Source organism: Oncorhynchus kisutch, linkage group LG30 (genome assembly GCF_002021735.2).
Source record: "Oncorhynchus kisutch isolate 150728-3 linkage group LG30, Okis_V2, whole genome shotgun sequence".
Classification (NCBI taxonomy): domain Eukaryota; kingdom Metazoa; phylum Chordata; class Actinopteri; order Salmoniformes; family Salmonidae; genus Oncorhynchus; species Oncorhynchus kisutch.
In genome coordinates, this window is record NC_034203.2 from 38,791,294 (window position 1) to 38,918,041 (window position 126,748).

General features: G+C 45.7%; 1 protein-coding gene across 6 annotated transcripts; it reads right to left on the reverse strand.

Annotated features, from left to right (window-relative positions):
• Window positions 1–2,909: 2,909 nt before the first annotated feature.
• On the reverse strand, window positions 2,910–120,810 carry LOC109874775 (supervillin). Of its 6 annotated transcripts, none has more exons than XM_031810721.1 (37): window positions 120,473–120,810; window positions 90,864–90,969; window positions 85,845–85,936; window positions 85,602–85,659; window positions 84,563–84,702; window positions 83,310–84,147; window positions 80,853–80,942; window positions 74,588–74,625; window positions 73,645–73,709; window positions 73,279–73,400; window positions 62,401–62,550; window positions 61,925–62,078; window positions 56,081–56,280; window positions 55,610–55,962; window positions 54,354–54,972; window positions 51,340–51,478; window positions 41,861–42,011; window positions 40,729–40,818; window positions 40,400–40,486; window positions 40,030–40,207; window positions 37,311–37,483; window positions 36,860–37,018; window positions 31,078–31,214; window positions 29,292–29,439; window positions 27,417–27,562; window positions 27,011–27,186; window positions 26,592–26,739; window positions 26,256–26,452; window positions 25,785–26,019; window positions 25,480–25,585; window positions 24,862–25,069; window positions 24,439–24,572; window positions 24,179–24,334; window positions 16,222–16,365; window positions 15,940–16,061; window positions 7,327–7,482; window positions 2,910–4,680 (listed from the first exon to the last, which is right to left on the reverse strand). In XM_031810721.1, the coding sequence occupies exons 1-37, from the start codon at window positions 120,555–120,557 to the stop codon at window positions 4,594–4,596; spliced, it is 6,387 nt and encodes a 2,128-aa protein (XP_031666581.1). In that variant the 5' UTR covers window positions 120,558–120,810; the 3' UTR covers window positions 2,910–4,593. The 6 variants fall into 6 exon arrangements, with proteins under 6 accessions (XP_031666581.1, XP_031666580.1, XP_031666579.1 ...); XM_031810720.1 differs by having other exon boundaries at window positions 84,548–84,699; window positions 120,473–120,809; XM_031810719.1 differs by having other exon boundaries at window positions 84,548–84,702; window positions 120,473–120,809.
• Between the last annotated feature and the right edge of the window lie 5,938 nt (window positions 120,811–126,748).

Genomic DNA, 126,748 nt, shown 5'->3' on the forward strand with positions numbered 1-126,748 from the left:
ATTGTCTCTAATAAATCTAACCAATCAGAGTTTCGAAGTTGATGACATCACCATCTCTGGCCAAACCCATTGGTTTCTGGGACCAATCAGAACAGTCAGTTCGGCTGGAGCTAAGTGGATGGGTAGCCAGGTAAACGATCAAACCCATTGTAACATATTGTTGTGGGACATTGCAACTGCACTGTTGGAGGTAAGAACACAAGCATTTCACTACACCCGCAATAACATCTGCTAAATATGTGTATGTGGCCAATACGATTTGATGCCACTCTCTCACACACCCCAACACACACCTGTACAAATGCATGCATAGACACACACACACACACACACACACACACACACACACACACACACACACACACACGCATACTCAAAATGTCATATGTTATTCGAGGCATAAAATGCTGAAATTTGTTAGAAATATCCTTGATCAAAGAACGGCATTCTAAGACTGTGTATACTATATTGCTTCATTTCCTGATATAAAATAAATAAACTACAAGCAAACATGGTGCCAACCAAACCCATACTGTGTGACAACCAACCCTGGGAAGGGACAGTGTCCACTTGATGGATTACAACTCCATGTTGGAATAAGATATGAGAAAAGGGTGCCCATTTCAACTCAAGACCTTGATGTTTCTCTTAATATTGAAAATACTCTTGTAAGATATACTGATGCTGAAAAATACACACCAGGATGAAAAGTGTGACAAGCAACCCCGGTATCCCCTATAGCATTCTGGCAGTCGATGACATTGCACGCAACCATTGGTTGATGCATGCAACGTCTGAGCAGGGGAACCGGACCAAACACTGGATAGAGATTGGGGAACGATTACTCTTTCACAGATTTAACGATGCGCTGAACAAATTCACAGCCATGCATCAACTCAACTACTTCCTGTTCGATCCCTACAATTAACCAACATCTGACCAAATCAGAATACAGCAGATTAGTTGCTAGGTAGAAAATGTGTTAACACTTCAATTCACAACAACTAGTTCTTCATATTTTAGAAGCAGCGACTAAGAATATAATATTTCTCATAGTAATCCTACATATAAACTCAGCATAAAGAGAAACGTCCTCTCACTGTCAACTGCGTTTATTTTCAGAAAACTTAACATGTGTAAATATTTGTATGAACATAACAAGATTCAACAACTGAGACAAACTGAACAAGTTCCACAGACATGTGACTAACAGAAATGGAATAGTGTCCCTGAACAAAGGGGGGGGTCCAAATCAAAAGTAACAGTCAGTATCTGATGTGGCCACCAGCTGCATTAAAGTACTGCAGTGCATCTCCCGCTCATAGATTTGCCAGTTCCTGCTGTGAGATGTTACCCCACTCTTCCACCAAGGCACCTGCAAGTTCATGGACATTTCTGGGGGGGGGGGGAATGGCCCTAGCCCTCACCCTCTGATCCAACAGGTCCCAGACGTGCTCAATGGGATTGAGATCCGGGCTCATCGCTGGCCATGGCAGAACACTGAAATTCCTGAAATCACGCACAGAACGAGCAGTATGGCTGGTGTCAGGATGAGCCTGCAGGAAGGATACCACATGAGGGAGAAGGATGTCTTCCCTGTAACGACAGCGTTACTGTGACGCACTGCGATCCCGCTCCAGAGTACAGGCCTGGTGTAACGCTCATTCCTTCGACGATAAACACGAATCCGACCATCACCCCTGGTGAGACAAAACCGCGACTCGTCAGTGAAGAGCACTTTTTGCCAGTCCTGTCTGGTCCAGCGACGGTGGGTTTGTGCCCATAGGCGACAAGCCCTCAGTCTAGCCTCTCTCAGCCTATTGTGGACTGTCTGAGCACTGATAGAGGGATTGAGCGTTCCTGGTGTACTCGGGCAGTTGTTGTTGCCATCCTGTACCTGTGTGATGTTCGGATGTACCGATCCTGTGCAGGTGTTGTTACACGTGGTCTGCCACTGCGATGACGATCAGCTGTCCGTCCTGTCTCCCTGTAGTGCAGTCTTAGGCGTCTCAGTATGGACATTGCAATTTATTGCCCTGGCCACATCTGCAGTCCTCATGCCTCCTTGCAGCATGCCTAAGGCACATTCACGCAGACAAGCAGGGACCCTGTGCATCTTTCTTTTGGTGTTTTTCAGAGTCAGTAGAAAAGCCTCTTTAGTGTCCTAAGTTTTCATAACTGTGACCTTAATTGCCTACCATCTGTAAGCTGTTCGTGTCTTAATAATGACCGTTCCACAGGTGCATGTTCATTAATGGTTCATTGAACAAGCATGGGAAACAGTGTTTAAACCCTTTACAATGAAGATCTGTGAAGTTATTTAGATTTTTATGAATCTTTGAAAGACAAAGTCCTGAAAAAGGGACGTTTCTTTTTTTGCTGAGTTTACTTGGCAAATGTATACATGCCTCTTACGAGAACTCCACTGAACGTTCTGAGGACAAAGAGCACTACCTGCTGGGCATAAGACAAACTGTTAAAGTCAAGGAAGTTTTAGGGCTCGATTCAAATCAGATCCAAAACTGAATCTTAATTGTATTTCTTTGATTTGTCACATCCTCTCCTTGCCTCCTTCTTAAAGCACATTGGAGAAGGAACGAGGGGAAAAACCTCAGATCTATTTGAATGTGCTTCGAGAAGGACACGAGGATGTGACGAGGAGGACACGAGGATGTGACGGGGAGGACACGAGGATGTGACGGGGAGGACACGAGGATGTGACGAGGAGGACACGAGGATGTGACGAGGAGGACACGAGGATGTGACGAGGAGGACACGAGGATGTGGCGAGGAGGACACGAGGATGTGACGAGGAGGACACGAGGATGTGTCGAGGAGGACACGAGGATGTGTCAAGAAAATACAAATTGTGATTCACTGACTGTGTCAAAGAAACACACTAACATCTATTTAGATTTTGGGATTTGCAATTTTGTTTATTCACTAAAGTCTTTGAAAACGCAGATGACAATTCCTGTATATAAACTGTAAACAAACGCAAGGCACTATTACATTCACATAAATCACGTTTTTTTCCCCATGAAGAACTCCATGCCTGTAAAAATACAACCGTTGACATTTCTCAGGTACCTGTGAAGCTTAGACATCATTATGACAGCCCAGGTACCATACCGGAGAATTTGGATCTAAAAGGTACATACTCAGCATGTTATCACCTTTTGAGACATCGTAGACAAGGGGAAAAAAAAGTTCCTACTGACACAGATATTACACAGAACTTTCAAGTTGAATACAGTTTTACATACATTGACGTACATTGCCTTCAGAAAGTATTCAGCCCATTGACTTAGTCCACATATTGTTGTGTTACAGCCTGAATTTAAAATGGATTGAATTTAGATTTTTTTTTGGTCCCTGGCCTACACACACACACACACACACACACACACACAATACCCCATAATGTCAAAGTGAAATTATTTATTTCAAAATGTTTACAAAAAATAAAAAATAACGCTGCTTCTACAAAGTATTCTCAGTATTTCTGTATTTCATTTCAACTCTCTGTCATTGTGAGGTATTGTGTGTTGATGGGTGAGAACAATATCTATTTTATAGATGTTGAATTCAGGCAACAAAATGTGGAATAAGTCCAGGGGTATGAATACTTTCTGAATCTGTGAAAGACTTCACAAACACCACCAAGCCAGAGACCACAGCGGTGTGTCCGATGATGTCATTGATGATGTCATTGATGATGTCCATGGTATAGAGTTCTGTCGGCCATCTTCATTTTCCTACGTGTAAAACCCTGATGAAGGGTCGTTTTAAACAAGTTTATTTTAAACAATAAAGCAGCATTTTTAACAACTTCCACTGACCTCCCAGAGTTGCTGACTGTCCTCTTCAACTCACGTGGCAGGAGTGGTGACATAGCAAGTGCTTCTAGGAGACTTAGTACAGTGTCTACATACACAGTAGTACAGTATGAAACACAGAGAGAGAGAGAGAGAGAGAGAGAAAGACAGACAGAGAGAAAGAGAGACACAGAGAGAGAAAGACACAGAGAGAAAGAGCAGGTCCTGCTTGTACAGTTCCTGATAAGCCACTGAGAAAATGTGCTAAGCAGGATTTTCATTTTCCTACATAGTTACATAATTAAAAGTTAAAAACACGATGCTACATGAGGCTAGCACACCTTAGCAGATCCCCCAACCCAGCCTCTGTCCTCTTCTCCCACTTATCGTCCCTGAGAGTGTGTTCAGCAGAGGAGGCTGGTGAGGGGAGGACGCTCATAATAATGACTGGAACGGAGTGAATGAAATTGTATCAAACTCTCATGTAAAAACCCATGCATTTGATACGGTTCCATTGATTCCATCCCACCCAAACGATGATCACATCCTCCGATTTAAAGTGCTGCCAGCGGTGTTCAGTCACACCGCTGGGAAGGGCTGGATGGGTGACACCGCCTGGTGGCCTACATCGGTCTCTGTGTCCTCTTCTCTCCACAACCAACCTGATGAAACAGGTTGGCCTTAACAATAAAGAAGTATTTTATCAACTTCCACTGTCCTTCAAGAGTTGTTGAATTTCTTCTCCTCTCCACAACCATCGTCAGGTTAACTTAGACTAAAACAGTCCTTTAGCCTTCTTTAAGTTGACTTGCTTCCACCCTGGTAATCCTTCGTACTCCTCTCTCTTCGTGTCCAACCCCTTCTGCATGGGGAGAAGATCATCAAGTAATACAATGAGAGATGGAGTGAGGTGGTACATTTTAACATTGCACTGTTTTGAGTTCAGACAATGTCAAATAGTGAACCGTTATGTTTTACATCAGTTTGTGGTCCCACAAAGAGTTCAGTTCAAAGTGAAATACAGTTTACACAGAAGTAGTTATATTTGGGAGTCCGTGTTCCTCATCGCTGTGGAGAAAGAAAAGACAGGTGGAGGAGCAGCACACAGAGAGAAAGAGAGAAAGAGAGAAAGAGAGAAAGAGAGAAAGAGAAAGAGAAAGAGAAAGAGAAAGAGAAAGAGAGAGAGAAAGAGAGAGAAAGAGAAAGAGAGAGAAAGAGAAAGAGAGAGAAAGAGAAAGAGAGAGAAAGAGAGAGAGAGACAAGCAGGACAGCCCAGAGGAAGAGAGGAGTGAGTCAGCTCAGTGAGGATGTTTTATCCTTGAGGAAGAACAGTCAGATCATTCATCATGGTCCTCAGCCCAAACAACTCACCTTATCTGAATCCCCTAGAACCCAGCCTGAAAGGTAAGATTTAGCTTGGGCTCCAGATCCTGGGTATTAGTCAGTTTATTACAGTGCTACTAGGCATCAATTGTCACGCCTATTCCCGTTTCCTCCCTCTGTCGCTCGACGTCACCTGTAACCACCAGCCCTGACAGCTATTAACACACACACACACACACACCTGTTCCCCATCATTAAGCACACCTGTTCCCCATCATTAAGCACACCTGGTCGTCATTTCCTCCGTGATTGCTCCCCTTTTATTTATCCCTCAGATGACAGTCAGTCATTAGGTAGTATTGTTTTCTCTCATGTTCGTTCATCTGCATAGTTTCTTTATTAAACTCACCTTCTGCACCTGCTTCCTGACTCCCAGCGTATATGTTACATCAATAGCACCTGCTTCCTGACTCCCAGCGTATATGTTACATCAATAGCACCTGCTTCCTGACTCCCAGCGTATAGGTTACATCAATAACACCTGCTTCCTGACTCCCAGCGTATAGGTTACATCAATAACACCTGCTTCCTGACTCCCAGCATATAGGTTACATCAATAGCACCTGCTTCCTGACTCCCAGCATAGGTTACATCAATAGCACCTGCTTCCTGACTCCCAGCGTATAGGTTACATCAATAGCACCTGCTTCCTGACTCCCAGCGTATAGGTTACATCAATAGCACCCGCTTCCTGACTCCCAGCGTATAGGTTACATCAATAACACCCGCTTCCTGACTCCCAGCGTATAGGTTACATCAATAACACCTGCTTCCTGACTCCCAGCGTATAGGTTACATCAATAACACCTGCTTCCTGACTCCCAGCGTATAGGTTACATCAATAACACCTGCTTCCTGACTCCCAGCGTATAGGTTACATCAATAACACCGGCTTCTTGACTCCCAGCGTATAGGTTACATCAATAACACCTGCTTCCTGACTCCCAGCGTATAGGTTACATCAATAACACCTGCTTCCTGACTCCCAGCGTATGTTACATCAATAGCACCTGCTTCCTGACTCCCAGCGTATGTTACATCAATAGCACCTGCTTCCTGACTCCCAGCGTATAAGTTACATCAATAGCACCTGCTTCCTGACTCCCAGCGTATAGGTTACATCAATAGCACCTGCTTCCTGACTCCCAGCGTATGTTACATCAATAGCACCTGCTTCCTGACTCCCAGCGTATAGGTTACATCAATAGCACCTGCTTCCTGACTCCCAGCGTATAGGTTACATCAATAGCCAGGGAGCGTAAAGTAATGATGGTAGAGAGAATCACATCAATGACATTAGGGCCTGTAGGTATCAACCATCTCAGAGTAGGAGTGCAGATCCAGGATCATGTCTTCCCTGTCGTTATTCATTGTGATCTAAAATGTCAAACTGATCCTAGATCAGCATTCTGAGATGCATTATGCATAGAGCCCCTGGTCTCTCTCTTATTGGCCAACTGATCCTAGAGCAGCACTGAGATGCATTATGCATACAGCCCCTGGTCTCTCTCTTATTGGCCAGCTGATCCTAGATCAGCACTGAGATGCATGATACAAACAGCCCCTGGTCGCTCTTATTGGCCAACTGATCCTAGATCAGCACTGAGATGCATGATACAAACAGCCCCTGGTCGCTCTTATTGGCCAACTGATCCTAGATCAGCACTCTGAGATGCATTATGCATACAGCCCCTTGTCTCTCTCTCTCTCTCTCATTGGCCAAGCATCTCTCTGGCCTTCTATCCTCATTGGTCAGACTGTGTGGGGAGTGGCGCTGACACCCAGGGAGAGAAAACAAATTTCTTGAGTACACAGAGAGAGCGCTGACGTTGGACCCCACTCTGTCCTCCCTCAGTGTGTGCTCTGTGTGTTTGTGTGCTCTGTGTGTTTGTTGAATTCTGTAAATAGAGATAAACACATGGAGGGAGATGGCCTCTCTTGTTGAATGGTGGGAGAGAGAGAAGTGCTTTTAAGAAATTGAGATTCTCCATTGAAAGTGATTTTAATCCAGGACCAGGCCTAACATTGGTCTGGGAAACCAGCTCATTAAACCTGAAATCAAGGTATCCTATTCTCACAGGGTGTGTTAGAACTGAATGATCATTGATCAGGGGTGTGATCTCACCTCAAAGTCCTGGTCTGATAGGTAGAGCTCCAGGCGGAGGGGGTCGACGCCTTCAGGAAGTGGGCGTGCCAACAGCTCAGCCAGGGGATAGGTGTTCTGGCACAGCCTGGCCAGCACATCTTCCACCAGGATGATCTGGTTACACACCTCCACCTCCTGACACACACACACACACACACACACACACGAGACAATCAACTCAAATAGTCCCAAAAAGGAGGATAAGAGTACTGTATATTTCAACCGGCCATGTGGGTGTTTGGATGTGTGTGTGTGTGTGAGAGCAGTACTGTTAATGTGTGTGTAGCTGTGTGGGTTAGTAAATCAAATCACATTTTAATTGGTCACATACACATTCAGTGCATTAGGAAAGTATTCAGACCCCTTGACTTTTTCCACATTTTGTTATGTTACAGCATTAATCTAAAAATAACTAAATTAAACATTTTCCTAAGTAATCTACACACAATATCCCAAAATGACAAAACAGGTTTTTAGAAATGTTTGCAAATGTATAAAACATTTTAAAAAACAGAAATACCTTTCTTGCATAAGTATTCAAACCCTTTACTATGAGACTCGAAATGGAGTTCAGGTGCATCCTGTTTCCATTGATCATCCTTGAGATGTTTCTACAACTTGGAGTCCACCTGTGGTAAATTCAATTGATTGGACATGATTTGGAAAGGCACACACCTGTTTATACAAGGTCCCACAGTTGACCGTGCATGTCAGAGCAAAAACCAAGCCATGAGGTTGAAGGAATTGGCCGTAACGCTCCGAGACAGGATTGTTTCAAGGCACAGATCTGGGGAAGGGTCCCAAAAACATTATGCAGCATTGAAGGTCCAAGATCTCAGTGGCCTCCATCATTCTTAAACGGAAGAAGTTTGGAATCACCAAGACACTTCCTAGAGCTGGCCACCAGGCCAAACTGAGCAATCGGGGGAGAAGGGCCTTGGTCAGGGAGGTGACCAAGAACTCGATGGTCACTCTGACAGAGCACCCAGAGTTCCTCTGTGGAGATGGGAGAACCTTCCAGAAGTACAACCATCTCTGCAGCATTCCACCAATCAGGGCTTTATGGCTTACTGCCTTCCTGAAGACAAACAATGTATACGAAATGCTTCAGTCTGGTTTTAGACCCCATCATAGCACTGAGACGGCACTTGTGAAGGTGGTAAATGACATTTTAATGGCATCGGACCGAGGCTCTGCATCTGTCCTCATGCTCCTAGACCTTAGTGCTGCTTTTGATACCATCGATCACCACATTCTTTTGGAGAGATTGGAAACCCAAATTGGTCTACACGGACAAGTTCTGGCCTGGTTTAGATCTTATCTGTCGGAAAGATATCAGTTTGTCTCTGTGAATGGTTTGTCCTCTGACAAATCAACTGTAAATTTCGGTGTTCCTCGAGGTTCCGTTTTAGGACCACTATTGTTTTCACTATATATTTTACCTCTTGGGGATGTTATTCGAAAACATAATGTTAACTTTCACTGCTATGCGGATGACACACAGCTGTACATTTCAATGAAACATGGTGAAGCCCCAAAATTGCCCTTGCTAGAAGCATGTGTTTCAGACATAAGGAAGTGGATGGCTGCAAACTTTCTACTTTTAAACTAATTAATCTTAATGGTTGTACAGTCGTCTCAAATAAAACTCTGAAGGACCTCGGCATTACTCTGGACCCTGATCTCTCTTTTGAAGAACATATCAAGACTGTTTCAAGGACAGCTTTTTTCCATCTACGTAACATTGCAAAAATCAGAAACTTTCTGTCCAAAAATGTGGCAGAAAAATTCATCCATGCTTTTGTCACTTCTAGGTTAGACTACTGCAATGCTCTACTTTCCGGCTACCCGGATAAAGCACTAAATAAACTTCAGTTAGTGCTAAATACGGCTGCTAGAATCCTGACTAGAACCAAAAAATGTGATCATATTACTCCAGTGCTAGCCTCTCTACACTGGCTTCCTGTCAAAGCAAGGGCTGATTTCAAGGTTTTACTGCTAACCTACAAAGCATTACATGGGCTTGCTCCTACCGATCTCTCTGATTTGGTCCTGCCGTACATACCTACACATACGCTACGGTCACAAGACGCAGGCCTCCTAATTGTCCCTAGAATTTCTAAGCAAACAGCTGGAGGCAGGGCTTTCTCCTATAGAGCTCCATTTTTATGGAACGGTCTGCCTACCCATGTCAGAGACGCAAACTCGGTCTCAACCTTTAAGTCTTTACTGAAGACTCATCTCTTCAGTGGGTCATATGATTGAGTGTAGTCTGGCCCAGGAGTGGGAAGGTGAACGGAAAGGCTCTGGAGAAACGAACCGCCCTTGCTGTCTCTGCCTGGCCGGTTCCCCTCTTTCCACTGGGATTCTCTGCCTCTAACCCTATTACAGGGGCTGAGTCACTGGCTTACTGGGGCCCTCTCATGCCGTCCCTGGAAGGGGTGCGTCACCTGAGTGGGTTGATTCACTGATGTGGTCATCCTGTCTGGGTTGGCGCCCCCCCTTGGGTTGTGCCATGGCGGAGATCTTTGTGGGCTATACTCGGCCCTGTCTCAGGATGGTAAGTTGGTGGTTGAAGATATCCCTCTAGTGGTGTGGGGGCTGTGCTTTGGCAAAGTGGGTGGGGTTATATCATTCCTGTTTGGCCCTGTCCGGGGGTGTCCTCGGATGGGTCCACAGTGTCTCCTGACCCCTCCTGTCTCAGCCTCCAGTATTTATGCTGCAGTAGTTTATGTGTCGGGGGGCTAGGGTCAGTTTGTTATATCTGGAGTACTTCTCCTGTCCTATTCGGTGTCCTATGTGAATCTAAGTGTGCGTTCTCTAATTCTCTCCTTCTCTTTCTCGGAGGACCTGAGCCCTAGGACCATGCCCCAGGATTACCTGACATGATGACTCCTTGCTGTCCCCAGTCCACCTGGCCGTGCTGCTGCTCCAGTTTCAACTGTTCTGCCTTCTTATTATTCGAACATGCTGATCATTTATGAACATTTGAACATCTTGGTCATGTTCTGTTTTAATCTCCACCCGGCACAGCCAGAAGAGGACTGGCCACCCCACAAATGCTCTCTCTAATTCTCTCTTTTTTTTTCTCTCTCTCGGAGGACCTGAGCCCTAGGACCATGCCCCAGGACTACCTGACATGATGACTCCTTGCTGTCCCCAGTCCATCTGACTGTGATGCTGCTCCAGTTTCAACTGTTCTGCCTTATTATTATACGACCATGCTGGTCATTTATGAACATTTGAACATCTTGGCCATGTTCTGTTTTAATCTCCACCCGGCACAGCCAGAAGAGGACTGGCCACCCCACATAGCCTGGTTCCTCTCTAGGTTTCTTCCTAGGTTTTGGCCTTTCTAGGGAGTTTTTCCTAGCCACCGTGCTTCTACACCTGCATTGCTTGCTGTTTGGGGTTTTAGGCTGGGTTTCTGTACAGCACTTTGAGATATCAGCTGATGTACGAAGGGCTATATAAATACATTTGATTTTGATTTATGGTAGAGTGACCAGATGGAAGCCACGCTTCAGTAAAAGGCACATGACAACACGCTTGGAGTTTGACAAAAAGGCACCAGAAGAAACAAGATTCTCTGGTCTGATGAAACCAAGATTGAACTGAATGTCAAGCACCACGTCTGGAGGAAACCTGAAACCATCCCTATGGTGAAGCATGGTGGCGGCAGCATCATGCTGTGGATATGTTTTTCAGCAGCAGGGACTGGGAGACTAGTCAAGATTGAGGAAAAGATGAACAGAGCAAACTACAGAGAGATCCTTGATGAAAACCTGCTCCAGATCACTCAGGACCTCAGACTGGGGCAAAGGTTTGCCTTCCAACAGGACAACGACTAAGCACACAACAAAGACAACGCAGGAGTAGCTTCGGGACAAGTCTCTGAATGTCCTTGAGTGGCCCAGCCAGAGCCCGGACTTGAACTCGATCAAGCATCTCTGGAAAGACTTGAAAATAGCTGTGCAGCGATGCTCCCTATCCAACCTGACAGAGCTTGAGAGGATCTGCAGAGAAGAATGAGAGAAACTCCCCAAATACAGGTGTGCCAAGCTTCTATACCTGCATTTCTGTACAGCACTTTTGAGATATCAGCTGATCTAAGAAGGGCTATATAAATACATTTGATTTGTAGCGTCATACCCAAGAAGACTCAATTCTGTAATTGCTGCCAAAAGTAAAGACCTGCTTTTGCTTTGTCATTATGGGGTATTATGTGTAGATTGATGGGGGAAAAAAACAATTTAATCCATTTTAGAATAAGGCTGTAAAGTCACAAAATGTAGAAAAAGTCTAGGGATCTGAATACTTTCCAAATGCACTGTCGCTGTGTTTGGCTGGTGCCGCTGTGTGGGCTGGTGCCGCTGTGTGGGCTGGTGCCGCTGTGTGGGCTGGTGCCGCTGTGTGGGCTGGTGCCGCTGTGTGGGCTCTTTCAGCCGACATTTAATCAATGCAGGCAAACTTTTAGCAAGCTCTTCATACTATATCAGTTGTCCCTGCCCCTGCCTGGTGCCAGGCCCAACAGATGCAGCTTCAGGCTCAGCAGCCCGGTCTCCCCATCCCCATACCCCTGAACCAGCCCCGTCTCCCCATACCCCTGAACCAGCCCCATCTCCCCATACCCCTGAACCAGCCCCGTCTCCCCATACCCCTGAACCAGCCCCGTCTCCCCATACCCCTGAACCAGCCCCGTCTCCCCATACCCCTGAACCAGCCCCGTCTCCCCATACCCCTGAACCAGCCCCGTCTCCCCATACCCCTGAACCAGCCCAGTCTCTCCATACTCCTGAACCAGCCCCGTCTCCCCATACCCCTGAACCAGCCCCGTCTCCCCATACCCATACCCCTGAAACAGTCCTACTCCCAACTGAAGGAGGTGAGCAGCATTGTGTTGAATGACATGTCAGTTGGCATAATTGCAGGTACTGCAATGCATTGACGACAGGTATGTGATTCTCCAGTCAGGAAAAATCTCACTTGACACAGAAGGCAGCCAATATCAGAGCCTTAAAGGAAGAGATCTTAGAGATGGATGAGAGTCTCTCCTGTCTGAGGCAACACTGATTGCTACGCAAATGGATGTTGCACCTCAATTTAGCAAGAAACACAGCCGCCAGAGAAAGAGATTCCATGATGAGACCTCTCAAGAGGAGACAGCTCAGGACAGTGCAGCAACAGTGTTTCAGAACATAGTGTTTTTACTGCTATGGACGACATCATAAGTGACCTGGACACTAGGTTCCAGAACACAGTGTTTTTACTGCTATGGACGACATCATAAGTGACCTGGACACTAGGTTCCAGAACACAGTGTTTTTACTGCTATGGATGACATCATAAGTGACCTGGACACTAGGTTCCAGAACAGTGTTTTTACTGCTGTGGATGACATCATAAGTGACCTGGACACTAGGTTCCAGAACAGTGTTTTTACTGCTATGGACGACATCATAAGTGACCTGGACACCAGGTTCCAGAACACAGTGTTTTTACTGCTATGGATGACATCATAAGTGACCTGGACACTAGGTTCCAGAACATAGTGTTTTTACTGCTATGGACGACATCATAAGTGACCTGGACACTAGGTTCCAGAACAGTGTTTTATACTGCTATGGATGACATCATAAGTGACCTGGACACTAGGATCCAGAACATAGTGTTTTTACTGCTATGGACGACATCATAAGTGACCTGGACACTAGGTTCCACACCCCTGCAAAAGTTGTACAATAGTTTTCTGTTGTTCTGAAAGTTAGTCAGATTAGTGAGGATAAAGTCCCTTCTGTGTGCCTCATGAACTCATGAAGTATTCCAGAGATCTTACACCCAAGTTTCATCATGAAGTAAGACACCTGGACACTGTACATACTGCCACTGTCCCTTCCTAACTTGTCCCCTCTTGGTCTCCTGAACACTGTATATGCTGCCAATGTCCCCTCCTAACCTGTCCCCTCTTGGTCTCCTGAACACTGTATATGCTGCCAATGTCCCCTCCTAACCTGTCCCCTCTTGGTCTCCTGAACACTGTATATGCTGCCACTGTCCCCTCCTAACTTGTCCCCTCTTGGTCTCCTGACACCTGAACACTGTATATGCTGCCACTGTCCCCTCCTAACCTGTCCCCTCTTGGTCTCCTGAACACTGTATATGCTGCCACTGTCCCCTCCTAACTTGTCCCCTCTTGGTCTCCTGACACCTGAACACTGTATATGCTGCCACTGTCCCCTCCTAACCTGTCCCCTCTTGGTCTCCTGAACACTGTATATGCTGCCACTGTCCCCTCCTAACCTGTCCCCTCTTGGTCTCCTGAACACTGTATATGCTGCCACTGTCCCCTCCTAACTTGTCCCCTCTTGGTCTCCTGACACCTGAACACTGTATATGCTGCCACTGTCCCCTCCTAACCTGTCCCCTCTTGGTCTCCTGAACACTGTATATGCTGCCAATGTCCCCTCCTAACCTGTCCCCTCTTGGTCTCCTGAACACTGTATATGCTGCCACTGTCCCCTCCTAACCTGTCCCCTCTTGGTCCCCTGAACACTGTATATGCTGCCACTGTCCCCTCCTAACCTGTCCCCTCTTGGTCTCCTGAACACTGTATATGCTGCCACTGTCCCCTCCTAACTTGTCCCCTCTTGGTCTCCTGACACCTGAACACTGTATATGCTGCCACTGTCCCCTCCTAACCTGTCCCCTCTTGGTCCCCTGAACACTGTATATGCTGCCACTGTCCCCTCCTAACCTGTCCCCTCTTGGTCTCCTGAACACTGTATATGCTGACACTTTCCCCTCCTAACTTGTCCCCTCTTGGTCTCCTGAACACTGTACATACTGACACTTTCCCCTCCTAACCTGTCCCCTCTTGGTCTCCTGAACACTGTATATGCTGACACTTTCCCCTCCTAACCTGTCCCCTCTTGGTCTCCTGAACACTGTACATACTGCCACTGTCCCCCCTATCTTGTCTCCTGAATGCAATTTGTACAATGCAGCTGCAAAGCATTTTGGGAGAAGTGTCCATTGCTTTACATATATTTTCCACACTGCCTGTGACGGTTGCTGATGGCGAAGGAGCTTTCAGTAAACTGAAAAAAAATCTATTTGAGGTCCACTATGTCCCAGGACAGGCTGTGCAGTCTTGCCATGCTGTACATTGAAAGTCAGTTAGCTAGAAAGCTGGACTTCAAAGACTTGATCGGTGACTTTGCTAGCAAGAAGGCTCAGCGCTGGGCTCTTGGTGAGTAAGACTCAGCAAGGGCCAGTGATAACTGTTAAATGGCATCACTATGGATATTGGATCACTACACACATGATGCCCACCGGCTGAGAACAAGACTGAGAACAGACTGAGAACAAGACTGAGAACAAGATAGATCTCAAAGTAATGGCTGGATTGACCATAACATTTGTTGTGCACAATCAAGACCCCAAGTGGAAGAAACCTATTGATTTGGTGACCTAGTTGGTGTGTATACCTAGTTGGTGTGTATACCTAGTTGGTGTGTATACCTAGTTGGTGTGTATACCTAGTTGGTGTGTATACCTAGTTGGTGTGTATACCTAGTTGGTGTGTATACCTAGTTGGTGTGTATACCTAGTTGGTGTGTATACCTAGTTGGTGTGTATACCTAGTTGGTGTGTATACCTAGTTGGTGTGTATACCTAGTTGGTGTGTATACCTAGTTGGTGTGTATACCTAGTTCAAAAATCTGCTGCTGATTTGATTATTTTGTTTGTTATATCGTTCTATAGATGATCATGTTCATTTAATTGAACAGGTTAATGTATACTTAAGTTCTATTTATTTTAAGTTAATGATTAATGTTAAGAGAATTTTCCATTAAAATGACATTTAGAGACGGTTAAAGATGGCCTATAGCACATTTCTTATCGAGGGTATCAGTCTGGCATCGAATAGTGAATTTCACTGGATGATGCATGAATGTCTGCACAGGGTTATATTATCACAGCTCACTGTCAGTAAATATGAGACAGTAAATATTGGGCTACAAGAGAATTGCAAGCCTGCAAAGCTAGAGTTATTTAAAGCTTTGAATGGGTCGATTGGGTTCTGGAGGTGTGGTTACAATAATTGCACAGGTTTGGTATGGTCTGTGGTGGTGGGGCCCAATGTGATATCTATTCATGGGGCCTCATGGGGCCCAAAATCCCTGGTGGCGCCCCTGTCTGTGGCATTGTGTTGTGTGACAAAACTGTACGTTTTATTGTTCCCAGCACAAGGTGCACCTGTGTAATGATCATGCTGTTTAATCATCTTCTTGATTATTCCTCAGCTGTCAGGTGGATGGATTATCTTGGCAAAGGAGAAATGCTCACTAACAGGGATGTAAACAAATTTGTGCATAAAATTTGAGAGAAATTAGCTTCATTTCTGGGATCTGTATTTCAGCTCATGAAACCAACACTTTAGATGTCACGTTTATATTTTAGTTCAGTATAGATATCTTTGTTAGAAAGAATACTATGTTTCCCTTGACGTAGTGGTGCTGCAAACTCTCCCTTATGGTCAGTGTGTGTTTGTGTATAAGGGTTGGCAGGTCAGTATAGTGAATAACTCACCCTCTCAGTGATCTCTGCAATGTCCTCTCTGTGCTCCCAGCTTGGGAACACGTTGGTGAAGGTGAGAGGCTCCAGACCAGCATGGATCAGATACGACTTCTGAGACTTCTTCTCATTATTCTCTGCGGGAGGAAGTCAGCACGTTTAGCAACACATCCTAACTAGAGACATGCCCTAAGTGAAAAGGTCTGCGGGTGCAAAGTTCAAAGTCTTTAAGATGTAACATCAAGCACCTTATGTTAACAGAGAGGCCAGAGATGATAACATCATCAGGTATCCTACCCATGCAGTACTGCAGCACCGTTTCCATGGCACACTTCCTGTCCATGTCCCATCTTATCCTGGTGGAGCTGGGGTTCTCGCTGTCCTGGGGCCACCAGCCCTGCCACAGGTACACCTCATGGAAGTTATCCACCAGGAACAGAGCTATACAGGAAGAGGAAGTTATGTCAGAGCAGCCCTTTTGTACACCAACATTCCAACAGACAGGACATCTCCTTAATGCTGAGTGCCAAGTAGAGAGGCTTATACCCTCACCAGGCTGGGAGGCTCAGTACAGGTCTTTACAGGTGTAATGTATCACTATGGTATAATAGGATTCACCAGGCTGGGAGGCTCAGTACAGGTCTTTACAGGTGTAATGTATCACTATGGTATAATAGGACTCACCAGACTGGGAGGCTCAGTACAGGTCAAATGTATCACTATGGTATAATAGGACTCACCAGACTGGGAGGCTCAGTACAGGTCTTTACAGGTGTAATGTATCACTATGGTATAATAGGATTCACCAGGCTGGGAGGCTCAGTACAGGTCTTTACAGGTGTAATGTATCACTATGGTATAATAGGATTCACCAGACTGGGAGGCTCAGTACAGGTCTTTACAGGTGTAATGTATCACTATGGTATAATAGGATTCACCAGACTGGGAGGCTCAGTACAGGTCTTTACAGGTGTAATGTATCACTATGGTATAATAGGATTCACCAGACTGGGAGGCTCAGTACAGGTCTTTACAGGTGCAATGTATCACTATGGTATAATAGGATTCACCAGGCTGGGAGGCTCGGTAGAGGTCTTTACAGGTGTAATGTATCACTATGGTATAATAGGATTCACCAGGCTGGGAGGCTCAGTACAGGTCTAATGTATCACTATGGTATAATAGGATTCACCAGACTGGGAGGCTCAGTACAGGTCTTTACAGGTGTAATGTATCACTATGGTATAATAGGATTCACCAGGCTGGGAGGCTCAGTACAGGTCTTTACAGGTGTAATGTATCACTATGGTATAATAGGATTCACCAGGCTGGGAGGCTCGGTACAGGTCTTTACAGGTGTAATGCATCACTATGGTATAATAGGACTCACCAGGCTGGGAGGCTCGGTACAGGTCTTTACAGGTGTAATGCATCACTATGGTATAATAGGATTCACCAGGCTGGGAGGCTCAGTACAGGTCTAATGTATTACTATGGTATAATAGGATTCACCAGGCTGGGTGGCTCAGTACAGGTCTTTACAGGTGTAATGTATCACTATGGTATAATAGGATTCACCAGGCTGGGAGGCTCAGTACAGGTCTTTACAGGTGTAATGTATCACTATGGTATAATAGGACTCACCAGGCTGGGAGGCTCAGTACAGGTCTTTACAGGTGTAATGTATCACTATGGTATAATAGGACTCACCAGGCTGGGAGGCTCAGTACAGGTCTAATGTATTACTATGGTATAATAGGACTCACCAGGCTGGGAGGCTCAGTACAGGTCTTTACAGGTGTAATGCATCACTATGGTATAATAGGACTCACCAGACTGGGAGGCTCGGTACAGGTCTAATGTATTACTATGGTATAATAGGACTCACCAGGCTGGGAGGCGCGGTACAGGTCTAATGTATTACTATGGTATAATAGGACTCACCAGGCTGGGAGGCTCGGTACAGGTATTTACAGGTGTAATGTATCACTATGGTATAATAGGATTCACCAGGCTGGGAGGCTCAGTACAGGTCTTTACAGGTGTAATGTATCACTATGGTATAATAGGATTCACCAGGCTGGGAGGCTCGGTAGAGATCTTTACAGGTGTAATGTATCACTATGGTATAATAGGATTCACCAGGCTGGGAGGCTCAGTACAGGTCTAATGTATCACTATGGTATAATAGGATTCACCAGACTGGGAGGCTCAGTACAGGTCTTTACAGGTGTAATGTATCACTATGGTATAATAGGATTCACCAGGCTGGGAGGCTCAGTACAGGTCTTTACAGGTGTAATGCATCACTATGGTATAATAGGACTCACCAGGCTGGGAGGCTCGGTACAGGTCTTTACAGGTGTAATGCATCACTATGGTATAATAGGACTCACCAGGCTGGGAGGCTCAGTACAGGTCTTTACAGGTGTAATGTATTACTATGGTATAATAGGAGTCACCAGGCTGGGAGGCTCAGTACAGGTCTTTACAGGTGTAATGCATCACTATGGTATAATAGGACTCACCAGGCTGGGAGGCTCAGTACAGGTCTTTACAGGTGTAATGTATCACTATGGTATAATAGGATTCACCAGGCTGGGAGGCTCAGTACAGGTCTAATGTATTACTATGGTATAATAGGATTCACCAGGCTGGGAGGCTCAGTACAGGTCTTTACAGGTGTAATGTATCACTATGGTATAATAGGATTCACCAGGCTGGGAGGCTCAGTACAGGTCTTTACAGGTGTAATGTATCACTATGGTATAATAGGACTCACCAGGCTGGGAGGCTCAGTACAGGTCTTTACAGGTGTAATGTATCACTATGGTATAATAGGACTCACCAGGCTGGGAGGCTCAGTACAGGTCTAATGTATTACTATGGTATAATAGGACTCACCAGGCTGGGAGGCTCAGTACAGGTCTTTACAGGTGTAATGCATCACTATGGTATAATAGGACTCACCAGACTGGGAGGCTCGGTACAGGTCTAATGTATTACTATGGTATAATAGGACTCACCAGGCTGGGAGGCGCGGTACAGGTCTTTACAGGTGTAATGTATCACTATGGTATAATAGGACTCACCAGGCTGGGAGGCTCGGTACAGGTCTAATGTATTACTATGGTATAATAGGACTCACCAGGCAGGGAGGCGCGGTACAGGTCTAATGTATCACTATGGTATAATAGGACTCACCAGACTGGGAGGCTCAGTACAGGTCTTTACAGGTGTAATGTATCACTATGGTATAATAGGATTCACCAGGCTGGGAGGCTCAGTACAGGTCTTTACAGGTGTAATGTATCACTATGGTATAATAGGATTCACCAGACTGGGAGGCTCAGTACAGGTCTAATGTATCACTATGGTATAATAGGACTCACCAGACTGGGAGGCTCAGTACAGGTCTTTACAGGTCTAATGTATTACTATGGTATAATAGGACTCACCAGGCTGGGAGGCTCGGTACAGGTCTAATGTATCACTATGGTATAATAGGACTCACCAGGCTGGGAGGCTCGGTACAGGTATTTACAGGTGTAATGTATCACTATGGTATAATAGGATTCACCAGGCTGGGAGGCTCAGTACAGGTCTAATGTATTACTATGGTATAATAGGACACACCAGGCTGGGAGGCTAAGTACAGGTCTTTACAGGTGTAATGTATCACTTTGGTATAATAGGACTCACCAGACTGGGAGGCTCGGTACAGGTCTAATGTATTACTATGGTATAATAGGACTCACCAGGCTGGGAGGCTCGGTACAGGTGTAATGTATCCCTATGGTATAATAGGACTCACCAGGCTGGGAGGCTCAGTACAGGTCTTTACAGGTGTAATGCATCACTATGGTATAATAGGATTCACCAGGCTGGGAGGCTCAGTACAGGTCTTTACAGGTGTAATGCATCACTATGGTATAATAGGATTCACCAGGCTGGGAGGCTCAGTACAGGTCTAATGTATCACTATGGTATAATAGGACTCACCAGACTGGGAGGCTCAGTAATGGTCTAATGTATTACTATGGTATAATAGGATTCACCAGGCTGGGAGGCTCAGTACAGGTCTAATGTATTACTATGGTATAATAGGATTCACCAGGCTGGGAGGCTCAGTACAGGTCTTTACAGGTGTAATGTATCACTATGGTATAATAGGATTCACCAGGCTGGGAGGCTCAGTACAGGTCTTTACAGGTGTAATGTATCACTATGGTATAATAGGATTCACCAGGCTGGGAGGCTCAGTACAGGTCTAATGTATCACTATGGTATAATAGGACTCACCAGACTGGGAGGCTCAGTACAGGTCTTCACAGGTCTAATGTATTACTATGGTATAATAGGACTCCCCAGGCTGGGAGGCTCAGTACAGGTCTAATGTATCACTATGGTATAATAGGACTCACCAGACTGGGAGGCTCAGTACAGGTCTAATGTATCACTATGGTATAATAGGACTCACCAGGCTGGGAGGCTCAGTACAGGTCTAATGTATCACTATGGTATAATAGGACTCACCAGACTGGGAGGCTCAGTACAGGTCTTTACAGGTGTAATGTATCACTATGGTATAATAGGATTCACCAGGCTGGGAGGCTCAGTACAGGTCTTTACAGGTGTAATGTATCACTATGGTATAATAGGATTCACCAGACTGGGAGGCTCAGTACAGGTCTAATGTATCACTATGGTATAATAGGACTCACCAGACTGGGAGGCTCAGTACAGGTCTTTACAGGTCAAATGTATTACTATGGTATAATAGGACTCACCAGGCTGGGAGGTTCGGTACAGGTCTAATGTATCACTATGGTATAATAGGACTCACCAGGCTGGGAGGCTCGGTACAGGTATTTACAGGTGTAATGTATCACTATGGTATAATAGGATTCACCAGGCTGGGAGGCTCAGTACAGGTCTAATGTATTACTATGGTATAATAGGACTCACCAGGCTGGGAGGCTAAGTACAGGTCTTTACAGGTGTAATGTATCACTATGGTATAATAGGACTCACCAGGCTGGGAGGCTCAGTACTGGTCTTTACAGGTGTAATGCATCACTATGGTATAATAGGATTCACCAGGCTGGGAGGCTCAGTACAGGTCTTTACAGGTGTAATGCATCACTATGGTATAATAGGATTCACCAGGCTGGGAGGCTCAGTACAGGTCTTTACAGGTCTAATGTATTACTATGGTATAATAGGACTCACCAGGCTGGGAGGCTCAGTACAGGTCTTTACAGGTGTAATGCATCACTATGGTATAATAGGACTCACCAGGCTGGGAGGCTCAGTAATGGTCTAATGTATTACTATGGTATAATAGGATTCACCAGGCTGGGAGGCTCAGTACAGGTCTAATGTATTACTATGGTATAATAGGATTCACCAGGCTGGGAGGCTCAGTAATGGTCTAATGTATTACTATGGTATAATAGGATTCACCAGGCTGGGAGGCTCAGTACAGGTCTAATGTATTACTATGGTATAATAGGATTCACCAGGCTGGGAGGCTCAGTACAGGTCTAATGTATCACTATGGTATAATAGGACTCACCAGACTGGGAGGCTCAGTACAGGTCTTTACAGGTGTAATGTATCACTATGGTATAATAGGATTCACCAGGCTGGGAGGCTCAGTACAGGTCTTTACAGGTGTAATGTATCACTATGGTATAATAGGATTCACCAGGCTGGGAGGCTCAGTACAGGTCTAATGTATCACTATGGTATAATAGGACTCACCAGACTGGGAGGCTCAGTACAGGTCTTTACAGGTCTAATGTATTACTATGGTATAATAGGACTCCCCAGGCTGGGAGGCTCAGTACAGGTCTAATGTATCACTATGGTATAATAGGACTCACCAGGCTGGGAGGCTCGGTACAGGTCTTTACAGGTGTAATGTATCACTATGGTATAATAGGATTCACCAGGCTGGGAGGCTCAGTACAGGTCTTTACAGGTGTAATGTATCACTATGGTATAATAGGACTCACCAGACTGGGAGGCTCGGTACAGGTCTTTACAGGTGTAATGTATTACTATGGTATAATAGGATTCACCAGGCTGGGAGGCTCAGTACAGGTCTTTACAGGTGTAATGTATTACTATGGTATAATAGGACTCACCAGGCTGGGAGGCTCAGTACAGGTCTAATGTATTACTATGGTATAATAGGACTCACCAGGCTGGGAGGCTCAGTACAGGTCTAATGTATTACTATGGTATAATAGGACTCACCAGGCTGGGAGGCTCAGTACAGGTCTAATGTATTACTATGGTATAATAGGATTCACCAGGCTGGGAGGCTCAGTACAGGTCTTTACAGGTGTAATGTATCACTATGGTATAATAGGATTCACCAGGCTGGGAGGCTCAGTACAGGTCTAATGTATTACTATGGCATAATAGGATTCACCAGGCTGGGAGGCTCAGTACAGGTCTAATGTATTACTATGGTATAATAGGATTCACCAGGCTGGGAGGCTCAGTACAGGTCTTTACAGGTGTAATGTATCACTATGGTATAATAGGATTCACCAGGCTGGGAGGCTCAGTACAGGTCTAATGTATTACTATGGCATAATAGGATTCACCAGGCTGGGAGGCTCAGTACAGGTGTAATGTATCACTATGGTATAATAGGACTCACCAGGCTGGGAGGCTCAGTACAGGTCTTTACAGGTGTAATGTATCAGTATGGTATAATAGGATTCACCAGGCTGGGAGGCTCAGTACAGGTCTTTACAGGTGTAATGTATCACTATGGTATAATAGGACTCACCAGGCTAGGAGGCTCGGTACAGGTGTAATGTATCACTATGGTATAATAGGACTCACCAGACTGGGAGGCTCAGTACAGGTCTAATGTATCACTATGGTATAATAGGACTCACCAGGCTGGGAGGCTCAGTACAGGTCTTTACAGGTGTAATAGGACTCACCAGGCTGGGAGGCTCGGTACAGGTCTAATGTATTACTATGGTATAATAGGACTCACCAGGCTGGGAGGCGCGGTACAGGTCTAATGTATTACTATGGTATAATAGGATTCACCAGGCTGGGAGGCTCAGTAATGGTCTAATGTATTACTATGGTATAATAGGATTCACCAGGCTGGGAGGCTCAGTACAGGTCTTTACAGGTGTAATGTATCACTATGGTATAATAGGATTCACCAGGCTGGGAGGCTCAGTACAGGTCTAATGTATCACTATGGTATAATAGGACTCACCAGACTGGGAGGCTCAGTACAGGTCTAATGTATCACTATGGTATAATAGGACTCACCAGACTGGGAGGCTCAGTACAGGTCTTTACAGGTGTAATGTATCACTATGGTATAATAGGATTCACCAGGCTGGGAGGCTCAGTACAGGCCTTTACAGGTGTAATGTATCACTATGGTATAATAGGACTCACCAGGCTGGGAGGCTCAGTACAGGTCTTTACAGGTGTAATGTATCACTATGGTATAATAGGACTCACCAGGCTGGGAGGTGCGGTACAGGTCTTTACAGGTGTAATGTATCACTATGGTATAATAGGACTCACCAGGCTGGGAGGTGCGGTACAGGTCTAATGTATTACTATGGTATAATAGGACTCACCAGGCTGGGAGGTGCGGTACAGGTCTTTACAGGTGTAATGTATCACTATGGTATAATAGGACTCACCAGGCTGGGAGGTGCGGTACAGGTCTTTACAGGTCTAATGTATCACTATGGTATAATAGGATTCACCAGGCTGGGAGGCTCGGTAGAGGTCTTTACAGGTGTAATGTATCACTATGGTATAATAGGATTCACCAGGCTGGGAGGCTCAGTACAGGTCTAATGTATTACTATGGTATAATAGGATTCACCAGGCTGGGAGGCTCAGTACAGGTCTTTACAGGTGTAATGTATCACTATGGTATAATAGGATTCACCAGGCTGGGAGGCTCAGTACAGGTCTAATGTATTACTATGGTATAATAGGATTCACCAGGCTGGGAGGCTCAGTACAGGTCTAATGTATCACTATGGTATAATAGGACTCACCAGACTGGGAGGCTCAGTACAGGTCTAATGTATCACTATGGTATAATAGGACTCACCAGACTGGGAGGCTCAGTACAGGTCTTTACAGGTGTAATGTATCACTATGGTATAATAGGATTCACCAGGCTGGGAGGCTCAGTACAGGTCTTTACAGGTGTAATGTATCACTATGGTATAATAGGATTCACCAGGCTGGGAGGCGCGGTACAGGTCCTCCTGTAGGAAGGGCAGAGAGCTGACCATGTCTGGAGCTCTGGAGGGGTGGTAGAACTCTGTAGCCACAAACTGCCCTGAAGAACTGCTCAGCTTGAACAGCCGAGGGGTGAAGTTGAATTTACCCGGATCTAATACAAGAGAATTCATGCTCAGTGTTAACATGTACCTAAACCCGGATAATCCGTTTTCCATATTGTTAAGTGTTATTTCAGTGTGTTTAACTGTACTATACCTTGCAGCATACAATCGTAGGCTTTCCGGTCTTTAATCCCTACAGCATCCCAGAATCCCGTGGGCTCTGATCCCTCGTCACACTCTGTAATGGTCACCTTACTGCTGCTGTGGAGCCCCGCCTCCAAAGGACATCTAAAAGACAGAAGCCATGCGTCACGTCATAGCTACATTATACCGGCCGTCCCAAATTCCCCATATAGTGCACTACTTTAGACTACAGCCCTATAGGCCCTGGTCAAAAGTAGTGCATCATAATACGGAATAGGGTGCTGTTTGGGACAGAGATATACCATATTACACATTTCACTACACAAGAGTTTTTCCTGGTCAGCATAGTACATAGACAGGAAAGATGACTAGTCCCTGGTCAAAAGTAGTGCACTATTTAGGCAACAGGGAGCTATTTGAGAAGCAGACTCACTGTTCTTTGATCCTCTGAGCTGCGTTGAGGCCCACCAGCCGTGTGTGTTGCTGGGCCTTGCAGCCGTGCCACAGGTAAATCAGGGCCTTGTTGACGTTGAGGAGGATCATGGAGCTCCTGGAGCGCAGGCTGCTGCAGTGACTGACCACCTCCAGTAGGTGTCCCTCTACAGGGACCTCCCCTCGCACGCAGTACAGACGCCACTCAGCTAGAAGAAGACGGCGAAGAGGCGCGTGGTCAGTATGACACACACACACAGGTCGTGTTCCCTTGCTCATGCTTTTTATTGCATCAACCAAATCGACTGTTCCCGTCGGGCACCAGATTGCTATAATGTGGTTAGCTGATATGTAAACCGCCTATTCAGGCGTTGTAAGATCTGGTATGCATCAGCAATGTAGTCGCTCAGGAACGCACTCGTACACACTACTGTCCTGATCACAGATACCAGTGGTGGCAGCTGAGAGAAGGACTGGTCATAGTGGTAGCTGGAATGGAATGCATGGAACTCAATGGAATGAATGGAATTCCATTCCAGCCATTAGAATGAGCCGGTCTTCTGATTTAAAGTGACACCAGCCACCACTGGAACAGAAGATGGGCTAGATCCTTCCTTACTCTGCATGTTCTCCTCTTCCTCCTCTCTCTTCCCACCATGTATAATCATCCCCCCGTTGAAACACTGCAGGAAACAAGGAGGCTCCTTCCCCTGCTGTACCTGGACCTGTCGGGGACAGCGACAGGGACACGGCTCATACATGACATATTCATCTAAGGCTGATCTCAGATCAGTGACAGTAGATATATATACATGGAATTAGGCTGCATCTCAAACACCCTGTTCCCTATATAGTGCACTCTGGTCTGGTAAGTGCACTGTATAGGGAGTAGGGTGCTATTTAAGACACAGGGTCGACACGTACCTGGGCCCCTCTCTCCTCCTCCAGCTCCACCGTCGTCAGGGCTGACGTTTCTTTCTCTCTCACGGTGGAGTTCCGTCCCTGCCAGAAGAAGTAGCAGCCCTGTTCTTTCACCGGGTCGGAGCTCCTCAGCTCCGGGTTCTGCCTCCTGCCAACTGCTGCGCTCACCATGTACTTCCACTTCACAACGTACGCGTCTCCCTCGTGGAACTGGCCTATACTCTGCTGGGGCAGCCGGCTGGGATAACAACAATACAAATAGTTACAAATAACTCATTCCATTTCTACTGCGATCGGTATGGGAAGGGTTGCAAAAAAGTCAAGTTACTTTCCCAAAATTCACATGTTTTCCAGAAATCCCTGTTGGAGGATGTCCTGATTCCAGAAATATTCCAACCAGGATTTCTGGAAAACCTGGGAATTTTGAGAAAGTTTCCAGAATGTTGCAACCTTAGTAAAGGAGGAGATAATGACCTGTAGTCAAACTCCAGGATGTGCCAGACATCTACAGACACTGTGCTGATCTCTAGAGTCCTCATCCTGTCCTCTCCTTCCACAGAGCCGTGGCCTCGGCCAACGTTCATCCCATCCAACACCGTGCTGACAGCTGTCTGGAGTACAGGAAGCATCAACGCTGCATCATACGGCCTGCACACGAACCCTGGCAAATCCTGGGGGTGGAGACAGAGCGATACCGAGAGAGACTGAGAATCATTCAGAAAACTCATGGGGTTTGATGAAAACATAACAGATAATGAAATATGTATAAAAGGAAGAGAGAGAGAAAAAGAGAGTGTCAAGAGGATATACCTTCTGCTCAGTGATTTGTAGGTTGCTATTCTTTGGTTGTGGTTTCTTAGTGTCTGTCCAGTCCAGAAACTTCTCCTTGAACAGGATTGTCTCATTGTGCTGTGTCAGCCTGCCGAATATGGCCCAGTCAGGACGCCCCTGGCCCTTCCTGTAGACACAAACAGTAAGAGACAGGATCTATAGACGTTATAAACCACTCTAGGACAAACTGTCCCTGAGGGATGATTTGTGCCGGCGCGTGCGTGTTTCTGCCGGCGCGTGCGTGTTTGTCGGCGCGTGCGCGTCTGTGTATGTTGGTGCGTGCGTTGGAGGGTGCGTTGGTTCGTGTTTATTGGTGTGTGTGTTGGTCCGTTGATGTGTATGCGTTGGTGTGTGTGCGCTCGCGTTGGTGTGTGTGTGTGTGTGCATTGGTAGCCTACCAGGGTATGCGTGCGTTACATCCTCCAGGGTCCAGAGGATTGATGTCACAGCAGGTGTAGTCAAAGGTTCCGTTCCACAGGTGTTTGGCCAGCTGGAAGGCTACTTTCCTCTGGGCCAGAGTCACCTCCTTACCGTGCCACACATACACCTCACTGCCAAAGTCAAACACCAGCACCTGCAGTGGGGGGCACACAGTGGAGAGACGGGACCAAAATAATGCACACCCTGTGGACCAGGGGCCATAATGTGTGTCAGACATCTCAGAATAGGATCAGCTGCTAGTCCTTGTGCTGACCTAGGATCAGGTCCTCTCCTGTCCATGTAATCTTAATCATTATGCTCTAAAACGGCTACACTGATCCTAGATCAGCTCTCCTACTATGAATTGTCTGCTATATGTGGTACCTCTTTGGATTGCAGTAGTGTGCTGCGTGGAACCTTCCCCCACTGATCATCATCAGGAACCAGTTTATCCTCCAGCAGACGGAAGATGCAGTTTGTCTCCACGATGGCACCTTCAAACAGCTCATCTTCCTCTAGTGGCCCCGCGGCTGTATGAGGACACACACACACACACACACACACACACACACACACACACACACACACGAATAAATCTACAACAGTGACATAAAGCATGAAAATAAAGGCTTCAGATTACATGGAGCTAAAGTCCCAATTCTCCCACCCATTTACCAAAGTGTGCACACTTTACGTCATGATTTAACAATGGTGGAAACTCCCTCCAGCCAGTGATTCCACTAATGCGTTTAGATCAATGACAGGAAGTGTGCAAGTGCAACATTTCGGAGAAGGGTGGAGAATTGAGACGCGGCCATGGATGCCACTGCCGCCACTACCGCTGCTACACCGCTACTACTACCGCTGCTACACCGCTACTACTACCGCTGCTACACCGCTACTGCCACTACCACTACTACTACCACTACCACCATCACTACTACCGCTACTGCCACCATCACTACTACCGCTACTGCCACTACCACCGCTACTACCACCACTACTACCACTATCGCTATTACCACTACCGCTACTACTACTACTGCTACTACCACCACTACTACTACTACTACCGCTACTACTACTACCACCACCACCACCACCACCACCACCACTACTACTACTACTACCGCTACTACTACTACTACTACCACCGCCACCACTACCACTACCACCACCACTACCGCTACTACTACTACCGCTACTACTACTACTACCGCTACTACTACTACTACCGCTACTACTACCACCACCACTACTACTACTACTACTGCTACTACTACCACCACCACCACCACCACTACCGCTACTACCGCTACTACCGCTACTACTACTGCTACTACTACTACCACCACTACCGCCACTACCGCTACTGCCACTACTACCGCCGCTACTACCACCACTACCGCTACCGCAGCTACTACCGCTACCGCAGCTACTACCGCTACTACCACCACCTTCACCACTACCGCTACTACCGCCACTGCCACTACTACCACCACTACTATCACTACCACTACCACCACTACCGCCACTACCGCAACTGCCACTACCGCCACTGCCACTACCGCTACTACCACCACTACCGCTACCGCTACTACTATCACTACTACTACCACTACTACCACCGCTACTACCACTACTATCACTACCGCCACTACTACCACCACCACTACCACCACTACCACCACTACTGCCACTACTACCGCCACTACCACTGCCACCGTTACCACCACAACTACCACCACCACCACCACTACCACTACCACCGTTACCACCACAACCACCACTACCACCACCACCACTACCGCCACTACTGCCACTACCACCACTACTGCCGCTACCACCACTACTGCCGCTACCACCACTACTGCCGCTACCACCACTACCGCCACTACTGCCGCTACTACCACTACTGCCGCTACCACCACCACCACTACTGCCACTACCGCCGCTACTGCCACTACTACCGCAACTACCACTACCGCTACCACAACTACCACTACCGCAACTACCACTACCACCGCTAATGCCACTACTACCACCACCACAACTACCACCACCACCACCACTACTACTACCACCACCGCCACTACTGCCACTACTACCGCTACTACCACCACCGCCACTACTACCACCACTACTACCACCACCACCACTACTACCACCACCACCACTACTACCACCACCACCACTACTACCACCACCACCACTACTACCACTACTACCACCACCACTACTACCACCACCACCACTTACACTGGTAGGTCTGCTGCCCTCTCAGGGTCTTCCAGAACTCTGTGGCTGCATGGTTCTGGGGGTTGACCCCCTCCTCGATGGTCTGGATCTGGCTCGCTCTGCAGCCCAGGTCCCTCTTAGTCTGGATACACGTGGCCAGCTCAGAGGCCTACAGTACGAGACATACACACAAACACAGAGAAAATGTCACTACCTGAAATACACAAGTCAATATTATAAATACGGTAGAATAGAAAGTGTCAGCCTTGTAAGGGGATTAGGCTTTGAATTGACTTGCAATGACCAATGTCAACAGCCTCGTAATTACCAGACTGATTGTTTGTAGGAGGTTACAATGTCAGAGCCTGCTTGTTGTGTTCTACCAGCAGTACTGTACGTTGTAATGATGAGTCAGCATTCACCTTGACAGGTCAAGGGTCTCCATACTGTAGTTCAATATCTTCCTAATGATATCAGTTAAATACTAGAGCTAGTGAAATAAATACAATGACTGAGGAAAAACTAAGTAGCCTGGGCGAATCACGCTACGTAGCCTGGGCGAATCACGCTACGTAGCCTGGGCGAATCACGCTACGTAGCCTGGGCGAATCACGCTACGTAGCCTGGGCGAATCACGCTACGTAGCCTGGGCGAATCACGCTACGTAGCCTGGGCGAATCACGCTACGTAGCCTGGGCGAATCACGCTACGTAGCCTGGGCGAATCACGCTAAGTAGCCTGGGCGAATCACGCTAAGTAGCCTGGGCGAATCAAGCTAAGTAGCCTGGGCGAATCAAGCTAAGTAGCCTGGGCGAATCAAGCTAAGTAGCCTGGGCGAATCAAGCTACAGTTTGTTTGAAACTGTCTACTGTACACAAACAGGGCACTTTATGGGGAATAAGAGCTGCTGTAGGAACAGATGGCACAGCTCTCTGCTCCAATGAGAGAGCAGAACATCTCAACAGTATGTGGCTGAGCCCCTAAATCACTCCCTATTCCCTATAAACTGCATTACTTTTGACCAGGGCCCATAGCACCCTAAACTGCATTACTTTTGACCAGGGCCCATAGAGCTAACGCCTATCAAAGACAATACGGCTACTTCAATATGGTCCTTTGAGACATGCTATAAAGTAACATAAGGAGTCATTTAAAAATCCCATCCAAAATAACTTAAACATCAGCCTTATTAAACAACAGCCTGCCCCAAAAGTTTTTAATCACAAATTCCAGCTAACAAACAAGACATTTATTTATTTATTATTTATTTATTTTCTTTTTTTGTGTGTGTTGAATTTTACCCCCTTTTCTCCCCAATTTCGTGGTATCCAATTGTTAGTTGTCTCATCGCTACAACTCCCGTACGGGCTCGGGAGAGATGAAGGTCGAAAGCCATGCGTCCTCCGATACACAACCCAACCAAGCCGCATTGCTTCTTAACACAGCGTGCCTCCAACCCGGAAGCCAGCCGCACCAATGTGTCGGAGGAAACACCGTGCATCTGGCGACCTGGTTAGCGTGCACTGCGCCCGGCCCACCACAGGAGTCGCTAGTGCGCGATGAGACAAGGATATCCCTACCGGCCAAACCCTCCCTAACCCGGACGACGCTAGGACAATTGTATGTCCCCCGTTGGACCTCCCGGTCGGCTGCGACAGAGCCTGGGCGCGAACCCAACGTCTCTGGTGGCACAGCTAGCGCCACCCGGGAGGCCCCCTTGAAAGTCACGCTGACACAGTCTGGCACAGGGAGATGGGGATTCACTATGGATTTCACCAAAGCCACACACACACAGCGGGGGACTCACTTTGGCTTTCTCTATAACGTTAGCAAACTCTCCCATCCAGACAAAACAGTGCTGAGGAGTAACCAACAGGAAACAGTCTCCACTGTTCAGGGCTGAGGCTCTGGGCTCCACTAGTCTGGTCTGAATGTGACGGCGGCCTGGGTGACAGAGACAGAAGAGTGAAGCCACAGAACATTTTTAAGAGGATTTTTTGTTGGATAGGCTAGAGACAGCGAGAAACTATATGAGAAGAGTGTGCCGACAGCTCACTGGGTGATAGATGTAGGTTTATTTGAACATGTTGGTATATATGCAGAAATACACATAAATATATCATACTGTATAAAGCATAAGTAAAAGGAAATGATCTGCCTAAATACAGTGCCTTGCGAAAGTATTCGGCCCCCTTGAACTTTGCGACCTTTTGCCACATTTCAGGCTTCAAAACATAAAGATATAAAACTGTATTTTTTTGTGAAGAATCAACAACAAGTGGGACACAATCATGAAGTGGAACGACATTTATTGGATATTTCAAACTTTTTTAACAAATCACAAAAACTGAAAACTTGGGCGTGCAAGATTATTCAGCCCCTTTACTTTCAGTGCAGCAAACTCTCCAGAAGTTCAGTGAGGATCTCTGAATGATCCAATGTTGACCTAAATGACTAATGATAAATACAATCCACCTGTGTGTAATCAAGTCTCCGTATAAATGCACCTGCACTGTGATAGTCTCAGAGGTCCGTTAAAAGCGCAGAGGGCATCATGAAGAACAAGGAACACACCAGGCAGGTCCGAGATACTGTTGTGAAGAAGTTTAAAGCCGGATTTGGATACAAAAAGATTTCCCAAGCTTTAAACATCCCAAGGAGCACTGTGCAAGCGATAATATTGAAATGGAAGGAGTATCAGACCACTGCAAATCTACCAAGACCTGGCCGTCCCTCTAAACTTTCAGCTCATACAAGGAGAAGACTGATCAGAGATGCAGCCAAGAGGCACATGATCACTCTGGATGAACTGCAGAGATCTACAGCTGAGGTGGGAGACTCTGTCCATAGGACAACAATCAGTCGTATATTGCACAAATCTGGCCTTTATGGAAGAGTGGCAAGAAGAAAGCCATTTCTTAAAGATATCCATAAAAAGTGTCGTTTAAAGTTTGCCACAAGCCACCTGGGAGACACACCAAACATGTGGAAGAAGGTGCTCTGGTCAGATGAAACCAAAATTTAACTTTTTGGCAACAATGCAAAACGTTATGTTTGGCGTAAAAGCAACACAGCTCATCACCATGAACACACCATCCCCACTGTCAAACATGGTGGTGGCAGCATCATGGTTTGGGCCTGCTTTTCTTCAGCAGGGACAGGGAAGATGGTTAAAATTGATGGGAAGATGGATGGAGCCAAATACAGGACCATTCTGGAAGAAAACCTGATGGAGTCTGCAAAAGACCTGAGACTGGGACGGAGATTTGTCTTCCAACAAGACAATGATCCAAAACATAAAGCAAAATCTACAATGGAATGGTTCAAAAATAAAACATATCCAGGTGTTAGAATGGCCAAGTCAAAGTCCAGACCTGAATCCAATCGAGAATCTGTGGAAAGAACTGAAAACTGCTGTTCACAAATGCTCTCCATCCAACCTCACTGAGCTCGAGCTGTTTTGCAAGGAGGAATGGGAAAAAATTTCAGTCTCTCGATGTGCAAAACTGATAGAGACATACCCCAAGCGACTTACAGCTGTAATCGCAGCAAAAGGTGGCGCTACAAAGTATTAACTTAAGGGGGCTGAATAATTTTGCATGCCCAATTTTTCAGTTTTTGATTTGTTAAAAAAGTTTGAAATATCCAATAAATGTCGTTCCACTTCATGATTGTGTCCCACTTGTTGTTGATTCTTCACAAAAAAAATACAGTTTTATATCTTTACGTTTGAAGCCTGAAATGTGGCAAAAGGTCGCAAAGTTCAAGGGGGCCGAATACTTTCGCAAGGCACTGTATATGGCTAGTGCATCATCAATAAGGCAAACAAACTGGCATAGCAGCAAGTCAAACGGGCATAGCAGCAAGTCAAACGGGCATAGCAGCAAGTCAAACGGGCATAGCAGCAAGTCAAACAGGCATAGCAGCAAGTCAAACGGGTATAGCAAATGTCATATGCTTAGCTTGGCAGTGTTGTGGAAATTCAGTACTGAGAGAGACTTGGTCATTTCTTCAAACAATCATCTTTATTTAATATCTATTAATTATTGCAATAATGAGACCGAGTCTTGACTGACGGTTAGTCTGAGAGTCTAGCCTCTGAGAGTCCACAGACGATTTACAGTTTTAATATAGCTGATACCAAGATTGCTTAGTCAGTCATTTCTAACCTTCCCATAAGCCACCTTGGTTATCTACACAGGATGGTATTTTACTTAAGTGTCCCAGATGCCAGGAAGATGAGACAATGGTTCTTAACTCTTCCAGGCTCTCTCTCTATCTCGAGTCACACACATCACATCTGGTCTATAGAATGCCAGCTTTTAATCAACAACATCAATCAATTGTCAGCTTCAAGCTCTCTCTCGTAGAAGCCATGTCCTCAACACCCAGACTGGCTGCAGGGTGCTAGAGTGGAGACCATAAAACACAGCATTAGCAGGACAGAAATATCTGACTGTTCATTAAGTAAATAATTGCTACATAGCCAACAAATAAGTTGAATACTTAATGTTTCCCTCACAAATGGTAAGTGCCTAGAAGGACCTCTGGTCAGTTTAGTCTGCTGTCCTTGGCTGGATTAGTTTAGTCTGTCGGTCTGTGTGTGTGTGTGTGTGTGTGTGTGTGTGTGTGTGTGTGTGTGTGTGTGTGTGTGTGTGTGTGTGTGTACAAAAGTTTTAGGCAGGTGTGAAAAAATGCTGTAAAGTAATAATGCCCTCAAAAATAGACATGTTAATAGATTATATTATTAAATCATTATATATTATATTAATAGATTATATTATTAAATCATATATTATATTAATAGATTATATTATTAAATCATTATATATTATATTAATAGATTATATTATTAAATCATTATATATTATATTATATTATATTATATTAATAGATTATATGGGCTGGCCTAAATGCAAAGTGAGGGAACGGAAGAAAAATCTACATCAAATCATTATTTGGTGTGACCAGCCTTTGGCTTCAAAACAGCATAAATTCTAGGTACACTTACACACAGTTTGAACAGTTTGAAGGAACTCGGCAGGCCCAAACATCTTGGAGAACTAACCACCGTTTTCCTGTGTATTTAGGCAGCCTCAGGTGCTTCTCTCTTCATGCAATCCCAGACAGACTCGATGATGTTGAGATCAGGGCTCTGTGGGGGGCCATACCATCACTTCCAGGACTCCTTGGTATTCTTTACGCTGAAGTTCGTTCTTAATGACTTTTGCTGTATGCTTGGGGTCGTTGTCATGCAGAATACATTTGGGGCCAATCAGATGCCTCCCTGATGGTACTGCTTGATGGATAAGTATCTGCCTGTACTTCTCAGCATTGAAGAGACCATTCATTCTGACCAAATCCCCAACTCCATTTGCAGAAATGCAGCCCCAAACTTGCAAGGAACCGCCACCATGCCTCCCTGTTGAACCGCCACCATGCCTCCCTGTTGAACCGCCACCATGCCTCCCTGTTGAACCGCCACCATGCCTCCCTGTTGAACCGCCACCATGCCTCCCTGTTGAACCGCCACCATGCCTCCCTGTTGAACCGCCACCATGCCTCCCTGTTGAACCGCCACCATGCCTCCCTGTTGAACCGCCACCATGCCTCCCTGTTGAACCGCCACCATGCCTCCCTGTTGAACCGCCACCATGCCTCCCTGTTGAACCGCCACCATGCCTCCCTGTTGAACCGCCACCATGCCTCCCTGTTGAACCGCCACCATGCCTCCCTGTTGAACCGCCACCATGCCTCCCTGTTGAACCGCCACCATGCCTCCCTGTTGAACCGCCACCATGCCTCCCTGTTTAACCTCCACCATGCTTCCCTGTTGAACCTCCACCATGCTTCCCTTTTGAACCTCCACCATGCTTCCCTTTTGAACCTCCACCATGCTTCCCTTTTGAACCTCCACCATGCTTCCCTTTTGAACCTCCACCATGCTTCCCTGTTGCCAGCAGACACTCGTTTGTGTACCGCTCTCCAGCCCTTCGGCAAACAAACTGCTTTCTGCTACAGCTAAATATTTCAAATTTTGACTCATCAGTCCAGAGCACCTGCTGCCATTTTTCTGCACCCCAGTTCCTGTGTTTCCGTGCATAGTTGAGTCGTTTGGCCTTGTTTCCACGTCAGATGTATGGCTTTTTGGCCGCAAGTTTTCCATGAAGGCTTCGGACCAGACTTCTCCAGACAGTAGATGGGTGTACCAGGGTCCCACTGTTTTCTACCAATTCTGAGCTGATGGCACTGCTGGACATCTTCTGATTGCGAAGGGAAGTAAACATGATGTGTCTCATCTGCTGCAGTAAGTTTCCGTGGCCGACCACTGCGTCTACGGTCCTCAACGTTGCCCGTTTCTTTGTGCTTCTTCAGGAGCTTGGACATCTGGAAACCCCTGTCTGCCTTGACATGTCTGCCTGAGAGAGACCTTACTGATGCAGTATAACTACCTTCTGTCTTGTTGCTGTGCTCAGTATTGCCATGGTGTGTGACTTTTGACAGGGCCCTAACCCTCACCCAGTTGTATTCCTCCTTCACAGCTATTTCTGTTAATGATTGTGTTTCAACCTACATATTGAATTGATGATCATTAGCACCTGTTTGGTATACTTGTTTAATCATACACCTGACTAAATGCCTACAAAATCCTTGACTTTGTGCAAGTGTACCTACAAGAATTGATGCTGTTTTGAAGTCAAAGTGTGGTCCCACCAAATATGGATTTGACGTAGATTGTTCTTCTGTTCACTCACTTTGCATTTAGTTAATTGGTAAATATAAACATGTCTATTTTTGAAAGCATTCTTATTTTACAGCATTTGTTCACACCCGTCTAAAACTTTTGCACAGTACTGTATGTATGTATGTATGTATGTAAACTGGATGTTTTAACTATCCCGCCATGATGCTCTTTCTCTTTCGAACTGTAATCCATTTCCTCCTCCATCCCTCCCAGAGACACTCTCTCATCTGATGGATAAATGACGACAGAGGAAAACCCTCTGTTTGATGTGATGCAACATTCTACCTCAATGTACCTAGTAAGGTAAGCCTGGTCAGAACCAGAATGGAGCCCTTCTCCTGTTTCTATAGTAACGCAGCTTGACGTAAAAGTATCCACCTCTGGACAGGCTGTAGACTGACCCAGACACTTACCAGGGATGGAACCCCCAACCTTCCAATCTCAGGGCACACACTAACAACAAGGCCACTGATTTGGTCCAATGACAAAGTCCTCCAGAAATAACAGAACCTGTTCTCATTCAGGAAATACCCAGGGAATATGTTCACTCTAAAATGTCCTGTTTAGCTTTCACTATGACGTTGAGCAACCTCAATGTCAACATCCTGATTTTGAACTGATAGCTTGCCCCAAAACCAAAGTTGGTTAGACGTTTTAAAGTGGACCTCAACCATGTTGATTAGTACATATCCACGCTATCTATATACACCTCTTTGTCAAATGAATGGGAAAGATACTATAGACACATACAGTAACTTTCACAAAATTCCTGGAATAAGATGGAATCTTTCAACCAGTATTTCTGCAAATGTTATAACCTTACTATAGGCAGAAGGAATCTCACCTTTGACCTGAATCAACATGAGGTTCTTGTAGGGCACAGCGCTGTTGTTAGACATCTGCTCGGAGATGTTGACGCTCCTCAGACTCACGTTGTTTGAGTTCTCCTTACTGGGCAGCCCAGCCAGGGCCGCATCAGAGTACATCTGAGTACTAGTATTCACTAAAGCACACAGGAGGAGGACTCTTATTCACTAACGCACACAGGAGGAGGACTCTTATTCACTAACGCACACAGGAGGAGGACTCTTATTCACTAACGCACACAGGAGGAGGAGTGAGCAGTGTGTGCAAATATTAGGGGTGCACACACAGATTCTGTGCTTAGGCAAAACCTCCTAAATATAAATGCACTCTTACGCTCCTATGACAGAAGTATAAGATTTCAATATAAAGCCTTCTGATGGCTAAACCTTTGAAATGGTCTCTAATACATGTAACATACACACACTCACACTTCTCATCCCTCATCCTCTTGCTCTCTATGAGGCCGATGTTGAGTCTCTGCTCAGTGTACTCGTGTCTGATGTCCTCCCTGGCCGCCAGCATCTTCAGAGGGTTCTTAGACGACTGGACGTTCCTAGACGGTCTCACAGCCCGTTTGTGCTGCGCTAAGGCGGAGGTCAACCTGGACAGGGAAAGAGGCGAAAGAGCCGGGGCGAGGGACAGAGGGTGAGAGAGAGAGAGTCCGAAACAAAAAAGAAAAATTACAAATCCTTGAATCAGCAGTCAAAGACTATCAGAATCCTGTAGATACCCCAATTATTGGAAAGTTATTATTGGAAAAACTATGCACTCTCCAAACCAAAAAAGGCCTGTGGTGCTGATGGTATTTTAAATGAAATGATCAAATATACAGACCACAAATTCAAATTGGCTATACTCAAACTCTTCAACATTATCCTCACTGCAGGTATTTTCCCCGATATTTGGAACCAGGGATTGATCACACCATCTATAAAAATTGAGAAAAGTTTGAGCCAAATAAGAGGAATTTGCGTTAACAGCAACTTGGGGGAAATTCTCTGCAGTATTATAAATAGCAGACTACACCATTTCCTTGACGAACACAACATCCTGAGCAGAAGCGAGATTGGATTTCTAAAAAATTATCGTACAACAGACCACATTTACACCCTCCACACTAATTGACAAACAAGTAAACCAAAACAAAATCTACTTGTGTTTTGTAGATTTCAAGAAAGCATTTGATTCAATTTGGCACAAAGGTCTTTTTTTATAAACTAATAGAAAGTGGTATTGGAGGGAAAACGTATGTTATTAAATCAATGCACACTGAAAACAAATGTGCAGTTAAAATTGGCAACAAGCAAACAGACTTCTCTCAGGGACGGGGAGTGAAACAGGGCTGCCCAATAAGTCCAACACTATTTAACATCGACATTAATGAATTGGCAAAAACATTAGAAGAATCGGCAGCACCAGGTATCACCCTACACAACACTGAAAACAAGTGTCTGCTGTAGACAGATGGCCTGGTGCTGCCGTCTGCCACTAAAGAGGGGTTACAGCAGCACCTAGATCGTCTTCACAGGTTGTCAGACCTGGGCTCTGACCGTTAACCTAAAAAAACAAATAATGATATTCCAAAAAAGGTCCGGAAATCAGGATGACAAATCTAAATTATATTTGGACAGAGTTCTATTAGAACACACCAAAAACTACACAGACTAAATATCAGCAACACAGGTAGCTTTCACATGGCTGTGAATGAGCTGAGAGACAAAGCAAGAAGAGCATTCTATGCCATTAAAAGGAACATCAAAATCGAAATTAGAATTAGAATCTGGCTCAAAATGTTCCAATCGGTTATAGAACCAATTACTCTATATGGCAGTGAAGTATGGGTCCACTCTCTAACAATGAATTTACCAAATGGGACAAACGTCCAATTGAAATACGAAACTCTGCATGAAGTAAGACTGTATTGCAAGTGCAAAGTAGAGCAGAATTGGGTCAATACCCCCTCCTCATTCAAATAGAAAAAAGAGACATCAAATTTTACAACCATCTAAAAACAAGTGACCCCAAAAACATTCCATCACACAGCTCTATAATGTCAAGAGATGAAACAAGATAAGATTCCCCTCAGCCAGCTGGTTCTGAGGCTCAGTTCACTAACCCAAACCAACCCCATAGAGCCTCAGGACAGCACTCAGAAAATCTGGCCCAACCAAATCATCACAAAACAAAAATATAATTATATCACCTATTGGTAAGATACCACAAAAAAAAATCAAAGTAAACTTCAATGATATTTGGCTCTAAACAAACAGTACATGGTGGCAGACTATCTGACCACTGACTGATAGAAAACTGAGGAAAACACTGACTAGGTACAGACTCAGTGAGCTCTCTGGCTATAGAGACTGGTCATCACAGACAAACCTGGTTACCTAAAGAGGACAGGCTGTGCTCACTCTGCTCCAGGTAGACAGAGCTGCATTTCCTATTACACTGACAAATACTCAGACCTAAGAGAACATTTCTTTCCAAAAATTATAATTCAATACAAAGAATTTGAAACTATAAAAGATGAAGAAAAAAAAATCTAATATTTATTGGGTGAAAAGCCAAAATGTGCAGTTTTGGCAGCCAAATAGGTGTCCTCCTGCCACAACCTAAGGGACAGCCAATGAAAAGTGCAATGTAATGTCGATAATATTTCACATCTCGTTTTGTCTTGTCTTTCATACCATGTGTCTTCTCAGTCATGTTGACACTGATCTACTACCATTGTTTTAATGTATTGTGGTTCTCATTAATATAGTTGTTGTAGTTGTTGATGGTAATCCCATGTCCACTATTACTATTATTATTGCTGTTGGTCCCATCATATATATATATATATATATATATATTTGTTAAAATATTTTTTGTTGTCCTATATGTATACTTTGACTATATAAGTAATAATGAACTTGCCATGTCAATAAATACAATTGAATTGAGAGAGAGGGACAGAGAGAGAGCGGGACAGAGAGAGAGCGGGACAGAGAGAGAGCGAGAGGGCATGTAGACGTAGTAAAAGTCCATGCAATGTAACTACACCCAATGTCATGTCATCTCTGACCAAAGGTTTACCTGATTCCAGAAATATTCCAACCAGAATTTTGCAAATACTTCATTATTTGGTGAAATCGTTATGCATACTTTGGTGCCTGAGTGCCAAAGATGGCATCAAAGTCATCGTCGATCTCGATCCTGCTGGGCATGCGTGGGAAATCAGCCACGTGACTGTAGAACTTGGAGAAGATCTCATCGTCCATCCTCATCACCTCCTTCACAGCCTTCTTGGTCACTGTCAGAGTAGTCTCCTGAAGATCTGCCACTGACAGAAACACAAAGGTCAAATTCCTACTGGAACAGTATAGCTTCCTTCCTCACAAGCTAAGCTGGTATTCCATATTTGATCTCATTGTCTCCAAAACACACTCTTGAAAAGCCCTTAGCCGGAGACGCCACTGAAAAGCTAGCAACTCGATGGCGTGGGTAAAGACAACTGAAAAATGTCAGCACCAACCTCTACTGTTCAGACGTCCCAAAAAGGTCTCCAATTTATCCAGCTTCTTATCCGACTCCAAGTTCATCTCTGGTCTGGCTTCGATTTCTGGTGGATTAGACAGAGTTGAATTCATGATAGATACAGTGAGGCCATGTTGTGATTGTACATTTCTAATAAATGTGATTAGGGATGCAAAGTGCTGGTCACTTTCCCAAAATCTCAGTTGGAAGATTCCTTGAGTCAGGATGGAAAATGCAGGAAATCCATGAATCCTCCAACCAAGATTTCTGGAAAACCTGGGAATTTTGCAATTCTACACTGCATCCTTTGTGGACTGTATGACTGACCCTCCTGAGGTTTGTACCCAGTCACACTGCTCTTGAGTTTGGTGGAGACGGGAGACAGGATAGGGCTGATGGCTGAAGAGGCTGTCAGACCTGCAAACACAAAAAACACAAACTGAGAGGACAGAATAACCTAACTGGGTAGCCTTCTTTTAACACCACATAGCTAACAGTGATATATTCAAGCAGTAAGGCACGAGGGGGTGTGGTATAGTGCCAATATACCATGGCTAAGGGCTGTTCTTACGCACGATGCAAAGCGGAGTGCCTGGATTCAGACCTTAGCTGTGGTATATTGACCATATACCACACCCCCTCATGCCTTATTGATTAAATATATCACTGTTAGTTGTGATATATTTTCCAACGTAATTAGAGCAGTCAAAAATAAATATTTTGTCATACCCATGGTATACGGTCTGATATACCATGGCTGTCAGCCAATCAGCATTCAGTGCTCAAACCCCCCAGTTTATAATATGCTTCAATAACTAGTAAGCCAATTCAAATCATACATTGAGGTCAACAAATTCACCAGTTATTATTTGCTAATGAAATTAGAGAACCACATTTCCCCCCCCCCTCCAAGCTCACAGGGTCAACATTCTCATCAAATACATAAGGAAGGCCTCCCAAGTGGTGCAGTGGTCTAAGGCATGGTATCGCAGTGCCAGCTGTGCCACTAGAGATTCTGGGTTCAAGTCCAGGCTCTGTCGCAGCCGGCCGCGACCGGGAGACCTATGGGGCGGCGCACAATTGGCCCAACGCCGTCCGGGTTAGGGCGACAGGGATTTTCCTTGTCCAATCACGCACTAGCAACTCCTGTGGCGGGCCGGGCACAATGCACGCTGACACGGTCGTCAGGTGTACAACGCTTCCTCCAACACATTGGTGCGGCTGGCTTCCGGGTTAAGCGGGCGTTGTGTCAAGAAGTAGCGCGGGTTTCGGAGGACGCACGGCTCTCGACCTTCGCCTCTCCCGAGTCCATACGAGAGTTGCAGCGATGAGGCTAGACTAAATACAAATTGGAAACCACGAAGTTGGGGAGAAAAAAAAAAAGGATAAATAATAAAAATAAATAAAAGGTGTGAGTGGACAGGAAATGATCAGACAAATGGACCATCTGTGTTCTAACCTTTCTTGACCATGTGTTCGGTCACAGTGTACTGGGTAGAGTTGTTGGCCACGCCCTTTCCTGTCGACTCCCAGGCCTCGTCCCTTGAAGAGATCTGCTTCCTCTCCTCGATGGACATCTGAGCCTGGATCTCCATCTCCTTTCCCATCCTCTGAACACACAGTTACATACACTGTTACATATACTGTCACACACAGTTACATACACTACCGTTTGGGGTCACTTAGAAATGTCCTTGTTTTCCAGTCTGAGATATGGCTTTTTCTTTGCAACTCTGCCTAGAAGGCCAGCGTCCTGGAGTCGCCACTTCACTGTTGACATTGAGACTGGTGTTTTGCGGGTACTATTTAATGAAGCTGCCAGTTGAGGACTTGTGAGGCTTCTGTTTCTCAAACTAGACACAAATGTACTTGGCCTCTTGCTCAGTTGTGCACCGGGGCCTCCCACTCCTCTTTCTATTCTGGTTAGAGACAGTTTGCGCTGTTCTGTGAATGGAGTAGTACACAGCGTTGTACGAGATCTTCAGTTTCTTGGCAATTTCTCACATGGAATATCCTTCATTTCTCAGAACAAGAATAGACTGATGAGTTTCAGAAGAAAGTTCTTTGTTTCTGGCCATTTTGAGCCTGTAATCAAACCCACAAATGCTGATGCTCCAGATACTCAACTAGTAAAGAAGGCCAGTTTTATTGCTTCTTTAAATCAGCACTTCAGCTGTGCTAAACTAATTGCAATAGGGTTTTCTAATGATCAATTAGCCTTTTAAAATTAGAAACTTGGATTAGTTAACACAACGTGCCATTGGAACACAGGAGTGATGGTTGCTGATAATGGGCCTCTGTACACCTATGTAGATGTTCCATAAAAAATCTGCCGTTTCCAGCTACAATAGTCATTTACAACATTAAATGTCTACACTGTATTTCTGATCAACTTGATGTTATTTTAATGGACCAAAAAAATTGAAGAAATGTCCTTGTTCTTGAAAGAAAAGCTAAATGACCCCAAACCTTTGAACGGTAATGTACACTGTTACACATTTCCTGTTACACCCACAGTTTTACACATTTCCTGTTACACCCACAGTTTTACACATTTCCTGTTACACCCACAGTTTTACACATATACTGTTAAGTATATTGTTACACATCCTGTTACAGGATGGCGGCAGGGTAGCCTTGCGGTTAGAGCATTGGACTAGTAACCGAAAGGTTGCAAGTTCAAATCCCCGAGCTGACAAGGTACAAAATCTGCCGTTCTGCCCCTGAAGAGGCAGTTAACCCACTGTTCCTAGGCCGTCATTGAAAATAAGAATTTGTTCTTAACTGAATATAAAAAAAGTTATCTATCCTGTTACAGAATTACACATCCTGTTACATATACTGTGTCATGACGTTGGTCTGGGGATAGGTTTTTGACAGCCATAAATACCTCTTTCCCCCTCTCTACCCAGAGATTCTGGGAACATCAGAAGGTGGGGGGAAATTAACTATATTCTGGTAATCCGACCAATGGAACATATGCGGTGGTACTTAATGAATATGATGTCAGTTCGGTTGTCATCGGAGACATTCTCATCAATGATAGGATGACAAACTCTACAGTGGAAAGTCTACACATCAGAGTTATCGGATTCACATGGAATTTTTGTTCAATTTAAATGTTTGAATATGAAATTATTCGTGATGGGATGAAATGTGATTTTAGCTTCTAAAATGTGAGATTTGGGTTTTCATAAGATAGGGCTCTGCTCAATCAGTGGCCGCCCCTGTGAAGGGACATGGGCTATAAAACTTTTCAAACACGCCCTCCTATCCCTTCCTATATAAGCCCCTGACGACAATATAACCTCCTGTTCCAAGGACGACGGTCCGATGTCAGAATGGTTCAGATAATAACTACACAACGAAGCCAACATCAGCGTGAGCTTTGGTTGAGAATGGTATGAACTTTGAACTCTTATTCACGACAGAAGTGATACCTCCTAGCTGTTGAGTTAGCAACAGCCGCTGCAAACGAGGGTTAGGAAGGAACAGACAGAGTATCCCGTCTACCACACAACGATGTTACTACAACGTATTCAATTTACCAGCAGAGACATTCTTCAAGGGACAAAGGACTCGGTTGGGCAACACAGCCTTCCATCTACCATAAACCTACTGAAGTGCAGCTCAGAGTAAATATTTATTGCATTTTCCTTTTCCAAAAGGGAGGTAATTTAGAATGCATAAGATACTGCATTTACGATAGCACAGCTTTGCCCTTTGTTCCTCAGTCTTCCCGCTCTTTCATTCAAACCCAGCCCCTTGTCTTTTGTGTAACCAGCTGTCTGTCATATCTGTTCCACCCGCTAAGGACGTTTTCCTTTATGACGTAATTTGTAATCAAGGTATAATTCATTCTGTGTATATGTAATTCTGTGTGATTAGTTAGGTATTTAGTAAATAAATAATTAAACCCAATTTTGTGTTGCTGATTCAACTTGTTAGCCAGGGTTTTCAGATGAGACTGAATTAAGGTGACGATTAATATTGACTGCTATTGATGTAAAATATTACTAGGTCTTTAAGAGTTTATTCGGAAGATAACAGCTCTATAAATATTATTTTGTGGTGCCCGAATAGTTAATTACATTTACATGATTAGCTCAATCAGATAACATTAATTACGGAGAAATTATTTTATAGAATAGCATGTCATATCACTTAATCCAGCACAGCCAAAGACACGACAACTGTTACAGATTTACATACTGTATGTAACAGTGTATGTAACAGTGTACCAGTCAAAAGTTTAGACCCACCTACTCATTCAAGGGGTTTTCTTCATTTTGTACTATTTTCTACATTGTAGAATAGTGAAGACATCAAAACTATGAAATAACACATGTTATAACCCAAAAAAGTGTTAACCAAATCTAAATATATTTTAGATTATTCAAAGTAGCCAACCTTTGCCTTGATGGCAGCTTTGCACACCCCTAGAATTCATTCAACTAGAATCACCTGGAACGCTTTTCCAACAGTTTTGAAGGAGTCCCCACATATGCTAAGCACTTTTTTTTTCTGCTTTTCCTGCAGTCCAACTCATCCCAAACCATCTCAATTGGGTTGAGGTTGGGTGATTGTGGAGGCCAGGTCATCTGATGCAGCAATCCATCACTCTCCTTCTTGGCCAAATAGCCCTTATACAGCCTGGAGGGGTGTTGTGCACTTGAAGAAACTTTCAAAGTTCTTGAAATTTTCCAGATTGACTGACCTTCATGTCTTAAAGTAATGATGGGCTGTCGTTTTTCTTTGCTTATTTGAACTGTTCATGTCATAATATGGACTTGGTCTTTTACCAAATAAGGCTTCTGTGTACCACCCCTACTTTGTCACCTACTTTGTCACAACACAACTGATTGGCTCAAACGTATTAAGAAGGAAAGAAATTACACAAATTAACAAGGCACACCTGTTAATTAAAATGCATTCCAGATGACTACCTCATGAAGCTGGTTGAGAGAATGCCAAGAGTGTGCAAAGCATCAAGGCAAAGTGTGGCTACTCAAATATAAAATATATTTAGATTTGTTTAACACTTTTGGTTACTACATGATTCCATCTGTGTTATTTCATAGTTTTGATGTCTTCACTATTATTCTACAATGTAGAAAATAGTAAAATAAATAAATGAAAACCCTTGAATGAGCAGGTATGTCCAAACTTTTGACTGGTACTGTATACTGTTATACACACTGTTACAAATACGGTTACATATGTTACAAATACTATTACACACACACTATTACACGCTGTTACAAACACTATTACACCCACTATTACACACTGTTACAAACACTATCACACACACTGTTACAAATACTATTACACACACTGTTACAAATACTATTACACACACTGTTACAAAGACTATTACACACTGTTAAACACTATTACACACACTGTTACACACTATTACACACACTGTTACAAATACTATTACACACACTGTTACAAATACTATTACACTGTTACAAATACTATTACACACTGTTAAACACTATTACACACACTGTTACATATGTTACAAATACTATTACACACTACATATACTGTTACACATCCTGTTACAAATACTATTACACACTACATATACTGTTACACATCCTGTTACAAATACTTGTACATATACTGTTATAACAGTCTCTTACTGTGAGATACTATTACAGCACACACATTATTTCCCGTCCCATCCTCTGAACACACCCCGACACACCCCAGGTTCAGATGCTGTACAGCAAGGACTATCTGTAACAGGCTACTGTTGTTGTCTCCCAAATGGCCTGTTCCACTTGATCAAAACCACAAAAAACCCTTGGAAATGAAAGCAACACAGTAGAGTAGCTTCGTCTTTGTAGAATAAGTATTCATTCTGACCAATACTTCTCATTCACACTAAAACCAAGGGGTAGGGCAGAAAGAGGTGATCGAGGAATAGGATGAGTAGGAATAGGGGGATGTGTTCAAGAGGTGATCATGTGTACACAAGACACACGTATAACCAGTCCTTATCAGTGACAGGCATGACGGGATAATGAAAGACCACATTTTGCTTTCTAAATGGCACCCTATTCCCTTTATAGTGCACTACTACCTTGACAAAAGTAGTGCACTACATAGGGAATAGGGTGCCATTTAAGACACAGTCAAAGTACCAGGCAGAACAGTGAAACATGCATGGCAGGTCAGGTGCATGTTCTTACCTGACTGCGAGGGTCAATAACTTGGCACTTATGGCCAAGAGAGATGGGATGAGAATATGTGGAGGAAAAGACAGGTTCCTAAAGACAGAGGTGATTGGATAAGACATTTATTAGGACAGAGGTGATTGGATAAGACAGGTTCCCAAGGACAGAGGTGATTGGATAAGACATTTATTAGGACAGAGGTGATTGGATAAGACATTTATTAGGACAGAGGTGATTGGATAAGACCGGTTCCCAAGGACAGAGGTGATTGGATAAGACCGGTTCCCAAGGACAGAGGTGATTGGATAAGACCGGTTCCCAAGGACAGAGGTGATTGGATAAGACCGGTTCCCAAGGACAGAGGTGATTGGATAAGACCGGTTCCCAAGGACAGAGGTGATTGGATAAGACCGGTTCCCAAGGACAGAGGTGATTGGATAAGACCGGTTCCCAAGGACAGAGGTGATTGGATAAGACCGGTTCCCAAGGACAGAGGTGATTGGATAAGACCGGTTCCCAAGGACAGAGGTGATTGGATAAGACCGGTTCCCAAGGACAGAGGTGATTGGATAAGACCGGTTCCCAAGGACAGAGGTGATTGGATAAGACCGGTTCCCAAGGACAGAGGTGATTGGATAAGACCGGTTCCCAAGGACAGAGGTGATTGGATAAGACCGGTTCCCAAGGACAGAGGTGATTGGATAAGACCGGTTCCCAAGGACAGAGGTGATTGGATAAGACCGGTTCCCAAGGACAGAGGTGATTGGATAAGACCGGTTCCCAAGGACAGAGGTGGGACAGAGGTGATTGGATAAGTGCATACGAGAAGAAGAGAAGTGAATCAATGGTGTCGGTTGTCACTTTAAATCAGAGACAGGCTCATACCAATAGTAATGGCTGGAATGGAATGTATCAAACACATGGTTTTCATTCCATTCCAACCATTACTATGAGCTCATCCTCCAGCCACCACTTAATATAATGTTTACATACCCAACATTATTCATCTCATATGTATATACTGTACTCTATATCATCTACTGCATCTTTATGTAATACATGTATCACTAGCCACTTTAACTATGCCACTTTGTTTACATACTCATCGCATATGTATATACTGTACTCGATACCATCTACTGCATCTTGCTTATGCCGCTCTGTACCATCACTCATTCATATATCTTTATGTACATATTCTTTATCCCTTTACACTTGTGTGTATAAGGTAGTAGTTTTGGAATTGTTAGTTAGATTACTCGTTGGTTATTACTGCATTGTCGGAACCAGAAGCACAAGCATTTCGCTACACTCGCATTAACATCTGCTAACCATGTGTATGTGACAAATACATTTGATTTGATAAGAAAGAAAATGACAGTCAGGCAGAGATACAGAGGAATGATAGTGAAAGGTTGCCGAGGAGGTGGCCTGATGACTCAAACAGAATTCCTCCGCTGCTCTACCGTTCGCTACATGCTTCAGTCTGAAACTGCCATCAATGAAGTAGTTTGTGGTGATGTCAAATGACGAGTGCTGTACAAAACAAAGTAATCAGCGATTGGATCATCTCCAACCAATCAGAGTATCAAAGAGAATGACGAATTTTCAAAACGCCACTTTACCCACGTGTGCTCTGGCTCTGGCCCAACTCATCAGTTTCTGGCACCAATCAGATGGTCTAGAATGGATTTCCATTCTAGAAATCGCCGGGGAGGTACTCAGATCCAGACCCATTACGGAGAAGAAACTAACATCCGTGGCGTAGCGTTTGGCCGGAGCAAGGAGTTTAGGTAGCCAGGCTAGAGGAGAGTTACCATAACATTCACAACCAGAAATGATCATTCACAAGTTGTGACTGAGACCAGGAGCAGAGAGAACACACTGATGGAAGACAACTCAGAGAGATTCTTTTGGATAAATCAAGTCTGAAGTCATGATGGGGGGTCCTGGGCTGAAGCAGACGGAGGGACGGTTCCCCAGTCAAATCTTTAGCTGGTTCACAATGTATTTTCCCCTTTAAAGAGAGGGAGACAACATCTACAGCATCACCTGAGCCCCTCACATGCAATGCAACGGCATGCAACAGTGGAGGCTGGTGAGGGGAGGACAGTTTATTGTAATATCTGGAATGGAGCAGTATCAAACTCATGGGAACCAGAGGTGCTTGAATGCGAAGTAATCGTTAACTGGACAATCGTTAACGCTGCTGTATCCAATGCCATTCAATTCGGCACATAAAACAGGTCCCTAGACAAGTCGGTGGTTACCATTTTGTTCAGTCACTCCTGGCTTACAGTAATATTCTTTGCTTTTGATTAATCACATCTCTCTGTCACCAGGGTGCGGTACAAAAAGCAACCATTTTGATGAATCACGTCTCTCTCTGTCACCAGGGTGCGGTACAAAAAGCAACCATTTTGATGAATCACGTCTCTCTCAGTCACCAGTGTGCGGTACCAAAAGCAACCATTTTGATGAATCACGTTCCTCTCCGTCACCAGTGTGCGGTACAAAAAGCAACCATTTTGATGAATCACGTTCCTCTCCGTCACCAGTGTGCGGTACAAAAAGCAACCATTTTGATGAATCACGTTCCTCTCAGTCACCAGTGTGCGGTACAAAAAGCAACCATTTTGATGAATCACGTTCCTCTCCGTCACCAGTGTGCGGTACAAAAAGCAACCATTTTGATGAATCACGTTCCTCTCCGTCACCAGTGTGCGGTACAAAAAGCAACCATTTCGATGAATCACGTTCCTCTCCGTCACCAGTGTGCGGTACAAAAAGCAACCATTTCGATGAATCACGTTCCTCTCCGTCACCAGTGTGCGGTACAAAAAGCAACCATTTTGATGAATCAACGTTCCCCTCCGTCACCAGTGTGCGGTACAAAAAGCAACCATTTTGATGAATCACGTTCCTCTCCGTCACCAGTGTGCGGTACAAAAAGCAACCATTTTGATGAATCACGTCTCTCTCCGTCACCAGTGTGCGGTACAAAAAGCAACCATTTTGAGCAGAGTAAAAAGCAGGTGACTGGCAGCATCACAGCAACAAACACATCGCATCTTACCTCTAAACACAATAACGTTGCTATACGGACTTCAAATCAAGCAAAAGTGCAAGCCAATGTGTTCGTCAGCAGCATACCAAACCACCAGAGGTACAATAGGTTAGCGTCAGACCAAAAGCAACAGCAGTGAACAGAACTAGGGTTGTACATTTACTTTCATTTCCCACCAAATGTCTCCTAGAAATCGCGGTTGGAATATTCCCAGAATCAAGAGGGAATAAGCATTACATCCGGGAATCCTACAACCGGGATTTCTGGAAAACCTGAAAAATTTTGGGAAATTATCGAAACGTTGCAACCCTCGACCACAGCAGCAGTGAACAACAGAACACATGAGAATGAAAGAAGTAGCAGGTTTCACACAAAGCTCAGTGGACCACCGTTGGCACATGGGCCTTGGCACAGCACCGTCATCAGGTCTTACCCACAGCTGTTCAGACACAGTGACAGCAGCAAAACCATCAATAAACATATCCTTTCCTCCTGAAGACATGGGAAACACAACACAGTCCATATATTAATTTGAGAGTGGTTACTTTTCTCCAGCCCCATCCCTTTTTATCGAAACAGTGAGGGGGTAACGCGTTATTGTTTCAACTGAGGATTGCCCCTTTAAGAGAAACTCAATCTTCCAGCAGTGTGACATTTAGACTGGATCTCATCATGGTCTGAAATAGACAAGGGATTTCTCCAAAGACCCCAGACTGATAATTCCCCAGGGAGACTGGCACCATACCCCTGCCTCTCCTCCCCAGGGAGACTGGCACCATACCCCACCCCCCTCCCCTCTCCAGGGAGACTGGCACCATACCCCACCCCGCCTCCCCTCCCCAGGGAGACTGGCACCATACCCCACCCCGCCTCCCCTCCCCAGGGAGACTGGCACCATACCCCACCCCGCCTCCCCTCCCCAGGGAGACTGGCACCATACCCCACCCCGCCTCCCCTCCCCAGGGAGACTGGCACCATACCCCGCCCCGCCTCCCCTCCCCAGGGAGACTGGCACCATACCCCGCCTCCCCTCCCCAGGGAGACTGGCACCATACCCCGCCTCCCCTCCCCAGGGAGACTGGCACCATACCCCTGCCTCCCCTCCCCAGGGAGACTGGCACCATACCCCTGCCTCCCCTCCCCAGGGAGACTGGCACCATACCCCTGCCTCCCCTCCCCAGGGAGACTGGCACCATACCCCTGCCTCCCCTCCCCAGGGAGACTGGCACCATACCCTTGCCTCCCCTCCCCAGGGAGACTGGAACCATACCCCTGCCTCCCCTCCCCAGGGAGACTAGCACCATATGCTCCATGCAGGGCTGTTCTGACCCAGGCACTGGCATCAAATGGCACCCTATTCCCAATATATTGCAATCCTTTTGACCTGGGTCCATAGAGCTGTGGTCAAACTCTGGTCAAAAGTAGTGCACTATATAGGGAATAGCCTAGCGCCGCCCCAGTGGCCTCGCGTCGCCCCAGTGGCCTAGCCAGTGGCCTAGCGTCGCCCCAGTGGGCTAGCGTCGCCCCAGTGGCCTAGCCAGTGGCCTAGCGTCGCCCCAGTGGCCTAGCCAGTGGCCTAGCGTCGCCCCAGTGGCCTAGCCAGTGGCCTCGCGCCTCCCCAGTGGCCTAGCCAGTCGCCCCAGGGGCCTCGCGTCGCCGTTAGATAATGTGAAGTCTCACCTTCTTCTTGTAGGTCTGTGCTGCCTCCCATCCCTGTACTGTGGAGTGTCTCTCAGTCACAGAAACCTTCACCACTTCCTTTTTCTTATTCATCCTGTTCCTCCAGTCCTCGTCACCACTCTTCTTCAACAGGGCCAGCCTGGGAGACATTTGGAGAGAGAGCGAGAGAACAAGAGAGAGGCTAGTCTCAGTTCAGGAAAACGCAGTGGCCAGAAATAAATCCCCTTCACCTCAAAAGCTACAAGAGGCAGAAACATATTTCACAAGGACACAGAAACTCATTCAACACTGCCTCACTCTGTCTCATAATCTTTAGATCATCAAGCCTTTCAAAGACAGCAGGGTGAACCAAAAACAGAAGCCTGTAAATCCCCAGCTTATATAGCCGTTATATAACCAGTTACAGGTATTTTTTTTTTTTTTAATCCCCTTTATTTAACCAGGTAGGCTAGTTGAGAACACCTTTATTTAACCAGGTAGGCAAGTTGAGAACACCTTTATTTAACCAGGTAGGCAAGTTGAGAACACCTTTATTTAACCAGGTAGGCAAGTTGAGAACAAGTTCTCATTTACAATTGTGACCTGGCCAAGATAAAGCAAAGCAGTTCGACACATACAACGACACAGAGTTACACATGGAGTAAAACAAACATACAGTCAATAATACAGTATAAACAAGTCTATATACGATGTGAGCAAATGAGGTGAGATAAGGGAGGTAAAGGCAAAAAAAGGCCATGGTGGCAAAGTAAATACAATATAGCAAGTAAAACACTGGAATGGTAGATTTGCAATGGAAGAATGTGCAAAGTAGAAATAAATAAATGGGGTGCAAAGGAGCATAATTAATTAATTAATTAAATAAAGTAGGGAAAGTTGTAGTTGTTTGGGCTAAATTATAGGTGGGCTATGTACAGGTGCAGTAATCTGTGAGCTGCTCTGACAGTTGGTGCTTAAAGCTAGTGAGGGAGATAAGTGTTTCCAGTTTCAGAGATTTTTGTAGTTCGTTCCAGTCATTGGCAGCAGAGAACTGGAAGGAGAGGCGGCCAAAGAAAGAATTGGTTTTGGGGGTGACTAGAGAGATATACCTGCTGGAGCGTGTGCTACAGGTGGGAGATGCTATGGTGACCAGCGAGCTGAGATAAGGGGGGACTTTACCTAGCAGGGTCTTGTAGATGACATGGAGCCAGTGGGTTTGACGATGAGCATGAAGCGAGGGCCAGCCAACGAGAGCGTACAGGTCGCAATGGTGGGTAGTATATGGGGCTTTGGTGACAAAACGGATTGCACTGTGATAGACTGCATCCAATTTGTTGAGTAGGGTATTGGAGGCTATTTTGTAAATGACATCGCCAAAGTCGAGGATTGGTAGGATGGTCAGTTTTACAAGGGTATGTTTGGCAGCATGAGTGAATGATGCTTTGTTGCGAAATAGGAAGCCAATTCTAGATTTAACTTTGGATTGGAGATGTTTGATATGGGTCTGGAAGGAGAGTTTACAGTCTAACCAGACACCTAAGTATTTGTAGTAGTTGTCCACGTATTCTAAGTCAGAGCCGTCCAGAGTAGTGATGTTGGACAGGCGGGCAGATGCAGGTAGCGATCGGTTGAAGAGCATGCATTTAGGTTTACTTGTATTTAAGAGCAATTGGAGGCCACGGAAGGAGAGTTGTATAGCATTGAAGCTTGCCTGGAGGGTTGTTAACACAGTGTCCAAAGAAGGGCCGGAAGTATACAGAATGGTGTCGTCTGCGTAGAGGTGGATCAGAGACTCACCAGCAGCAAGAGCGACCTCATTGATGTATACAGAGAAGAGAGTCGGTCCAAGAATTGAACCCTGTGGCATCCCCATAGAGACTGCCAGAGATCCGGACAGCAGACCCTCCGATTTGACACACTGAACTCTATCAGAGAAGTAGTTGCTGAACCAGGCGAGGCAATCATTTGAGAAACCAAGGCTGTCGAGTCTGCCGATGAGGATGTGGTGATTGACAGAGTCGAAAGCCTTGGCCAGATCAATGAATACGGCTGCACAGTAATGTTTCTTATCGATGGCGGTTAAGATATCATTTAGGGCCTTGAGCGTGGCTGAGGTGCACCCATGACCAGCTCTGAAACCAGATTGCATAGGAGAAAAGGTATGGTGAGATTCGAAATGGTCGGTAATCTGTTTGTTGACTTGGCTTTCGAAGACCTTAGAAAGGCATGGTAGGATAGATATAGGTCTGTAGCTGTTTGGGTCAAGAGTGTCCCCCCCTTTGAAGAGGGGGATGACCGCAGCTGCTTTCCAATCTTTGGGAATCTCAGACGACACGAAAGAGAGGTTGAACAGGCTAGTAATAGGGGTGGCAACAATTTCAGCAGATCATTTTAGAAAGAAAGGGTCCAGATTGTCTAGCCCGGCTGATTTGTAGGGGTCCAGATTTTGCAGCTCTTTCAGAACATCAGCTGAACGGATTTGGGAGAAGGAGAAATGGGGAAGGCTTGGGCGAGTTGCTGTGGGGGGTGCAGTGCTGTTGACCGGGGTAGCGGTAACCAGGTGGAAAGCATGGCCAGCCGTAGAAAAATGCTTGAAATTCTCAATGATGGTGGATTTATCAGTGGTGACAGTGTTTCCTATCTTCAGTGCAGTGGGCAGCTGGGAGGAGGTGTTCTTATTCTCCATGGACTTTAGTGTCCCAGAACTTTTTTGAGTTAGTGTTGCAGGAAGCAAATTTCAGTTTGAAAAAGCTAGCGACTATGACTCAGACTGTGGTACTATAAACTCTTAGAAAACTGTTCCAAAAGGGATCTTCGGCTGTCCCCATAGGAGAACCCTTTTTGGTTCCAGGTAGAACCCTCTGTGGAAAGGGTTCTAAATGGATCCCAAAAGGGTTTTTCAAAGGGTTCTCCTATAGGGACAGCTGAAGAACCCTATTAGGTTCTAAATAGAAAAAAAGGTGCTAAAAGTATATTATGGGTATTACTGTGGTACTACGTAGCCCTTATATAAACAGTTAACCCCACATATTCACCTTTCCTTGATGGACATCTGCTTGGTGGACATCTCTGAGGGCTCTGTCTCGGCGGGGGAGAGGAGGTTGGACACACTGTGTCCTGCGAAGACGTCACTGCTGTCCAGAGGCAGGGACTTGGACTTGACCAGGGACAGGGGGAAGGACGTGGGCTCGGGTAGGGTCTGGGGATGGGGCGGAGGAGGCTGGGAGAAGGACTGGGCGTTGGGTTGAGTATGAGGGGTTATCTGAGAGTAGGGCTTGGGTAATGGCTGGGTGAATCGCCTCTCCCTTTCCTGGGGCTTGGCCTGGGCTGAAAGTGCCTGGGTGAAGGGATGGGGCTGAGGTGGATGAGCGTAAGGCTGGGGATGGGGCTGAGGTGGATGAGCGTAAGGCTGGGGATGGGGCTGAGGTGGATGAGCGTAAGGCTGGGGATGGAGCTGAGGTGGATGAGCGTAAGGCTGGGGATGGAGCTGGGGTGGAGTTTGTGGGGGTTGTTGGTTGTAAGGTTTGGGCAAAGTCTGGGGAAGCTGGGTGAAAGACTGAATCTGCTGCTGCTGGACACTGGCGCTGTGAGAGACACTCCTGGACGACACCACTGTTGTGGCAGTTCTCAATGACACACTGGTGTGATCCGCGTCTGTGTAGACATGAAGAAAGCCACACACACAGCATTGTAATAAATCCATAGTGAAATCAATACTCATCTCATACAGAGAGAGAGAAGCACACACACACACGTTCAAATTCACACCTCAGCTGCTGTCTATTATGTACAGTGGTTTGTCTGCATGGAGGGTCTCTCCACCTCCCCCCCTCTCTCCAGAAAGGAGTGTAAATAAAATAAAAGACAATCCTGGACCTCTTAAACAATGTATGCAGACAGAGACGGGTCAACCCTATTACAGTGTCTGCATTGATCTACCAGCATGGCCACAGCCGACAATCATTTGATTTTCATTTGGAATCCCAAACAGCCCGTCAGTAACAGCGGCAGTCCTTTTGGAAACGTAGGAAGCCGCGAGGGCAAACGTATGTAAAAATAAAATCTAAATAAAATGCTCATTAGAATCAGTATTATCTTGTCTTCAGCCATGTCTTCTGTGATGTGATGGACACAGAAGCATCTGTGTGTCTCCGAACTGCAGCTCCGTGCGTCTCCGAGCTCTGTGTCTTTCTCAGGTAGTTCCTGTGCTACCTCATTTTGCAGGGAGGTGCTGCTGCTTCTGCCGTCTCTGTCTCTCACCGTCTCTGTCTAGGCTCCACCTGTAACTCACCCCTTTCGTGGCTACCGCTGGCGTGCCGCTGCTGAGCCTGAGGTAGCTGGGGCTCTGGGGCTGTGGTGCTCTGGGGCTGGTGCTCAGGGGCTGTGGGCTGATACCGCTGCTGCCTGCTGTCTCTGCTCTCCCTGCCTCCAGGACCACTACGGCTCTCCCTCTTCTCTCTGGTCCCTCCTCCCGATACATCCTCCTCCTCTCTGTAGCCAGTGAACGAGCGACTGGCTCCGGGAGCCCTTCCTCTGTCTGCCGAGCTGTGAGCCTGCTGCTGCTCTGACAGGGAAAGGCCAGGGGAGTACACATCTGGTTCAGGGACACTGGAGGAGTCTCCACCTTGGGTCAGGCTGAAGTACCTGAGAGAGAGAGCGTGCGACAGAGGTTTATTCAATTTTGCAACAATACACTATCAATAGTTGTTAAGGCTGAATTATTTGATACAGTTTAGAGTTGTTATAATATAAAGACACACACCTCACCCCTCCTCTGTCCAGGGTGGTAGTGGTGGGGGCAGGGGGGTTGTAGGGGACGGCCGTAGATTTCCCCAAGTGGTCACCCATGCCGGAGTTCACCGTGGTTACTGTGGCAACCGAGCGCTGTGAGCTGACGGATGCCACGGAGCGGACCAAGGAAACGGATAGCGGCTCTAGCTTGACCCGGTCTCCATTCTGCAGCTGCAGAGGGACGGGGAGGGAGGTATAGAGGAACGGGGATATAGAGGGACGGGGAGAGAGTTATAGAGGGACGGGGAGAGAGGTATAGAGGTATAGAGGGACGGGGATATAGAGGGACGGGGAGGGAGGGATAGAGGGACGGGGAGAGAGGGATAGAGGAACGGGGATATAGAGGGACGGGGAGAGAGGGATAGAGGGACGGGGAGAGAGGTATAGAGGGACGGGGAGGGAGGGATAGAGGAACGGGGAGGGAGGGATAGAGGAACGGGGAGAGAGGGATAGAGGAACGGGGATATAGAGGGATAGAGGGACGGGGAGAGAGGGATAGAGGGACGGGAGGGATAGAGGGACGGGAGGGAGGGATAGAGGAACGGGGATATAGAGGGACGGGGAGAGAGGGATGGGGAGAGAGGTATAGAGGGACGGGGAGAGAGGTATAGAGGGACGGGGAGAGAGGTATAGAGGGACGGGGAGAGAGGTATAGAGGGACGGGGAGAGAGGTATAGAGGGACGGGGAGAGAGGTATAGAGGGACGGGGAGAGAGGTATAGAGGGACGGGGAGAGAGGTATAGAGGGACGGGGAGAGAGGTATAGAGGGACGGGGAGAGAGGTATAGAGGGACGGGGAGAGAGGTATAGAGGGAGGGATAGAGGGAGGGATGTATAGAGGGAGGGATATATAGAGGGAGGGATAGAGGGAGGTATAGAGGGATATATAGACGGAGGTATAGAGGGAGGGATAGAGGGACGGGGAGGGAGGGATAGAGGGACGGGGAGGGAGGGATAGAGGGACGGGGAGAGAGGGATAGAGGGACGGGGAGGGAGGGATAGAGGGACGGGGAGGGAGGGATAGAGGGACGGGGAGAGAGGTATAGAGGGAGGTATAGAGGAACGGGGATATAGAGGGACGGGGAGGGAGGGATAGAGGGACGGGGAGGGAGGGATAGAGGGACGGGGAGAGAGGGATAGAGGGACGGTGGGAGGGAGGTATAGAGGAACGGGGATATAGAGGGACGGGGAGAGAGGGATAGAGGGACGGGGAGGGAGGGATAGAGGGACGGGGAGGGAGGGATAGAGGGACGGGGAGGGAGGGATAGAGGGACGGGGAGGGAGGGATAGAGGGACGGGGAGGGAGGGATAGAGGGACGGGGAGGGAGGGATAGAGAGACGGGGATATAGAGGGATAGAGGGACGGGGAGAGAGGGATAGAGGGACGGGGAGAGAGGGATAGAGGGACGGGGAGGGAGGGATAGAGGGACGGGAGGGAGGGATAGAGGAACAGGGAGGGAGGGATAGAGGAACGGGGATATAGAGGGACGGGGAGAGAGGGATAGAGGGACGGGGAGAGAGGTATAGAGGGACGGGGAGAGAGGTATAGAGGGACGGGGAGAGAGGTATAGAGGGACGGGGAGAGAGGTATAGAGGGACGGGGAGAGAGGTATAGAGGGAGGGATAGAGGGAGGGATATATAGAGGGAGGGATAGAGGGAGGTATAGAGGGATATATAGAGGGAGGGATAGAGGGAGGGATAGAGGGAGGGATAGAGGGAGGGATAGAGGGAGGGATAGAGGGAGGGATAGAGGGAGGGATAGAGGGACGGGGAGGGAGGGATAGAGGGACGGGGAGGGAGGGATAGAGGGACGGGGAGGGAGGGATAGAGGGACGGGGAGGGAGGGATAGAGGGACGGGGAGAGAGGGATAGAGGGACGGGGAGGGAGGGATAGAGGGACGGGGAGGGAGGGATAGAGGGACGGGGAGGGAGGGATAGAGGGACGGGGAGAGAGGTATAGAGGGAGGTATAGAGGAACGGGGATATAGAGGGACGGGGAGGGAGGGATAGAGGGACGGGGAGGGAGGGATAGAGGGACGGGGAGGGAGGGATAGAGGGACGGTGGGAGGGAGGTATAGAGGAACGGGGATATAGAGGGACGGGGAGAGAGGGATAGAGGGACGGGGAGGGAGGGATAGAGGGACGGGGAGGGAGGGATAGAGGGACGGGGAGGGAGGGAGAGAGGGACGGGGAGGGAGGGATAGAGAGACGGTGGGAGGGATAGAGAGACGGTGGGAGGGATAGAGAGACAGTGGGAGGGAGGGATAGAGGGGGTGGGAGGGATAGAGAGACGGTGGGAGGGATAGAGAGACAGTGGGAGGGAGGGATAGAGGGGCAGGGGGGAAAGGACAGCATGCAGTCAGAACAGATGCAGTAAGATATCAGAGCAAAGAGGGTAGCTGTCCAAAACCAAACATGGACCATCTCCAACTCTAAACAAAATATTGCTTCAGACAAGGCAGGCCTTGAGGTAATTCAGAAAACACAAACCTGTCATATAAATAATGTCATCGTTCATAAGTCATAGCCGTTCATAATAAATGAAGCATATGTTTCTCAATGGAAAGCATGTACACTGAGTATACAAAACATCCATGACAGACTAACCAGGTGAATCCAGGTGAAAGATATAAGGGATCATATAACTAGTTAAATCCACTTCAACCAGTGTAGATGAAGGGAGGAGACAGGTTAAAGAAGGTTTCTTAAGCCTTGAGACATGGATGGTGTCTGTGTGGAATTCAGAGGGTGAATGGTAGGGACAAAACATGTAAGTGCCTTTGAACAGGGTCTGGTAGTAGGTGCCATGTGCACCGGTTTGTGTCAAGAACTGCAACGCTGCTGTGTTTTTCACACTCAACAGTTTCCCCAAGTGTATCAAGAATGGTCCACCACCCAAATCACATACAGCCAACTTGACACAACTGTGGGAAGCGTTTGAGTCAACATGGACCAGCATCCCTGTGGAACGCTTGACACCATAACCCTGACAAATTGAGGCTATTCTGAATGTTTTGTACACAGTGTAAGTGGCCACTCTTTAGTAGGGCATTATCATAGCATTACAATGTCATGCATTATCATTCATCCCACTTTTTAGGAGTGATTCTTTTCTGTGAATAGTCACCACTTTGTTCAGATCTAATTCACCTGTAGTACAACCTTAGACCTAGCAGGCTGCATTCACCTGTAGTACAACCTTAGACCTAGCAGGCTGCATTCACCTGTAGCACAACCTTAGACCTAGCAGGCTGCATTCACCTGTAGTACAACCTTAGACCTAGCAGGCTGCATTCACCTGTAGTACAACCTTAGAACAAGCAGGCTGCATTCACCTGTAGTACAACCTTAGAACAAGCAGGCTGCATTCACCTGTAGTACAACCTTAGAACAAGCAGGCTGCATTCACCTGTAGCACAACACAACTTCCTTGCAATCTTTGATGGGTCGAAATTTGATGTTCTCTAAATCAACTTTATAAATAAACCTAAAATATTCCAGGCAGTTTTTATTTAATTACCTTTACAGTGTACTCTATGTGCATGACAAGACAGCCTTTGCATAAAAACGTTTACTAATAAAAAAGTATAATACACTGCTCAAAAAAATAAAGGGAACACTAAAATAACACATCCTAGATCTGAATGAATGAAATATTCTTATTAAATACTTTTTTCTTTACATAGTTGAATGTGCTGACAACAAAATCACACAAAAACTATCAATGGAAATCAAATGTATCAACCCATGGAGGTCTGGATTTGGAGTCACACAAAATTAAAGTGGAAAACCACACTACAGGCTGATCCAACTTTAATTTAATGTCCTTAAAACAAGTCAAAATGAGGCTCAGTAGTGTGTGTGGCCTCCACGTGCCTGTATGACCTCCCTACAATGCCTGGGCATGCTCCTGATGAGGTGGCGGATGGTCTCCTGAGGGATCTCCTCAGACCTGGACTAAAGCATCCACCAACTCCTGGACAGTCTGTGGTGCAACATGGCATTGGTGGATGGAGCGAGACATGATGTCCCAGATGTGCTCAATTGGATTCAGGTCTGGGGAACGGGCAGGCCAGTCCATAACATCAATGCCTTCCTCTTGCAGGAACTGCTGACACATTCCAGCCACATGAGGTCTAGCATTGTCTTGCATTAGGAGGAACCCAGGGCCAACCGCACCAGCATATGGTCTCACAAGGGGTCTGAGGATCTCATCTCGGTACCTAATGGCAGTTAGGCTACCTCTTGCGAGCACATGTAGGGCTATATGGACATCATTGGCCTCCAGCGTGCCTTGGGAACGCCGCCCGCGTGCCTTGGGAACGCTATGAGTAGAACACTACCAATCAGCAGCAGTGTTTAGGCAGGTTGCTTGCGTCTTACTTGTTGTTCATTAGTCACCGGAGGAGGAGGAGAGGTACCCATAGGATCTATCTCTTGTATAGACACATCAGGACTTCATGTTGTTTTATATCAGTTCAATACATGCTGCTCATCTTGAATCACTGAATAGTTGTGTGATTGTCTGAGTTCTTCAGTGTTTACAAAGTATGATCCAAATGTAGTTGTATCAGGGCAAAGACAAAGACACTGTCAGTGTAGAGCTTGACTTGTGTAGAGACGGAGGGGTCTTTCCTGGCCACAATCCCATTGACAGCCCGACTAACCCAAAAACTGACCCTTGCCTTAACCAAACCCTTAACCCTAAATGTAATTTGAACCAATTCAGAAATTAAATATTGGTTTGGACAACAGCCATGTCTCCTTGACTTGCATGACACCTAGAGGCTGCAGTGTTGAAGTGCAAGAGGGAAGAAGACCATAAAGTCCCTGGTGAAAAGAGCCTCTATCTGGGCTGAAAGAGGGGCAGGACTCCCTACCTGATCCACCTCTACCTGGGAAATGGATAACAACAGTAGTGATTGACAGACTGACTCCCTACCACACGTGTCAAACTCGTCCCACAGAGGGGCAAGTATCTACGGGTTCTCTCCACCCTTGTACTTGATTAATTAATTAAGGTCACCAATTAGTAAATAACTCCCTCACCTGGTTGTCTAGGTCTAAATAAATTGAAAGGAAAAAGCAAAACACCCACAGACACTCAGCCCTCCGTGGAATGAGTTAGACACCCCTGCCCTACCTGAGCCACCTCTCCCTGGGTGATGGGCTGGGTCTGGCAGCGGATGTTTGCCCTACCTGAGCCACCTCTCCCTGGGTGATGGGCTGGGTCTGGCAGCAGGAGTTTGCCCTACCTGAGCCACCTCTCCCTGGGTGATGGGCTGGGTCTGGCAGCAGGAGTTTGCCCTACCTGAGCCACCTCTCCCTGGGTGATGGGCTGGGTCTGGCAGCAGGAGTTTGCCCTACCTGAGCCACCTCTCCCTGGGTGATGGGCTGGGTCTGGCAGCAGGAGTTTGCCCTACCTGAGCCACCTCTCCCTGGGTGATGGGCTGGGTCTGGCAGCAGGAGTTTGCCCTACCTGAGCCACCTCTCCCTGGGTGATGGGCTGGGTCTGGAAGCGGGAGTTTGCCCTACCTGAGCCACCTCTCCCTGGGTGATGGGCTGGGTCTGGAAGCGGGAGTTTGCCCTACCTGAGCCACCTCTCCCTGGGTGATGGGCTGGGTCTGGAAGCGGGAGTTTGCCCTACCTGAGCCACCTCTCCCTGCGTGATGGGCTGGGTCTGGAAGCGGGAGTTTGCCCTACCTGAGCCACCTCTCCCTGGGTGATGGGCTGGGTCTGGAAGCGGGAGTTTGCCCTACCTGAGCCACCTCTCCCTGGGTGATGGGCTGGGTCTGAAAGCGGGAGTTTGCCCTACCTGAGCCACCTCTCCCTGGGTGATGGGCTGGGTCTGGAAGCGGGAGTTTGCCCTACGCTGGCGGGTGTCCACCCTGGAGGCCCCAGACCCCTTAGCGGCAGGCTTGGAGGGCTGCGTGGACAGCTGGTTGAACAGGGCCATCTTCTCCACCAGGCTGGGACAGCAGAGGAGATGGTAATCAGTGGGTGTGACCCAAATAGCACCGTATTCCCTAAATAGGCTGCTTTTACTCAGGCGACCCAATTCTGATATTTTGCCACTAATTGGTATTTTGGCCAAATCAGATCAGGTCTTTTGCAAATCACTTTGATGTGGTTTACTTTTGGGCGGCTCCAAGCACACTTTCATTTGTTTACACAAGAGAGTAAGGTTGTGTCCCAAATGGCACCTGGTCAAAAGTACTGCACTATACAGTATAGCGCTTAGGGTGCCATTTGGGATTGAGGCAATGTGCTCAACTCCTAGTCTGCCTGTACCTGAGAGTGGAGAGGTCAGGCTCATCCGGACCCAGGTCCTCCATCATCCTCTCAGGCCCTGGTCCTTCTCCTGCCTGCCTTGACTGGGCCTCCCTCTCCTGCTCCCCCATGCTCCGCACCCTGGAGCCGTGCTGCGACGCCTCCTGCAAGCTGGGAGGAGGAACCACACACACACACACAATGAGTGCATGTTGTGCTGCTTTGGGCAACAGCTGCAGGGCCATATGTAATGCATGTAGAGTACAATTGAAGGACAATCTCTAGACAATGTTGACTTTCTGGGTGAGTAACTAGTCAAACACATTCTGTCAAAACAACATTGTTAATAGTCAGATAAACGTACTCTATGAATAGCACCAAGGTAACTAATTCCTGATCAAAGCATGGTCTGCATCCCGATTCTCCAACCACTTGCAATTGCACACACCCTGTCATGGATTTAAAAGCACAGGATTGGTCAGGAGCGCAGCGGTCAGAATGATGTAAGCATTGGCAAGTGCATACTTTAAGAGAAGGGTGGAGACTCGGGATGCAGCCATGGCAACAGCAGTTATAAGTAGATGTGTTTCGACGACACTGAAGTAGTTACTCAAACTGCCGATGCTGTTGGCCATCTGTCGTAGAGAATATTAGACGTTTGGGTCGGTCAATATCTTAAGTTTATCCTCGGTCGGTAAACAAACCGGGTGCTACACTCGCCCCACACGGGAACCTGACCGTCGCACTGAGCCTCAGCCAGCATCACAAGACGTGTGACACATTTCAACATATGAACTTGAAGAGAGAGTTTACCCACATTACAAAATTACATCTGGAGACAGTGGTCAGGTAAACAAAACCAAAGCATGGATTCCTGCATAACCTTGAACATAGACGACTTACAGGGTAAGGAAACACAATGTCATTTTGTAATTTGGGTGAACTATCCCTTTAAGAGTATAAACAATTGTGAAGGCAGTGATGCTGAGAAAAAAGTTGAAAGATACTTAAGTGAAGAATATATTGTGTTAGAACAAGCTTCTTCCCCCTATAGTTCCTTGGCGTCCACCTCAACAAACTAACATGGTCCAAGGACACCACCAAGACAGTCGTGAAGAGGACACATCACCAACAAACTAACATGGTCCAAGGACACCACCAAGACAGTCGTAAAGAGGACACATCACCAACAAACTAACATGGTCCAAGGACACCACAAAGACAGTCGTGAAGAGGACACATCACCAACAAACTAACATGGTCCAAGCAAACCAAGACAGTCGTGAAGAGGGCACGACAATACCTATTCCCCCTCGGGAGACTGAAAATATTTGGCATGGGTCCTCAGATCCTCAAAAGGTTTTACAGCTGCACCATGGAAAGCATCCTGACAGGTTGCATCACTGCCTGGTATGGCAACTGCTCGGCCTCCGACCGCAAACCACAGGGGTTAGTGCGTACGGCCCAGTACATCACCGGGGACAAGCTTCCTGCCATCCAGGACCTCTATACCAGGCGATGCCAGTGGAAGGCCCTAAAAATAGTCAAAGACTCCAGCCACCCTAGTCATAGACTGTTCTCTCTGCTACCGCAAGCGGTACAGGAGTGGTACTGGAGTGGTACTGGAGTGGTACAGGAGTGGTACCGGAGCGCTAAGTCTAGGTCCAAGAGGCAAGAGGCTTCTAAACAGCTTCTACCCACAAGCCTCCTGAACAGCTAATCAAATGGCTACCCAGACTACTTGCATTTCCCTTCCCCTTCTATCTTGCTGCTACTCTGTTATTATCTATGCATAGTCACTTTAATTACTCTACCTACATGTACATATTACCTCAATTACCTCGACACCGGTGCCCCCACACATTGACCCTGTACCGGTAGCCCCTGTATATAGCCTCCACATTGACCCTGTACCGGTAGCCCCTGTATATAGCCTCCACATTGACCCTGTACCGGTAGCCCCTGTATATAGCCTCCACATTGACCCTGTACCGGTACCCCTGTATATAGCCTCCACATTGACTCTGTACCGGTACCCCCTGTATATAGCCTCCACATTGACTCTGTACCGGTACCCCTGTATATAGCCTCCACATTGACTCTGTACCAGTACCCCCTGTATATAGCCTCCACATTGACTCTGTACCAGTACCCCCTGTATATAGCCTCCACATTGACTCTGTACCGGTACCCCTGTATATAGCCTCCACATTGACTCTGTACCGGTACCCCTGTATATAGCCTCCACATTGACTCTGTACCGGTACCCCTGTATATAGTCTCCACATTGACTCTGTACCGGTACCCCTGTATATAGTCTCCACATTGACTCTGTACCGGTACCCCTGTATATAGTCTCCACATTGACTCTGTACCGGTACCCCTGTATATAGTCTCCACATTGACTCTGTACCGGTACCCCTGTATATGGCCCTGCTATTGTTATTTACAGCTGCTCTTGAATGATTTGTTATTATTATTATTTTCTGTTACTTTTTTGTGTGTATTTTCTTAAAACTGCATTGTTGGTTAAGGGCTTATAAGTCAGCATTTCACTGTAAGGTCTACTACACCCACCTGTTGTATTCAGCATTTCACTGTAAGGTCTACTACACCCACCTGTTGTATTCAGCATTTCACTGTAAGGTCTACTACACCCACCTGTTGTATTCAGCATTTCACTGTAAGGTCTACTACACCCACCTGTTGTATTCAGCATTTCACTGTAAGGTCTACTACACCCACCTGTTGTATTCAGCATTTCACTGTAAGGTTTACTACACCCACCTGTTGTATTCAGCATTTCACTGTAAGGTCTACTACACCCACCTGTTGTATTCAGCATTTCACTGTAAGGTCTACTACACCCACCTGTTGTATTCAGCATTTCACTGTAAGGTCTACTACACCCACCTGTTGTATTCAGCATTTCACTGTAAGGTCTACTACACCCACCTGTTGTATTCAGCATTTCACTGTAAGGTCTACTACACCCACCTGTTGTATTCAGCATTTCACTGTAAGGTCTACTACACCCACCTGTTGTATTCAGCATTTCACTGTAAGGTCTACTACACCCACCTGTTGTATTCAGCATTTCACTGTAAGGTTTACTACACCCACCTGTTGTATTCAGCATTTCACTGTAAGGTCTACTACACCCACCTATTGTATTCAGCATTTCACTGTAAGGTCTACTACACCCACCTGTTGTATTCAGCATTTCACTGTAAGGTCTACTACACCCACCTGTTGTATTCAGCATTTCACTGTAAGGTCTACCTACACCTGTTGTATTCAGCATTTCACTGTAAGGTCTACCTACACCTGTTGTATTCAGCATTTCACTGTAAGGTCTACCTACACCTGTTGTATTCGGCGCATGTGACATAACATTTGATTTTATAGACGGGTTGGCTGACAACGTCACGAAAATGTGTTATGATTCTGAACGGTCAGATAGCTAGTAACAATGACAGGAAGCTGCCTTGTGGAGAAATGTAGGCATTTTGTTTCAGCTCGTTGTATCTTGTTATTGATACCATGACTTATTATGAGTATTTTGCCTGGTGCCATGTCTATGCTAAATGTGGCAAAAATTCACCAGATAGCTAACCAACAACTGTAACAATCATTTTGAGACAACAACAAGTGCTCATTGTGCAAATTTATTTATGTTTTCAACAAACATTTGGAGACTAAATAGTTGTCAACAATCTAATCCAACCCCACCAGTTTTGCCCCATAGTTCTGCAGACCTCTCTATATCAGTATTAGAATCTCTTGAGCTGACAGCTGTTTTGCACTGTTTAGTTATGGCTGTATTCATCAAACTAGCAATAGTCATATTTTGAATAATGTATGTTTCCCCACCACAGAAAGCTATGGCATTTGGCTTTCACCTGGAATTGTTTATTAAGGTTTGAGAAAAGAAAAAACGTTCAACCCATATGCTCTAGTACATTGGGGTCGGCAGGTAGCCTAGTGGTTAGAGTGTTGGACTTGTAACCGTAATGTTGCAAGATCGAATCCCCGAGCCGACAAGGTAAAAATCTGTCGTTCTGCAGTTAACCCACAAGGCGGTTGACCCACTGTTCCTAGGCCGTCATCAAAAAAAAGAATTTGTTCTTAACTGACATGGCTAGTTAAATAAAAGGTTAAAAAAAAAAGAAATTGGTTGCTACACCCGTCTATGAGGTTCACACCAAAGATGTGTATAAACCTTAGGTGACAAACATGGGTCGCTGTATTGAAGACACAAGGTGCAGCCATCTTGGTACTCCTCTTCAATTGTAAAACAAGATTTTGGAAGCATTAGAAATGCATTTATTAAAATTACAGACACCTTAATGTCGACTTTTAAATTAGATTATGTGAGATAAACATACAAATAAAATACATTTTCCTTTGAATTATTTTACTAGAGTACTAATGTTACCGTCCCCACTACAAAAACAAATACTTCAACACACGTCATTTCGTATTTTAAATGAAATACTGTAGAATTCCATTCATTTCTATGGGAAGACTGTTCCAACTAAGGGGGTGCCAATATGGCCGACCGGTGGCTTCAAAGCCTCTGAATGGCCAATATTTAGCATCAGCAATCCAGAGTTTATACAGGTCATTGGTTCACACAGCTATTCCAGGGAAACAAGCCAGCAGCATGCGAGTGAGTTAGCAAAAGTAGCGAGGTAATGTGAGACACCTGAACACGACCAACAGCAGAAGGCACTGTAGAGCAGACAGCTGCCTGCCCAATACATTCAGCCTGTATCCTCAGTCGACCTGACAAATCCATTCAACCTGTATCCTCAGTCGACCTGACAAATCCATTCAACCTGTATCCTCAGTCGACCTGACAAATCCATTCAGCCTGTATCCTCATTCAACCTGTATCCTCAGTCTACCTGACAAATCCATTCAGCCTGTATCCTCATTCAACCTGTATCCTCAGTCTACCTGACAAATCCATTCAGCCTGTATCCTCAGTCTACCTGACAAATCCATTCAGCCTGTATCCTCATTCAACCTGTATCCTCAGTCTACCTGACAAATCCATTCAGCCTGTATCCTCAGTCTACCTGACAAATCCATTCAGCCTGTATCCTCAGTCTACCTGACAAATCCATTCAGCCTGTATCCTCATTCTACCTGACAAATCCATTCAGCCTGTATCCTCAGTCGACCTGACAAATCCATTCAGCCTGTATCCTCAGTCGACCTGACAAATCCATTCAGCCTGTATCCTCAGTCTACCTGACAAATCCATTCAGCTTGTATCCTCATTCAACCTGTATCCTCAGACTACCTGACAAATCCATTTCAGCCTGTATCCTCATTCTACCTGACAAATCCATTCAGCTTGTATCCTCATTCGACCTGTATCCTCAGACTACCTGACAAATCCATTTCAGCCTGTATCCTCATTCTACCTGACAAATCCATTCAGCCTGTATCCTCAGTCGACCTGACAAATCCATTCAGCCTGTATCCTCAGTCGACCTGACAAATCCATTCAGCCTGTATCCTCAGTCTACCTGACAAATCCATTCAGCCTGTATCCTCAGTCTACCTGACAAATACATTCAGGTTGTATCCTCATTCAACCTGTATCCTCAGTCTACCTGACAAATCCATTCAGCTTGTATCCTCATTCAACCTGTATCCTCAGTCTACCTGACAAATCCATTTCAGCCTGTATCCTCAGTCTACCTGACAAATCCATTCAGCCTGTATCCTCATTCAACCTGTATCCTCAGACTACCTGACAAATCCATTTCAGCCTGTATCCTCATTCTACCTGACAAATCCATTCTGTCTGTATCCTCAGTCTACCTGACAAATCCATTCAGCCTGTATCCTCACTCTACCTGACAAATACATTCAGCTTGTATCCTCATTCAACCTGTATCCTCAGTCTACCTGACAAATCCATTCAGGTTGTATCCTCATTCAACCTTTATCCTCAGTCTACCTGACAAATCCATTCAGCTTGTATCCTCATTCAACCTGTATCCTCAGTCTACCTGACAAATCCATTTCAGCCTGTATCCTCATTCTACCTGACAAATCCATTAAGCCTGTATCAGTCGACCTGACAAATCCATTCAGCCTGTATCCTCAGTCTACCTGACAAATCCATTCAGCCTGTATCCTCAGTCTACCTGAGCAATCCATTCAGCCTGTATCCTCAGTCTACCTGACAAATCCATTCAGCCTGTATCCTCAGTCTACCTGACAAATCCATTCAGCCTGTATCCTCATTCAACCTGTATCCTCAGACTACCTGACAAATCCATTTCAGCCTGTATCCTCAGTCGCCCTGACAAATCCATTCAGCCTGTATCCTCATTCAACCTGTATCCTCAGTCTACCTGACAAATACATTCAGGTTGTATCCTCATTCAACCTGTATCCTCAGTCTACCTGACAAATCCATTCAGCTTGTATCCTCATTCAACCTGTATCCTCAGTCTACCTGACAAATCCATTTCAGCCTGTATCCTCATTCTACCTGACAAATCCATTTCAGCCTGTATCCTCAGTCGACCTGACAAATCCATTTCAACCTGTATCCTCAGTCGACCTGACAAATCCATTTCAGCCTGTATCCTCATTCTACCTGACAAATCCATTCAGCTTGTATCCTCATTCAACCTGTATCCTCAGTCTACCTGACAAATCCATTTCAGCCTGTATCCTCAGTCGACCTGACAAATCCATTCAACCTGTATCCTCAGTCGACCTGACAAATCCATTCAGCCTGTATCCTCAGTCGACCTGACAAATCCATTCAGCCTGTATCCTCAGTCGACCTGACAAATCCATTCAGCCTGTATCCTCAGTCGACCTGACAAATCCATTCAGCCTGTATCCTCAGTCGACCTGACAAATCCATTCAGCCTGTATCCTCAGTCGACCTGACAAATCCATTCAGCCTGTATCCTCAGTCGACCTGACAAATCCATTCAGCCTGTATCCTCAGTCGACCTGACAAATCCATTCAGCCTGTATCCTCAGTCGACCTGACAAATACATTCAGCTTGTATCCTCATTCAACCTGTATCCTCAGTCTACCTGACAAATCCATTTCAGCCTGTATCCTCATTCTACCTGACAAATCCATTTCAGCCTGTATCCTCAGTCGACCTGACAAATCCATTTCAACCTGTATCCTCAGTCGACCTGACAAATCCATTCAGCCTGTATCCTCAGTCTACCTGACAAATCCATTCAGCCTGTATCCTCAGTCGACCTGACAAATCCATTCAGCCTGTATCCTCAGTCGACCTGACAAATACATTCAGCTTGTATCCTCATTCAACCTGTATCCTCAGTCTACCTGACAAATCCATTTCAGCCTGTATCCTCATTCTACCTGACAAATCCATTTCAGCCTGTATCCTCAGTCGACCTGACAAATCCATTTCAACCTGTATCCTCAGTCGACCTGACAAATCCATTTCAGCCTGTATCCTCATTCTACCTGACAAATCCATTCAGCTTGTATCCTCATTCAACCTGTATCCTCAGTCTACCTGACAAATCCATTTCAGCCTGTATCCTCAGTCGACCTGACAAATCCATTTCAACCTGTATCCTCAGTCGACCTGACAAATCCATTCAGCCTGTATCCTCAGTCTACCTGACAAATCCATTCAGCCTGTATCCTCAGTCGACCTGACAAATCCATTCAGCCTGTATCCTCAGTCGACCTGACAAATACATTCAGCTTGTATCCTCATTCAACCTGTATCCTCAGTCTACCTGACAAATCCATTTCAGCCTGTATCCTCATTCTACCTGACAAATCCATTTCAGCCTGTATCCTCAGTCGACCTGACAAATCCATTTCAACCTGTATCCTCAGTCGACCTGACAAATCCATTTCAGCCTGTATCCTCATTCTACCTGACAAATCCATTCAGCTTGTATCCTCATTCAACCTGTATCCTCAGTCTACCTGACAAATCCATTTCAGCCTGTATCCTCAGTCGACCTGACAAATCCATTCAACCTGTATCCTCAGTCGACCTGACAAATCCATTCAGCCTGTATCCTCAGTCGACCTGACAAATCCATTCAGCCTGTATCCTCAGTCGACCTGACAAATCCATTCAGCCTGTATCCTCAGTCGACCTGACAAATCCATTCAGCCTGTATCCTCAGTCGACCTGACAAATCCATTCAGCCTGTATCCTCAGTCGACCTGACAAATCCATTCAGCCTGTATCCTCAGTCGACCTGACAAATCCATTCAGCCTGTATCCTCAGTCTACCTGACAAATCCATTCAGCCTGTATCCTCAGTCGACCTGACAAATCCATTCAGCCTGTATCCTCAGTCGACCTGACAAATCCATTCAACCTGAATCCTCAGTCGACCTGACAAATCCATTCAGCCTGTATCCTCAGTCGACCTGACAAATCCATTCAGCCTGTATCCTCAGTCTACCTGACAAATACATTCAGCCTGTATCCTCAGTCGACCTGACAAATCCATTCAACCTGTATCCTCAGTCGACCTGACAAATCCATTCAGCCTGTATCCTCAGTCGACCTGACAAATCCATTCAGCCTGTATCCTCAGTCGACCTGACAAATCCATTCAGCCTGTATCCTCAGTCGACCTGACAAATCCATTCAGCCTGTATCCTCAGTCGACCTGACAAATCCATTCAGCCTGTATCCTCAGTCGACCTGACAAATCCATTCAGCCTGTATCCTCAGTCGACCTGACAAATCCATTCAGCCTGTATCCTCAGTCGACCTGACAAATCCATTCAGCCTGTATCCTCAGTCGACCTGACAAATACATTCAGCTTGTATCCTCATTCAACCTGTATCCTCAGTCTACCTGACAAATCCATTTCAGCCTGTATCCTCATTCTACCTGACAAATCCATTTCAGCCTGTATCCTCAGTCGACCTGACAAATCCATTTCAACCTGTATCCTCAGTCGACCTGACAAATCCATTCAGCCTGTATCCTCAGTCTACCTGACAAATCCATTCAGCCTGTATCCTCAGTCGACCTGACAAATCCATTCAGCCTGTATCCTCAGTCGACCTGACAAATACATTCAGCTTGTATCCTCATTCAACCTGTATCCTCAGTCTACCTGACAAATCCATTTCAGCCTGTATCCTCATTCTACCTGACAAATCCATTTCAGCCTGTATCCTCAGTCGACCTGACAAATCCATTTCAACCTGTATCCTCAGTCGACCTGACAAATCCATTTCAGCCTGTATCCTCATTCTACCTGACAAATCCATTCAGCTTGTATCCTCAGTCGACCTGACAAATCCATTCAACCTGAATCCTCAGTCGACCTGACAAATCCATTCAGCCTGTATCCTCAGTCGACCAGACAAATCCATTCAGCCTGTATCCTCAGTCTACCTGACAAATACATTCAGCCTGTATCCTCAGTCGACCTGACAAATCCATTCAACCTGTATCCTCAGTCGACCTGACAAATCCATTCAGCCTGTATCCTCAGTCGACCTGACAAATACATTCAGCCTGTATCCTTAGAGAGAAGGGATCGGCAAGTTTGATGGAGGTGGGGGCAAGAAAAATTTATAAATCATAACTCCTCATGACATGCGTACCCACCCACACAGTCAGAGGGCCCACTAGCCTTCACACAGTCAGAGGGCCCCACTAGCCTTCACACAGTCAGAGGGCCCACTAGCCTTCACACAGTCAGAGGGCCCACTAGCCTTTAGTTGGCCCTAAGCTAAATGTTTTAGCGGCCCCCCCTCTTGACAGTGGACAGATATATATATATATATTTTTAAAGCAGTTTTAAAGCAAGTTTGCTGCAATTCTACACATTGTGGAGGAGAGAAGATTTAGCCACTTTAAAACTAATTTCATGAAATTCTACTCATTTTGCCATTGGGCGGAGAAAAAGGTTTGCAGTTTTTAATATGATATCTGAGTGAGAGTGACAAACGATATCAAATGGTAGCAGCCCCCCCCCCCCCCAGTAATTAGACCATGATTACTACAGGTTTAAATAGCTGCCCACTAGACTAACTTACCAATCTAAAACATTTTTGCTGACATAAGAGAGAACTGTTGATACACAACCAAATTTAGAAAATTGCACCTTGTGTATTCTACTATTCGAACTCTCAATAGTAAGTTGAGACCGACTGAGTTCCTAAAATGTTTTGGGGTGATCGGGGGCATACAGCCAGTTGCCCATCCCTGCTCTAGATAAAACAACTACAAATTAATGAGTAGGGTTTCAAAATTCTGGTAACTTTCCTAAAATACCCATGTTTTCCAGAAATCCCTGTGGAAGATTCCTGGAGTCAGAGGAAATAAGCAGAACATCCGGAATCCTCTGACCAGGATTTCTGGAGAAAAAAACCAACATATTTTGGGACGGTTACCTGAATTTTGTAACCCTATGAATAAATCAATAATATCTTCATATTAATCACAGATGGACGGTACATTCCATGCAATGTCACAAGCCAAATGATACTGAATGGAATGGAATTGCATATCTGTTAGGTAAACCCATGTCCAGTGCTCACACACACACACACACACCTGGTTGTGATGGTGCTGACTAGTGGGACTGGGGATAGGTGCTACTGTGGAGTGGACCACCACCGTTTGTGAGGACATAGCAGGACCACTTTATATGTCCAGGAAAGAGGGGACAGACAAAGCAGTCAGACAGAGAGACAGAGAGAGAGAGAGAGAGTTGAGGGAGAGAGAAAGAGTTGAGGGAGAGAGAGCGTTAAGAAACGGCGAGTTAAGAGATAGTGTCACCTTCTATTCACCAACTGTCCTCAAGCCAAATGTTTAAACCCTTGCTTTGTTAACAAAATGACCTTAGTGGCGCTCCGTAATGATCAGAGGGTGACGTACGTGTGAGCGATGTCCACTTCCTTGTTGGGGATAGGCTGTGTGTGCGAGCGGTCTTGGACTCGTAACAGACGCCTCTCACGGGACCGTGGTCTGGGAACGCAACCTGTGATCCTCTCTAGCTCCTGTGAAGGGGATCGAAGAGGAACAGTCCCAAGGAGTAAATCTCTGCTCATCAACGACATACATAAAACAATGGGAATATAATGTATGGACTGGTTTCCTGGACACGGATTAAGCCAAGTCCTGGACTGAAAAGGAGGCCCAAAGGAGGATGTCCATTGAAATATATTTTTAGTTCAGGGCTTAATCTGTGACCAGGAAATTGTCCATAAATGTAGACAACTACACACAAGGCAGATACTGTACCCTAAAAAGGGACCTCTTAGCAGCCACACTCATCTTAGCTCTCTCATCAAGCTTGTCTTCGTCAGCTGTGAAAAGGGAAGGGCAGAAAATTGATGTCAATGTCAGATCACAACATAAACCACGTTTCCATCCATTAATGAATTACCCGACGTATGAAAAGAATAGAAAATCCCAACCGGGAAGATGGAAACACGAAATGCCGGTACAATTTCATAAAAAGGCCGTCAGACAATTTGTTTGTCGGTAAAAATAATTCTGCGAGAAATGTCGGTGGAAAAATCTTTATGGGCAAATATTGATATAAAAAATCATCATATCAAAGGGAATTTTGAGCGGCGCGATATGTTGTGTGGTCCTCCCCACTAGGACTCAGGAAAGCCTGCAGTTTATTAGGCTACAGATTACAGGGTGTTCCTTTCCAATAAATATATCAAGGGTCTTATTCTGGTGACATGATGATGGATGCTTGACTGCTGTTTGACAAATAATAAATCGCTCTCATCTATAATAAACTCATAGTGTAGGTAGTCTACCCACACCGTAATTGCCAGCTGTTGGCTAGAGCAGTTTGATGGAAACACATCTCTGGTGGGAAAATGCACATATTGTTTTTTGCAGATTTTAGAACATTTGCATGGAAAATCTGTCACAAATGAGTTGGTGAAGAGTATAATGTTTTGGAATATTGCTAGGATGCCAACACTCTCACGAATTCGAACCCCCATAGCTGTGTACCTCATTTCCCTCCTTCAGGGAACAGTAGTTAAATTCATAACTTGAAGTGTTTGTATTTCCCTGACTGACAAAGTCAATTCATCTAGGCAAGTTTAGCTATCGTTCACCTCAACCATTGTGCTGTTAGATGGGGAGGCAACTACGATTTTTTTTTTTAATTAAGAGTGTTATTGGTAACTAAATGAAGCAAATCTCCATGGATACTTGCCTTCTGGGTTCTGTAACTCTATTGGAGTCAGATGAGACCTGAGGGACAAAACAAAGACAAAATTCAATAGTGGTCTTTTTCTATAAGACACAGTACAAATGACCCACAAGAGAACAAACAATCCAAGTATTGAGAGCTTAAAAATCCATCTAGCCTCCAGCATGTATCACACATGGTAACCTTATGTGTATTATCCAGTCACTCAGGTCCTTCAATACCCATCAGACTCCAGCCATCCAGTGCGAGACCCATCAGCCTTCATCCACTCTGACCTATCAGCCTTCATCCACTCTGACCTATCAGCCTTCATCCACTCTGACCTATCAGCCTTCATCCACTCTGACCTATCAGCCTTCATCCACTCTGACCTATCAGCCTTCATCCACTCTGACCTATCAGCCTTCATCCACTCTGACCTATCAGCCTTCATCCACTCTGACCCATCAGCCTTCATCCACTCTGACCCATCAGCCTTCATCCACTCTGACCCATCAGCCTTCATCCACTCTGACCCATCAGCCTTCATCCACTCTGACCTATCAGCCTTCATCCACTCTGACCTATCAGCCTTCATCCACTCTGACCTATCAGCCTTCATCCACTCTGACCTATCAGCCTTCATCCACTCTGACCTATCAGCCTTCATCCACTCTGACCTATCAGCCTTCATCCACTCTGGGCTACATCCTAATACTCTGACCTATCAGCCTTCATCCACTCTGGGCTACATCCTAATACTCTCACCCATCAGCCTTCATCCACTCTGGGCTACGTCCTAATACTCTGACCTATCAGCCTTCATCCACTCTGGGCTACGTCCTAATACTCTGACCTATCAGCCTTCATCCACTCTGGGCTACATCCTAATACTCTCACCTATCAGCCTTCATCCACTCTGGGCTACGTCCTAATACTCTGACCTATCAGCCTTCATCCACTCTGGGCTACGTCCCAATACTCTCACCTATCAGACTCTAGCCACTCTGCAGAGGTGATGGGTTGGGTCCTAAACCTCTCAGAGGACTTGCGGTTGTCCCCTGGGTTGATGTAGCGCCGCGGCTTCCTTGCCACACCACGCTCCCGATCAGCGCTCCCAGCAGCCGGATCTACTTCCATAGCAGTTAGCTCTACTTTAGTCAGCTCCCTTTTAGGGTCGTAATTAGGGATGGATATAATGACGACGGTAACATAAAATGAGAATAATGTTGAGAGATCAAATGGGCAGTTCAATACTGATGATATGTTTAGTACGTCTTCCACAGCAATCCAGGTTAGAGCACGACCACACCCCAAAAAATATTATCTGTCCCCAAAATCTGAGAATTTGTCAGCAGCCCAATTGTGTATGAACCCTCACACAGCACAACATGCAGCAACAAACCACACATGTTTGCCCAACAGGCTGACAGAATGTCCAAGCAGGTGGCTTAACAAATAGTAATTTACACCTCAAACAGGCCTAGATCTCAATATCACGTTTGACTATGCAATACACTGCCCTAAAATGCACACAAGCACCAACACCTCAAGCCTCATAATAGGATGATGGTCTACATTAGTGTTATGTAATTAACCACATCATACGTATTTAAGAGTCTGTAGCTAGCCAGTGGTATCCATGCTGTTCCACCTACAGCTCTGGCTTCCTGTTGGCGTTCTCCAGGTACGAGTGTCGGAGCTGGGCCACAGAGACCCTGGTGTCCAGTGCTCCCACCTCCCCGTTTGGTAGCACCCCCATCTCCACCCCTCCCTCCCTGGCCAGCTGAGCTGCTGTCCTCTCCATGCTCCTGTCGGCAGCTGGGCGCTGGCTCAAGCCGATGTCGGACATGGAGCGTGTGCGGACCTTGGGCTTGGGGGGCCTGTGTGTCCCAGCTGGCTCCATGCTACTGGGTTTGGCCTGGGGGAGGGAGGCGCCACTCTGGAGGTAGACGGCCGAGTCACTGCCTCTATGTTGCCCAGGCTGACACTGGCTCTGCTGGCGGAGGGGCTGCTGTCTGGGCTGGGCGTGGGAAGAGATCTCCATGGGCCTGGCTGGACCTGTCTCCTCTGTGTCCTGGATGTGGCTAGACCAGTGCTGTGGTTGCTGCTGGACCCTGTCCTGAGGCCTAGTCTCCCACTCTTTTGAATCCTCCCGACTGGTTCTCCCCCCCCAGGTGCCGTAGCTCTCCCACTCCCGCTCCCCTCTCTGGGGGTCGTCCACGCTCTTCTCCCTGCGGCGGATGTCCAAGGGCAGCACGGCCTTCCTGCTCTTTAGCAGACCCTCAGTGAGGACCTCTTCTCTCAGAACCTGCCTGCCCTCCATGTGGGTCGTGTAGATGTGGTCGGCACTGACCTTCCTCCTCTGGGGCACCACCTCCACCACCAGGGGGTCCATGGTTGTTCGCTGGTGGCCCAAGGCAGGGCCTGATGTGTGGGTGTGTGGTACTGAGGCGTGGTGGTCTGGGATGTGGACGTAGGCAGGCTGGGAGGGCTGAGAGGAGGGGGCAGTCTTTTGATAGGTGACAGGGTCAGAGTTGTGACCGCGCTGGGACAGGTGGTGAGCTGTGGTGGTGTGAGCCCGATCACGCTGTCTGTTCACTCGGGGCTCTGGAGCCAGAACCCGCTCTGCTGGGACCATTCGGACTCCACTGTCATCTTTTGACATTCTCTCTCTTACTCTGGTTCTTAAAAAGGGGGAAGGATGGATGAACTAACTTCAGATATCAAAGGCTATTAAACAGACACCCAAATAAACTATAGTCAGTGCCCCGTTGTTCCAAATGTCACCTTATTCACTTCATAGTGCCCTATGGGCCCTGGACAAAAGTAGTGCATTATATAGGGAATTGGGTTCCATTTGAGATGCACACCAAGTCAACTATAAAAGTGAGTAAATCCAGTGATTATTAATTTAAGGATGACATTAATCTAGGGTCAACAAACAAGGAGATATAAAGACAACAGTAGACAAATAACATCCATCTGACTGACAGAACTGTGTCACAAGTTCAGCTAGTGACATCAGGCTCCATGTTGTAGTTCAATACTAATCCTTGCTGAGTCATCTCTAGCTCACTCTAATTTCTCTTGGCCAAAGTGTGAGCAAGCCTAAACTATTTTCCTGTTCAGGTCATGTTAAGCTGTGTCCCAAATGGCACCCTATATAGTGCAATACATTTGACCAGGGCGCTGATCGGACCAAATAGGGACTAGAATGCCATTTGTGGATTTATCCTTAATCTCCTCGTACACCACTAAGCCAACCCTAATTGATGGGCTGCTGCTTCATTTGCCATGGAAGGAGTTTAAAGAGTATACACGCTACACAGAGACAGCACATCTCCATTTAGACCTAACACTTAACCTAGCGTTACTGGGAAGATCAGTCCACACATACAGTAGCCTAACAGTTCTATTACGCCAAACATCCTTGTCCCTCACGGCCATCTGTAAAATGGTATAGACTCAGTTTGATGCCCTCTGAAGACGCTTGGACCTTCTTTTGATGTTTTCAGTGGTATTAACAAACACGCCCCCATAAAGAAAATGAGAATTAAAAACAGGTTCAACCCCTGGTTCGACCGTGATCTTGCAGAGTTACTCCACTTCAAGAACGGCATTTGGCGAAAGACTCACACATACTCAGGCTGACTGGCTCTCATTCAAGCAAATGAGAAATAATAGCACTCAGGCTAGTCATAATCCACACATACAGTAGCCTGAATGTGGTCTGACAGTTCCATTATGCCAACCATCCTTGTCCCTCACTGTCATGTTTGGCTTGACAAACACTAACAGCAATGGAGTTGGCAAGAGCACAAACAGATGTAGGATCAGGCTATGCTACATAAATTGCACAAATACTATGTTGGTTTGAAGTGATGGCCACTTAAACACCCGGGAGGCCAAAGTTAGTTACTTAAGGAACAGTTCTCTCTCTGTGGGTCTAACCCCAAGAAGTTCTGGAAAACGGTTAAAGACCTGGAGAATAAACCCTCCTCCTCACAGCTGTCCATGTCCCTTCATGTTGATGATGTGGCTGTTACTGACGAGAAGCACATGGCTGAGCTCCTTAATCCCCACTTCATTAAGTCAGGATTCCTATTTGACTCAGCCATGCCTCCTTGCCCGTCAAACATTTCCTCATGTCACAAATAGTAGCGAGGCTATAACAGTAGAATTTTACATACACTAACAGGCTGACTACTCCACTCGCTGAAAAATACATTTAGAAATCTATATTATCCAATTATTGCACCCACACTGCTCGCGCGCGCCAACGAGCATCTGAGTTGCCAAGGGCTAAAATAGAAGTCAGTTCTATTTCTGACGCAGATCGCGCTGCAAGACCTCAGGGGGGAAAAAAAGTGTAGACCTCCACAAGCCTGGTTCATCCTTAGGAGCAATTTCCAAACACCTGAAGGTACCATGTTCATCTGTACAAACAATAGTATGCAAGTATAAACACCATGGGACTACGCAGCCATCATACCGCTCAGGGAGATGACGCGTTCTGTCTCCAAGAGATGAACATTCTTTTGTGCAAAAAGTGCAAATCAATCCCAGAACAGCAAAGGACCTTGTGATGATGCTGGAGGAAACCAGTTCAAAAGTATATATCCACAGTAAAATGAGTCCTATAGTCACATAACCTGAAAGGCCGCTCAGCAAGGAAGAAGCCACTGCTCCAAACCACCATAAAAAAAGCCAAACAACGGTTTGCAACGCCACATGGGGACAAAGATCGTACTTTTTGGAGAAATGTCCTCTGGTCTGATGAAACAAAAATAGAACTGTTTGGCCATAATGACCATCGTTATGTTTGGAGGAAAAAGGGGGAGGCGTGCAAGGCGAAGATCACCATTCTTCGTGAAACACAGGTGGCAGCATCATGTTGTGGGGGTGCTTTGCTGCAAAATAGATGGCATAAGGAAGGAAACTTATGTGGATATATTGAAGCAACATCTCAAGACATCAGTCTGTAAGTTAAAGCTTGGTCGCAAATGGGTCTTCCAAATGGACAATGACCCCAAGCATACTTCCAAAGTTGTGGAAAAATGTCCTAAGGACAACAAAGTCAAGGTATTGGAGTGGCTATCACAAAGCCCTGACCTCAATCCCATAGAACATGTGTGGGCAGAACTGAAAAAGCGTGTGTGTGCAAGGAGGCCTTACAAACCTGACTCAGTTACACCAGCTCTGTCAGGAGGAATGGGCCAAAATTCACCCAATTTATTGTGGGAAGCTTGAGGAAGGCTACATGAAACATTTGACCCAAGTTAAACAATTTAAAGGGCAATGCTACCAAATACTAATAGAGTGTATGTAAACTTCTGACCCACTGGGAATGTGATGAAGAAATAAAGAAATAAAAGCTGAAATAAATCACTCTCTACTATTATTGTTATCCAGAGGAGTAGTGTTAAGTGTTTTTCACAAAATTAAAAATGACAGAAAATCCCTCACAGTGGAACTTATGGGTCCCCGAGGCAAGAGAAGGACATATGGACATATGAAGGACATATGTACCAAATTTCATGAACTTTGGTCAAACTGTGTGAGGGGTGTGACCTTTCAAAGTGATAGCGCCACCATCTGGCCAATCAGTGTATTTTTCGTAAATGCCGCATCTCTATGGCAAGAGACATCATTCACCCAAGTTTCGTCAAAATCGGACCAGTGCTGTCTGAGATATTACCTGCGACGTACGGACAGAGAAAGATTAACAGTCTCCTCCCGGATTTCATTGTGGGGGACAATTACTCAAGTGTGACCAAAGCATTCACTTGTGGCAGTTGTGTGCAACAGGTTTACGATTCCCTGATAAGCATGTTTGATGACATTTGAAAGATAGATTTTTCTTAACATCGTAAGACACTAAGTGAATGAAGCATGCAAAATGTTGATTACAAGTTAAGCACCTGTTAACTTGGAGATTACAAGATTATTAGGGGAATGCTAACTATGATTATATAATATCCACACACACTATTAGGGTATCCTTCGGGAGGATGGGTTAGGGAAGTGTTTTGGGGTCTACATGTCAAACACACTCATACCGTACACAGACCTGGGTTCAAATACTATTTGAAATCGTTTCAAATACTGTATCTGTGCTTGATTGAACTTGCCTGGTACAATGAAACCAATAGAAAAGGTATTGAAAGCGCAAACCCTGCCTACCTGGCACTCCAGGCAGGCTAAAGCAAACATTGAAAGTATCTGAAAGGTTTCAAATAGTATTTGAACCCAGGTCTGCCCATACAATATGTTCCTACTACAGTACCTGGATGGCCAGCTGATAAGAGACTGAGAGGCAGCATCACCTTCGGAGTCTGTCTGGAGAGACCAGTCGCTCTGAGACAAGGCTGCCAGGCTACAGGAAAAGACAGACTGGGCCATTAGAATAACTACAGGTACCTACCAAAATAAAGGAAGCACTTGAGTAAATGAGGAATACAAAGCAAACTGACAGCAGGTGCACACACACACACACACACACACACACACACACACTTCCAAAGTTAATTAAGCAATTAACATCCCATCATGCTTAGGGTCACGTATAAAAATGCCATGTTGCCCATTATATTAGCTACCAAGAAGAGATCTAAGTGGCTTTGAAAGAGGGGTTTCAAAGGGGGTTTAAAGTGTCTCAGTCACCAGATCTCAATTGAACACTAATGGAAGATACCGGAGCGGCTCCTGAGACAGCGCTTTACATCACCGTCAACAAAACACCAAATGATGGGATTTCTCTTGGAAGAGATCCACACACTTGTAGAATCTATTTTGGCGTCACATGGTGACCCAATGGCCTATTAAGACACTTTGTTGGTGTTTCCTGTATTTTGTCACCAACTAATGACGAATCATTTAATTCCTCAACTGATTTTCTGAGAACCGAGGTTCTTACCGTTGACCTGTCTAACTGTAACTAAGTACCGAGGTTCCTACCGTTGACCTGTCTAACTGTAACTAAGTACCGAGGTTCCTACCGTTGACCTGTCTAACTGTAACTAAGTACCGAGGTTCCTACCGTTGACCTGTCTAACTGTAACTAAGTACCGAGGTTCCTACCGTTGACCTGTCTAACTGTAACTAAGTACCGAGGTTCCTACCGTTGACCTGTCTAACTATAACTAAGTACTGAGGTTCCTACCGTTGACCTGTCTAACTGTAACTAAGTACCGGGGTTCCTACCATTGACCTGTTTAACTGCCCGTATCAATGTTATGGTTAAAGTCTGACGCAACACTGGGCCAGGGACACACTGATAATGTATCTCTGTGATTCTGTAGCAGCTGGTGTTGTGTCCTCCTCGCAGCCTTTCGGGCCGGTGTTTACAGAACATTTGATACTGTCGGATTAGAATTTAAAGGGCTTATCTCCAAAAGGCACATTAGACATTTTCTCTGCTTCTGTGCTGGAAGGAGTCTCCCTGTTGCAACTTGTGTTAAACTAGATTGATTTACGATTGACTAATCTGTGACTGCTCTTCTCTTAAATTCAGCTGAAAAAGCCCCTTTAAACCCGTCTAGCTATAATAAGTACATAGTAGGTCTAGCTACATCGATATACTGGGCGTCAGCAACAGTATCACATCCTGAGTCTGTCTGGAGAGACCAGTGGCTCTGAGACAAGGTTGCCAGGCTACAGGACAATACATAGAGTTTTGAACTGTGCCATTAGACCTATACAATAACAGAGCAGGACATAATGGGCCTGCATAGTGTTTCAGACAGGTTAAAGATCATTTAGCCAGGCCTAGAAACACTACACTTAGCAAGTGTAGCGATAGCAGTAGTATCTGAAACGTGTGCTCTCTCCCCCTCTTTCTCTGGTCTGGCCTCAGGTCTGCCTCACAGGGCAAGCTGTGAAACCCAACCCACTGAACAACCCCCCCCCGTAATTGATAGTTCCCTCTACCCCCTCTCAAACGCACCCAGTACCCCATCTAAGGACCCTGATGAGACCCTGGCAGGCAGAGCACCTCTATGAAAGCAGAGCAGTGCTTAGCGTGATAGAACACTGTGACCACAGTCTGGATACAGCCCCTAAATGGCACAATTAACACACTGTTACCAAGGGCAACAACATACAGCAACTAATCCTTAAAGTGGTCAGTCAATGCTGAAAGCAACCAGAGTTGATACAGAGATCGAACTTATGTGAGAGCGTGTTATTATAAAATGGCCATGACCTAATGTGAACTCATAGAAAACATTACTGATGACCTGAAGGTTCAAGCCTGACAAAAACCGCAGGAGCATTCATTAGTGTGAGGGTGTCTATTTTTTGGTATCTTATTAGGATCCCCATTCACTGTTGCAAAAACAGCAGCTACTCTTCCTGGGGTCCACACAAAACACAACATAATACAGCCATGAGGTGTTTCTTCTGGTTTTTTTAAAACCAGATTTGCTTTTCATCTGAGCAAAATGAGTTCCATGCAATACTGGTCTCTTTATAATACTGGTCTCTTTATAATACTGGTCTCTTTAGAATACTGGTCTCTTTAGAATACTGGTCTCTTTAGAATACTGGTCTCTTTAGAATACTGGTCTCTTTAGAATACTGGTCTCTTTCTTGATTTTGTTCTGGATTTGGGGACGGTCTGTATTTTAGGAGTTTGTTCTTTCTACCAGCAACTTATTGGATGTGCATACAGTACAACTTGTTCCATTGATCAAACTCAATGGAGACAGAGTGCATCATAATAGCAAAGCTGATTTGAACTCACCCATGTCTGCTGAGGACGGCCTGAGCCTGCTGTTCGACGAACAGGTCCCCGGGGGAGATGCCGTAGGGCAGGGAGGCTCGGCAGGCTGTCAGGGGGGAGCTGGGGACGGCATCCACTCTGTAAGACTCCCTGGATGAGGCCCTGGATGAAGGGGGACTGAGATGCTGGTCCAGAGGGCTGGCCTGGGGAAGGGTCTGCTGGGGTTGGGTATTGAGGGTATCCTGTGGCCTACTGCTGGCTCCTCTGGGCCCTCCTGCCATTGTCCTCTCCTGGGCCAGCCGATAGTTCTCGAGATTTATCATACTCTCCCGATCTGAGAAGGTGGTGGCCCGGGTGGGCGGAGGGGCCAGGGTATGGGCAGAACCGTGGCCTGGGGAAGGAGCTTGTTCAGCCTCAGCAGGGTGAGCCTGCATGAAGACCCGGCCCAGTCTGGAGCTGTAGGGAGCCCTGCGAGAACTCTCCCTCCCTCCTTCTCTTCCCTCCTCCACCTCCTCTCTCTCTCTCCTACGCTCGGTGACTGCTGGGGCCCCTCTGTCGGAGACGTCAGACTCTCTACGTGAGCGCGAGTAACGGGGGGAGTAGTCCATGTTGATCTCCTGATCCAGGACGACGCCGTAACGCTCAGAGAGTTGGCGACGGCGCTCGGCTTTGTAGCGGGCGATCCGTTCAGCCTTGGAGCTGACTGGGTCCCCTGGGCCGCCAGGGAGGGATAGGACAGGCTCCGTGTGGGGCTGGGCGGCTGGTCCAGGCTGGTCCTCCGGGCTGGCCCTGGACCGTCTGTCTGGGGAGGACACCTGCATCTGTGGGATCTCCATGTCTTCTCTGCTGTAACGTTTCACTGTGGAACCAGAGGGAGACAAACACACAGTCATGATGTGTCCCAAATGTCACTACTGCCTATATCGTGCCCACGTTATGACCAGAGCTGTATCAAATTCAAAATCTGGACCTCGAAGCCAGTTCCACTGAGTTTTCTTTTCATTGTTCCCCTCTAAATCAGGGACTCATTTAGACCTGGGACACCAGGTGGGTGCAATTAATTATCAGGTAGAATAGAAAAGCAACAGGCTCCCGACCAGGCTCCGGGTAAGAGTTAGATACCTGTGATATAGGGAATAGGGTGGCATTTGGAACACACGCTAAATCATACGAACACAACGTCTCAAACATGGCATGACACGATGAGTTGGCAAGGGAGCAGAAACAGGTTGTCACCCAAACGTGGTCAGCATACATACGCATGATTGGCTCACAGGGGTCTGAGGCCCGGGTGTATCGTGGCAGGTCCTCCTCCAGGATACGGTTGACCACCAGGCCGGCACAGCTGGGCGTCAGGGCAGGAGGAACGTCACTCTCTATACCCTCTAGATGCCTTGCTATCCTCTCCTTCCTGCTTCATACCAGACAGGTGGATACAGAGATTACTGTGTTATCACAGTGAAACAGTTTGCTTATTTATTTAACCTTTATTTTATCAGAGAGTCCCATTGAGACCAAGGTCTATTTTGCAAGGGAGCCCTGCATCTCAACAATTGCACAATGAAGGTAGGAAATACACTCACAAAACAAATACAAATCATGAAAAACAACCACATTCTTCAAAAGGAAGAAAGGGATAAACAGGACATCCAGAAATATTCAATATCAGAATTTCTGGAAAACCTGGGAATTTTGGGAAAGTTAACTAAATTTTGTCACCCTACTGTAGTAGCAACATGAAACGGTCTGAGGTAACTATGACAGTGGATGAGGACTGAAAGGATGTATGGAAACGGTCTGAGGTAACGATGACAGTGGATGAGGACTGAAAGGATGTATGGAAACGGTCTGAGGTAACGATGACAGTGGATGAGGACTGAAAGGATGTATGGAAACGGTCTGAGGTAACGATGACAGTGGATGAGGACTAAAAGGATGTATGGAAACGGTCTGAGGTAACTATGACAGTGGATGAGGACTAAAAGGATGTATGGAAACGGTCTGAGGTAACTATGACAGTGGATGAGAACTAAAAGGATGTATGGAAACGGTCTGAGGTAACGATGACAGTGGATGAGAACTAAAAGGATGTATGGAAACGGTCTGAGGTAACTATGACAGTGGATGAGAACTAAAAGGATGTATGGAAACGGTCTGAGGTAACTATGACAGTGGATGAGGCCTAAAAGGATGTATGGAAACGGTCTGAGGTAACTATGACAGTGGATGAGAACTAAAAGGATGTATGGAAACGGAGGGACAGAGGGAGGGTGGTCATTGTCAAGGGTTCTGAATACACAAATGGAAACATACCTGTTCATTTCCAAATCAATAGAGACAACACTTTCAAAATGTTTCTTTAAATCTGAAACTGGGAAGGAAAAACAAAATTACAAAACATGATGGATTCCTATTTTAAAGGATGAATCCCAAATAGCACCCTATTCCCTATCTAGTGCACCACTTTGGACAAGAGCCCTATGGGTCCTGTTCAGACGTAGTGCCAAGGGAATAAGGTGCCATTAGGATGCAGTCGGTGTTCGGGATGCAACACACCTTTGGGAAGGACTGCCAGAAGATTTGCGTCGAGATCAGTAGCACTCCTTACCAGTGCAGTCTTGTCCCGGAATGAATAGTCGTTCTGAAAGCTGAAAGTTCAGATGAATCTAGCATCATATTATGAGACTTGCTATTCAAGATGTACAGTGCCTTCAGAAAGTATTCAGACCCCTTGGATTTTTCTACATCTTGTTACGTTACAGCCTTATTCTAAAATTGATTAAATAGTTTTTTTCCCCCTCATCAATCTACACATAATACCCCATAATGACAAAGCAAAAACAGGTTTAGAAATGTTTGCTAATTTATTAAAAATAAAAACTGAAATATCACAAGTATTCAGACCCTTCACTCAGTACTTTGTTGAAGCACCTTTGGCAGCGATTACAGCATCGAGTCTTCTTGGGTATGATGCTATAAGCTTGGCACACCTGTATTTGGGGAGTTTCTCCCATTCTTTTCTGCAGAGCCTTTCAAGCTCTGTCAGGTTGGATGGGGAGCATTTCTAAAGGACATTCAGAGAGACTTGTCTGAAGCCACTTCTGCATTTTCTTGGCTGTGTGCTTAGGATCATTGTCCTGTTGGTGAACCTTTGCCCCATTCTGAGGTCCTGAGCAGGTTTTCATCAAGGATCTCTGTATTTTGCTCCGTTCATCTTTACATCGATCCTAGTCTCCCAGTCCCTGCCGCTGAAAAACATCCCCACAGCATGATGCTGCCACCACCATGCTTCACCGTAGGGATGGTGCCAGGCTTCCTCCAGACATGACGCTTGGCTTTCAGGCCAAGAATCTTGTTTCTCATGGTCTGAGAGTCCTTTAGGTGCAAACTCCAAGAGGGATGTCATGTGCCTTTTACTGAGGAGTGGCTTCCGTCTCGCCAATCTACCATAAAGGCCTGATTGGTGGAGTGCTCCAGAGATGGGAGAACGTTCCAGAAGGACAACCATCTCCACAGAACTCTAGAGCTCTGTCAGAGTGACCATAAGGTTCTTGGTCACCTCCCTAATCAAAGCCCTTTTCCCCCGATTGCTCAGTTTGACAGGGTGGCCAGCTCTAGGAAGAAAGAGTCTTGGTGGTTCCAAACTTCTTCCATTTAAGAATTGAGGCCACTGTTCTTAGCGACCATTCTGCAGAATTGTTTTGGTACCCTTCCCCAGATCTGTGCCTCGACACAATCCTGTCTCGGAGCTCTACGGACAGTTCTGTCAACCTCATGGCTTGCTTTTCGCTCTGACATGCTCTGATCAACTGTTGGACCTTATGTAGACCGATTTGTGCCTTTCCAAATCATGTCTAATCAGTTGAATTTACCACAGGTGAACTCCAATCAAGTTGTAAACATCAAGGATGATCAGTGTAAACAGGATGGACCTGAGCTTAATTTTGAGTCTCATAGTAAAGGGTCTGAATACTAATAAATAAGTAAATAAATAAGATATTTCTTTTTTGTTTGTTTATGTTCTCTTTGTCATTATGGGGTAGTGTGTGTAGACTGAGGAATTGTTTTTATTGAATCCATTTTAGAATAAAATTAAAATTAAATCAAAGTAACAATGTGGAAAACGTAAACTGGTCTGAATACATTCTGAAGGCACTGTATATACATGTACGATATATTCCAGTGTTCAGTAAGGTACCAACACAAATTCATACAGGATACATCTCACATAATGGATATCAAATTACTCTAGTCATACATGTCATTGTCTCAGACAGAACAACCTATAGGGGCAGGATCCCATCTCCTGTTTCTGTCGTGCGAGGCAGCTTGATATACAAGTACACCTCTTGGACAGCACGCTAGCCTATCTAGCCTAAATCGCAGGACGCTAGCCTAAATCGCAGGACGCTAGCCTAAATCGCAGGACGCTAGCCTAAATCGCAGGACGCTAGCCTAAATCGCAGGACGCTAGCCTAAATCGCAGGACGCTAGCCTAAATCGCAGGACGCTAGCCTAATCGCAGGGCCACAATCTATCTTCTTAATGCGGAGTGTCAAGCAGAGAGGAATAGGGTTCCATTTTTTGACTCTTTGGTCCAACTCAAAATGAGATGGAATGTCCAACCTTCCAATCTCAGGGTGGACACCAACCACAAGGCCACTGAGTTGGTGACGGTAATAAACCATTTGAAGGTTGTGAAGTCAACATGTCTACTACTATTACTATATTCACTGCCTTTACAAAAGGGTCGATCTGCAGCTGCTACATACATGTTTGGACTTAGAAATGAATGATATACTGTATTAATGATATAAGTATACTGTATTAATGATATAAGTATACTGTATTAATGATATAAGTATACAACTTACAAATGCCTCATGTGCTTAGTTCAACTGACGTACCCCATCAGAGTAAACATTTTGTTTTACTCCAATGTTTACAAAACAACCACAATGTAAACACGTGAGCCTTAAAACATGGTCAAATCTATAATTGTAATATCATGGATGGTTAGTCCTTGCATCCATAGCTCTGTCTAGACATTTGAGAGTGGTTACATTTCTCCAGACCCATCCCTTAGCTTTATACCGAAACAGTAGTGGGACGAGCGCTTTGTTATCGTTTCAACTGCAGATTGTCCCTTTAAGGGAATAAACATCTCGTCAGTCCCCATGGTCTGGTCAGTCCCCATGGTCTGGTCAGTCCCCATGGTCTGGTCAGTCCCCATGGTCTGGTCAGTCCCCATGGTCAGTGCAGGTAATGTTGTACTATGCTGAGCCATCCACTTCCGCGAGGGAGGGAGGGATCTAGCTAAGAATGAGGCTAACAAGACCTGGCACAGGTTAACCCCTAACCCCAACATGGCCCACCTCCAGGAAACCATCAGGATCATGTATTAGTGGCTTTATAGAGGGGAATCAAAAGGATACAGTGCCTTGCGAAAGTATTTGGCCCCCTTGAACTTTGCGACCTTTTGCCACATTTCAGGCTTCAAACATAAAGATATAAAACTGTATTTTTTTGTGAAGAATCAACAACAAGTGGGACACAATCATGAAGTGGAACGACATTTATTGGATATTTCAAACTTTTTTAACAAATCAAAAACTGAAAAATTGGGCGTGCAAAATTATTCAGCCCCTTTACTTTCAGTGCAGCAAACTCTCCAGAAGTTCAGTGAGGATCTGTAATCAAGTCTCCGTATAAATGCACCTGCACTGCGATAGTCTCAGAGGTCCGTTAAAAGCGCAGAGAGCATCATGAAGAACAAGGAACACACCAGGCAGGTCCGAGATACTGTTGTGATATAAAAAGATTTCCCAAGCTTTAAACATCCCAAGGAGCACTGTGCAAGCGATAATATTGAAATGGAAGGAGTATCAGACCACTGCAAATCTACCAAGACCTGGCCGTCCCTCTAAACTTTCAGCTCATACAAGGAGAAGACTGATCAGAGATGCAGCCAAGAGGCCCATGATCACTCTGGATGAACTGCAGAGATCTACAGCTGAGGTGGGAGACTCTGTCCATAGGACAACAATCAATCAGTCGTATATTGCACAAATCTGGCCTTTATTGAAGAGTGGCAAGAAGAAAGCCATTTCTTAAAGATATCCATAAAAAGTGTTGTTTAAAGTTTGCCACAAGCCACCTGGGAGACACACCAAACATGTGGAAGGTGCTCTGGTCAGATGAAACCAAAATGGAACTTTTTGGCAACAATGCAAAACGTTATGTTTGGCGTAAAAGCAACACAGCTCATCACCCTGAACACCCCCTATCCCCACTGTCAAACATGGTGGTGGCAGCATCATGGTTTGGGCCTGCTTTTCTTCAGCAGGGACAGGGAAGATGGTTAAAATTGATGGGAAGATGGATGGAGCCAAATACAGGACCATTCTGGAAGAAAACCTGATGGAGTCTGCAAAAGACCTGAGACTGGGACGGAGATTTGTCTTCCAACAAGACAATGATCCAAAACATAAAGCAAAATCTACAATGGAATGGTTCAAAAATAAACATATCCAGGTGTTAGAATGGCCAAGTCAAAGTCCAGACCTGAATCCAATCGAGAATCTGTGGAAAGAACTGAAAACTGCTGTTCACAAATGCTCTCCATCCAACCTCACTGAGCTCGAGCTGTTTTGCAAGGAGGAATGGAAAAAAATGTCAGTCTCTCGATGTGCAAAACTGATAGAGACATACCCCAAGCGACTTACAGCTGTAATCGCAGCAAAAGGTGGCGCTACAAAGTATTAACTTAAGGGGGCTGAATAATTTTGCACACCCAATTTTCAGTTTTTGATTTGTTAAAAAAGTTTGAAATATCCAATAAATGTTGTTCCACTTCATGATTGTGTCCCACTTGTTGTTGATTCTTCACAAAAAAATACAGTTTTATATCTTTATGTTTGAAGCCTGAAATGTGGCAAAAGGTCGCAAAGTTCAAGGGGGCCGAATACTTTCGCAAGGCACTGTACATAGCCAGGCAAATATCTTCTAAACATCTCTGCTGTCACAATGACACACCGACTCCGACCCTCTTACTTGTCAATCAAAAGATTTTACAATGGTCCCCAGTGCGAAACAGTACAACTAGCTTTGAACAAATTAAAGGATGGAAATGCTTCAGTTTCAGGAGTATGTTAATTCCATCAGTATAGAAAGAGACTACTGAATATGGCAGACAAAGCAATCCTAATAGAGGAACTACTGTTCTTCCATTTGAACAAAGCATCTTGGGATAAGCTGCTCCAAGCTTGTCCATCGTTTAACGCTTACTAGGCAAGAAAGACGAGTCTTAAACCAGTCTGAAGAACCGACCATTATCAGTATCTACCCCCTTTTCCTGACGATATGGCATATACAATAGTCGAGTCCCAAATGGCACCCTATTCCCTACAGTGCACAACTTCTTACCAGGGCCCAGACGACTGTATCTAGCCTGTATTTTATTTAACAGTTTAGGAAAGTACAGACTCTGAGCTTAAAACATGGGGAAGAAGTTATACTGCTTTGAAAGTTGATAAACGTGAGTAGAGCATGACACATACAACATGGTTTTCCCACCTCAGAGCTTCAGTTGGCAGTGAGGTTGAAGTGCAGAGTTTGACTGGAGCTTCAGTTGGCAGTGAGGTTGAAGTGCAGAGTTTGACTGGAGCTTCAGTTCCAAAGCCTGGAGTGAAACAGAGAGGAAAAGTCCATACTATCAAAAATGTGCCATTGATAAATGGACAAAAAAATAACTACAATCCACCATGTTAAAAAATCCACCATGTTCACTGCAATCTGTTCATCATAATCTAAAATGGAAACATTTAGGGAATTACACACTTTCGATAACCAGAACTAGACTCCAGCCTAAATAAGGCATTCACTCCTGAAATCAACAATAACCCTGGGAAAAAAGGGAAACTGATTTTTTTCCTTCTCAGAGTCTAATAGCATTAGTCAAGAGCTGTGAAAGTAAAGCTACACTACATGTCCAAAAGTAATTAGTGCTTTTGGATATTTCAGCGACACCCGTTGCTGACAGGTGAATAAAATCGAGCACACAGCCATGTAATCTCCATAGACAAACATTGGCATAGAATGGAAGAGAACTGAAGAGCTCAGTGACTTTCAACATCAATAGGATGCCACCTTTCCAACAAGTCAGTTTGTCAAATCTCTGCCCTGCTCTAGCTGCCCCCGGTCAACTGTAAGAGCTGTTATTGTGAAGTGGAAACATCTAGTAGCAAGGGGAAGTGGTAGGCTACACAAGCTCACAGAATGGAACCGCCGAGTGCTGCAACTCAGTTGCAACACTCACTATCGAGTTCCAAACTGCCTCTGGAAGCAACGTCAGCACAACTGTTCGTCGGGAGCGTCATGAAATGGGTTTCCATGGCCGAGCAGCTGCACACAAGCCTAAGATCACCATGTGCAATGCCAAGCGTCGGCTGGAGTGGTGTAAAGCTTGCGCCATTGGATTCTGGAGCAGTGGAAACGTGTTCTCTGGAGTGATAAATCATGCCATCACCATCTGGCAGTCTGACAGACGAATCTGGGTTTGGCAGATGCCAGGAAAACACTACCTGCCCGAATGCATAATGCCAACTAAGGTTTGGTGGAGGAGGAATTTCTCATGGTTCGGACTAGGCCCCTTAGTTCCAGTGAAGGGAAATATTAACGCTATGGCATACAATGACATTGTCCATGATTCCGTGCTTCAACTTTGTGGCAACAGTTTGGCGAAGGCTCTTCCCTGTTTCAGCATGACAATGTGAGGTCCACACAGAAATGGTTTGTCGAGATCGGTGTGGAAGAACTTTACTGGCCTGCACACAGCCCTGACCTCAACCCCATCGAACACCTTTGGGATGAATTGGAACGCCGACTACGAGCCAGACATATTCGCCTCATTTTTTATTTAACTAGGCAAGTCAGTTAAGAAAAAAAGTATATTATTTACTATGACTGCCTACCCCGGCCAAACCCTAACCCGGATGACGCTGGGCCGATTGGGAGTCCCATAGGGCAGCGCACAATCACGGCCGGTTGTGATACTGCCTGGAATCGAACCAGGGTCTGTAGTGATGCCTCTAGCACAGATGCAGTGTCTTAGACCGCTGCGTCACTCGGGAGCCCACATCAGTACCTGACCTCACTAATACTCTTGTGGCTGAAAAAAGCAAGTCTCTGCAGCAATGGTCCAACATCTAGTGGAAAGCCTTCCCAGAAGAGTGGAGGCTGTTATAGCAGCAATGGTCCAACATCTAGTGGAAAGCCTTCCCAGAAGAGTGGAGGCTGTTATAGCAGCAATGGGGGGGGACCAACTCCATATTAATGCCCATGATTTTGGAAAGAGATGTACAATGAGCAGGTGCCATGTAGTGTAATCAGCAGGAAAGGAACACTGTCTTGCTCTCCAACCAAGGTGCATTCATTAAATAAGCATTTTTATCAACTCCCACTGTCATCCAAAAATAAAGCTAGTCCAAAGTTGACAGTCCCTCTACTCCAGGCAGGCAGCAATATAACCCTGTAGTGAAGTTTCTCCCCAGTATAGGAGCAGGTCAAGTTACTGGGCAAGGCTCCTCTACCCCAGAATACACCTGTATTCTGGTTATTGGTTATTTAGGCCCCATAAGCCAATGGATGACGACAAAGAGGGGTGGCCCAGCCAGGACGGACGGTGGGAGTGTTGGTAGTTGTAGGTTATTTAGCCTCTATTTAACCAGGTAAGTCATTGAGAACACGTTAATTTTTACAATAAAGACTAGACCAAGACAGAGCAATGAACTGTGCAGCAAAGCAGTGTGTGTGTAGGTGTTGTCATGGGTGGTGATGGAGCGATTAGAGTTGGTCTGGGGGTGTTAGTCAGGTCGTCTTAAGTCCAAGGCAGACGTTTTAAAATAATTTCTGGTTAACAATTAAGTACCTTACTGTGATCGTTTTCAATAAAAATTGTGAAAAATAGCTTCTTAGTAAAGATCAATTTCTCAAACAAGAATTTTGCTAGGACTGTCTGGGAGTGGTCTGAGTGGGGAGGGGAAAACTGAAAACTAGCTGTGATTGGCAGAGAGGTTAGTAACTCTGTTTCTTATTGGTTTATTAACTTATTTACCGCCTAGTGATACCATCCACCCCACCAAAACAGGTGGGATTTCAGGCGGTCTTTTCAAACAGCTCTTACTCTAAAAGGGCATTGTTATCATCCTCACAATGTCACAGTATTATTCCAACCCCCAAAAAATTAGGAACACCTGCTCTTTCCATGACATAAACTGGCCAGGTGAATCCAGGTGAAAGATATGATCCTTTATTGATGTCACTTGTTAAATCCACTTCAATCAGTGTAGATGAAGGGGAGCAGACAGGTTAAAGAAGGACTTTTAAGCCTTGAGACATGGAAATCATGTTTTTGACTGCACTGGGCCTTTAAGAAGAGATATGTCAGTCGCCCCACATCATGGCAATGTCTGGTTCCTTCGTGGGCAGCCGAGTGAAAAGAACATGGTCTCCTGAGCTTGTCGTAGGCAACTGTCAAAAGTGAGCTCAGTGAATAAAGAGATTTTCTATAAATGCACAGAGGAAAAGATCAAGTGAAAAATAGACCATGTTAAAATGGTGCTCGTCTTGTCCACACGCAGGCAGGCGTCACAGGAGCCAAGAGAGACTAGAGAGTGTGTCATCTTCAGCTAAGATCATGCAAACCACCCTCTCAGTCATCCTCCATAGTCTTATCTAGAGCCGTTTGTATTAGGCTTCTCCGATTAGGAGTGCTGATCCAGGATCAGGGACCCGCTGTCAATGTAATCTTACTCAATTTGATCTAAAAAAAGGCCAAACTGATCCTATATCAGCCCTCCTACTCTGAGAAGCTTGATACAGATGTAGGATCTTCATTTGATCACTCTTTTGCTGCTGAGACAGTATATGTATTCAAGGTTTAGAAAGGCTTCTAAAGTTTGTAATTTCCACACAAAAAAATTGTCAGACTTGATTAGCCCCATCAACAAAATGTATCAACCCCTACAAAAAAAATGTCCAATAATTATAATCCATATAATAAATCACATTTCCTGCTGCAGCAAACTGGCTCAAATTATAATCTTACCTCTGTACATACAGTACAGCCTTTGAAGTGCGTGGAGGAGAGGGGTGTTAAGATTTGCTGCAATACAATGATTCATGGACAACAAAGGATAAAGCACCTGTTTAAAACAAGGACAGTTTGAATCAGGTGAGAAGTAACAAAGAAACAGCAACTCAAAGTCCACAAATGGACAGATGGACATCTGAATAATTATTAACACACACAGTCGACACAGTAAAAAGCTAGTCCCCTCCTTAAGAGAGCATGCCCTTGGAATCTCTCACCTCTCTGCACAACACAAGAACAATTCCTTCCTATGAGTGGACAATAAGTGCAAACAGTACTGCTAACACCCCCCTCCTCGTCCTCGTCCTCCTCCTTACCTTGCCCATCGAAACCGTATTTGACATGGCTGAGATAATTAGTGATCCATGGGTTCCGGAACATCCTTGTAAGGAGGCTGAAGACAGACGGAACACACACGCGGATGACAGGCCCCCTGTCCCGGGTGACAGCAGCTAACGAAGCTCAAAGACAGTCACAGCAGTAGTGATGCAGACAAACAGACACAGCCAGGCAACAGCACAGAGCGGGAGTGGATCTCCAACTCAGACCACGCAGCAGTCTGACAGACACTATGTGTATGTGAGTGAGCGCAACCAGGGAGCTCAATGTAGACAGAGAGAGAGAGAATAGAGGGAGAGACAAAGATGGAGACAGAGGGAGAGAGAGCGGGAGGGAGAGAGAGAGGGAGGGAGAGAGAGAGGGAGAGAGAGAGGGAGAGATGAGAGAAAGATAGAGAGGCTCTGCAGGCAGGGTGCTAAACCTTCTCAGAGCCCATAATCAGATTACAGGCAGAAATTAGCCCTGATGATAAAAACGCTGAAAGGGGATTGGAGGAAGGCGCCAGGAAGACTGATGAGAGAGGTGCATCCATAGGGCTCTGGTCAAAAGTAGTGCACTATATAGGGAATAGGGTGGGATTTGGGATGTAGGACAGAAGCGTATACTACAGCAAACTTGCAGCACTATTCTGAAATAATTTTATTTTTTAAAAGATACGCTTGCAATGGGCATGGACTTATTGACTCAACAACCAAAAACAGACTACATGATCACTACTTTTAACCTATGAGTCTACTATATACACTACGTGACCAAAAGTATGTGGACACCTGCTCATCCAACATCTCATTCCAAAATCATGGGCATTAAAATGGAGTTGGTCCCCCCCTTTGCTGCTATAACAGCCTCCACTCTTCTGGGAAGGCTTTCCACTAGATGTTGGAACATTGCTGTGGGGACTTGCTTCCATTCACCCACAAGCATTAGTGAGGTCGGGGACTGAGAGTAGGCCTGGCTCGCAGTCAGTGTTCTAATTCATTCCAAAGGTGTTTTGATGTGGTTGAGGTCAGGGCTCTGTGCAGGCCAGTCAAGTTCTTCCATACCAATCACAACAAACCATTTCTGTAGGGACCTCACTTTGTGCACAGGGGCATTGTCATGCTGAAACAGGAAAGGGCCGAACCATGAAAAACAGCCCCAGCTCATTATTCCTCCTACACCAAACTTTACAGTTGGCATTATGCATTCAAGCAGGTAGTGTTCTCCTGGCATCCGCCAAACCCAGATTCATCACTCCAGAGAACGTGTTTCCACTGCTCCATAGTCCAGTGGCAGTGAGCTTTACACCACTCCAGCAGATGCTTGGCATTCCACATGCTGATCTTATGCTTGTATGGGGCTGCTTGGCCATGGAAACCCATTTCATGAAGCTCCCTATGAACAGTTATTGTGCTGACGTTGCTTCCAGAGGCAGTTTGGAACTCAGTAGAAAGTGTTACAACCGAGGACAGATTATTTTTACGTGCTATGCACTTCAGCACTCGGTGGTCCCATACTGTGAGCTTGTGTGGCCTACCACTTCGAGGCTGTGACGTTGTTGCTCCTAGACGGTTCCAATTCACAACAACAGCTCTTACAGTTGACCGGGGGCAGCTAGAGCAGGGCAGAGATTTGACAAACTGACTTGTTGGAAAGGTGGCATCCTATGACCTCTTCAGTATGGGCGATTCTGCTGCCAATGTTTGTCTATGGGGATTGAATGGCTGTGTGCTCAATTTTTAATTTTAAATGGCTCCACATACTGTGGCTCCCATATATACAAAAGTATGTATATAGTGTATCTAAGTTTAGCTTTCTTAAATTAGGCAGAAAATCAATAGTTATTTCTGTGTTTTTAATCAAAGACAGGTGACTAACTGGTGACCTCAGGTGACCAACCAGAAAGTCCGTTTGTAATCTCCTGCACATACAGTTATAGACATTGGAAAGGTTTCAATAGTGCCGCACACAGAGGTGCAGACACAATCTAAATGAACACGAAATACCACTTGTCTAAGTCATCAGAGAGACAGAGAGACAGAGAGACGAGAGAAGAGAAATGGCAGGGAGAGAAAGACTATACCTGCTAGTTATCAAAATCCAGAAGAGCTGTTAATGCTTCAACCACCTAAAAAGGAAGCGACGCCCACACAATCCATCACAAAGCCCTTACCTACAGAGAGATTAACCTAGAGTACGTACAGACTCAGTGAGCATAGCCTTGCTATTGAGAAAGGCCGCTCTACCCGGTCTTCTCTCCAGAGCCAGGTCTGCCTATATGCACACTACCCACAAAATGGAGGTGGAAACTGAGCTGCACTTCCTAACCTCCTGCCAAATGTATGACCACATTAGAGAGACATATTTCCCTCAGATTACACAGACCCACAAAGAATTTGAAAACAAATCCAATGTTGACGAACTCCCATATCTACTGGGTGAAATACCACAGTGTTTATTCACAGCAGCAAGATGTGTGGCCCGTTGCCATGGGACACGGGCAACCAGAGGAGCACAAAAAACATTGTAAATACAAACTATATTTATCTGTTTATTTTTTTCCCCTTTCATACTTAAACTATTTTCACATTATTACAACACTGTACACCGCCAATAATATAACATTTGAAACGTCTACACTTGGAGAGAGTAATGTTCACTAATGTTTCCCTTGTTTGTCTATTTAATTTGCTTTGGCAATGTAAACATATGTTTTCCATGCCAATAAATCCCTGTGAATTGAGAAAGCAGGGAGAGAAAGAGGTATCTTCGCAGTTAGGAGCGTTGGGCCAGTAACCGAAAGCTGCCGGTGTGCCCTTGAGCAAGGCACTTAACCTTAATTGCGCCTGTAAGTCGCTCTGGATATGAGCATCTGCTAAATGACTAAAAGCGTAGCAAAAGCAGGGAGAGAGAGATGTATGTATCAGATGCTCAACATGCTCTGCTCACACCTACTGTAATGGTCCTAAACCACACGAAAACACTACAATATGGAACACGAAGTGTTTACTATCTCATCCTGGAATATACAAGGTCTGAGGTCATCTGCCTTTGGCCTTAAGAGCAGGAACCCAGACACGGTCATCCTACAAGAGACATGGTATACAGGAGACGGACCTGTTTGCCCTCTAGGTTACAGAGAGCTGGTAGTCAGATTAACCAAACTACCAGGTGTGAAACAGGGAGGAGACTCATTGGATATTCTCATTTGGTATAGAGCAGACCTAACTCACTCTATTAAATTAATCCAAACAGGAACATTTTACATGGCTAGAAATGTCATTATTAATTATCTTAACAGAGAGAAATGTACCCCTGTGTGTTACCTATATCCCCCCACTAGAATCCCTATACTTTAATGAAGACAGCTTCTCCACCCTGGAGGGGAAAATCAATCATTTCCAGGCCCAGAGACATGTACTAGTCTGTGGCGACCTAAATGCCAGAACTGGACAAGAACCTGAAACCTTCAGCACACGGGGGGGACAAACACCTACCTGGAGGTGACAGTATTCCCTCCCTCAGACACAAATATGACAAAACAACAACAAAAGGGTCACAACTCCTGCAGTTCTGTCGCAGGCTGAGTCTGTACATAGTCAATGGTAGGCCTCGAGGGGACTCCTGTGGTTGGTAAGCTCATCTCCTGGCAGTAATACTGTAGATTAATTTATCACTCAACCTAGAGTCTCTCAGAGCATTCAGTCAGCCCACTAACTCTTATCAGATCACAGCCCTACCCAAACAGAGAAATACTCAAATCATGAGGCATCAAAGCTAAAGGAACTGAATAATATTAAGAAATGCTATAGATGGAAGGAATGTAGTGTGGAAACCTACCAAAAAACAATTAGGCAACATCAATTTCAATCCATTTTAGATGACTATTACAGTGAGAAGTTAAGGTGTAAACTTGGCAGTAGAAAGCCTAAACTATATATTTGACCTCAGCTTTCCTATCAAATCTAAAAATGCCAAGCAGACAACCTAAGAAAATTAAAAACAATGACAAATGGTTTGATGAAGAATGAAACCCTTCTGAATTTCTATCTGACTAAAAACAGAGACCCAGAAAACCTGAGCCGACGCCTTCACTATGTTGAATCACTAAAACAATACAGAAATGTTCTATGGAAAAAGAAGTAACAGCACATCAGCAATCAGCTCAATGTAATTGAGAAATCAATCAAATCTAACCACTTATTGGAAAACTCTAAACAAAATGTCTAAAAAAGGGAGATGGAAAACCACTTCTCCAATCTTTTTTGTCCCTATAACAAAGAAAAAACAGAAAAAACATATACATGATCAAATACAAATATTAGAATCAAGTATTAAAGACCCACTGGATTCTCCAATTACATTGAATGAACTACAGGACAAAATACAAACCCTACAACCCAAAAAGGCCTGTGGTGTTGACGGTATCCTCAATTAAATATACAGACCACAAATTCCAAATGGCTATACACAAACTCTTTAACATGATCCTTAGCTCTGGCATCTTCCCCAATATTTGAAACCAAGGACTGATCCCCCCAATCCACCACGTACTGAGCAAATGTACGGCAATTTGGTAAAAAGCCAATTTGACGACAGACCACATATTCACCCTGCACACCCTAATTGACAAACAAACCAAAAAAGGCAAAGTCTTCTCATGCTTAGTTGATTTCCAATTCGGCATAAGGGTCTGCTATATAAATTGATGGAAAGTGGTGTTGGGGAAAAACATACGACATAATAAAATTCATGTACGCAAACAGGTGCGGGGTAAAAATTGGCAAAAAACACATTTCTTTGTGGGGTGAGAAAGGGATGCAGCATTTGCGACCAAGCTTTAACTTCCTGATTGAAGTCTTGAGATTTGCATCAATATATCTACATGATTTTCCTTCCTCATAATTTTCATCTATTTTGTGAAGTGCACCAGTCCCTCGTGCAGCAAAGCACCCCCAAAACATGATGCTGCCACCCCAGTGCTTCCCGGTTGGGATGGTGTTCTTCAACTTGTAAGCCTCCCCCTTTTTCATCCAAGCATAACGATGGTCATTATGGCCAAATAGTTCTATTTTTGTTTCATCAGACCAGAGGACATTTCTCCAAAAAGTACTGTCTTTGTCCCCATGTGCAGCTGCAAACCTTAGTCTGGCTTTTTTAATGGCGGTTTTGGAGCAGTGGCTTCTTCCTTGCTGAGCGGCCTTTCAGGTTGTCGATATAGGACTTGTTTTACTGTGGATATAGATACTTTTGTACCCGTTTCCTCCAGCATCTTCACAAGGTCCTTTGCTGTTGTTCTGGTATTGATTTGCACTTTCCACACCAAAGTACATTCATCTCTAGGAGACAGAACGAATCTCCTTCCTGAGCTGTATGACAGCTGCATGATCTCATGGTGTTTAAACTTGCGTACTTTTGTTTGTACAGATGAATGTGGTACCTTCAGGTGTTTGGAAATTGCTCCCAAGGATGAACCAGACTTGTGGAGGTCTACAATTTTTTTCTGAGGTCTTGGCTGATTTCTTCTGATTTTCCCATGTCAAGCAAAGAGGCACTGAGTTTGAAGGTAGGCCTTGAAATACATCCACAGGTACACCTCCAATTGACTCAAATGATGTCAATTAGAAGAAGCTTGTAAACTTCTGACCCACTGGAATTGTGATACAGTGAATTAATCTGTCTGTAAACAATTGTTGGAAAAATTACTTGTGTCATGCACAAAGTAGATGTCCTAACCGACTTGCCAAAACTAATTTGTTAAAAACGAGTTAATGTCACACCCTGAAAGGTTTCACCGGTCTTGTGCTCGTCTCCACCCCCTTCCAGGTGTTGCCCATTTTCCCCTGTGCATTTATACCTGTGATTTCAGGTTTGTCTGTTGCCAGTTCGTCTTGTCTCGTCAAGCCTACCAGCATTTTTTCCCGTACTCCTGTTTTACTCTCTAGTTTTCCTGGTTTTGACCATTCTGCCTGCCATGACCCAGCCTTCCGTTCTGTACCTTGTGACACTGCCCTGGATTATCCACCTCTGCCTGCCCTTGACCTGTCGTTTGCCTGCCCAGTTTTTGTAATTAACTTTTGTTATGTCAAACTGTCTGCTTCTGGGTCTTATCCTGAGGTCTGATAGATCTGGTGCATCTGTCCCCAACCACAGAGGGCCTGCAGCAGCACCTATATTTTCTGCACAGATTCTGTCAGATCTTGGCCCCGACAGTAGATCTCAGAAAGACAAAAATAATGGTGTTCCAAAAGAAGGTCACGTTGCCAGGACAACAAATACAAATTCCATCAAGACACCGTTGCCCTAGAGCACCAAAAAAACGACACATACCTCGGCCTAAACATCAGCGCCACGGGTAACTTCCACAAAGCTGTGAACGATCTGAGACACAAGGCAAGAAGGGCCTTTATGCCATCAAAAGGAACATCAAATTCAACATACCAATTAGGATCTGGCAAAAAATACTTGAATCAGTTGAAGAACCCATTGCCCTTTATGGTTGTGAGGTCTGGGGTCTGCTTACCAACCAACAATTCACTGAATGGGGGAAAAACACCAAATGGAGATTCTGCAAAAATATTCTCAGTGTACAATGTAAAACACCAAATAATGCAGAGCAGAATTAAGCTGATACCTGCTAATTATCCAAATCCAGAAAAGAGCAGTTAAATTCTAAAAATCACCCAAAAGGAAGCGATTCCCAGACCACCCATGACAAAGCCATCAACTACAGCGAAATTAACCTGGAGAAGAGTCCCTTAAGCAGACCTCACAGAGCCCCAGGACAGCAACACAATAAGAACCAACCAAATCATGAGAAAACAAAAAAGGTCATTATTTCCAATGTGTCAAGTAATTAACAACAAAAAAACTGAGCAAACTAGAATGCTACTTGGCCCTAAACAGAGAGTACACAGTAGCAGAATACCTGACCACTGTGACTGACCCAAACTTAAAAGGAAAGCTTTGACTATGTACAGACTCAGTGAGCATAGCCTTGCTATTGAGAGAGGCCATCGTAGGCAGACCTGGCTCTTGAGAAGACAGGCTGTGCACACTGCCCACAAAATGAGGTGGAAACTGAGCTGCACTTCCCAACCTCCTGCCCAATGTATGACCATATTACAGATATATTTCCCTCCAATTACACAAACCTACAAAAATGTTAAATTCCCATATCTATTGGGTGAAATACCACAGTGTGCCATCACAGCAGCAAGATTTGTGACCTGTTGTCACAAGGGCAACCAGTGAAGAACAAACACCATAGTAAATATGGGTTGTATTTATGTTTATTTTCCTTTTTTACTGTACCTATTTGCACATCATTACAACCTGGAAAGTTCAGACCCCTTGGCTTTTCCCACATTTTGATACGCAACAGCCTTATTCTAAAATGGATTCAATTGTTTTCCCCCCCTTAATCTACACACAATATCCCATAATGACAGAGCAAAAACCGGTTTATAGAAATGTTTGCAAATGTATAAAAAATAAAACTGAAATATCACATTTACATTAGTATTCAGACCCTTTACTCAGTACATTGTTGAAGCACCTTTGACAGCGATTACAGGCTTGAGTCTTCTTGGGTTTAATGCTACAAGCTGGGAACACCTATATTTGGAGAGTTTCTCCCATTCTTCTCTGCAGATCCTCTCAAACTCCGTCAGGTTGGATGGGGAGCGTCGCAGCACAGCTATTTTCAGGTCTCTCCAGAGATGTTCGATCGGGTTCAAGTCCGGGCTCTGGCTGGGCCACTCAAGAACATTCAGAGACTTGTCCCGAAGCCACTCCTGCGTTGTCTTGGGTGTGTGCTTAGGGTCGTTGTCCTGTTGGAAGGTGGACCTTCACCTCAGTCTGAGGTCCTGAGCAGGTTTTCATCAAGGATCTCTGTACTTTGCTCCGTTCATATTTCCCTCGATCCTGACTAGTCTCCCAGTCCCTGCCGCAGAAAAACATCCCCACAGCATGATGCTGGCACCACCATGCTTCACCATAGGGATGGTGCCAGGTTTCCTCTAGACATGACGCTTGGCATTCAGGCTGAAGAGTTCAATCTTGGTTTCATTAGACCAGAGCATCTTGTTTCTAATGGTCAGAGTCTTTTAGGTGCCTTTTGGCCAACTCCAAGCAGGCTGTTATGTGCCTTTTACTGAGGAGTGGCTTCCGTCTGGCCACTTAATGGAAATAGGATGCACCTGAGCTTAATTTAGAGTCTCATATCACATGGTGTGAATACTTATGTAAATAAGGTATTTCTGCATTTTATTTTTAATAAATGTGCGGTCATTAATTTGTAGATTGATTAAATTATATATTTTTCCTCATCTATTTTAGAATAAAGCTGTAACATAACATGCAAAAAGTGAAGGGGTCTGAATACTTTCCAAATGCAGTGTATATAGACATATGACATTTGAAATGTCTTTATGCTTTTGGAACTTTGTGTAATGTTAACTGTGAATTCAAGAGAGAGAGCAGAGAGAGAAAGAACAGAGAGAGAGAGCAGAGAGAGAAAGAACAGAGAGAGAGAGAGAGCAGAGAGAGAGAGCAGAGAGAAAGAACAGAGAGAGAGAAGAGAGCAAGAGAAGATTCCTCTTGATGAATGATATGTTAATGAGTTACATTACTGGGCACAAACTCTGCACTACTATCAAACAGGAATACTGTTCTTTAGGAGCATCATGTTTGCTGATGCACTGTTGGGTGTTATCAGCGTTATCACATGTTAATACAGGAAGTCTAACATACACACAAAAAAAAAAAAGTTATTCCTGGAACCAAAAAGGGTTCTCCTATGGGGACAGCTAAGTTCCCTCCCACAGTGGTGTCATAATGACAAACTACATCCCAAATGACACCCTATTCCCTTTATAGTGCACTACTTTGACCAGGGCCCTATGATGACATGTGGGTTGTAGTCCTCCTGTTTGGTGCTGCTACCCATGTGTGTGTGTGTCCATTATAGTGCTAGTAGTCAACACCCCAGAATCTAACTGCTTTGGAAACATAGTGAATTAAGAAGATCAACACTGAGTAGAAAACCAAATGGCACCCTACGGTCCCTGGTCAAAAGTAGTGCACTATGTAGGGAATAGAGTGCTATTTGGAGTACAGCCTAGGTTCCATAATCAGCAGGGATTAACAGCAGACCAGTGTGGATTCCAGGCAAATTAGACCTAGTCTACTGTTGTCCACACCAGGAGAGTTAATGGAGACTCACTGCAGAACACTACTTTACACAGTGAACACTAAAAACATGAAATAACGTTTAACTGGCCTTCCCAATGAACAGTCAGAGTAACCATTTAACACACACCTCACGCCTCGCCCATCCCCCCCCCCCTCCACCCCCAGTAGACATCCCTAATAAGGCAAAGTGTTAGCTGATTGGCTGCTTGACGGCGGGAGTCTGTGTGTGTGCTCTTCCTCCCACTCAGCGACAAACACGATCCTTCCTCCATAAAGCACCTCTGCCTGGATGTCCGCAACAGCCTCCCACACAAAATGTACAATTTCAAAACAGACGTCAGTGCCAATGCACACGGGGGGCTCCTTAAAAATAAGTGGTTGAATGTAACCTCTAGCATAGGCTGTGTGTCGTCTCACCAGACCACAACGCTGCTTAGTTACCAAAATAAACAAGGATACGCGTGTTGGGACAGGCTGGTGTGTGAACAGCACATGAATAGTGTGGGTATGGCCAGGTTAAGTGGGTTTTCAGGCCTAAAGCTAGGGCCAGCAGGGACAAACTAAATTGGGTGCTTTTATGCAAAACCATCATTATTTGGCTAGTGGGGGGCCTTAAGGGGGGGGGGGGGTCCGGTGTTGGGGCCTCAAGGGGAAAAAAAGTGTCAGAAATACAGGGATTTCTGGCCCCAGCCGTATCCGCAGTGTGTGGTTATCTACAGGATTAGCCCCACACTACAGCCACTGACTGCGTCTCCAGACCATACCCGGACATTCACCTCATAAACCACAGCTGTTCAGTCTGATCTCACATCTCATCCATATTGTCTAATTAACCCACATGGTCTTGTGCTCTGCTCCCCACCACCCTCTCTCTGAACAGAACAGTGTACCATAAGACGTCATTGTAAAGAAGTTGTTCTTAACTGACTTGCCTAGTTAATTAAAAAAATTGTATAGATTTTTAAAATTTAATCGTAAACATTACACAGGGACAAAGGTATTTTCTTTACTAGTGTCGATGTTTATAATAGTGTTCGAACTTAGATGACAGCTGATCATGCTCACATGCTGCCTCATGAGTTGGCTAGGAGCTCGTTATTGCACATTCACAATAAAATGTAACCTTTGTAGGTCTCAAAAGGGTTGTAAAAGTTAGGAACAATATTATTGATAGTATTCTCCTTGTTATGTAAACTGATGCGGTGCTAAATGAGAGACAGGGTCAGTCAGTGTAACCCTAAAGAACCATGGTCAGATGACAGTATTGACTGGTCTAGGCCTAGTTGGTGTTAATGTCGGGCTAGTTTAAGACAGCCGTCAGCCAGACAGCCGCCTGCATGTTTCACATTCTGTCTGTAGCACTTAGAAGGACTTGTTGCACAAATGCTAAGCTGTGTACGTGTCTAAGGAATGCAATATTATGTATCTTTGTGCAATACTTAAAGACATATGGTCAGTATGAACTTAGTCAGATTGTCATTACGCTGTGGTTGTGGTTGTGTGTGTGTGTGACAATGCTGAATCATCCATCATGGAGAAGCACATTTGAAGAACAGCAGCTTCCATGAACATATCACCCCCCCCTCTGCTCCGAAAGCCTGTCCTCTCTCTGTTGATGCTCCACAGAACTCCACAGAGAGTCTCTCCTCTCCACCACTCAGTCCTCCACTGATCTGTACCATATAAGACCAGGGAGAATCCTGCCCCGACAGCCCCCAAAATGTCAGCTCCAGTGATGCAAGCCAGAGAGAGAGCAGGAACGTGGTTCTCCTTCGGATACCAGAGTAAACATTCTGAAGGAGTAGGATGGTCCTCTGGCTGGCTGTGTGGAGCTGTCCTGGACAGGCTCAGCTCAGAGCAGCAGAACAATGCTACTCTAGACACACATCTTGGGCCAGAGCCTGCCTCCCTGCCTGCTTGGCTGGCTGCCTACCTGCTTGGCTGTCACCGTCTCCTAATAAAGGCAGAATGGAGAGACAGCCGGCCAGGGTATGATAGGGCATGTTACTAAGGGGAAGAGGGGGTAGAGGTCAAGTAACGTTACTAAGGGGGTAAAGTAGCGTTACTAAGGGGGTACCGGTAAAGTAGCGTTACTAAGGGGGTAAAGTAGCGTTACTAAGGGGGTAGGGGTAAAGTAGCGTTACTAAGGGGGTAGGGGTAAAGTAGCGTTACTAAGGGGGTAGGGGTAAAGTAACGTTACTAAGGGGGTAGGGGTGGGGTAAAGTAGCGTTACTAAGGGGGTAGGGGTAAAGTAGCGTTACTAAGGGGGTAGGGGTAAAGTAGCGTTACTAAGGGGGTAGGGGTAAAGTAGCGTTACTAAGGGGGTAGGGGTAAAGTAGCGTTACTAAGGGGGTAGGGGTAAAGTAGCGTTACTAAGGGGGTAGGGGTAAAGTAGCGTTACTAAGGGGGTAGGGGTAAAGTAGCGTTACTAAGGGGGTAGGGGTAAAGTAGCGTTACTAAGGGGGTAGGGGTAAAGTAACGTTACTAAGGGAGTAGGGGTAAAGTAACGTTACTAAGGGAGTAGGGGTAAAGTAACGTTACTAAGGGGGTAGGGGTAAAGTAACGTTACTAAGGGGAACAGGGGGTACATGACCCGCCAAGCCACACTTCTTTAACAGCCGCTATCTTAACCCGGAAGCCAGCCGCACCAATGTGTCAGAGGAAACACTGTTCAACTGACGCCCGAAATCAGCTTGCAGGCGCCGAGCCCACCACAAGGAGTCGCTAGAGTGCGTGAGCCAAGTAAAGCAGCCGGCATCAAACCCCAGGCTGTAGTGACGCTGCAACACTGCAATGCAGTGTCTTAGGCAGCTGCGCAACTCGGGAGGCGTGGTGGACCATTCTTGATACACTTAGGAAACTGTTGAGCATGGAATACCCAGTGGTGTTGCAGTTCATGACTCAAACCAGTGCGCCTGGAACCTACTACCATACCATTCAAAGGCACTTAAATATTTTTTCTTGCCCATTCACCCTCTGAATGGCACTCATACACAATCCATGTCTCAATTGTCTCAAGGCTTAAAAATCCTGTCTCCTCCCCTTTCATCTGAAGTGGATTTAACAAGTGACATCAGTAAGAGATCATAGCATTCCACTAGATTCACCCGGTCAGTCTGTCATGGAAAGAGCAGGTGTTGATGTTTTGTACACTCAGAGTATACTGTACAGTACATCAAGACGCCATGGAAATTTTGTAGCGCACATCTATAACAGCTCTTCATCATGTGGAGATTTCAAGGTAACGGTGCTCAAGAAATCAGTATAATGGAGTTCATCTCTGACATGTGAACGTCCTCGATCAGAGGAGGCTGGTGGTCAGAGATATAGAAGGACGGGCTCATTGTAATGCCTGCAATTGAATAGATGGAAAGGTTTCCATGTGTTTGATACCATTGCATTTATTCCATACCAGCCATTAAAATGAGTCGTATCACCGCCCCACCAGCCACCACTGACATCAATTGATAGTTGTCTTATGGGGTTTCTGTGAGTAATTCCACTGCAGAGCTTTAGTTTTGTGACCACAGGACCAGGTGGAACAAAGTGCCCTGTTCTTCACCATCGGTTTCCATAGCCGTTGGAAAATACCTACAACATGGCTGCAGGAAGTAGGGGTGCCGAGGGTGCTGCAGGATGTAGGGGTGCCGAGGGTGCTGCAGGAAGTAGGGGTGCAGAGGGTGCTGCAGGAAGTAGGGGTGCAGAGGGTGCTGCAGGATGTAGGGGTGCAGAGGGTGCTGCAGGATGTAGGGGTGCCGAGGGTGCTGCAGGAAGTAGGGGTGCAGAGGGTGCTGCAGGAAGTAGGGGTGCAGAGGGTGCTGCAGGATGTAGGGGTGCAGAGGGTGCTGCAGGATGTAGGGGTGCAGAGGGTGCTGCAGGATGTAGGGGTGCAGAGGGTGCTGCAGGATGTAGGGGTGCCGAGGGTGCTGCAGGATGTAGGGGTGCCGAGGGTGCTGCAGGAAGTAGGGATGCAGAGGGTGCTGCAGGAAGTAGGGGTGCAGAGGGTGCTGCAGGAAGTAGGGGTGCAGAGGGTGCTGCAGGAAGTAGGGGTGCAGAGGGTGCTGCAGGATGTAGGGGTGCAGAGGGTGCTGCAGGATGTAGGGGTGCCGAGGGTGCTGCAGGATGTAGGGGTGCCGAGGGTGCTGCAGGAAGTAGGGGTGCCGAGGGTGCTGCAGGAAGTAGGGGTGCCGACAGCACCCCCTGATAAATAAAAAATATTTTTCAAACATTTTATCTCCCCAAAATGTGTTAACTAGGCCTTTAATTACTCCTGTGTGAGCAGAGGACAACACTCCTGTGTGAGCAGAGGACAACACTCCTGTGTGAGCAGATAAACAGGCATCTGTGTTTACTGGTAACTATAGTAATTTGATCTTTAGAAAAGTACGTCCCTAGTATGTGATTGTAGAGAAGACAACCAGTAGAAAGCATTGTACCCGTGTTTGTTTATGTATGTGTGTCCTACAGAGGGAGACAGGGTGAAGACAAGGTTAAGCATTCAGCAGCAGTAAACCTCTTTATTGAGATGGAGGTGACAGTGCAGGACTCTAAACAACATCAAGCAGCCCCAGATCCTTCCGGCAGGTCCTCATACTCACGGTCTACGTCCCAAACGGCACACTATTCCCCTACACTGGGGCCCTGGTTAAAAGCTGTGCACTACATAGGGAATAGGGTGCCATAACAACAAAGACTTGGGGAAATGAAGGCTGGACCCGCTGGACAGCATTGGAACACACACACACAGTCCAAACCCATTCCTGCAGAATCAGCTCCATAGCAGCCTTATTCAACTCATCTGATATTAAAACATACAGTAGGGTTTTCTATGAGGGAGCACACACACACACACAAAACATAGTTAATATACGACTCATTTCAGACAGTATGGTCTTTAGAGCAGTGTGATCTACGGGCTGCAGTAGACAGTTGATGCCTCATTCTTAGCCCCATGCCAGCATAGTAGAATGACCGTTTTGGTTCCTCGAGTCACCACTAATTCTAAGAGCTTGTAGAGCCAAGCCCGTAGGCCTGTTGTCAGTAGAGAGATAAGCTGACAACTTTACATTTGTTAGTTATATTTATGATTCCCCACTCCTGTGTAACGAGGCTAAACCACTGACGTAAGATAATTCAATCAATTATCTTTAGTCTACTGGAGCAGATGCCAATATGGTCTCTAATTCAAGACACTGCATACTTCAGCGATGTTACAGAGACTAAATGATGGAGCACTTCAATTCTGCTTATATCAACATCACGGTCCGGGATTTGCATTTTGGGTCACATTCAATGAAGAGGTGTGCATACTGTACATCCTATGAATGATGCAATCTATCTATCTATCTATCTATATATATATATATATATATATATATATACATATATACACACACACACACACACACACATACAGTGCCTTGCGAAAGTATTCGGCCCCCTTGAACTTTGCGACCTTTTGCCACATTTCAGGCTTCAAACAAAGATAAAAAACTATTTTTTTGTGAAGAATCAACAACAAGTGGGACACAATCATGAAGTGGAACGACATTTATTGGATATTTCAAACTTTTTTAACAAATCGGGCGTGCAAAATTATTCAGCCCCCTTAAGTTAATACTTTGTAGCGCCACCTTTTGCTGCGATTACAGCTGTAAGTCGCTTGGGGTATGTCTATCAGTTTTGCACATCGAGAGACTGACATTTTTTCCCCATTCCTCCTTGTAAAACAGCTCGAGCTCAGTGAGGTTGGATGGAGAGCATTTGTGAACAGCAGTTTTCAGTTCTTTCCACAGATTCTCGATTGGATTCAGGTCTGGACTTTGACTTGGCCATTCTAACACCTGGATATGTTTATTTTTGAACCATTCCATTGTAGATTTTGCTTTATGTTTTGGATCATTGTCTTGTTGGAAGACAAATCTCCGTCCCAGTCTCAGGTCTTTTGCAGACTCCATCAGGTTTTCTTCCAGAATGGTCCTGTATTTGGCTCCATCCATCTTCCCATAAATTTTAACCATCTTCCCTGTCCCTGCTGAAGAAAAGCAGGCCTAAACCATGATGCTGCCACCACCATGTTTGACAGTGGGGATGGTGTGGTCAGGGTGATGAGCTGTGTTGCTTTTACGCCAAACACAACGTTTTGCATTGTTGCCAAAAAGTTCAATTTTGGTTTCATCTGACCAGAGCACCTTCTTCCACATGTTTAGTGTGTCTCCCAGGTGGCTTGTGGCAAACTTTAAACAACACTTTTTATGGATATCTTTAAGAAATGGCTTTCTTCTTGCCACTCTTCCATAAAGGCCAGATTTGTGCAATATACGACTGATTGTTGTCCTATGGACAGAGTCTCCCACCTCAGCTGTAGATCTCTGCAGTTCATCCAGAGTGATCATGGGCCTCTTGGCTGCATCTCTGATCAGTCTTCTCCTTGTATGAGCTGAAAGTTTAGAGGGACGGCCAGGTCTTGGTAGATTTGCAGTGGTCTGATACTCCTTCCATTTCAATATTATCGCTTGCACAGTGCTCCTTGGGATGTTTAAAGCTTGGGAAATCTTTTTATATCACAACAGTATCTCGGACCTGCCTGGTGTGTTCCTTGTTCTTCATGATGCTCTCTGCGCTTTTAACGGACCTCTGAGACTATCGCAGTGCAGGTGCATTTATACGGAGACTTGATTACAGATCCTCACTGAACTTCTGGAGAGTTTGCTGCACTGAAAGTAAAGGGGCTGAATAATTTTGCACGCCCAATTTTTCAGTTTTTGATTTGTTAAAAAAGTTTGAAATATCCAATAAATGTCGTTCCACTTCATGATTGTGTCCCACTTGTTGATGATTCTTCACAAAAAAATACAGTTTTATATCTTTATGTTTGAAGCCTGAAATGTGGCAAAAGGTCGCAAAGTTCAAGGGGGCCGAATACTTTCGCAAGGCACTGTATGAGCATCATTCATTCATACATACATACATACATACACATATATATATACACATACACATATATTTTATACCTCAACATTGACAGATGGTCTTAATAATTCAAGTACTAGACTAGCAAGTCTTCAGTAAACAAAAAGGAGGAATGAAGATCAGGGCCGGACTAACACATTTCGGGCCCGGGGCACCTACCTCCATGGGGCCCTGGAAAATTATGCCGTTTTAAAGAGAATGTCCTGCAATTCTACACATTTTGCCATTGCTTTGTTTGGCGTGTTAATATGCTATTTGCCCCCCCCCTCAGCACATGTGCCCTACCTGCCCCCCCCCTCAGCACATGTGCCCTACCTGCCCCCCCCCTCCTCAGCACATGTGCCCTACCTGCCCCCCCCCCCCCTCAGCACATGTGCCCTACCTGCCCCCCCCCCCCCCCTCAGCACATGTGCCCTACCTGCCCCCCCCCCCCCCTCAGCACATGTGCCCTACCTGCCCCCCCCCCCCCCCCCCCCCCCCTCAGCACATGTGCACTACCTGCCCCCTCAGCACATGTGCCCTACCTGCCCCCTCAGCACATGTGCCCTACCTGCCCCCCCCCCCCTCAGCACATGTGCCCTACCTGCCCCCCCCCCTCAGCACATGTGCCCTACCTGCCCCCCCCAGCACATGTGCCCTACCTGCCTGCTCGGTAATCCAGCCCTGACGAAGGTAACACACTTACTTTTCCTTGGTTCCAACTACATTCAATTTCTCAGCATGACATCATGACAACACCACAATTGTGAAAAATAACAGTTCAGGGTTTTGCAGCCAAGGAAGGAAAATACTCTTATTTGTCCAGCAGGGGGCGAGAAGTCTGGTCAGTAGTGAGCAGGCTGGAGGTACAGGAGGTGCAGATGGGACAGGGTTAGGGTCCACACCTTTCCAAAGCGGCACCAGGATCAAGCCTCATCCACGATGGAGAAGATCGTTTCAGCAGCCAACAATTATACAACAGTGCCTTACAGAACACTCTGGAGAGAGCAATAGGGAGAGAGCTGTGCCAAATGAAATCAGTCCAGGAACCAGAGACAGAGACAGAGAGGACCAGGGAGAGGTGGGGAACCGGGGAGAGAGAGGACCAGGGAGAGGTGGGGAACCGGGGAGAGAGAGGACCAGGGAGAGGTGGGGAACCGGGGAGAGAGAGGACCAGGGAGAGGTGGGGAACCAGGGAGAGAGAGGACCAGGGAGAGAGAGGACCAGGGAGAGAGAGGACCAGGGAGAGAGAGGAACAGGGAGAGAGAGGAACAGGGAGAGAGAGGAACAGGGAGAGAGAGGAACAGGGAGAGAGAGGAACAGGGAGAGAGAGGAACAGGGAGAGAGAGGAACAGGGAGAGAGGTAAGGAGAGAGAAAATAAATAGGGATGCTAAAAAGAAGCAGGTGGTTCTATTCTTCAGACTATTCCAAAAGTTCTGTTCCTCAGATTCTACTCCATGATCGTCCAAGGATCCAGTCACCTGTCCCTGCCTGACGGATTTTCAAAAAGTCCATTCTAACTAACCACTAACATTAGGCACCTGACAGTCTCTGAGTGTGAGAGGCCGGCTTTGCGCGCTTTCGTGACTGTGCTGAGGACTGTGTGCCAAAAGCAGCGTGGTGGTAACCTCATACAGGAGCAACCATGTACGGGCTGAAGAGAGGAGCTTTGATAGCAGGGAATCTGCCATAAATAACCAGGGAGAAGTCTAGCTCAGAGGGATCAAATCAGCTGTTAGAACAACAATCCAGGCAACCACTGCAGCTCCAGCAGTCCACACCACAGGGCCCCACTTCCACCACACTGGGAAGAGCATGGGGCATCTAATGCCAACTCACCAACATATATCTACACTGAGTAGACCAAACATTAGGAACACATTCCTACTATCGAGTCGCACACCCCACCCCCCTCCTGTTTTACCCTCAGAACAGCCTCAATTCGTCAGGGCATGGACTCTACAAGGTGTTGAAAGCATTCCACAGGGATGCTGGTCCATGTTGACGCAAACGCTTCCCACAGTTGTGTCAAGTTGGCTGGATGTGATTTGGGTGGTGGACCATTCTTGATACACATGGGAAACTGTTGAGTGTGAAAAACCCAGCAGCGTTGCAGTTCTTTACACAAACTGGTGCACCTGGCACCTACTACCAGACCCTGTTCAAAAGGCACTTACATGTTTTGTCCCTACCATTCACCCTCTGAATTCCACACAGACACCATCCATGTCTCAAGGCTTAAGAATCCTTATTTAACCTGTCTCCTCCCTTCATCTACACTGATTGAAGAAGATTTAACTAGTGACATCAATAAAGGATCATATCTTTCACCTGGTCAGTCTCATGGAGAGAGCAGGTGTTCCTAATGTTTTGTACACTCAGTATACAGTATAACACAAATGAATGCAGCAGACATATGGAGTGTTTCTCCACAGTGCAGCAGACATATGGAGTGTTTCTCCACAGTGCAGCAGACATATGGAGTGTTTCTCCACAGTGCAGCAGACATATGGAGTGTTTCTCCACAGTGCAGCAGACATATGGAGTGTTTCTCCACAGTGCAGCAGACATATGGAGTGTTTCTCCACGGTGCAGCAGACATATGGATGTTTCTCCACAGTGCAGCAGACATATAGATGTTTCTCCACAGTGCAGCAGACATATGGATGTTTCTCCACGGTGCAGCAGACATGGATGTTTCTCCACAGTGCAGCAGACATATGGAGTGTTTCTCCACAGTGCAGCAGACATATGGAGTGTTTCTCCACAGTGCAGCAGACATATGGAGTGTTTCTCCACGGTGCAGCAGACATATGGATGTTTCTCCACAGTGCAGCAGACATATAGATGTTTCTCCACAGTGCAGCAGACATATGGATGTTTCTCCACGGTGCAGCAGACATGGATGTTTCTCCACAGTGCAGCAGACATATGGAGTGTTTCGCCACAGAACAATAAAAAGCAGGACCTGATGCACATAGAATTGCAGGAGCTGCTGACTAACAGAAAGGATCAATTAATACCATGTTCTAGACACACTATACTGCCAATGATGATCTGGCATCACCAAGGTTTGGCCACAAACAGCGCATTCCTTTACAGGACACAACTGCACTAAACTAGAAGCTTCAGACTGGTCAAGATCAGAGCCATGTCGTTAGGGAGTTAGGACCACAGAGGTCCTGTTGAATTCTAATGACTGGGACCATGGTTTGTACAGAGGTCCTGTTGAATTCTAATGACTGGGACCATGGTTTGTACAGAGGTCCTGTTGAATTCTAATGACTGGGACCATGGTTTGTACAGAGGTCCTGTTGAATTCCAATGACTGGGACCATGGTTTGTACAGAGGTCCTGTTGAATTCCAATGACTGGGACCATGGTTTGCCCAGAGGTCCTGTTGAATTCCAATGACTGGGACCATGGTTTGTACAGGGGTGCTGTTGAATTCTAATGACTGGGACCATGGTTTGTACATTCTGATGCATTTACATTAAACGTAACAATTCTACGGCAGCCATGTTAGTGCCTCATTAACATTACATAGGGAAGATTTGAATAATGCCACAAAACATCTAGAATTAGAACAATATTCAACATTCTAAAAGTTGGCACAACTCTAAATCTATGACTCTGGTCCTGATATAAGACATGTGTATCTTTAACCATGAACCTGACCGTCTGACCCGTGGTATTTTACGAGGGCAATGGATATGTGAGAATGTGCGAGCCCACAGGATAGCTAGCTCCGGTGTTGTTTATGCAAGGGGTTTTTCATTACCCATACGTGTGTGGGGAGAGTGGTCATACCCCAGGGTAAATATTTATCAAAAGCTCAGGCCAACACAAATGTTTTTCTCTCCGGAAATGGCAAGATCGAAGCTTAAACACAATGTTTGACACTTTTGTTTCAATGTCTATAGTCTGCATATCACATGCACTGTGTTCATATGGGTATGAGCAGGAAACACTCAGTGGCCAGTTTATTAGGTACATCACCCCATTGAGTCATGTGGCTTGCTATAAAAAGCAGGCAGACAGACGAGACATTCAGTTACTGTTTGATTGAACGTTAGACTGGACAAAGCGAGTGACCTAAGCCACTGAGCGTGGTATGATCATCGGTACCAGACTCACCGGATCCAGTATCTCAGAAACGACCGCCCTCCTGGGCCTTTCACACATAACAGTGTCTAGGGTTTAACGAGAATGGGGTGACAATTCTTATTTTTTTTTATCCAGTCAGCAAAACTCCTCTGGGTGAAAACAGCTCGTTGATGAGAGAGTTTGAAGGAGAACGGCAAGAATCGTGCAAGTTAAGGTGGGCCACAAACACACAAATAACGGTGCAGTACAACAGTGGTGTGCAGAACGGCATCTCGGGAACACACAACTCGTCGATCTGTCAAGGATGGGCTATTGCAGAAGACGACCACACCGGGTTCCACTCCCATCAGCTCAAAACAAGAAGAAGTGTCTCCAGTAAGCAGGCCATCAAACAGGTTATTAAGAAAAGTACCTTATACCATAGCAGTTCAAATGTAATGCATTACAACAAACCGTAGATCCACCCTATAGCAAAATCAAATCTCAAGACATAGATTCGTGGTGCGTGAAGAATCGCAATGATTATCATATATATTGTAATACTGATATCGTGAGGTCCCTGCCACAACCCAGACATTTTAGACAGGTTACCTTGGCAGACAGCCCTTGTTGAGACAGGGCCCTTGTTAGCTAAGGGAACAGCTACAGACTGTATGACAGAGTCCATTCTCAGTCGCATGTTTTTAAAATATGCCCCAAATTAAACCCTATCGGGGAGGCAGGTAGCCTAGAGGTTAGAGTGTTGGGCCAGTAACCGAAAGGTTGCTATATTGAATCCCCGAGCTGACAAGGTAAAACTCTTGTCGTTCTGCCCCTGAACAAGGCAGTTCACCCACTGTTCCCCCACTGTTCCCCCACTGTTCCCCAGTAGGCTGTCATTGGAAATAAGACTTTTCTTAGCTGACTTCTGTAGTTAAAATACATTATAAATATATAGCGCACCTCTTTATTATTCATTTAGGCAAGTCAGTTAAGAACAAATTCTTAGTTACAATGACGGTCCTACACCGAACCCTATTGGGCCTGGTCAAAAGTAGTGCACTATATAGGGAATAGGGCTCCATTTGGGATGTTCACACAGTCTCCTCTCCCATGTATTTGGAAGAGATTCATGAGGAGTCAGGCGGATCGATGACATGGCATGATAACTTCGTCCTTCCATAGTTCAGTCAGCTGATGGGTGAAAGGGAGGAGGGTCAGGTTCACAGCAGAACACAACAGGTCATGGTTCTCAGTTCCTCTGTCACCCAGGCAGTATGATGAATAAATGACTGTGTATAAACCCTGCAGTCCCTCCAATGTGTTTTAGAAAGAAAATCGTTAGTCGCCATCTAGTGGACTAAGACAGCTATTGCATGCCCACAGCAACACGAGCTCAATTCAACACCATATAATCCTCCCTAATTATTTGACTCTAATATTTCTGAAATTGTAGATGGCGAACAGCAGGCTGCAATCAAAGCAATGTTTCTACAGAGAATTCATACAATAAGATACAAATGTAGTGGTATACAAGCTGATCTCTGCGGAAATGACAAGTTATTAGTGTTTTTGTTCCGAGACCAACTCAAGAGGGACACTGTTCCAGGGAGTCAGTGGACCACTGTTCCAGGGAGTCAGTGGACCACTGTTCCAGGGAGTCAGTGGATCACTGTTCCAGGGAGTCAGTGGATCACTGTTCCAGGGAGTCAGTGGACCACTGTTCCAGGGAGTCAGTGGACCACTGTTCCAGGGAGTCAGTGGACCACTGTTCCAGGGAGTCAGTGGACCACTGTTCCAGGGAGTCAGTATATCACTGTTCCAGGGAGTCAGTATATCACATATGGAATGGGTTCAGAGTCTGGGGTGTGGCTCATTCCAAGCCTCTCTCTGTGGGGTTGGGGTAAAGGCAGAGACTGGGGTGTGGCTCATTCCAAGCCTCTCTCTGTGGGGTTGGGGTAAAGGCAGAGACTGGGAGAAGAGACAAGGAAAGGGGCAACTGACAGGACTGACAAGATTCTGAAATTCCTCAGCATCAAGATTGGATTAACAGGTGTATTGCTGTATAATAATACACGTGCTGTTTACAGACTGACCGAATGCAGAATGAGGCAGCTGTGTATTGGACTGTTAACCTCTAGGTGAAGCTACAAAACATCTGCAACCCATCTACCGTACATTCAGATACACAGTGTGTGTCCCAAGTGGTAACTTATTCTCTATTGTGTACTACTTTTGGCCAGAGTCATGGGCCCTTAGGCACCCTATTCCATATATAGTGTACTATTTGGGACACATTGATTATTGAATGTGTAGTTTACCTCCTATAAATCCTGGTACCATTCTGTCACTAAGTTGCTGCTGAGACAGAGTTACACAACATGTCTGCCAGTTCTCAGAGGGGATTTTCAGCATTATCAATGAGTCCATGCAAGCTGATCTAGTTGAGCCTCAAAGAACGCCTTATTATACCGCGTCCTATGCCGTGCCTTCAAAACGAACCCTACATATTACATGACCTGACTTTGTAAGTCTGAGTCATAGTTTACCTTATACATTGGTTATGGATATAATCTCTGAAGGGCGCAGTAACTGTTTTCGGGTTTATTCAAAGCAGAAAAGCCAGATACTGTGATTAAGCCCATTGGGCAAAAAACTGGGCGAGTCAAATCAAAAATAAAATGTTATTGGTCACATGAATAGAACAAGTGAAAAGCTCACTTACAAGCCCTTTACTCTTATTTTTCTTAAGAAAATATTTACTAAATAAACTAAAGTTTAAAAAATGAGGGGAACTATAAAATAACAGTAACGAAGATATATATACAGGAGGTGCCGGTACAGAGTCAATGTGGAGGCTATATACAGGGGTACTGGTACAGAGTCAATGTGGAGGCTATATACAGGGGGTACTGGTACAGAGTCAATGTGGAGGCTATATACAGGAGGTGCCGGTACAGAGTCAATGTGGAGGCTATATACAGGAGGTGCCGGTACAGAGTCAATGTGGAGGCTATATACAGGGGGTACTGGTACAGAGTCAATGTGGAGGCTATATACAGGAGGTGCCGGTACAGAGTCAATGTGGAGGGTATATACAGGGGGTACTGGTACAGAGTCAATGTGGAGGCTATATACAGGGGTACTGGTACAGAGTCAATGTGGAGGCTATATACAGGGGTACTGGTACAGAGTCAATGTGGAGGCTATATACAGGGGTACTGGTACAGAGTCAATGTGGAGGCTATATACAGGGGTACTGGTACAGAGTCAATGTGGAGGCTATATACAGGGGTACTGGTACAGAGTCAATGTGGAGGCTATATACAGGGGTACTGGTACAGAGTCAATGTGGAGGCTATATACAGGGGTACTGGTACAATGTGGAGGCTATATACAGGGGGTACCGGTACAGAGTCAATGTGTGGTGGGTATAGGTTAGTTGAGGTAATATGTACATGTAGGTAGAGGTAAAGTGACTATGCATAGATAATAAAAAGCAAGTAGCAGCAATGTAAAAAGGGAAGGGGGGGGGGGGGGATAGCAAATAGTCAGAGTCAGGGTGGCCATTTGATTAGCCGTTCAGCATTCTTATGGCTTGGGAGCAGAATCTGTTAAGAAGCCTTTTGGACCTAGACTTGGCTGATCTGAGGCCCCATGCTAAATATTTTCATTCTGCTGAGGGGTAATAAAACACTGTCGTGCCCTCTTCATGACTGTCTTGGTGTGTTTGGACCATGATAGTTTGTTGGTGATGTGGACACCAAGGAACTTGAAGCTCTCAACTTGCCCCACTACAGCCCCGTTGATGACAATGGGGGCGGGCTCGGCCCTCCTTTTCCTGTAGTCCGCGATCATTTCCTTTGTCTTGATCACGTTGAGGGAGAGGTTGTCCTGGCACCACACTGTCAGGTCTCTGACCTCCTCCCTATAGGATGTCTCATTGTGGTCGTTGATCAGGCCTACCACTGTTGTGTCGTTGGCAAACGTAATGAACGTGTTGAAGTCGTGCTTGGCCACGCAGTCATGGGTGAACAGGGAATACAGGAGGGGACTAAGCACGCACCCCCGAGGGGCCCCAGTGTTGAGGATCTGCGTGGCAGATGTGTTGTTGCCTACCCTCACCACCTTAGGGGCAACCTGTCTGGAAGTCCAGGATCCAGTTGCAGAGGGAGGTGTTTAGTCCCAGGGTCCTTAACTTAGTGATGAGCTTTGAGGGCAATATGGTGTGGAACACTGAGCTGTAGTCAATGAACAGCATTGAGTGCTACAGGTCAGAAGTCATTTAGCCAGGTTAACTTGGCATTCTTGGGTACAGGCACTATGGTGGTCTGCCTGAAACATGTTGGTATTACAGACTCGGCCAGAGAGAGGTTGAACATTTCAGCGAAGACACTTGCCAGTTGGTCAGCGAATGCTCGGAGTACACGTCCTGGTAATTCGTCTGGCTGTGCGACCTTGTGAATGTTGACCTGTTTAACTCACATCGGCTACGGCGAGAGTGATCACGAGTCAATGTTGATTCCACGTCATTTCAACAATAATTTTTTAATGTGATGACATTGAATCAAAGTAGAAAACTGATTGGATTTGCAAAACGTCATGAAAGTCATTATTATTTATTTTTTCCTCCCGACTTGTAACCTTAATCCAATGACAGGGTGAAATGTTTTGTTGATTTCACGTTGAATTCAGGTTAGTTGATAACTCAACCAACTGTAAATCAAAACTAGATGTTGAACTGTCTGTGTCCAGCATGAGTCTACTACTTACCAGTGTGCAGTTACTAGTGGGCTACAGATGTACGTTCATAGATCTCTAAATGCACACTATTCTCTCACACACACAATCTACTGTAGTCCTCATAGAAGGATTTCCAAACAGAATGCTTCACAGGACATCCATTGCCATAGGACAGTGTCATGACAACCACTATCATTCCCTGGGTGTGTCTGAGGAATCTGCAGCCTTCCAGTCAGTTGGTTGACCCAGTGCCAACTAGAATTCTGTGCTCCCACTACTGCTGTCTGAGGAAAACAGACATCTCAGATGGGCTGCACGAGTGAAAAGGTCAACAATATTCACGTGGTTGGTGTGTGCTACTTCATTTCATGCCATTTGCACCCTGTCCTCGTTAGGTCTACCGTAACGTCTGCACGCGTCAAAGAATATGATCATTATTACTAATGGAATATAAGCGCCGACTGGGGATGTGATTGCAAAGCATAGTCTAGCTACGAAATGTTAGTTCAAAATGTAAATTAAATTTTTTTTTTAAACATTGGTAAAAATGAAGCAAAAAATAAAAAATACGATTTAGCCTACCTGTGTTTTACCTGTATCTCTCAATGGAACTTTTTTGATAACTTTGTGCCGCTTCCGCCCATTCTGTCTCCTATTCTTCTTGAGAAAAACCACGGGGATGTGTCGAAAGAAGATTAAGGAAAAGAAAGCGTAAAGGTAGCTAAAATCTAAACGTACCGTATTGTACTCCTAGCCAGAGGTCTGATTCTACTTGGCACCGTTGACTGCGTGCCAAATTCACGCGCTGAATCTCTCCGCGCATTTGTCGTGACAGCGGTCCACCAACCGTCGCCGTCTCTCCACAACAACCTGTATACTGTAGCAATTGAGCCTGGGGACGAGATTACAACAGTTTTAACATGGAGGGACGGATGAATGCCATTTATCAAGCATGTTCGTATGTATGCTTATAGTGTTCATTTGTTTAGTCACACTAATTTGTCATAAGAATTTGTTCGTAATTGACTTGTCTAGTTAAACAAAGGATAAATAAAATAAGTTTATTTTTATATAATTATAGGAGACTTCTATCAAAGGCTGCGTTTTCACTTGCGGCCTTATTCTGATAATTTGTCCCACTAATTGGACTTTTCACCAATCAGATCAGCTCTTTTGACAATAATTGGGCAGCCAATGAGATTCAGATTCCCAGGCTAGGCAAGCTAAATCACCATGAAGCACGTGCTGTGAAGTGTTGACTTGGCCAAGTAAGGAGGACAAATTAGCCTACATATTCCCGAACAGCTGTATTCTGAGCAAGCATAACTTTATGGTGTGTATCCTGAATCTCAAAAGGCATCCTATGTACTGCATTAGTTTTAACAAGAGCCCATAGGGAATTAGGGTCCTATTTGGGACATATTGAATGCATGGCCATTCCACAATGCCAAGGACAGCCTTAATTTTCTGTCCTTCTACACTACATGACCAAAAGTATGTGGACACCAGCTCCTCGAACATCTCATTCCAAAATCATGGTCATCAATATGGAGTTGGTCCTTCCCTCGCTATAATAACAGCCTCCACTCTTCTGGGAAGGCTTTCCACTAGATGTTGGAACATTGCTGTGGGGACTTGCTTCCATTCATCCACAAGAGCATTAGTGAGGTTGGGCACTGATGTTGGGCGATTAGGCCTGGCTTGCAGTCTGTGTTCCAATTCATCCCAAATGTGTTCGATGGGGTTGAGGTCAGGGCTGTGTGCAGGCCAGTAAAGTTCTTCCACACCGACCTCGCTTTGTGCACAGGGGTATTGTCATGCTGAAACTGGAAAGGGCCTTCCCCAAACTGTTGCCGCAAAGAATAGTCTAGAATGTCATTGTTTGCTGTAGCGTTAAGATTTCCCTTCACTGGAACTAAGGGACCTAGCCAGAACCACGAAAATAGCCCCAGACCATTATTCCTTCTCCACCAAACTTTATATTTGGCACTATACATTGGGGCAGGTAGTATTCTCCGGGCATCTACCAAACCCAGATTTGTCCAGCGGATTGCCAATTGATGAAGCACGATTCATCACTCCAGAGAACGCGTTTCCACTGCTCCAGAGTCCAGTGGCAGCGATCTTTACACCACTCCAGCAGACGCTTGGCATTCCACATGATGATGTTAGGCTTGTGTGGGGCTTCTCGGCCATGGAAACCCATTTCATGAAGCTCCCTATGAACAGTTATTGTGCTGACGTTGCTTCCAGAGGCAGTTTGGAACTCGATAGTGAGCGTTGCAACCGAGGACTGACAATTTTTACAAGTTACGTGGTCGGTGGTCCCGTTCTGTGAGCTTGTGTGGTCTGCCACTTCGCAGCTGAGCCGTTGTTACTCCTAGACATTTGTACTTCACAATAACAGCACTTATAAGTATTTATGCTGCAGTAGTTTATGTGTCGGGGGGCTGGGGTCAGTTTGTTATATCTGGAGTACTTCTCCTGTCCTATTCGGTGTCCTGTGTGAATCTAAGTGTGCGTTCTCTAATTCTCTCCTTCTCTCTTTCTTTCTCTCTCTCGGAGGACCTGAGCCCTAGGACCATGCCCCAGGACTACCTGACATGATGACTCCTTGCTGTCCCCAGTCCACCTGGCCATGCTGCTGTTCCAGTTTCAACTGACCTGAGCCCTAGGACCATGCCCCAGGACTACCTGACATGATGACTCCTTGCTGTCCCCAGTCTACCTGGCCATGCTGCTGCTCCAGTTTCAACTTCCACCTGACTGTGCTGCTGCTCTAGTTTCAACTGTTCTGCCTTATTATTATTCGACCATGCTGGTCATTTATGAACATTGAACATCTTGACCATGTTCTGTTATAATCTCCACCCGGCACAGCCAGAAGAGGACTGGCCACCCCACATAGCCTGGTTCCTCTCTAGGTTTCTTCCTAGGTATTGGCCTTTCTAGGGAGTTTTTCCTAGCCACCGTGCTTCTCCACCTGCATTGCTTGCTGTTTGGGGTTTTAGGCTGGGTTTCTGTACAGCACTTTGAGATATCAGCTGATGTACGAAGGGCTATATAAATAAATTTGATTTGATTTGACTTACCGGGGCAGCTCTAGCAGGGCAAAAATTTGTAAACTGACTTGTTGGAAATATGGTATCCTATGACGGTACCACGTTGAATGTCACTGAGCTCTTCAATAAGCCCATTCTACTGCCAATGTTTGTCTATGGAGATTACATGGCTGTGTGCTCGATTTTATACACCTGTTAGCAACGAGTGTGGCTGAAATAGCCGAATCCACCAATTTGAAGGGGTGTCCACGTACTTTTGTGTATATTTTGTGTATTTAAAACTTTGCAATAACTTTTGTCTTGAGAGTAGTGTAACATAGGTTGTATAATATCAGCTGATGTGCTTAAAATACTTTTACATGACCCTATAATAAGCCTATAATCTGTCTCGCTGCTTATATTTTGTTAGGTAAAATACATGTTGTAATCACCTTGGCATGAATCCCAAACAAGCCCTTCATGTTTTGTTCCCTGCTCACTCTTACAGAACAGAACATACACACATAGAATGGTTAAAGTGTCGCCAAGGAAAATCCAGATCCCATTGACGTTTAACTCGTTGTTTACGTCCCGGATGTTACCCTAGTGCACTGCTATTGGCCAAAACTCTATGGACCATGGTCAAAAGTAGTTCGCTACACCGAGTGTTCAAAACATTAGGTACACCTGCTCTTTCAATGACAATAGCTGTGTTCGAATACCCATACTAACATAGTGTATACTACATACTTAATGAGTATATACTACATACTATATACAATAAGTTCATTTTAGTATACTGTAAAGGAACAGTATGCTTTCAGTTGAGCTTACTAGCTCTTCGCCTGTCTACCGGAAGTTGATGCTGTTGCTATGCAACTTCTTGCTAGCTAGTTAGCATAACAAATGACTAGTTAGACATTTTACAACTTTGGGTGTGTTCTTAAATTCAATCTGGAGTGCCAGGGTGCACTCGTAAATTCAGAGCATTGTCAGATTATAGTTTGTAAATTCAGAGCGCACACTGGACCCTCGGGCTGAAGAGTAGAGTTGATTTGAGCTTTCTGACCTTACAATGGCAGTCAAGCACCCAAGATAACTTTGGCTAGCTTGCGAGCTACTTGAGGACATGAATGAGACCACTCTGACCATTTTACTCGCCCTATCAGAGCTGGTTAGGCTGTTTTCATGTTATTCAGAGCGTTGGTGGCTGTAATTGTGCTGCTGGAAACAATTTAATTGCGCTTTTTTACCAACATTTACTGTGTTGAGAGCTCGTAACCGAATGTCCATTGAGAACACAACGACTACACCATTTAGCTACGCTAAGAATGACGGGAATAATCAAGTCAATAAACGTTGGGTAGTTAGATAACCTATAGTTAATATACTGTCAAGTTTGATGTATGAGTAGTGGCGAAATAATTACCACTATGGCCTTTGAAGTGGAGGATGACCACAGCAGCATTCCAATCTGTAGGGATCTCAGACGATACGAGAGGTTGAACAGGCTAAGAGGGGTTGCAACAATTTCAGCTGATAATTTTCTCTCACATGGGCTCCATGTCCTCCCTACCAGGGGGTCAAGGCTTCGGCCCATGCCCTTGGTCTTCACCTTTGACCTTATTATGTCAACCGGAGGAAGAAGACAAAGAAGAAGCATAATAGTACAGTATTCGCATATAAAAATGCAAAATGATAGTAATGATATGTCTATATAGACTTCCTTGTTCCAGAGTAGTGTTTCTGTCTATGATTGGCCCAGTCATTCCCCATCTCTGTCTAAGACAGAAACCTTAGGTCGCATTCCAAATGGCACCCTATGCTCTGCATAGGGCTCTGGTCAAAAGTAGTGCACTATGTAGGGAATAAGGTGGCCTTTTGGGATGCATTCGTACACTTTGTGATTTCATGCACATTTGAGCAGGAAAGTAGGATGGATATCCTCCAAGCCTTAAGACAGAGAGCATGCTGGGAAGTTTCTATGAGGTTTCCGTTCACAAAGGGCCGTGCCAACATTCTGATCCAACAGACAAAGCAGAGCTCAGTGTGACAGTCTGGTTGGGTAATGGGGCTGAAATTACTAGCAAGAACACACAGAGACACACACACACACACACAGGTGCACACACACAGGTACACACACACAGGTGCACACACAGGTGCACGCTCACACACACACAGGTGCACGCTCACACACACACAGGTGCACGCTCACACACACACAGGTGCATGCTCACACACACACAGGTGCACGCTCACACACACAGGTGCACACACACAAACACACAGACACACACACACACAGGTGCACGCTCACACACACACAGGTGCACACACACGCAGGTGCACGCTCACACACACACAGGTGCACGCTCACACAGAGACACACACACACACACACAGGTGCACGCTCCCACAGAGACACACACACAGGTGCACGCTCATACAGAGACACACACACACAGGTTCACGCTCACACAGAGGTGCACACTCACACACACAGGTGCACACTCACACACACACAGGTGCACGCTCACACACACACAGAGACACACACACACATACACAGGGAGACACACACGCAGGCTCACACACACACACGGGTGCACGCTCACACACACACAGGTGCATGCTCACACACACACAGGTGCACGCTCACACAGAGACACACACACACAGGTGCACACACACACAGAGACACACACACAGGTGCACGCTCACACAGAGACACACACACAGGTGCACGCTCACACAGAGACACACACACACAGGTGCACGCTCACAAAAAGACAAACCGAACATTTTTCTGTTTGGCAAAATGGCGTCATGCTACTTTATCTGAACTAACACTCTCAAGAAAATAAATCTAATTGATCACAAAGACAACCTTCATGCAAAGAGTTTATTCTGAATCAGACTGCAGTGTCATACAACAGTAGCACAATCTGTGTGTTATGCTGATAATCATCGATACAAAAGCAAAAGGTATGCACGAGTTTCCTTTAGATTTGGCTCTAAACATAGCATTTAAATACTTGGCATAGTTTTGTAAATAACATTATGAAAGATAATGGTTGCCCATTGGTTTCCCCTACTGGAGAGTACCAACTGCAAATAGACTGTATGCAAAAAAACTGTTTTCCTCGTCTCTCTCTCTTTTCATGTTTTCCTCGTCCCTCTTTTCATGTCTTCCTCATCTCTCTTGCATTTCATGCAAGGAAGAAAAACAGATGTCAGGGACTAAATTAATTAAATCTCATATGAAAATAGAAAATATTACAACAAGTGTGCATAATTATTCATGTTGCACATAGCCTGCAGTACAAAAACGTCAAATTACACCAAGTTCCAGCTTCCTCTGGCATATGAATTTATGGACAGTAGCCTAGCTATGTTCTGTAATGGCCATTTTTGTGTTGTGATCAAGGGGCAGTTTACTTCTTAAGGGAAATGTTTAAAAAATGTTCAACTTCATATTCATCATCTCCAGCACCACCTCAACATCAACATATGTGAAAGTTGTGTTTTTCTATGTTTTGTAGTAAAAAAAGATAGAAGATATGTGTTTCCAATGACATCATCATCCAATTTAGTAGGCAATTAGTAGTTAATGCCTACTCATAATTGGTTAAAATCACATGATGCTGGCCTCCCGATTGGTGCAGCGGTCTAAGGCACTGCATCGCAGTGTTGCGGCGTCACTACAGCCAGACTGTGTCATTACTGGCCGTGACCGGGAGTCTCAAAGGAAGGCGCACAATTGGTCCAGCGTCGTCCGGGTTAGGGGAAGGCTCATCGCGCTCTAGCGACTCCTTGTGGCGGGCTGGGCGCCTTCAGGCTGACTTCGGTCGTCAGTTTAGTGGTGTTTCCTCCAACACATTGGTCCAGCGTCGTCCGGGTTAGGGGAAGGCTCATCGCGCTCTAGCGACTCCTTGTGGCGGGCTGGGCGCCTTCAGGCTGACTTCGGTCG

Coding starts and splice junctions, on each gene's coding strand:
- LOC109874775 (XM_031810719.1), bottom strand. CDS start 120,557: ATGCGCGGAGAGATTCAGCGCGTGAATTTGGCACGCAGTCAACGGTGC. Junction 74,626..80,852: donor CTTATCAGCTGGCCATCCAG/GTACTGTAGTAG, acceptor TTTGTCCCTCAG/GTCTCATCTGACTCCAATAG. Junction 7,483..15,939: donor TTGCAGAGATCACTGAGAGG/GTGAGTTATTCA, acceptor TGTGTGTGTCAG/GAGGTGGAGGTGTGTAACCA.